This window comes from Adiantum capillus-veneris, chromosome 18 (assembly GCF_014529385.1).
Source record: "Adiantum capillus-veneris isolate H3 chromosome 18, ASM1452938v2, whole genome shotgun sequence".
Taxonomy (NCBI): Eukaryota; Viridiplantae; Streptophyta; class Polypodiopsida; order Polypodiales; family Pteridaceae; genus Adiantum; species Adiantum capillus-veneris.
In genome coordinates, this window is record NC_140948.1 from 61,236,919 (window position 1) to 61,381,097 (window position 144,179).

Below are 144,179 nucleotides of genomic sequence, written 5' to 3' on the forward strand. Positions count from 1 at the left end.
GTAAGGGGGAAGGGGAAACAAGAGCAAGGGAGGAAACAACGACTCGATTGCACTTACCAAAGCACCTGTACAAACTCACACTACCATCACCATGTCCATTTACACAAGAAAAATGCAAAGGGCTTGACAGGTACACTCCTCTGTCCAAAAGATCCCCTTTGCAGGCTTCTAACGGGCTCCACAAGCCAAGAAAAAAGCCCCTAATTTGATCAATTTTTGACTTTTATAGGTGGGGGGTTTAATTTGGGAAATTGTACTTTGAATGGTCCATATGGCACCCATTTTTGGCATCTCTTGGGAAGGGGGGCACCGCCTTTCTCCATCTGCTCTCTTTCTCTCTCTCTCTTGCACTTGGGGGGGGCATTAGTGACCTTGCTATTGCCCCCTAGCATTTTTTTAATTTTTATCCTTGAATTTTTTACCCTCTTTCGGCTTAGCGTGATTTTTTGACTTTTTCTTTCCTCTTTCTGTCCGAATCCTCCCACCACCTCTCTCCATTTGGTCCCCTCTTTGGTCCATGCCTTTGTCCACTTGGCAGCCTCCACCTCTGTTGACCCTTGCTCGGACACCCGGCTCTTCCTATATTTAGCCTCCGCGGGATGCTTCTCTTACCTGAGGGGGGGGGGAGGCAATAGCGATATCGCTATTGCCCCCTCTCTCTCCTTATAAAATTTCGGGGCCCATTGGGCCGTGGGAATTGTCCCTGCCACGTCATCTGCCGACATCACACCCACGTGGGTGCGCGCCTTCTGGGCTGCCTCGCCTCGCTTCCAAAACCACCAGGATCGCCGCCTGCGCAGCACCCGTCAGTGAGTGCCATGGCTACGAGATCCCAAGGAGCCTCTCTTCTCCTCTTGTATGCTTCCAATGAGGGCCACGCCCCTACCTATATAAAGCGCCAGAGTGGCTCCTACCTGTGCATGTGGGTTTACTATTGTGCCACATGGAACCTACGGGTTCAAGGCACCCTCAACCCCTTCAAAAAATATATAAAAGACCCCTTTTTTTCTTTTTTTGGCCCTCTTTCCCAAGCTCCCTTTCATTGCTCCAACTTCCTCATGGCAAGCCGCAGATCCCGGATGAAGGCTTGCATCACCGGCTCGCTTCAACATAATCCGCGTCGCTTCACGACTTTCCCAGGCCCGCGATCCGAGGCAACCAAAAATGGAAAAAATCATCTGTGGCCTTTCGCTGCCCACGGCTCCCAACTTCACCTTTCTTTATCTGGCCAACCAAGCCTCCGATTGAAGTGCAATCGATTCGTGCTGACTCCACATAATGCACAGTTCCACCAAGAACCTTGGCGAGGCCAAGAAACTGCCAACTGACACATCCTCTAATGCGGTCAAGTGAGCACGGACCTGGCCCCCGGAAAATCTTCAACTGACCATATCTTGCCATCCAGAGCTCTGATTCGCAATCCGAGAAGACAGGCATGCTCCATAACTCGAGCACTACACAGGTATACATTGACATCAACCCGGGCCACATGTCCCCAGTTGCCCTGTCCGTCGGGGATCTGCTACACACTTGAACTTTAAACCGCAATATCTTGAGCATCGGTGCTCTGTTTGACGAGCCGTCTGGACCGGCTTCTAGAGCACACTGATCACTACATTCTTGCACATAAAACCTGCATCTCGGGTACAGTAGGCCACCAACTTGCTTGGCTCTTTTCTGCACATCTTTGGTCTAAAAAACCACTTCGAGCATACACCTCCGCTATCCTTGGGCTGCCTAGGGCCTTGGCACCTGCCCTAGCCTTCTGCACTACACTCACATGTTGCCTCTGCCTGGCATTGACCATCTCCTAGCTCGGACCAACTTTAGGTGCACCAACGTGCTTGTGACGGATGCTCACGACAAAACGCGTCATTCAAAGAGACCAAGGCACGAGGACGAGGGTCCTTCAGATAAGAGCAAGTGGCCAGAATATTTTGTATCATTTCTAGATGACTAGAAATAAATAGAATGTTTTATGCATCTAAGATAGATTGATTATGTAACAGTGTCTTGCAATGTACTTTTTTTGTTGAAACCATCGTTCACATTATGAAAAGTTGAAATGATAAGAGTATCAATGTCTTGCCGCATTTTTAATTTTGTTGCAACCATCATTCACAATATGAAAAACTCAAATTACATCAATTTTTCTAGATACATTAAGTTTGGTGTTTGGATCTTGCTATGGCCGAGAGTTATGACATAACTTGGAATGATGTTGTCCAAACCCTTCCCACACGCTTGTTTTGTAGCCGCCAATCGGCATGTTGTCTAGCCGCAGTTGATAACTCTCATATCTTCTTTCTTCACCATTCTTTGGCTAATCTCACCGCATGGCTAGTCTGATTTTGTTTGACGGGTTCCTTGTGATGTGACAAGTGCATTATTTTCTGATACGTCCATTGGTGTAGCTCCTCTAAACTATTTTCTTTGTCTGCACCACCTTCATGTCGAGTGTGACTAAAATAACTAGTACGAGCTTAGTAGTGGGTTTTTCCCATGCCGTGTGTAGACCAAACACCCAATCTACCATATTGCCTTGCAAACCAAGGCATGTGATTACAGATAATGTGCTGAACAAAAGCATGCAGACATTACAAAGATGATTATTTGCAATTCAAAAGATTATCATGTTATCAAACCAATTACAGTACTAGGTAGTCAGTAATATGTTGATTTTTCAATGCACTTATGAATGTCTTGTGGAAGGTCTCCATAGCTTCTTGGAATTTTGTATAGTTGCCATCAATCCATGAGTTCCATTTGCAGAACTTGAATATTGCATCCACGGTTTTCCATACCTTCTCTTTGTGAGTCCTTCCTGCACCATTGTCTGCATGGTCAACTATAGCATTGTGCAGGTTTTTCCACCTGTTGTATCGTAATGCTTGTCTTTCTTGTGCACTTTGGCTTTTGCGTTGTCCTCCAGGTGTGGGCAGTGAAAGGACGAGCCGGGCTTTCACACCACCAATGGACAGCTTCTTTGGAACATCCCGGTCATTTTTTCATCTCTTCTCATCTTGACCTATCTTGACATGTGCTCCGTGCAAACCCATTTTTGAGAAGTCCGTCTTTAATACTGAAATTGCCCTTTGCTTCGTAGAGAGATGTCAAGTGGTCGAGACAAAAACACATGTAGAAAAACATTAGTTTCTCTATTATTCTGCAAAGTGCATGCATTGTGCGTATATGTACTCTAGATAGTGGGATATCCAAAATGGGTCGAAAGTTAGGGTCGCGTAGATGCCTATCTAGAGCTCTTCTTCAAAATGTTTTGTCAAGGATGTGAACCCCTCCCATGCAATACAAGCAAGGGATTCTGCTTGTTGCTCCTTTGGAAACATTGTACATGCATTTAAAAGTTTTTAGGTCTCCAGCCATATGCAACTCTACATTGTAGGATCCCATGCCGTCCACATCCAATTTCTCTCCATTTCTTTGTTCGTTTATTGTTTCTGGTATGTTTTCTTGATGAAAAACCCAATTCAATAAATTGAAGTTCTCAGCGGGCACCTCAAAATATAATTTTGAACTTATTATAATGCATATTAGCAGTAAGAGATGTGACAGTTTATGAATATAAACCTAAGACAGAGGTGTACTCACTTGATGGCTTGCACTCTTTTCTTGATTCCTCCCGAGCCAACTTTCAAGTGCTCGATGTCTCTTAGTTTTCTTTCTCTTTGGCAAAGACGGAGCACTATTTTTTGTTCTCTGAGTTGTTGTGTAAGCTCCTTGATGGTCTCCTTACTGCCTTCAACCTGTTTAGCACACGGCTTTCTGGTGTAAGCGGGCATTCTCGCTATATACAGTATATCTCTCTTGTAGCAACACATCATTTCTTGCAGTCAATTGGTTAGTGTAGCCATACAAGCCATGGTGGCCATCTCAGACATAGTTCACTAAGGATGTAATATCCTTGAAAGGTGGAGTGGAGTTTGTGACGAGATGTTTTGAATACATTCTGCCATCGAGCCAAAGGTCCACATTTTTCATATGCTGTGATCTTAAGTTCTCCTTCGAAGCTTCAGAAAGCGTCTGCTGTTTGTTTTTCTTGCTGAGGGGTTCATACTCTCATGAGAGCTCTATGTGCATGTGATACACATCTCTCCTCTTCTTTGTAGAAGTTTTTTGTGGAGAAGCTACAAGTGTCGACTGAGACATGACTGATCGAAATTGTGTGCAGAAGCAAGTGGGGGAGATAGAAGAATGGCAATTTGAATATCGCGCGTGCATGAGAGAACGCTGGAGGGAATGAGGGGGAAGAAGGAGGTGAGGAAACTGAGCTTAGTTTTCAAAAACGTAGAAGATTGAGATATTCGAAATTAAATTCTATAGCTGTCTCACATAGTGAAGTGTTATCATGACTGAATACTTCTTGGTAAAGATGGACAATGGCACTCTATCAAAACCTTTTCCCTCAAAGGCTGTGTGACACACAACATCGTTTTCCTTATCAAATAAGCGTCTCGTATGGAATAGCTTGCAACTGTCTCCCCACTATGAATACGATGAAAGATGTTTGCAAAATTAGGATATGTGACGTACTAATCTACCATATCCTCAAAGCTTTGATGATGTATTACAGAAATAGCCAAAACCAAGGGCTTTGGAGATAACACATTTTCCACGTTCTTTTGTCCCTGAACATGGACTATCTAAAAATGGAATTGTGCCAAAATGTTAGCCCATCTCATTTGATTTTTTCTCCATTGTGTAAGAGCATGGATAATTGCCAATAGCTCTTTCTCATAAATCTGTGCCACCAACTTAGGACATGAAAACATCCTGCTCTCATAAGAAATAACATATCCTTCTTGCATCAAAATTGCTCGTAGACTACGACCACAAGCATCACAATAAACTTCAAATGGCTTTTGCAAGTGTGGCAAGGCCAACACTGGTCCAATGGTCAATTTTTCTTTGAGAGTTTGAAAAGCGGTAATTTCTGTCAGTCCCCAAGTGAAAGGGATTACTTTTTGAGTGAGTAAATGCAAAGGAGAAGCTATCTCTTCAAATTTTTGAATGAATTGCCAATAACAAGAGCACAAGCCTAGAAGCTTCGAACTTCATGAACATTCCTTAAGTCAGGCCAATCATGCATAGTCTCATTTTTGACCGGGTCCATATTTACTCCTTCTATTGAGACGATGTGCCCCAAGAAATTTATCGTAGGCAAGAAAAATTCTCTCTTATTTGTGTTGATAGCCAATTTATGTTTCCGTAAGGCCTGAAAGACATGTAGCAGATGCTGTTTGTGTTTTGCTCCATTCTCGGAGAAAACAATGATGTCGTCAAAGAAAGTGCCTACACATGATTGATACTCTCTGAAAATCCCCCTGCTCTTTGCTTTGAAAAATCTTGAGAAATGGGCATGATGACAAATGATTGTAACCCAAGCTGGGGATTACAGACATTTTGCTATGGATCTACTACATAGTAGATTCTATCAATGGTTAAATATGCCTTTGCAATGTTGGTTGCAACCATCCTTTCCTTGTTCCTAGTTATGCCTTGTCAAGAATTCTAGTCTGCATTTCACACTAATTTCATTAGGAAGGGCATTTCTATAGACCGGGAGTAATCAGTTCTGGAACATTCAGACGCAACTCTTCATGCTCTCATACAAGATTTGGTTGAATGTCACTGGAGCATTCGTAAATCCAAAAGGCATAAAAATATTCATACAAACCAAAAGTTGTCCGGAAAGCTGTCTTGTAGACGTCTCTTGGAGCAATGTGGATCTGATGATATTCACTCTTCATATCAATTCTGCAAAAACAAGAGGATCCTTGGAGTCTGTCGAGTATATCACCGATCCTTCGAATAGGAAATCTATTCTTGATGGTGATTTTATTGAGAGCTCTATAGTCAATGCACATCCTCCAAGATCCATCTTTCTTTAATACTAGCAACACCGGAGAACAAAAATTTGAAATGCTAGGACGGATGAGACCCTTCTCAAGAAGTTCCTTTACTCGGCTCATTATTTCTTCATTTTGGGCTCGGCTAACTTGATAAGGTGGCCGATTTGGTGTACTATCGGGAATCAAATCAATCGTGTGATCCTCAGGACGAGAAGGAGGTAACTTGCTTGGTAGGCCTTCAGAGAAATAGTCAGCCTATGCGTGTATAAATTCTTGTCATTCCTTTTCCAATTCATACATATTTGATCACTGTTCATCATTCATTTATTTCAAGAAGATCTAGTAAACAAAAAGACTGGATTTCATTCAATTGGAAATGGCCGAAGCCGATACAAGTGGGATAGGCTCGCCCTTCAATTTTCCCAAATGACCCTGAAGTGAAAGGGAGTGATGAGATACTCATTTCAGAATAGATATTGGCTTTCTACGATAGAAGAGAGAAAGGTAAAGTGAACGATGGCTCTTAGTTAAGAACCATCAGGCACTGAATGAGAAATGAATGGAGGAGGAGGACCTAGCAGATACTCCTCAGACTTGGAACTTTGCCTCGACGCTTTTGGTCTAGCAGTGTATATTCCAAGAGTGCCCACGGATCAACGGGTTGAATCTGGTGCAGGCAAGACTCCACAAGACGGGAGTTACTCCACTCCTTTGTCACAGATTACCTAGATGGAATAAAGTCATTGGTTTCCCTTTGGGTTTCATGGATACTAATGGGCTGATAGTATTCTGTTGAATGACTTTATGAGAGAAGTACTCCGAAATGGGATCCCCGAAAAAGATTTCTTGCACACGATATTGCTTGAGGCAAATGATTACTCGCACACGATAGTGCTTAAGTTGAATATCTCTATACACATGATCGCAATATGGGATTAGTTAATCCGACATCAGTGAGTGGATCTAGATGCGATTACTAAATACGTGCTAGCCTTCATGGTCTAAGATTTGGAATGAATTTCTATTTGATGTGATTTGAATGTGATCTAACTATGATCTGAATGTGAGGTCATGTGATGTGATTGTCGTCTTTGTACAAGTGTTGGTTTTGTGTCGTCTAGTGCGTCAGTACTTAGAGTTAGTGTCTGCTGAAATGGTTTATGGTCTCTGTCTATTTTGCAAGTGTAATCAAGGGTGATTACGATTCTTTCAAGAGGGGGGTATGTCACAAAATGATAATGTGGCATGACGACCCGTGGATAGGACAACTGTACGAACAGATGATGACGTTGCATAGCTGTATGGACTTTCCACAAAATGTGCTAACAAGCCTATGACGCGGCATTTGGATGCAAAGGGGAGTAAAGGTCCCTCGAGAGTTGTATTTTACAATGATTAATGAAAAATAAATATCGAAGGGGCTTCAGACTTTGGGGCCAATACCTCTGGGCATGGAACTACGCCGGCCGTGTCGCCTCTCTCTCTCTCTCTTTATGTCTACAAAAGTTGAGTGATTATGAAGTTTCAGTTCGTGTGTTGCTATTGATTTCTCGCTTGGAGTGTCCAAGTAGCTACAGGATGCTCTGTGGATGACAAAATCAGAATTGAAAGATTACCCAGACATCCTGCATAAGTATCATGAACCCCAATAGTTGAGGACAACTTTTTAGAGGTTGGAGGGATGTAATATTTTTTGCTACAACTATAAAAGACTAAAATAATTTTTGTGCACATAGAAATAATTTATGAATTTATTGGTACCAATTAGTAATGTAACAGACAGGAAAATTTTCCGATGGAATGTGCTATCTAGATTTATCGGTGTGCGGATAGTATGATAAGTAGAAGAGTAGCTGCATGTAGTGCAGAACACGTTAGAACAAGCGCATGAGTAAGGTGGTGTCCCCGGTTTATTCAAAAAATTCATGATTCAACATTTTTACTATGGCCGCCCAAGAAAGTGACTGGTCAGGAACGTTGTAATTCGGTCCTCACATGAGCAGGCAGACTAAGTTGGGAGGAGCATGAAAACAACAGAGAAAAACTTGTTGCCAATAGGCGAGAACCCCTGTTTTGGCACTCATTTCTAAGCCTAAGGTTTAAAAACCTTTTAAAGTGAGTGGTCGGGCTACTTTAACAGGCCAAACATCATAACATAAAAGAATCAAGGGAGAATTATCTAAATACCCCCATAATTTATGAAAATGCCCAAAATACCCACCCCTCAAATTTCAAAAATTCCCCATATATCCCTCATATTTGATCAGAATTCCCAAAATGCCCTTCAATTTCTCAAAAATTCCCAAATTACCTCTCATTAGCCTCCCAAACATCGCTAATAACATTTTTTTGCAGCCTTTCATAGGAAGATTGGTTCTCCCTCAATAGAAGATGATAGGCCTAGGGTTTTAAATGGTATTGTGGGTACACAAGATGAAATTGTTTATCATTTTTTGACTCTAATGCCTCTATTTGTGAGCTTATTGGTGAATAATTTTGTCTAGAACACTTTAAGATAGAACTCCACTGCCATAAAGATTACGCTAAGCAATATTCAGGCAAATCCATCCCAAAATCATATCATACAAGGGAATTGGGAATATTTGAAACTTGAAGGGTCACATACGCTTTGAGCAAGGGAAAGAAACTAAAAAATCCACGGGAATTAAAAAAAAATCACTAAAGAGGTTGACTAGTAGTAACAAGAGGTCCGTTGGGAGGAATCCATCAGGGCGTATCATGGTTTTTTACTGGGGAGGTGGATTGTAGTGAAGAATCGATCTTTGGAAATTTTCACAAATTACAGGGGGTATTTTGGTAATTTTCCCAAAAATCAACATGTAGCTTGGGTTTTTAAGAAACAGTAGCGCTGGAAGTTGTACGAGCGTTATCTCTCCCTATCAAGTGCCATTTGGCATAGGAAAATCACATGCTAGGCTATAAGCAAGATATCGCTACCTATTTGTACCTCCTACTCAATAGTATACACACACTTAGAAAAAGCTCTCTCTCAGCTATGAAGCACGCTCAAAGGTGAAGGGCAGCCCATAGAAGCTTGTGTGCATCCCTTTGGGAATAGCCACGCTCAACCAAGTGCTATAGCGGCTATCTCCACAAATTTTTAGCACTCTGATCAGTTTTCAAACAAATATTTCAGCAAAGGTGTTAGAGGCTTGGACACTCAAAGCGAGAAATCAATAGCAACACATGATTAGAAACTGCAAAATCAATGAACTTTAAGAGAGAGAGAGAGAGAGAGAGAGAGAGAGAGAGAGAGAGAGAGAGAGAGAGAGAGAGAGAGAGAGAGAGAGAGAGAGAGAGAGAGAGAGAGAGAGAGAGAGAGAGAGAGAGAGAGAGAGAGTCAACACAGCACGGCGGAGTTCTGCGTCCAGAAGCACTGACCCCAAAGAGTGGTGCCCCTTTTGATATTTCTTTATTATAATGAGTCGCAAAGTACAGCTCTCGAGGGTTCTCCAGTCTCAGATTTTGCATCTAGATGCTCTGGAGAGTGAGGCCCCACGAGTCCTTTTAGACTTACAAGGGATGCCAAAAAGCAGAGCACCAAAACAATCAGTTTAAAAGCACTTCTTCCCAAAATCATCTGCTCTCAAAAGCTAGTGCTAGGATCTCCCAATAGCAGCTAGCCTAATTTGCAAAAATCCATACAGCCTGCCACGCGGAACCAACAACATAAAATGCAAAAAATCCATCTTGTCCTACCACATCATCATTTGTACAGACTTCCACATCAGCATGTCAACGCATTTTACAAAAATCCTCCTCAGAGTTCAAGCTTTAGGATTTTTAGGGTTAGGCCCCTCGGCCGGTGCTCTGAAGTTCTTCTAGGTTCAATTCTTGAGTTTCTATAACAAACTTGGACACCCCAAGTCAAGACATTGTCACGACACAACAGAGATTCACTTTAGATTAACTAACAGAACAAAAGAGAGACGACACCGCCTTTAGCCCGCGAGTGCTCACTCTTTGTCTCTGCGTCCAGATGCTCTGAGAAGTGAGCCCCTAAGGCCACTTATAAAGATTACATAGGGTTGCTAAAAGCAGAGCCCCCAAAAGCTTCTAAAAGTAAAAGCAAGAGTTCCCAAAAGCTGCCAATGCTAAAAATGGGATTTCGTATAGCTGTCCGTAAAAGGGTGTTCGGTACACTACTGCCACGTCATCAGTCAACGCATTTTGCGGGTGTCTCTTCCACATCAACAGATGTATGTTTGTGTCTGGGTGGCTCTGCCATGTCACCAGTTTGTGACATACCCCCCTCTTGAAAGGATTGTAATCACCCTTGATTACGCCTGCAAAAGAGACAGAGGCCATAGATTGTCTTAGTAGACACTAACTATTAGTACTGACATACTAGACACGACACATCTAGCACTTGTACAAAATGACAGTCACATCAACATGATATCACTTGACATCACATGACAAATCACAGACAAATTCATTCCAAATCTCATACCATGACCATCGGCAACATATTTAGTAATCGCATCTAGATCCATTGCGGACCTCACGGATGCCGGATTAACTAATCCTTATTGCAATCATGTCTATAGAGATTTATGAGACCGAAATGCTGCAATCATTTTGTCTTTCAGTTCTTGCACTCAAACAAGTCAAGTACAAATTAATCATATTCATTTTTGGGAATTCCTATTATAAAGTAAAACAGCAGAATACTACTCAGCCCATTAGTATCCCTCAAACCCACAGGGGATATCAATGACTCTATTCAAAATTGGGGTAATCCAATAACAAAGGATCGGAGTGACTCCCCTCTTGTGAAAACCTGCTGCACTAGATTCACCCTCCCTGAATTTGGGGTTCTATTGGAGTAGACTATGCTAAACCGAATGGTTCAAGGTAAAGTTCCAAAATCTGGGGAGTATCTGCTAGGTCCTCCTCCTCCATCCACTTCACATCCAATGCAGGATAGTTCTTGAATTTAAACAAGAACCACCTAATCGCTTTACCTTTTATCTTTTTGTCTTTGTGTGCCAAAATCTGTTCTAGAACGAGTATCTCCTTGCTTTCCTCCACTTTCGGTTTCTTATCAGGCTCCCCATCATCCAGACACATCACCTTTAAAAGGCTTCAATAGAGTCGCTTTCCTCCACTTCCAAGTATTGGGTAGCTTGAGTCTAAAGGAGACATCATTTATCTTTTCTTTTATCTGGAAAGGGCCATAATACCTCATGCTAAGCTTTGGTAAAAGGCGCTCCTTTCTCTTTTTCTTTCTTAGGCGTGCCTTCTCAAAACATAGGAGCACCCAATCATCTTCCTTTAATTTCAAATCTCGGAGATGTCCATTTGCTGCCTTTATATGTTGTTCTTGAGATTTTTCTAAAGCCTCGCGGACCTTGGAAAATGCAGTGTCCAAGTCCCTCGTGTACTGGTCGGCTTCAAAAATCTTATCTTCATTTCTAAGAAAGGTGGAACCTTCAGAGCACCTTCAATGATCTCAAATGGCACCTTCCCCGTCGAAGAGTGGATCATGTTATTGTAGGCAAATTCCACCAAGGGAAATTTTTTTTCCCATTGAGTCTTATGATCAGAAATGTAAGACCGCTTTAAATCCACTACAATTGAATTTGCAATCTCAGATTGCCCATCTGTCTGCGGGTGGAATGATGATGAGAACTGCAATCGTGTGCCAATCTTCTAAAAAATGAAATTTATTGCAATACCTTCCCAAGGGCGGCTGGGAATGGGGAAAGGCTGTAACAATCCCTGTGCCTTATTCCTATCAAACTTGACCTTATGGCATACTAAACAACTACGCAAAAAGTCTTCCACATCTTGCTTGAGTCTCAACCAAAAGAAGTAACACTCTACACCTTTCAAGGTGGTGTGGATGCCGTGGTGAGTAAAAGGTGGACAATGGCACTCAGTCAGAACCTTTTCCCTCAACGACTGTGTGACACACAACATCGTTTTCTTCATCAAGTAGCCATCCTGTATGGAATATCCCACTACTACCTCCCCATTCTGTATTCGTGTGTATACATCGAAAAAATTTGGATCTGTGAAATACTGATCAACCATGTCCTCAAAGCTTCTATGATGAATTGCACAAATAGCCAAGATACGGGGCTTTCGAGACAAAGCATCTGCCACCAAGTTTTTCTGTCCATGAGCATGGAAAATCTGTAAGTAAAGTTGTGACAAGATGTTAGCCCACCTCATCTGCTTTGCCAAAAGCTACTTCTATGACAAGAAGTAGCATAAACTGTGAGGATCAATGAAGAAGGTGAAATCGGCTCCGAGTAGGTAATGTCGCCACTGAGTAAGGGCATGCATCACTCTCAAAAGCTCTTTCTCATAAATCTGTGCTGTCAATTCTGGGCTTGAAAACAATCGGCTTTCATAGGCAATGATGGCCTTCTTGCATTAAGATCGATCCCAGACTACGACCAAAAGCATCACAATATACTTCAAATGACTTTTGCAAATCTGGCAAAGTCAATACTCGTCGAGTAGTCAATTTAAGTGTCTGAAAGGAAGTCACCTCTGTTGGTCCCCATGAGAAAGGGACCCCATTCTGTGTCAATATGTGCAAAGGAGAAGCTACCATTGCAAACTTTTTAATGAACCACCGGTAGTAAGAACACAAGCCCAAGAAGTTTCTAGCTTTATGAACATTCTTCAAATCTGGCCAATCATGTATAGTCTCAATCTTGGCCGGGTCCGTCTGTGCTCCTACTGCTGAGATGATGTGTCCCAAGAAGTGTATCTCTGGCAAAAAAAATTCACTCTTTTTGGCATTGATAACTAACTTGTGATCACACAATGCCTGAAAGACCTATAGCAGAGGGTGACGATGTTTTGCTTTATCGTTTGAGAAGACTATAATGTCATCAAAGAAAGTGCCAACAAAAGATTGATACTCTAAGAAAGTCCTATCCATCATTTAGTTGAAAGTCGCTCGAGCATTGGTAAGGCCAAAAGGCATCACCAAAAATTCATATAAACCAAAGGTTGTCCGAAAGGCTGTCTTGTAGACATCTCCCGGAGTGATTCTGATCTGATGATATCCGCTTTTCAAATCAATCTTGCTAAAACCAAAGGATCCCTGAAGTCAGTCAAGAATATCATCGATCCTTGGAAGCGAAAATTTGTTTTTGATAGTGATTTTATTGAGAGCTATGTAATCAATGCACATTCTCCAAGATCCATCTTTCTTTAATACCAACAACAACGAAGAGTAGTAGGGTGAGTTACTCAGCTAGGTAAGACCCTTTTCCAGAAGGTCTTTCACTTGGTTCATGATCTCTTCATTTTGGGCTCGGCAAACATAGTAAGGTAGCCGGTTCGATGGTGTGCTTCTAGGAATCAGATCAATAATGTGATTCTCAGAAAGAGATGGGGAAACTCGCCTGGCGAACCCTCATAGAAACAATCAGCATGTGTGGTGAAAATCTTGGCGTTCTTTGTCAAGCTCAGACATGTTCGTTGTGTGTCCATCATTTAACTCTTTCAAGTAGATTGAGTAAACAAAGAGATTGGATTTTGTTAATTTGGAAATGGCTGAATCCGATACAATAGGGACAGACTCGTCGTTCACTTTTACATCAAGTACAATTGTTCGGTCCTTTTCATTTGTCATGGTTGCTTTCTTTGCCCGGTAGTCGAAAACGGTATTGTTCTTATGGTACCAAGGGACCCCTAGGAGGACGTCACTGCCTTCCGAAGGCATGATGTAGAAGTCCTCGTGCCCTAAATACCCTTGACAATGCAACCAAAGTTTGCTAATGATAGGTGTAATGGCTATGTCCTGTCTGGGCGCTGCTAGAGGTCTCTGTTGGTGGTCCCATCCTATCGGGTGTAATCTCAAGCCGTGCCACCAATTCAGGTGAAATGAAGTTGGCCTTGGCTCCTCCATCAAATAAAATCAGGGCTTCTTGATATTTCACTTTGCCCCAAGCCCAGTAAAGTTCTGTACTTTGATCAATCAGGCTTGGGTCAGTACCCATGCAATCTGGTACCAGTCCTGCTTTCATCTTTCCTTTTCTGCCACGTTCCTCTGATGCTCTTGAACTCTATGGCCTATTTTCAGTCGGTCCTTGCGGTGCCTTTTTGGGGCACTTTGCAGACATGTGCCCTTGTTCCCCGCAACCAAAACACTTTCCCTCTCTGATACAATTAGCTCTTTCTCGAAGAGTCAGATGGGGTCGTGCATCCTTATCCTTGTTTCTTGGGAACTCTTTTTCTTTCTACTTTCATTGTTGGAGGTGTGTCATTCTCTGAGTCAGAATCTCATCAATGGGGTAAGTCAAATTTCTCGAATGTATCGAACCCCGTTTTGCATGACCTATTAATTCTTGGATAAAATTTGACATTTGTTCTAGGTAGTAGTCTCGGATCTCTATAGGGAGCCCGCAACAAAACCGCTCAATGTGTTCCTTAAAGGTGACCTTCTTAAATAAAGAGGTTGGTAGAAAAGAGTCCCAATTGCAATAAGCGTCTAGAGAATCTCCCTTGGTCATCCGAAGATGGTTCCAACCGGTTCGTATATCCTGTTCGTACTCCCGGGTCACCCAAGAAGAAATAAAGAGCCTTTTGAATTTCAACCACTTGGCTGGAGCTTCTTTCCTCAGAAAAGAGTGGACCACCATGTTTGAGAATTTCCTTTGAGAAAAGATGCAGCCCTCCTAATCTTGGAGTGCTCTGAGTAGTGCCCTCCAGAGAAGGCTATGTCAAACTACTGGATGACGACCAAAGCCCTTGGAGCATCTCAGAATCCAGAAAAGGATTCAAATTTTATCGATTGTCCACCTTTTTAATTTATTTTTTCTTTATTTCTCTTGTCTTTGAGGAAGTCATATTGGTTGGATCTGTAAAAGTGCTTCTTCTTTGCATAAAACATATGATCATCGGAGTGCGAACTGTCAGAGGATGACTCCTCTATAGAGCTGTCAGAAAATGGGTAGAATCTGGGTTTCTTTGCCTTTTTCTTACCCTTTCCAAAGCTTTTATTTTTGCCCTTTCTATCCTCCTCACTTGAGTCCAAAGAGCTAGAAGAATTGTCAGAGGAAGAGGAAGAAGAAGAACTGGGTAGTCCTTCAAATTTTACACGCTTCTTCTGCTTTCTTGCAGATGCAAAAGAAGATTTACGGCCCAAATAACCAGGGTAGTTAGCTCCCTTCTTGCACTTTTTTTTCTTGCTTTTTGAATTGATTTTTCTCTTCCAAAAGCTGACTGATCTGAGTTTGAACCACCTCTTGAAGTTCTTGTTCTGTAAACATCCTCGGAGAAGGAGATTTCTTGATTGCCGGTTTGATTGGTGGTTTAGTAGCTTTCTGCCACTGAATGTGCACTTCAGTAGTGAATTGCTGAGACAAAAATTTTGTGAACTGAGGGTCTTTTGAAAATTTAATCATCTACTTTGTGCACTCATCAACCTGTTGTCGACATTCCATCTCTTCAAGTTCGTACTGAGTAGGCCGAGGTGGCCCGTACTCTTCCTTTGTTAAGTCGTTTAAATCTTTTGCGTGATCTCCTCTCGCGTCAGAAAATGCAAAAGAAGTCGATTGATTCTTTTTGGAATCCATAAGTGTCACAAACTAAGGTATCGGATTTCTCGGTAGAAGAGAAATCGGCCGTGGTCTCTAACACCATCGTAACAAACTTGGACACCCCAAGTCAAGATTCTACCGTGATAGAGCAGACATTCACTTCAAATTAACAAACAAAACAAAAGAGACGACACGGCCTGGTGTAGTTCCGTGCCAAGAAGTATTGGCCCCAAAGACTGGCGCCCCTTTCGGTATATATTTTTACATTAATCTGTGTGCAAAGTACAGTTGAGCCCACGGGTGCTCACTCTCAATCTTTGTGTCCAGATGCTCTCAGAAGTGAGCCCCTAAGGCCACTTATAAAGATTACATAGGGTTGCTAAAAGAAAATCCCCCAAAGCTTCTAAAATTAAAAGCAAGAGTTCCCAAAAGCTGTCAACGCTAAAAGTGGGATTCCTTATAACTGTCCGTAAAAAGTGAAATTCCGTACAATATGCAACAATGGCAGAATTCCATACATTGCTGCCACATTAGCCTGTTGATGGGTTTTGTGTTCCGTACGCTGCTGCCATGTCAAGAGTTGGTGCATTTTGCAGGTGGCTGTCAGCAGGTGTATGTGTGTGTGCGGGTGGCTCTACCACGTCACCAGTTTGTGATAGGTTCTCTTGTCCACTCGGCCATTTCTCTGCCGGTTGGGCATGCCATGTGGAATTGGAGCTGATCTCTTCAGATAGATGATTCCAGTGTTAGAATTTACAACTACTTGGTAAGTCGTCAGTTCAGTCGAAAAACTAGGATAGAAGGTGAAAACTGGATTGAAATAGTATACTCGAATGAGAAATAGACTGGATGACTGGAAAAGTGTTTACACTTTCAGATTCAGACTCATAGTTTATGAATAACCAATACAAGGTATAACAGACTGAAGCTCAATTGACTAAGTAGTTATGATTACAAAGTGGAGTTACAGGCAAAGAGATTGTAGCTCAGGAACTGCTTAGGAGGCTAAAACCAAGAGAACTAAGAAGTAAGAAACCAAAAGACAATTAGCCCGATTACAATGTAATGGGTCCTATTTATAGCCTTTAGAAGTTACTGTAGTCATTGCCGTGGTAATTATTACAGTGTGACCAATCCACTGGCCGTCTTCCAGGAGAGAGTTTCCGTTTGTTGGAGCCATCTTCTCCTTCTACATCCTTGCCTCCTTTCTTGAATTTTGGTATAACTCCAAATTTTTTGAAAAATCCACCGTCTGATTGTGAAATGGTGTTGAGGAGCCCATCTGTGTTTCTGGTTGAGTGCCAAACCCTAAACCCTAAACCCATTTGTTTGTTTGGTGAGTTGGCCAATGTTTCTCTTGAGTCGGCCGATGTTCCTCCTTAGTTGGCCGATGTTTCTCATGATAGTACCACTCTGAAGCTACTAGCTCTACTTGTATTGCTAGCTTTATGCCATAGTTCATGCTTGTTGAGTGCTTCCCTATAATTGTAATTCCAAGGGTGTCCAGCCAAAGAAATTCCAGCACCTCACTGGGAAAATCCACCGTCTGATTCTGAGATGGAACTACCCAATATCCTTCCACTAAACCCACTTCCTCTTGCCCTTCTTTTATGTTGGTGCTTCCGAAGTTCCAGTGCCAGCATTGTCCTTCTGGATAAGTTGATGAATGGAATCCTGCTCAAGTTGATCCCATTGTGAGCAGGTTGGAAACACACACAACGCCTCTATAATGACTAGACACACACACACACACACACACACACACACACACACACACACACACACACACACACACACACACACACACACACACACACACACACTATGGGGAACCACTCGGCTTACACAACCCACTTGGCCGAGACAGGGAATACACCGATGGAGTGAGACTATCCATTTGCCCACTCCACACAGACACACACACACACACACACACACACACACACACACACACACACACACACAAAAACTTAGCTCAAAAGAGGAGAATTTCTGATGTTTAGATACAATTGATCTTGGGCCAACAGCAATGGGGCAAATAGCTCACACAATACGGGTAAAATATGCCAGATACAATCACAAATTCGAGGAGAAGCTTTGCTCATAGGAGAAACTTACACAGCCAAAAAAACAGAAACATAGTGAGTAATTTGGCAAAATGGATAGCGCCATTGCGTTCGAAACGGCCCCAAACCCCAGTCTACAATGTCAAAGTGCTCAAAACCCGACCTCGAATGAGCAGTTTATGGCCAAAACAGGCTCCAAAAACAACAAAAACTCACTTGCAGCTGTTCCTCCTCCTCTCTCCATGTTTTGTCTGGTCTTCTCTCAAGTTTTTCAGTTCCCACATATAGATTTATTAATTAGGCACCTTTGGCCTTTTAGTTTACCTCAAACGGACCCCGAACATGCCAAAAACTGGCCACGTAGTGCATAGTTGTCACCCTGCTGCATCCATCCACACACCTGGCACTCAACTTTTTCCAATAATGCATCCCGAAACCACGTGAAGTGGCCCCCAGATAGAGTTCTCATGATGACCTTTATGCATAATTATCACAAGAAAACACCCACGTTGTGTCCGTACTTATCCACGTGCAAGTCTTGACCCTATTTGACCTCCTGACGCCACTAGATGCCATTTGACTCACTTGCTTACCTCATGTCATCGGCCCGTGGATAGCTTCCTCGATAAGTTTTACACGCTACCAACTCCTCATTATTATAGAAAAAACACAATGGTACTGGTGATAGTGAAAATCGATGCAGTATGTAGATGTTGTCCTACGAGACACTCATGCATTGTAGCAAACCGGTCAGTTAGTCCGTGAATGGCCCGGCCCTTACGAAGCATTGCGTGCAGCCATGGCTCGTACAACTGTTGCATGCAACCTTGGGTGGCCCGGCTTCTCCGGGACCCCTTGGGTACCCCATGTGTGGGACAAGGCCCTAGGAGTGCCCCATGGGCACCCTAGGCGCCCACACTATGTCCAACCCCTAAACGAAGTAAAAAATAAACAACCTTCAGCGATGGCGGCAGAATAAACTGCTCAGGGAAAAACTCCAACATGCCGATCCATGCGCTGCTCCAGCCACCTCCATCATGTGACGAAAAACCCCCCTCAGGACAGGGCGAAGCTACAGAAAGCACGCAGGTCCAATTTCGTGCATGTCGAACATCGCGACTTTGTGCATAGAAGCGGTCTGTCCCACGTGGAGTTTGGCCCCGAGCTCTGTGTAGATCTCCGATCACAAGAATGAGAGAGAGAGAGAGAGAGAGAGAGAGAGAGAGAGAGAGAGAGAGAGAGAGAGAGAGAGAGAGAGAGAGAGAGAGAGAGAGAGAGAGAGAGAGAGCCATGCTTCTAGAGAGAACGCCATGCATAGTTGAACGCAATGCTTCCCTCCTCCATACCTCCCTGCTGCCCCCTCCTCTCCACCTTGCTCTGATACCAATGTAAGACCAGCGGGTAGACATACATGCGAATAACCTCCCAACCATCCTATATATAGGCCCCTGGCCCTCTTCCATATATAGACCCCTTTACTGCATGTGTGTCCGGCACATTGCCCGGGCGGTGCCCGTCTAGTCCTACCCTTGGCATGACATTCTTCATCATGTCATGTGGGGGTACTTGTGGTGCTAAGGCCTTGCACATTCGCTCCCATGCCAATGAAAACTTACGTATGTAAGCATCTACTGGCTCACCTTCCTTTTTCACCAAACCTTGTACTTCTTGCCACACTTTGTCAGGATGTCTTGTCTTCACAAACTCCACCTCCAATCCATGCCTTAGATTGTCCCAACTCAATCTTACAGGTGGATCAGCCACACGCAACTCCTCTTCAAATGCTTTGGACCAAACTCGTGCATCACTCTTCAAACAAATCTGGAGAATACGTAACATCTGCACCAGGTCATGAATTAGGTTGCTAATGCAGGTAACCTCCATCTTTTTCAAAAAGTCTTCCACATCTTCATCACTTCTTCCATGAAACTCCGGATAAGAGAAAGCCATGGCTACCCAAGTTCAATGCTTTGAGAACCCCTTCGAACACACGTACAAGAACTCAAAACTTTTGATTGACTCAATCCCTAGAAACTTCAATGGATCTTGTCTTTAGACAAGGATAAACACATGCACATCAAATGAGTTTTCATAGTTAATCATTGAAATTACAATAGGCAAAGGGCATTCCAGTATCTCTCTTAATCTTCTTGGTCCAAACATAAAGACTATGCGCTGCTGGAAAAATCCTTCCTAGACACATGAATATTTATCTAGATTCTTTGTGTTAAATGAAAAGGACTGAATTGAGGTCTGTTCTGATCATCCATTAAAGCCAATCATGCAACTCCTAAGAAGGCACATCTGACTTATCCTCTGATTTTGCCAAAATTTCAGTAGCATAACAACATAAATAGCTCAAAAGACCAAAAAAATAGCCATCACAACTTGGAAAAATTTTGGCAGAGTTTCCCCAGAAGTAGAGCAGTAAGAGCCCAAAATATAGACTATATATATATGCATAACCTGCCAACAATAGAGCTCAAGCATCAAGTAGGAATCACTAGTACATAGCCTATGGCAAGGTCACAAAAAGGGTGCTCCAACCACCTATATCACCGAAAGGATCTCACATTTGAGAATCCCCCAGCTCAATAAAACCTCACGCTATCGACCCTCTCACGAAAGCTTATGCAAATCTCGTATAGTCAAGTCTCACAAATGACTATCTTCCAGGCCAAGTCTCAGAAATGGTTGGGACTGCTAAATAAAACCAAGTATGGCTCCACAAAGGCGTACAATAGCAGTACACAAGTAACGTATAATACGAGACAATGTGCTCAAACATGCGCCAATTGATGCATACCCAGGACCACTGACGTCCACTGTCAGTGTATCACTCTACTCCAGCTACCTGTACCTATGTGAAACACCTGTACCTGTAACTTGTAACCTGTAACCTGTAATTTGTAATCTGTAATCTGCAACCTGTAATCCCGAAGCTGAAGGTACTCAAAGAAGATCCTCTGTAGGGGCACCAAAAGAATGTGAGCGGGTTGGAAACACACACAACGCCTCTATAATGACCCTACATTCACTCTTGGGATGATACACACACATACACAACCCACCTGGCCAAGATAGAGAACACACCGATGGAGTGAGAGGAGAGAGACTATCCATTTGCCCACTCCAGACAGAGGGACACACACACACACCCAAAAAACTCAGGTCAAAAGAGAAATTTTTTTTATGTTAGATACAATTGAGCTTGACCCAACACCAATGGGGAAAATAGCTCACACAATATGGGTAAAATATGCCAGATACAATCACAAATTGGAGCAAAAGCTTCACTCTCATAGGAGAAACATACACAGCCAGAACAGAAAAAAAACAGTGAAGAATTTGGAAAAATGCATAGTGCCATCATGTCCAGAACAGCCCAAAACCCCAGTCTACAATGTCAAAGTGCTCAAATCCTACCTCCGATGAGCAGTTTATGGCCAAAACAGGCTCCAAAAACATCAAAAACTCACTTGCGGCTGTTCCTCCTTCTCTCTCCACGTTTTTTCTGGTCTTCTCTTAGGTTTTTCAGTTCCCACACTTAGCTTTATTACTTGCAAACCTTTGGCCTTTTAGTTGACCTCAAACGGATCCCGAACATGCCAAAAACTGGCCACACAGTGCATAGTTGTCACCCTGCTGCATCCATCCGCACACCTGGCACTCAACTTTTTCCAATAATGCATCCCGCAACCACGTGAAGTGGACCCCAGATACAGTTCTCATGATGACATTTTTGCATAATTATCACAAGAAAACACCCACATTGTGTCCGTACTTATCCACGTGCAAGTCTTGACCCTATTCGACCTCTTGACGCCACTAGATGCCATCTGACGCACCTTCTTACCTCATGTCATCGGCCTGCGGATAGATTCCTCGAGAATTTTTACGCGCTGCTAACTCCTCGTTATTATAGAGAAAACACATTGGTACTGGTGATAGTGAAAATCGATGCACTATATACATGATGTCCTACCTGTACACATGTGGGCCCCACGTAACCACCTGGCTCTGAAGAAATGGCAATTCTTTATTTGATGCACCATGCATGTGTATCTACATATTCATAATCACTTCTTTCAAAAAACTCCTAACACCGCCTTGTTGTGGACATTTCCAATTCATAAGGTGTGAGAGAATTATATGTTTTGGTGTCGGGATCATACATCATACATCTACCCTTTGTAAGACGGCATCGGGCCGATTGATCACAATGTGAATCTGTGTGGAACCATCCTTCTAGGAGAGATTGATTTTTTTAAATCCTAGCTTCAAAGAGTATCTCAGCCATTTCTCTATACTGTGGCCCCCAAACCTGGTTTAGCCATAATATCCTTTTCAAGAATTTTAGAGGACTCCCCAGTGAGTTGAAGTAGATGATTTGTGACCTTGGTAAGACCCTTGAGATGAATTTTCCATTGTCCCATACATAGCTTGATCCTTTGCATTTCTTCTTGCAGCTCTAAGACTATCATTTAATTGGAGACCATCATTGATCAGCGTTTGCCAGGTTTTCCATTCTACAGTGGCCCTCTCATACCAATCTTGAAGATCACTAGTGATGTTATAGTATGTGAGTCGATCCACTGGTTCCAGATGTTGAGGATAGAAGGCTGGGAAAAACTAGGGCAACTCAGTCTCTTGAGCAGGCAAGTCATACAGGAGAACTGGGGAATCAAGTACAAATTCTAAAAAAAATAGAACAGTCTGGTTCTCCTGCTGTATCATCTTTTTGGTGACTCTAACCACCTGGAACAATCTTCGGAGAGCTGTTGCATGTGCCCCTACTGTCATTTGAGTTTGTGGTCCCTTACTGCTAGAAGCTTGATCTTCAATAATAGCTTGTACCCTCTGGTCTAGAACTCCTCTCAAAATTTTCATTTGAAGTAGGACTTCTTTCAGTTGATTTTTGACCTCTTTCATACATTTATATGTGGGCCTATTCCCAAGTAGAAGCTCTAATTCAATGGATAAGGAATGACAGTCTGTAGTATGTTGCCGTTGACAGTGTGCATTGACCAGCTTATCATCAGAGGTTAGTGCCCATTCAGGTACTCTCTCTAGAAACGGAATTCTGCTAGGATGCTCAGGCAGTTGGCACACCTTTGATCATGGAAAGCGGCTGATTTTCAATGCTGGACCATTTCTCTGACGTCGACATATAGCCTCTGAAAACATTCCAAATCACAAAGAAGAACATCATCCTCCAAATACATCCTAGTTATAGGAGCTTGCTAATGTCTTAGCCTTTTGTTCAGTGTGATGAGCTGTAATGAATGTTGCTCATCACCTTTCAGAGTTTCAGTCATAACTTTAGATTTCCCTTAGACATTTGCACAATGATGTGACTGGTGTACTGGGGAGTCTTCAGTGTTGCCTGTTTGCTGATTTTCAGCCCCTTGATCTCCTGACTGTGCTGATCCTTATACTGGTATGGCTGGTCCGTGTTGGTCTGACTGTCCCCTGTGGAAGCTGATCCACCATCACCAGATCCTGGAGGTGGAGATGGAGAAGAGTCATTATTATCATTATGCCTATAGACCGGTTCATGCTCCTCCTCTTCATTCTTCCCTCATTGAGGTCATTCTGCTTCTCAATATAGTCCAAAATGGCTTGATTTGCCAAAGCACTGTTATACTCAGAAATTTTGTCCTGCAAATCGCTTTGCATGGTTTCCATGAGCGCCCTCAGATTATCCATATTGAAGACGGTGTTCCTTCTTGATTCAGAGTCTTACCAAGCATCGAGAAAAATTTACTGAGCGAACACAAAAACCGAGCAAAATTGAGTGTGTATATATATATATATATATATATAGATAGATAGAGAGAGAGAGAGAGAGAGCATGCTCTTTACAAAAACTACAATGAGATTAGTAAACCTTCGTGAGCATAGTCAACCATATTTTTTTTTTACACATGTGTCATGTCAGGCTCCTTGTCAATCTTGTGGTCCTTCCCTTTATATTTGTCTAGGGAACATATCAGGAAATGTTCCCAACCATATGGATAAGTAAGGCATAGAATATATAACAACAACGACAAGCAAATAAAAAATTAGAATAGAAACATAAACCCATAATTTATCCTCAACTTTCAGCATAGCAATGTCAATGTCTTCTTGAGGTCCAATAATGCCAACCTTATGGCTTAACCATGCTACCCACCTAGAAATCACCCTTATTTGTCCTTCACCGGATGTGGGTAGGATAGTGTCCAGGAAGACATTGCAAGAGGATAATGATAAGAAGGATAGGCCTTTGATGATGATACAATCAATTAAGGTATAGCAAAAAGAGGATGATCACATTAATTAAATCTTAGAGAGCACATAATTTGTATATTCTAAGGTAAAATCAAAGATTGTAATGCCATTAGAGTCTACACCTAGACATCACCCTTAAGCATCCTGCGTAGACGCGGAAGCATTTAGGAAGATGTTTTGATCATTAAGTGTTTTATATCTTGGCATAGCCCTTAAATCGACCACAAACGAAGCGCACTCCGAGTAGCTCAAGAGCATAGCAACAGAGTCGGGCAATGCACTATCCTATCCTACGAAGACGTGCTACTCATTTTGACCATGCCCAAAAAATTGAAATGGAAATCTTTATTTTTTCTTTTCAAGCTTTGCAAAAAACCTGTTTTGTTCTATTTGCTCTCCCACATCGGCACACGATACCTAATGGGTTCATGTCCCATGTGAGGATGGTTTGCTTTGCAAGCTCTGACATCAGGGTGTTTTTGCTCCTTAAACCTCCCACTCCAAGGGAGTAATGACTAGGGCAATGCCCAATTTGAGGAATAGTTTGCTTCATAAGATACATAGAAGGGATGTTTTTTGTATACAAGTCACATATATTTCGTAAACATAAGCGAGAACTTCGTAGTTTAGGATCCCTGTTTTCTGCCCTTAATACTCTCGCACCGATGATGTACTACCTTGGCCAATGTCCCATTTAAACGGCAAGGTAGCTTCAACATCTACACACATTGGGCGTTGGCTGCAGGTTCTGCTTCTACGCTGATGTGGTAACACCTATGGGAATGTCCCATGAAGATATGGTTACCATAAAGAAGCTAGGGCTTGTAGGATTATAAGAAAATTACCACCTATGGCAATGTCCCATGAAGGTATGGTTGCCATAAAGAAGCTAGGGCCTGTAGGATTATAAGAAAACAAAGAATTTCTAGTCGAAATGGAAACCTTAGGCAAGGTTAAGGACAAGAAGTTGGTTCCACTTCTGCGTTATTGCTAAGTTGGTGATGAGAATCTTCTTGCGTTTGACTACATGGCTCGTGGAAGCTTAGATGTATCGCTGAGGAATAGGGTAGATGTCGTAGAGGTCTTGGATTGGGGCAACACGTTTGAAATTGCAGTCGGTACAGCTCCGAGTCTTCCCCACGGGTTTATACCACACACATCATCCACAGAGACATGAGGGCAAGCAACATTCTCATGGACATTGACTTTGAACCAAAGGTAAAGATCGAGATTATTGCACGTTATGTTGCGAAGGCTTGACTTGGGAGCAGGCGAGTTGGGACGCGGAAGCTGAAGCTTGCCCCACATGATGCAGTACAAGCCACGAGTGACGAGAGAGATCCTCTATTCAGTTTCAGCGACAGAAATTTCAAATTAATGTTCACTGGAGTAACTCCTTCCGCGCCGACGTGGTACCACCTGGGGCAATGTCCCATCTGTAAATTATTTTGCTTTCTCTTCAAAAAACCTTGCTCGTTTTCTGCTCATACTCCTTCCACGCCGACGCGGGGTTGGTTAGAGCCACGACCCAGTGCTATACCCCAGCTGCTTCGAGGGGTCTCGACCCTTGCTTGAAACTCTCCCGCGCCGACGCGGGATGCTTTCAGGTAGTGGCCGAGGGGGTAATGCTCACAAGCGTGGCCAGACTGGCGAGCCCTTGAGGCGGGTACACCGTGCGATGTACAGCGGCTAAGCTACAGCGCTTGGGCTCCTATCCTGATCGTTGTGTCATGAAAATCTGCGACTCTCACAGCCACATGGTAGTCCTCATGTCTGTACATACATAAGCCGAGTCGTTGGAACTTGACCTTTGCCTGTGTTCGGGAAAAATGTGACTCAACTTAATATCGTGCCGTTTTCAATTTCAAAAATGCCAGTGTGACAGCAAGCGAAAAGGAGAAATTTCGTCCCCAAAAAGAGAAAAATAGTGTAAAAATCTTGAAAATAAATCTGATTTTCTAAAATTTCTCTCAACAAATTCAATAAAAAGAATTTTATATGTCTTAAAAATGATTTTTTCCTAGCAGTGGCCTCAAGCCTTTGGCGAGCCTCGTCGTCTTGCCAAAAGGTGTTGCATCTGAATTCGCTACCAGTCTTTACATTATTGAAGATGTTAGTTAAAGAGAAAATTACCAAAATACTTATGAAATTTGAGGAAATTCTCAAAATATCCATCTTATTTCAAAAATTTCAAAAATACCCTCGTATGGTAGCGAAACCTTAATATTTTTCAAAATTGTCAGAATCTCCCTTAGTATTATCTCAAACATCTCCACCTCATGATAGGAATGTTAGTTCTCCAAGCAACCTATGATGTTAGTATTATCTACTAAGTTTCATCCTTTGCATTGTAGTACAAAGGACACACACTCCAAGCCAGGCTTCCTAAAAACATTTTCCCTAATAGAAGAAACAAAGAAACAATAATGCCTTGTGGAAAACTTTAACTTGAGTACGACCAATTTGTGAGCTTGTGACGCTATTGGTAATAATAACGGGCTCCGATTTGCAAGCTCGATACTTAACACTAGAATGGTAACCTAACAGGACATAAAAGTGTCCTTTCAGGGTTTTGGGAAAAAATTCCAAAACCATGGTAGATCCACTCATTTTGAAAAATCCTTTCATGAGCTTATAGTTCAATAACTACTACATATGGAAAAAATGAGAAACTTGTAATTTTTCTCATCACTTGGTCACTACAAGCCTCCAAAGTTGATGGACCATTGCATTTTGCCCAAAACAGCAATTTCTTACGATTGATTGCATATAAATAAGAGTGGGGATTTTGTAGGACATGAGATAAAATGCCCCGTTAACTTCAATGGGTTGGTGACCAAAACATATGGTTGTACCTATTTTTTTGGGCAAAAAAATAGGTACAAAAAATTTGCATTTTTGCCATTCTGCGGACCTATCATCAATGTTTATATAGTCACGCTCAATATAGATACTATATACATGTTTTCTTGGTTCCCTTCGGGCCTCTGGATTCAAAAGGAGCCATGGAGCGTGTCAAAATGATAACGGATCTCTTAGAATTGGAACGTTGGGGGCAATGATAAAGTGCTAAATACAGCAAACATGAAAAAACTGGGTTTAGCATTATGACCTCTAGAAACCCATAGAAACTACTCAATATCTAGCCAAGTTTGTAGTCTATGATTAGATATGGTTACTACCTACAAAATACACACAATTGGCCTAAGAAACTAGAAATATTGAGAAAGTTATACTTGCTACTCTAAAATGTATCGTATTCTTCAGCAATCAAAAAACTCAACCATCATCATATACTATGCTATATAGCATATTAGGTCCCCCAAAACTCAAGGAAGATTAGCTTTATGTTATGCATTACACTTACACAATCAAAATTGAATTTGGATATCAAGAAAGCCACCAAAAAAAATAATAAAAGTGCTAATTTTGGCCAAAAAAAGGATTATGCAATTCTTGTAAATTGGTCATAACTTTCCATTTTAACACTTAGCTCTCCCTACAAGCATCAAAACATGTTAAGAACTATGAAGGCCTAACCTCTAGCCATCTAAGCCTCACAAAAATGAAGTTAAGAGTGGTATAGTTGTCAAAAATTGAAAAAAAGCCAAAAACAGGACCCGTTTTTTCACACAGTTTAGGTTCAAAAATGTTGTGCAAGAGTAAGGTTAATGGTGAGATCGATACTCCAAAAAAAATGGTAAGTTTTTTTCAGCTCATAAGGCAACTTTGTGGATATATAGCACCTAGAAATTCATTTTCATACTCTTCAAATAATTCAAGCAAAATGGTCACTTAACAGGACACAAAAGTGTCCAAGGACATAAAAGTGTCCTGTTACCATTCTAGTGTTAAGGGTGTTTTTACAAGCTGGATTTTAGTGTAAATATAGACAAATATTTGAAGCAACTAAATTTTATGAAGCCAGTGATTTAGTGTAAATACTCGCAAATGCTTCAAATAATTTTTTATGTAATCGCCATTTTGTGGGAACCTACTCTCCTAGAGCTCTAGCCTTTGCTTTATTTCATGCAAGGACTTCCATTTCCATCATCGAGGAGTGAACCTGGTTGATAAAAGGGGCAAATATGCAAATCTTTTGGGCTAGTAGGTGTGGAGTTGTAGCTTTGGTCAGCACGTGTGGACCAACATCACAATAACAACACTCATTCTTGAAAATATTGATGAGATGATTATTGGACTTCTTGGGCCTGCCCGAGGATGTGGGTTGTGGAAGAGGGAACTTGTCTACTATCATGGGAGGTTGAATGGATTCATGTTGCAAGGTAAGAATGCGTACGTAACTTAATCTTGTCAGCTTATGTAATTTAATCAAGTAAGAATTTTGTGTTACGCTTCTCATAATTTTCACTCGAAAAAATGTCATGCTCGGTTTTTTTTGCTCTGCATACCGATTTCCTCCTTGATTCAAAATATCAGCCAAGTTATTATATATATAATTTTTTTGTTAAAGAGGCTTTCAATGCAGTGTGGCTGGTCAGTAACGAGTTGAATTCAACTCTCTTCATCCTTAGTATAGTTTCAAATTTGTCAGCAACTCTCTCAACCTCTACCTTTTCTTCTCTCAACTACCTCATCTCAAACTCAATCTTTGTCAGCTTACCTTCCAGCACCTGAATTGTCCTGACTGAATGGTTTTTAGGAACACTATGCCTCAAGGACTGTGCCTCTATATTCTGTTGTAACTTTTCAACATGCTGCTCACTCTTCCTCAATTCAAGTTGTAACTTGGTCACTTCAGCAGTGGACGTTGAGGCATCCATCATTTGTCCCAAGGCATGGACAGTCGTATTCCAGAATGACTAGATTAGCATTGAGCAACCATCATTGACCGTTGTTGGGTCAGAGACAACTGGCTCATAAACTATAACAGGAGCCATATATGGTAGTGTGGTATAATCAGGTTTGTGCAGGATTTATCTTCCTTTGAGAGGATGAGTTTGCAGTTGTTGTAATTTATCCTTTTTGGCTAAGGCCAAAGGCATTTCACTGAAAGGGATAGTAGAATGACCGAGTGGACTAGCAAGCATCAGACCTTTTCCCTTATCAGTGTGGGCTACAAACTTCTGAGCACTCGTCTTGTCAAGCTGGTCTTTTTCAGCACTAGTGGGTGCTAAACTCTGCTCATTTTGTTGGCTAATCCCAACAGTAGTCTTCGCTGGAGGAAGGTCTGTCTCGCCGGCTGAAGTCTGGTCTCGTGGAGATTTTTCAGTAAACACAATTTTGACCTGACTTTCTAGTTGCTTTAAGAGAGCACTTCTCTTAGCCAATGTAGTTTTTGGTCTCTTAGAGCTGCCAGCTTCCTCGTGCGTGACCTTTCTCTTTTGACCAGGAAGAGCGAATTGAGTGCTTGGGGTTTCTTCATCAAATGATAAGTCAACATTGTTAGTCATTGGGATGGGTTTCTGACTCCACGCCATCCGTACTTGATGATGAGCATCTGGGAAGTTGCCCAGTAGAGAAATTGCCAGACATACCATGCTTTAAAAACTGTCTGAGACTTTAGCTAGTCGGTCTGTTGAAGCACATTATGAGTCACAATCTGGCATAGGTTGATTGAAGACTTGACATCCTATCTTTTTGCCAGTAACATAGCAAACAATTTTTTTGAAACATATGTGGGGTTATTCTTCACACTCACAGCTTCAGCCACAAACCGATAAGCAGTGAGAATGTCGAGACCTCCTACTGGAACCCCTTGCGCACTGGCCTTACATCTTTTCTTGACTGCATCATCTTCCTTCATAGCTGCACTTATCTACTTTGCAATTGCCACCGCCGGCTTCGGCTCATTTGGCATCTTCAAAGCATAAGAAAATTATATGGAGTTGCTGAAACTTTCATTCCATACACCATAGCACTGCCGTCATCAGCATTGAAGAAATCAAGAACCTGCCTAATGATAGTTGTGTTGAACTCTATTCTTATGGCTTGCACTACCACATGAAAATCGCACACTCGTAACAACGCTTCTGCTTGATCAGTAATCACATACCGTTGTATCTTGCTGTGAGGAATGAGTGGCAAGGAGGCTTTGATAGAGGTGATAAGTGCTTGAGTCTCTTCTATAGTGTCCTGCATCATCTCCGACATTTTTCTTCAACCCAAACAAGGCGAAGACGATGCCTCTGTGGAAGAAGAAGAAGACTTACCCGAATATTCAGATCTGTATCAAGGTGTGTCGGGTAGAGACAAACAACAATCAACTGTTACTTTTGATGAAGAAGTCTGTGGTTGTAGGGACGAGGCTTCAGAGCTTGGCGATGGAGAATGTGTGACAGCAGGCAAACGTCGCGGAGGAGATTTATGAGGAAAATTCTTACTCGCCCTACTTTTATATGCGTTCGTGCCATAAAAGCTCCACTACTTACCATTCCTAGAGTCTTGTGCACCACAAATGACATGGCATAAATGCATTGGCTAATACTCTCCATGTTCCATAATGATTACTATTGATGGTCCAACTGGCCCTTTTTCCCATAAAAACTAATACTGGCTCTGACATTTTACAAATTCTGTTACTGACATAGTTTTGTCATACTAGGACCTTTCTGATCCTTGAGCTACCTCTTTGACTAGCTCTAGTACTGGCTGCATGAAACAGGCTTAAAATAACTGATTCTAAATTTTCCTGGTCTTCAGCTCCGAGGATACCATTTTCACTATTCTTAGAAGTCTCTTTGTCATCTAAATAATAAAGCTTGATTTTGACCCCATTATACACTCCTGGCAGCAGTAACCCAGATAAATCTTTCAGCCTTACTATGCCATTGGAAAACACCTAATCGGCTTTATATGGACCAACCCAATTTATCTTTAAGTTTGGTTTCTTAGGACCCAGTTTAGATTGATAGAGCAGAACCAAATCTCCTTTCTGAAATTCCCTAACTTTAATTCTTCGATCATGTCAGTATTTCCTTCTTTACTGAACAATTTCCTGTTCCAGCATAACGCATTGTCTCAACTCATCCAGCTGTGTTAACTCCTCCAGTCTCTATTTCAGATTGTAATTAAAATCCAATCCATACTCCACTGGCATCCTGAGAATGGGAATTACAAACTCGATAGGCACAACAACTTAAGTGCCATATACCATTCTAAATGGTGTTAGTCCAGTGGTGGTGACCTTATAGGCTATTCTATATGCCCAGAGAGGAGTCCGGAGTTTCAGATCCCATTAGTGTGGCTCCTTCTGCACAATCTTAATGAGAATCATGTTGACAGTTTTGTTACTGCTCACTGCTTGCACATTGCATCGAGGATAATATGGTGTTGATTTTCGATGCTTTATTGAGAGCATTTCCATTAAAATGTTATAGTATCATTTATAAAGTGTGTTTCTTGATCAGATACAATCTCTACAAGGCATCCATAACAACATATGATATTTTCAAATAAGAACACAATAGTGGACTTCGCAGTGTTGTCAAGAAGAGCTTTAGCTTCCACCCATTTGGTGACATAGCAAGTAGCCATCAATATATACCTATTCTTCCTTGGAGTAATTTTCTTGAATGGACCCATAAAATCCAGACCCCATTTCATAAACACTCCTAGTGGTTAAATTGGAGCTAGAGGAGTCATGTCTATTGTTGTGGGCCTGCCCATCCTGTGACATATATCACATGTTTTACAAAAACTTCTAACATTAGCTACTAAAGTTTGCCACCACAAACCAGCCTACAAAATTTTCTTATATCAGTAGAGAAATGTCCTCCAGAATCCCCATTATGCACCTCTAAAATTACTTGCATTCTGCCTTCCATAGGTACACATCTTCGAAGAACTCCATCTACTCACAGTCTGTAAATTAATCCACCAATGATGGTGAACCTTAAACTTTGAATAATCAGCACCTTCTTCTGATTCTGCGTCTAGTTGTCTAGAAATCCTCCCTTAGAAAGATAGTGATATACATCATACAACTCTGGATTAGTTGTTTCCTCAACTGTTATCTGAATTAGTTCTGCATCCACTAGCTCATCTCTTAAAGATGCTTTTTAGAGTAGCCATCCGTACTTCTGGACAGGAAATCAACACCACAATGGGTTTTACCAGGCTTATGAAACATGCAAAACTCAAATTCTATCAGGAACATCATCCATCTTATCAATCTGCTTTGAATAATGCCTTTGTTGATTTAAAAAAAATAATGCGTGATGATCCCCATAAAAATGAAATAGGTTGCCCATCAAATAGTGTCTAAATTTGGTAGCATTGAAAACCATTCCTAAGGCTTCTCTTTCAGTAGTGGTATACCCTTGTTCAGACTGACTGAATCTTTGACTGGCAAAATATACTGGATAATAAGTTCTTCCTTCTCGGTGAGCCAATATTGCTCCCATCGCCAATCCTGAAGCATCAACACGTACATAAAAAATGACATCCCAATTTAGTTGTCGAAGTACTGGCTTACTGATAATAGCATTCTTTAAACTCTAAAACTTTCCTCACATTCAGCAATCCAACTGAACTTGCTGGTCTTCTTTGTGAGTTCATACAAAGGTAATGCCAAGGAAGCAAACTTGTGCACAAATCTTCTATAAAAAATGATATATCCCAGGAAAGAACTTAAATCTGATGCATTGCAAGGCGCCTTGGCATGTTGGACACACTGAATCTTATCATTGGACATTTCTATACCATTCCTGGACACTACATGTCCCAATAGCTATCCTTTCTAGACTAAGAAAACAAATTTGAATGGGTTCAAACAGATTTGATTTTCCTGACAATGCTGGAAAACCATTTCCAAAAAAAGTAAATGCTTCTTCTTTGTTGAATATACAGTGAAGTCATCCATGAAGATAGCAAGGAATCGGTGGAGAAATTCACTGAATATTTCCATCATACATCGTTGAAAAGTTGTTCGATCATTGCAAAGACCAAATGGAATCACCAGATACATGAATGCTCCCCAATCAGTAATGAAGGTCGTTTTACTTCAGTCCCTAGGAGAAATCTGTAACTTGTTATAACCATTATAACCATCCATGAAGCTATACATCTCATAACCTGCAATTTTGTCAAGCAACATGTCCGTAAAGGGTAAGGGAAATGGATCCTTGATGGTCTGAGCATTTAGCTTCCGATAATCCAAACAGACTCGAAGATTTCCATTCTTCTTAGGTACCACCACAATGGGAAATATCCAATCACTATTGTCTACTTCAGTAATGAATCCAACCTTCAGAAGGTTATCAATCTCTTCCTTGACCTTCTTAGCATAATTGGGACTCATTATGTACCTTTGCAACCGTACTGGTCTGGCATTTGGTTTCAATGGTATTCGATGTTGACATACCTCTGGATCTACTCCCTTGAGATCAGTATGTTCCCATGCAAACACATCTTTGTAGTGCTGAAACATGTGTCGAGCCTTTTCTTTCATTACTGTATTCAAATGCTTGTTGAATTTGATCATTTTAGGATTTTACTCTGAACCCACATTCCATTCCTCTATTTCCTGATCATCTGGAAGCAACCAGTTAGGCCCACCACCTTTTTGTTTGGTTGAATCCTCAGCATAATTCCAACACGGTCCTCTGAGCTCTGAATCACTATTCTGAATTTCAGTGACGTCTACATAATATTCTTGTTCAGAAGCCGTTGGTATACTGGGAAGTCTGGGTCTTCTCGTCTTCTAGTTAGCTGAATTGTTCGTTCCCAAGAATTCAGTTAACTGATTTGGAAATTGCCTCTTTTGCTTTTCAGCATGATCTTTGTCCAGTAAAACTGCATTGAGGTCTATTTTATCTATTGGAAAAATGTTCCTTTCCACTAGCATCCTCTCAATTTTACTCACCTTATACTTTTGGCAAAGCTCTTCTGGTCTCAGTTCCTTTCTCCAACTCCTAGTGTTGTTTGTCTAGATCTGAATTCTGCTACTCGCACCTTGTATTGTTAGAGTCTGATTGGCATAGTCGTGAACAGCTTGTGCTGCTCGCAACAACTACGGGTGTCCCAATAATGTTCCATATGCACCTTGCACGTCCAGCACTAGGAAGCTGATTTTAAACTTTTCATTTTACCTACTCTTATCTGCAGACTCTCTATCAATCCTGTTGCCTGCACCACTCGATGATCCGCCATGTGAACGTTGAAAGGTGCTTGTTTTAGGTTTGTGATACCCATTCTTTGTTGAAGGTGTACCCCCGAGGATATTTACTCGTGCTGCTCCATGCTATATGACACCAGATAGTGGCTCCCACTTTTTTCTAACCTTGGAATCTACCTTCATCACCGACACTTCATCATCTCTGATAGCGGCCAAGTCAACTTCTCTGGCTTTCGCCTCATCCTTCCTTCGCTGTCTGATGAATTTTGCTGCTTCAGGCAAAGTTTTTCTAATTTCATCTAGATCAACTGTGAGTTTTTGAATTCTATCACAAATCTTGACATGAATTTCGTTCCTCTCATGATTAGAGTTGTTAGCATAACTTAAAGAATCGGACATTTTTGCACAGTACCATTCCTTTGTTCCGATTTCTTCAGCTCCTCTATCAGACCCTAATTCTTCCATCAGTGCCTGAACTACAGCCAACATGGTCTCAGGATTCCCAGATCCTCAATGATTTGTTGGAATTAGGGTTGCAGAGAAACACACACAGCTTGGAGAAGACGAAGGAAGCTCAAGGCACACAATAGAGAGTGTATTACTTAGTGTGCAATGGAAAGATAGTTAGCCCTAGAGTGATGGGCGTATATACAATGCACGGGGGAAAAAACCTCCTAAAGAGGGAAAAAATGCCCCGGAGGTCCTAGTGTGTTCACACACATCACTACCACATGTATATGGTAACAAATCCCCCCTGGAGTGATGCGGTGAACAAGAGCTGGCACATGAGTAAAGGGAAGTGCCATGCCCTGAGGACAGGATCAGTCCACAAAGGGGAGTAAGCCCAAAGATTTGTGGAAAGCTTCAAGATTCTCACGAGACAATGCCTTTGTGAAAATATTTGCAAGGTTGTCCTGTGTTGGCACATAAGCCAAGCTGATCTCTCCTGCTGAGAGCCTCTCCCTGACATAGTGGTAATGCACCTCAATGTGCTTTGTGCGAGCATGAAAAACTGGGTTCCTCGCAACTGCTAATGCGCTCTGACTGTCAGTGTAGATAGTGTTGGCAATGTCCTGTCCAACACCCAAATCAGCCATAAGGCGTCTGAGCCATACACACTCAACCGTAGCTATGAAGACTGCCCTATACTCAGCCTCACAACTCGAAGTGGCCACAGTAGGTTGCTTCTTGCTCAACCATGATATACATGAATTGCCAAGCATGAAACAAAAACCACTTGTGGACACTCGCGTGTCAAAACAACCAGCCCAATTTGAGTCCGAAAAAGCATGTAAGTCTGGCGGCAATGATCCCCCCTTGGGATAAAACAAGCCAAGATGTAAAGTGCCACTAAGGTAGCGGAAAATCCTCTTGACAGCCTGCCAATGCTTAGACCCTGGGCTATGCATAAATCTGCTGAGAGACTGCAAACTGAATATCTGGCCTCGTGTTGCATACATAAATGAGGCAACCAACCATAGTTTGGTAAAGAGTGACATCAGCAAGATCTCCAGCATCATGTTGACTCAACTTCAAACCTGTTTCCATGGGAGTGGCAATAGGTTTGCAATCCTCAAGTCCAAACTTACATAGCAATGTCTCTATGTAACTTTTTTGACACAAGAAAATACCACCATCACACTGCTTAAACTGTATACCCAAGTAATGATGCAACAACCCCAAATCTTTCATCTTAAAAGTAGCATTCAAATCAGCCTTAAATTCAGAAATATGTCTCTCATTTGGTCCAGTGATTAGCAAATCATCGACATAAAGAACCACAATGAGAAGTACATCACCCTCACGCTTTACATACAATGTGCTTTCTGTTGGACTGTTACGAAAGCCTTGTTTGACCAAATGAGTGTCAGCTTTCTCATACCAAGCACGAGGAGATTGCTTCAACCCATACAAAGCCTTGTTACATTTGCACACTTTGTTCTCTTGTCCTTTTATGACAAAACCGCGAGGCTGCGTTACATAAACTTCCTCAAATATGTCACCATTGAAGAAAGTAGTAACAATGTCTGATTGATGTACATCCCAACCAAAATGAGCTGCCAATGCACATAGAAACCGCACAGTAGTCATACGACAAGTGGGAGCAAAAGTCTCTTCATAATCTATGCCTTTTTGCTGTGCATAACCCTTTGCAACCAGTCGAGCCTTATGGCGATCGATCTCACGATCTGGCTTGCGTTTCAACTTGTAAACCCACTTCGTACCAATGGCCTTTTTTCTAGGAGGCAAATCACATAAAGTCCATGTGTCATTTTCTATAAGTGCATCATATTCTGATTGCATGGCAACCATCCAATTTTTTGAATTCTGTGCTTCATCAAAATACAGAGGCTCCTCAACATCATGTAAACTAGACACAACCAAAGCATAACAATCTGATGCATAAGAATCATGGCAAGAGCCTGAACGAGTACGACTAGACAAAGGTGCATCCAATTTACTGTCATGCAAAGTGTGCACCAGCCATTTTGGCATACCTCTAGCCTGCTCATTTTCATCCCTTTCCTCATCAAGTACATCATGTACATCTGCATCAGTAATAGGCTGATCTAAAAAATTTTCAGAAACCCCCATAGGCTGTACATTTGCCTCATTGGAGCCTACATTTTCCACCACTGAAAAGAGGCAACAAAGTGTCATAAATGTCCTGTGAGCTTACATTACTGTCTCTAGTACCAGACAACAAGGGCTGAACAGAATCTTCCACAAACACTACATCTCGAGAAACCAGAATACGTTTTGTTTGCGGATGATACAACCTGTAACCTTTTCTTTCAGCACTATAACCAACAAAAATACATTTGACAACCTTATCATCCAATTTTCTGCGCTGCACTTGTGGCACCAAAGCATATGCCAAACAACCAAAAACACGCATGTGCTCAATAGAAGGTTTTCTATCATGCCATGCTTCATATGGAGTAATATAATGCAAAGCTTTCGTAGGACACCTGTTAAGTACATAAGTGGCACACATGATGGCCTCAAGCCAAAAAGAATGCGGTAAAGCTTGACTTTTGACCATACATCGTGCCATTTCCGTTAGTGACCTGTTTTTCCTCTCAGCAACACCATTTTGCTGAGGCGTATAAGGCACTGTACATTGGTGTTTTATCCCACGACCAGCCAGAAATGCATTAAATTCATGAGACATATACTCCCCCCCTCGATCGGAACGGAGGGTGCCCATAGTACATTTCGAGACATTTTCAGCCATAGCCAGAAATTGTTTGAAGCACATAAAAACTTCGGACTTCGCTTTAAGAGGAAATATCCATGCATGCGTGGAGTAATCATCAATGAAAGTCACAAAGTACAGGTAATTTCCCAAGGACGGAGTTTGCATGGACCCACAAACTTCACTATGCACAAGCTGCAACCTGCATGTGGCCCGAAATGAACCATCCTTTGGAAATTTAGAACGCTGCATCTTACCCAAAATATAGCCTTCACAAACATGTTTGACAGATGATTCAAGAGGCGGCAAAGAAGCAACCATATCAGATTTCTGCAAACGCAGCAAACTGGCAAAATTCAGATGACCAAAACGTGCATGCCAAAGTTTTGCATCTGAAATAGCCCTTCAATCTGCAACAGCATTTGCAAAATTTTGTCCACACTTGTCATACAAAGTGAGCTTATACAGCCCACGGCAAAAAAGCCCAGATGCAACAATTTCATCACCAAAACTGAGATCATGAACTGTACATCTGTCATCCACAAATTTGACTACAAGTCCAAGTCTAGCAAGTGCGAATACAGACAAGAGATTCTTCTTGATCCCAGGTACATAAAGTGCATCAACAAGTGTGAAGGAACTGCCATTAGCAGCAGTGAGCACAATCTTTCCAACTCCCTGAACTGGATAAGAGGAGTTGTTGGCACAAGTGACTGAATTCTCATGAGGGACAGACTCGAGAGAGGTAAACAATTCACGATGTGAGGTAATGTGCTTTGTAGCACCACTGTCGAAATACCACACATGTGAATCTGCAGCAACTGACAAGCATGCATCATGGACAACAGGATTGTAAGTGCACTCTGCGCTAAAAGCCCATTATGCATCAACATAAGCAACACAGTCTCCTTTCACAGAAGACTCAACAATGGCTGCATTTGTAGTGGAACCAGCATTTACAGTGGAACCACCCTCTTTCTTCTTAGCCTCTTTGGCCTTCAACTTAGGACACGACTTGATCAAGTGATCATTGGCTTTACAATAATGGCAACGCATCTTCTTTTTGCCCTTATCACCAGAATTTCTAGATGAATTGCTGCCAGCAGAAGCATTAGGAACATAATTTTTGCCACTCGCAGCAGAACCATAAGAAGTGGCTGCATTGCTGTTACCACCCTTTCTTTGAGAAGCAATAAAAGCCTGTTCAATTGCACGCTGTCTAGTCCTGTTTTTTTTGGACAGTGACTCTTGCAACAGCAATGTGCATAATAGATCAAACTTGACAACTTCTGGATTTCCTTGGGTCATCAGTCTCAAAGTACTAGCAAAAGTCTGGTAGGAATCTAGTAAGGCATCAAGAACAGTCTTCACAAGGGAACTGTCTGAAATGACTTCACCTTCAGAAATAAGCTGCTCATTGATATCCTTGATACTAGCAAGGAAAGTGTCCATATCATCCTCCTCATGCATAATCTTTGATTCCAGCTCTTTACACAGCAAAGCAATTTTAGCCTCATTGCGGCTTGCATAAAGACCTGCTAGAATATCCCAAGCCTGTTTTGCAGATTTTGCTGAACGGATGTGAGGAACAGTGGTGCGCTTCACAGACAACGCAATCAATGCATGAGACTGCGCATCCTTAACATCCCAACGAGCTTGTTGTACCGTAGGAAAAACAACTCTAACAGCTGCAATCCTTGCAGCAAGACCTGCAACATCCTCAACATCGCCTACATCCTCAGAACCAGGACGTACATCAATGCCTTGCACAATGTTCCAGACACCTTTTGACACAAGAACATGTTGCATTGTGCGCTCCTTGCCGCACTGTCGAAGCAAGGGACTTGCCAATACACTGTGTGTGAGCCACAAACGGCTCCAAGCACACAACAAGCCTAAACTAGCAAGTTCAAGAAAGCAAAGGGTGTGTCACTCACCGCTCTACGCTCGCCTTCGTGGTGGATTCCTCGCCGCGATGAAGAAGAAGCTGCAGTCGTGCCGCGCTCAACCGCTTCGTCGCCGTCGTGCCTTCGTAATGCTCGATCGCACACACACTCTCCCTCTCTCTCTCTCTCTCACACACACACACAAGGAGGTGAAGAAGAAGAAGATGGAGATGGAGCAAGAGCACTCTTCTATTGCACAAATGAGAGAATGAGTAAAAATTAGGTTTAGTTGGCTTTTATAGGAGCTCACCCCATTCACACTTGGACGCCCATGCTTAGCCAACTAATCCCTTGAATGTCCCAGTTAGAGTGCGCCTCTCATCGGCGATCACTCTTACCCTTTTCCTATTGGTCCGACAAGCCAGGTACCTAACTCTAAATAATACAACGTTTATAGATTATAGGGTGTCCGTGTGCCGTGAGGGTTAACATGCCCCCCTTCCTGATGTAGATTCCGTCCTCGGAAGCTATTGAGTTGAAGCTGGTTCGTCGAGGTGGAAGAGCATTTGAGATGAATGTCCTTAGTCTTCTTCAGTCACTGCAAAATCAAACAACATTGGCACAATAATGGCATTCTCTTAAAAAGCATATGCAGTTTTAGGTAGACAAATTGATTGGTCAAAGAATTTCAAACAATTTGGTAGCAATGAACTTTAAATTGCAATGTAATCAAATGCATAAACAGATGTAAAGGTAAAAAATTAAACAAGTCTGGGGTCGCTAATTTGACGGTCGAAAGGCACTAGAGATCGAATATTAATACCATGGGTAAGCTTCTTAATTTTCAGTGGTCAATTAAGTTGTTTAATCGCGAGAGCCAAGTATTCATGTTCGAGGGCTGACTAGAGGCTATACCTAGAAGACTTTGTAGTTAAGCTACCATAAAAGGAATTTCTCATGAAATCATCGCCTGACTAATTACTTTTTCTTTGACCCCCCAAAGTCTTTTCACATTGATTCAATTATGATGTGTGTGCTTATTTTGTATGCCTTGGGTTTTTTGCTTCTCAAGGAAAAGCGCCCACACTGGGAACCTCTAGGGCTCTAGTACCATAGGCAATACATGTGAGTGAAGTACCAATTTAAGCAGGGATTTCTCTTCCAGCTTAAAATTTTACATTGTGGCACTTTGATTTTTTGCTTGTTCATTTTCAACATTTTAATTTTGTAACTTTGGGGGGTCATATAACACTGTTACCCTCCCCAAGCTCATCACATTAGTAAACTCTCTTTATAATACTTAAACTAAAGGTCACTAGGGTTAAGCCCACTAGAAAGCCCTAGTACATTTCATAAGAACCTAAGTAACCATTGCTTATTAGGAAGGCATTCCCCATGGTATTAAGAGAAGATTTCTAATACCTAGCTTGGTCAAACTAGCTTAGTCGGACTGCTTGATTTTTAAACCTAGACAAGTGATTATGACAAAACATTACATTGAATTAAATGTTTGATACTAAGACAATGCGCTGAATATTATGCTACCAATCACAATCAAAGCAGACAAACATGGATGCAAAAAGATAAGGGCAATGCTAATGGACAAGAAACACCTGTTTGTGTCGATGGTCGCGCTTGATTTGAAGTGTGAACGAGAGAAAGGTTCCATGAAGGTCCAAATCCTATCAATAGCAACACGCTCTTGTACACACTATGAAACAAAAGGAATACCTCCAGGAGGCACATTAGTGGGAAAAGAGAACTTCGCTAATCTCTCAACTCTAAAACAGAAACACTCCTATCGTACTAATCTTACCTACCCTCCATCACTCAAGTGATGAGGATCAAAGGTGTTTTATGACATAGGTTTCTATTTCATTGTACCGGATGTGAATGTGTAGGTCTGAGTCAATGTTTTGGCTTTTAATGTGCATACTCGTTTGCTAATTGCTCTTGCTCTTTATTTTTTTGTTTTTTGTGAGTATAAAGCTTTATATGTACATTCCCTAAGATTGGTGATTGAGAGGTCAGGGAAAAAGGTTGAGAGGGAAACAAATGAATGATGGATGTCCACAAACACTCCCCCCTTCCTTGGGTAGATCATACCGTTTGAAATGAGCTTGTCACCCTTTGAAACCAATTGTTCTAGTTGGTAATAGGTGAGGATTTTTGCCAGTAGTTTTCTATTACCCTAGGTGCCTCGTCAAGCTGCAACGGTGGTAAGGTACTCTCCCAGGATCGAACTTGAAGTGGTTCATCAGGTGATTCTTGAACACTGGGAGGTGTCGATTCTTTTGTAGCTTCATGGAGGTCCATTACTATAGATGGAGACTGTGTAGAAGCTTTTACCTCTATGGATGTATTACATGAGGAGCTAGAAGCTTCATGGGACTCCCCCCTTCCTGAGCTAGGTGGAACAAATCGTTCTTTCTTTGGTACCCAAACTAGCTCGGGAGTGGGTGTGTAGCATTTTGTGATTTTTTTCTTTTCACGATCATTGATTCTTTTTGGAGCTACGGGATTGGGCTCACTTGGGTCAGGTGATAGGTAAGAGCACAATCTACGTTTTGGCACCCAGATTTGATCATTTCCTTGATAGTAGCCTTGGGCTTCCAATAGTCGTTTAGGGATCCATCGCAACATTTTCTTACTTTTCTTGGAGAGAGTGGTACGTTTCTTACAAGGCTTCTGTTTTTTAGCACTAGCTATGGCCACTAAAGAATCTTTAGGGACCCACTTGTATGTTTTCTTCGTTACATTAGGATGAGTCTTGTCAGAAGCGATATGCATTGCTTGTAGCATATTTAAGGGTATAGGCATTTCATCCCCCTCAGGTGTTACCCAGGTCGTCCCCCTATTTCCCCAAGTGTCTATGGTTGATGCTAGGTGGACCCAATCCACATTGTCCGACTCAGTCATCCCAGGTAGGATATCCATATAAGGAGAATCTTGGCCAATGTCTGTATCCTTCTTACAAGTGTAACAATATTGTAGTGGGGCCGAGTGAACTGTGGTGTCAGAGCGATGATCAATAATGTTTTACTCTCTAAGGGGTGTACCTTACCAGTCACCAAATCCACTCTAAGGACAGAGTCTTGGAATTGCAAATAGACATGAGTTTTTGACCAATCATGAACCATTTGTGCTTCTCTCATGAATGGTCGTCCTAAAATCATTTCATATGACATAAGGTGTTTAGAGAAATCCATTACAATGAACGTATGTCGTACCTTGTGTCCTAGAACTTTGATCTTAAGATCCTTGAGCATCCCCATAGGTTTGGCTATGGTACCATTTGCCATCTTTACCACAATGTTAGTAACACTGAGGCGGGGTTTTCCCATGGATTCCCAACAATCTTTTGTAACGATGCTAACTCCCGCACCACCATCAAGAATTCCCTTTATAGTTAATCCCTTGGTAGTGATGGGTAGGGTCGCATTAGACTCGTCGCCTTCAAAATACTGCCCTAATTCGTTAATGGGTACCTCGATCACAGACTCGTGTCCATCTAAGTCAAGTGATTGCACATGATTTTCCTCATCAATCATAATCGAGTCAGGCCTATTTGGTTGCGCAAACTGCGGTAATCCCGTTCGTAGCTCTCCGTTAAGGAATGCTCGAAGTGCAAGGAATAACTCAGGATCTCCATACAGCTTTGCTATGATCGTGGTTCGGACCTCAGAAGACATGAAGTCCACTAGTTTGGCAACATTCATTGGCGTTTTGCAGGGTGTAGGTCCTTGACTAGGAACTGGTGAGGATGGAATCTCATATTCCTCAATGGGATCAGGTATTCCTTCGTTAAACACTTTCCAACAAGAAGGGTGTATGCTCACTTTCTGATGTCCCGTCCTCACTCCCTTCTTGGATGATACTAGATATGGCTAACGGTCTATGGTTCATGTGGGGTGGATGAACTTGCATGGAAAACACTGTGTCATGAATTTTGATCTGCATGGGTTCTGGTTCTAGTTTCCTTTGAGTCTCCTCCACTAAACCTCTTAGATGTTTCACCTGCTCAATCTCGTCTACTGGGTTTGGGTACGTCTCAATCTTCTTTTTACGATTCTTCCCTTTTTGCCCCTGCGGTTTATCTTGGGGGTCTTGGATTGGATTTGGAAACACTTGTGGTGTTTTTAGAGGCTCTTTATGATTTTCTCTTATTCGGTTTTCATTTGGTTCCATGTTACGGTTTTCTTTGTCGGTCTTTCTCTTTGTGGTATTGGTTCTAGTCTTCATTGTCTCGACTGAATCTGAATCATCCTCGAGGTCATTCATATACACGGAGTCATCTCCTGTTCCTATGTTTGTTTTGGAACTTGGCTTTGAATTTTCCGTATTCTGCGACTTCTTCCTTCGTGTCTTCTTTTTCTTTGCTTGGATAACTGACGCGGTATCTCTCTCTTCGAGGATATGGCCTGGCCCTTGAAGCATGGACCGTGTAATCGCATAAGCGGGTGCGACGGGTGGTATTGGCGATGTCACACTAGCAATTTCGACCAAATTCAGGGGTGTGATTTTAGGCGCATTTGGGTTATAGGGGCATTGGGCAATTAAGTGATCTATGCCACAACGATTACATGTGAGTATTGGCATTGCAGACGTGCTCCCTTGATTCATTTGCATCTGTGCAGCATTCTTTTGCAGCCTAATAGGGCACTCCGCTGCCCGATGTGGTCCACCACACTCGTAGCATTGAAGAGGTGGCCTCCTAGCCTGGGTGTTGATATTTTGACCTCTGGATGCGAGAGCAGCAGCTTGATAAACCGGCTTGACTTGCCTCCAACAATCTTCCATGTAGTATATAGGACACTCTTCCAATGTATCAAGTCCGTAGGCAATACTAGTGTCTATTTCCTCCTCACAGCCATCTGGATAAGCATTTGATGGCTCGCAACCCACTTGGTTCATAGGGGCGACTCTTGGATGGGGGGGTTGCGGTCCTAGCACAGGAGGTGGTAGCGGTGTAGCTTGTACAACATTTTGAGATCTAGGGACCATGTGTTGCGGTAGTTGCTCAACAGGTGGAGTAGGCATCAATACAGGAGCTCGAGGCGCATCCGTCCACGCTAAAGGTGGTCTATTTGCCATCATACGTTTGATCATTAAACAATCCTTAGCTTGGTGACCATACCTACCACATGCGTTTCAAGTTCCATTAAATTTTACTCTAAACGTAGGGCACTCACTAGTGCTATGTGGACCTAAGCAAATGGAACACCATTGTTGCTCCCTTCTTGGATACATGTGACTATTTTGAGGGGGTCGATTATCCTTAAGAGACTCTTGGATTGCTTTGGTGAGGTCTGTCAAGAATGTCTCAAATACCTTTGGCTCATTGGCAATGGGCTTTGCAGTCATGGGTTCATACTCAATGGCTTGTGAGCTAGTGGATCTCGTGTCAGTAGACACCCTCATGCCTGCTATCATCAAGTTGTCCTCTAATTGGATTGCATTGGCAGTGACATCTTCCCAGGTTGTGATACCTCTAATCACTACTCCATTATAGATTCCTTCATTCCTCAACCCTCGAATGAATCGATCAAGCAGTTGGTTATTGTTGAAGCGCTCATTTATAGGGCAGCGAGAGTTTAAGTGCTTTAGACGACTAATGAAGTCCCTTACTAACTCTCCTTCCTTACGTTCGGCCTTCTGTAGCTGAGATGCTACACCCCAAAGCACACCTTCTCGTATGTACTCCTTTAGAAACAACCTTCGAAGGGTAGGGTAGATTGTTTTCTCGTCCACCCTTAGGGTCCTATACCAATCTCGAGCCTTCCCACTTAATGTCAAGCTTAAGGCATTGCACTTATGTAGTTCGTTGCGTTCCCCTAAGGAATCACATACTTGTTCAAACACTTCAATGTGTTTCCTAGCATCTTCGTCCCCATTGAATTTTTGCGTGAGTTTAGCAATTTGTACTGCCTTACTTCTAGGCTCTCTATCAGATGCGTGACACATATTTTCCGCGATAGATCGACCTATGGTTTGAGCAAACACTGCCAAGTCACCTATGTGAGGAGGCAGGGCCGGTGGAGGTACTCTTGGAATCATATGTGGGAGAGGGACGGGTACCGGTCTTGGCATATGTGTGGATGATGCAGGATATGGAACATAACCGAGCATAGGTCCACTCGGATAAGGGCTAGGGAGCGGCACTCGAGGAGCATGAACAAGTGGTACAATTGGAGGTGTGGGGGCCATGTGTGCATAAGGGGCTAGAGGCACATATGGTCGAGGCCCCATATTAGGTACTACGACACTAGGTAGTGGCACTGCGCTAACCGTAGATGTCATAGGTACATTCTCTGTCAGGCTTATCCCTGGAGTGAGCACTGTGTTTTCCTTGATAGAGGGTTGAGCCAAGTTAGGGAAGCTAAAGTTTTCGCTCGGAGGCTCAGATTGCATAGAGACCCCAGGTGAAATGACGTAAGATGGGTCCATGGGGCTCATTAGAGGAGTCTCCATTTGTGATAGAGTAGGCTGTTGAGCCTTGCCCGTATCCAAAAATCTCATGGGGCCAGTTGAGAGTATATTTACCCCTCGGTTTTGCCTTTCTGATTGAATAATGCCATGGATAACATTACAGATCATTTTCTGTTGATCTTCGATGCTCGTGGCACTAGAGGTGGATTGTACAATCTCTATCCATCCTACATGGTAGGCGTGGCCAGAGTGTAGATCCGTCAACACCTCAGTGTGGAGGTCGTATGTCCAATGATCATTAATGAACAATCCTTCTAGAGTCGACGTGTTAACGGTTTCTTGTGAGGTAGAAGCAATGTTGCTCCCCGTGGTTTTACTTGTCACCAACGGTACTCTAGAGGGAACTTCTGAAGGAGGCAGCTCAACAGGGCCTTCTTGGTAAGAAGTTGGTAGGATATCCACATGGACACTCTTTGGGGGTGTGGGGTCCACGTGCGATGTGAAAGGAGAGTCCACTTCCCCACCCCCTTCGTGTGCTTCATTTGCATCAGGTTCCGAGCGAGTAGCTCTACCTAATGTTTCCATGAAACGGCTAAACATACTAGTACTAGGCTGTGGAGTTTCGGGAGGTGCATGGCCTTCTCTCTCAGTGTTTTGGGTAGGGTATGCTTCCATGATTTCTGAGTCGGAGGAGGAATCACTAGCGGCTATTTTAGGGTCTTGGGTGGTGCTACCTTGTGTCCCCGCTGAGGGTCTAGAGCTTATCGTGGATGGGTAATGGGTGTCCGTATGAACAGAGGCACCCTCAATATGCTCGTGTTCTAGCACCCGTCCAGAGCGTAAGTGCATGTGCTTTTGATACCCTAAGGTGTCAAAAAGCTGCTCTAGGAGGCCTTGTGACTAGTTTTTAGCGTGTTTTTTGTTTGTTTTTTTTGCTAGATTTTTTAGAGCGTGTCGTGGAATGGCCGTGTGATAGCTCGAAATGAGCGTATCGGTCAGAGGGTCGTGCCGTGCTTTACAGCCCTCCGTTTGGTCACTCTATGCCCTCGGAATCCCTAAAACTGTCAATTTCCAGTAGGGAACTAGGCCCAAACTAGAAAGTCTAAGGGTGCAAGTGGGAAGAGAAAGGAGGAGAGTGGAGGACTTGTCCCACATGCTCTCATTCTCTCTTGAGGGAGTAGAGTATATATATAAGAGTGAGTCTAGTATACATCATAAGACTGAGGACTGAGGCCTGGGCCTGGGCCTGGGCCTGGGGAACCGATCCCGATCTATCTTTTATATAAACCAACCCGTCCGTTTTAAGAGTCACGTTTTTTATTTTCGAAAAATTTCACTATTTATTTTTATTTTTTTTATTTTTTTATTTTTTTTGAAAACGCACAAAAATTGCAGAAATTGAAATGCAGAAATTGCAAAAATTGCAGAAATTGAAATGCAAGAAATGTAGAAAATTGAAAACGCATAGAAAATGCAGAAATTGCAGAAAATTGGCACTTGACAGAAAATTTAACACAGAAAACGCAGAAAATTGCAGAAATTGAAACTTGACAGAAAATGCAAAAAACGCAAGAAATGCTAACTGTGCAGTGCAATCCAGAAAACGTAGAAAACGCAAAAAACAGAAATCTTCACATAACTACACACCCTCATTCCTTGCCTTTCCTATGATAGAAATTGCACCACAAAAAAGCGTAAAGTGCTAACCAAGCTTAGTGTAGGGCATATCCCCGGCAGCGGCTCCAAGCACACAACAAGCCTAAACTAGCAAGCTCAAGAAAGCAAAGGGTGTGTCACTCACCGCTCTACGCTCGCCTTCGTGGTGGATTCCTCGCCGTGATGAAGAAGAAGCTGCAGTCGTGCCGCGCTCAACCGCTTCATCGCCGTCGTGCCTTCGTAATGCTCGATCGCACACACACTCTCCCTCTCTCTCTCTCTCTCACACACACACACACAAGGAGGTGAAGAAGAAGAAGATGGAGATGGAGCAAGAGCACTCTTCTATTGCACAAATGAGAGAATGAGTAAAAATTAGGTTTAGTTGGCTTTTATAGGAGCTCACCCCATTCACACTTGGACGCCCATGCTTAGCCAACTAATCCCTTGAATGTCCCAATTAGTGTGCGCCTCTCATCGGCGATCACTCTTACCCTTTTCCTATTGGTCCGACAAGCCCGGTACCTAACTCTAAATAATACAACGTTTATAGATTATAGGGTGTCCGTGTGCCGTGAGGGTTAACATGCATCATATAAGCCCACATAGGGTAGTTGTCCCCATCGAACCTGTCCTCAGTACCAAACATCTTGAACACATCTGTGTTGTTGTTGTCAGCCATGGTAAATGCTACACCTGATGTGAAAACTGCCCGCAAATAGGAGAAATGGAGCGGGAACAACCTGTGCTATATAGCACAAACCGTAGAAGACTATAAGGCACCTGTTATGCAAAAAACGGCACTGATAGAAATTCTACACAAAATGACGAAATAGCCTTTGCAGTACTGCCTGTAGTGGAAACGGAGGCCGAAATGAGCCCAAATCAAAATTCTGAGCAGACCAAGCTACTTGAGCTTTCCCAAAATATTTGTCGACTTGCGAACGCTCGCCAAAGCTCACTGAAATCGGAGAAAGTGAGCAGGCGTGTGCTGGAGCAGCTGGCGACTAACCCCGGGAGGATGTGACCTGCTCTGATACCAATTGTTGGAATTAGGGTTGCAGAGAAACACACACAACTTGGAGAAGACGAAGGAAGCTCAAGGCACACAATAGAGAGTGTATTACTTAGTGTCAATGGAAAGATAGATAGCCCTAGAGTGATGGGCGTATATACACTGCACGGGGGAAAAAACCTCCTAAAGAGGGAAAAAATGCCCCGGCGGTCCTAGTGTGTTCACACACATCACTACCACATGTATATGGTAACATGATCTGGTTGTGATTTTTCAGAAGACTAGGCTGGTATCTTCTCAATGACCCGAGCATCAGAACTCTCTAGCTTCTCTGGCAGCTTCTTGGCTAAATCCTCACTGATTTTCGTAGCCAATTCTCTCTGCTCCTCCTATTCATCAACAAACTTTTCTTTACCCTTTGCCTTCCACCCCTCTCATTGATGAGCCCATTTGCTACCTTCAAGACTAACTGGTTTTACCAGCTTCTTTGGAATTTTCTCAATGACAACCTCTTTACTGCGTGTAATTGTCCGTATAGGAACTGGCTATGGGGTCTTCACCTCAGTAGCTGTAGTAGTAGGTGTTTCTGGACACTGAGTTGCAAAATGCTCATACTTGCCACAAGTATAATAGTTCAGACTTCTATTCTCAAAAGTACCACCACCCCGGCCTTGGCCAGTACCTGCTTGGTATCTGTCGTGCCAAGCAGTAGTGCCACTGGTACTCGATTTCTCTTCTTGGGGTACACTGGTAGTCTCCGCTCTGACTAGTTCAGCTTCGGTAAATGGGACTACCAACATATATTTTACCTTCTTGAAATGATGAATCTCAATGCCACAATTGTTCCATAAATTGCCATAGGCTTTACAGTTAGTACACTGTGGACATTCATTAGAAACATGATCTTTGGATTTACACTTTGAACACCAAGTTTCCATTCTTCTTACTGGTTGTCTAGCCTGGCTAATTTCAGCAATCTGCCAGGCCATCTCGTCAATTTTTCTAGAACAAGACCCTTTCTTGGCCTTGTCTTTGCTCTTTTCATCTGAGCTACGTTTAGAGCTACTGGGGGTTTACTGGAACCAGAATTCTCAGTGGAAGAGCTACTACCACTAGACCTCCTCTTCTTGTGATTCTTCTCCTTCTTTGCCTGCTATTTGAGCTTCACGGCGCGTTGCACCAAATCCTTACACTTCTTTGTTAGTGCAGGTACCTTCTGTTCCCTAAGCTTTTTACCGTAGAACCCATTTAAAAACCATGCTCGCAACCTCTTTTTTGATGGTGGTTCCTATAGCTGCCTGGTCAGCTCCTTGATTTTCTCAACATAACTTCTGCCTGATAATTTTCCTTGCTTTATCTTATCCAGTTTATAGAGGATATCCTCACCTCCTCTGTTGTCTAAATATTCTAGTCGGAAAGCTTTGAGAATTTTGTTGTGTGATCTGAGTTGGCCAGGTGGGTAATACCATTTCCTTATTGCATCCTTCAATGTCTGAGGAAAGTATTCTCCAAGTCATCTTCATCAATATTCTTCAACTCAGCATACTACTCAAAGGCTTGAACATACGGATCATCTTTCTTCCCATCTTTGAATGTCGGAAAAGAAATTTTTAATGAAGAGGTATAATCATGTCGATCAGCATCGTTTCTACCTCTTCTGACCTTAGGAACCTGACTCTTTCTTGAAGATTTCTTGTAATGGTCTGTGTCGGCATCCCAATCAATTTCTTCATCAGTCTCAATTTTTTTCTCCTCTCTGGATTTTCTACTGGAGCTGTGGCAACTACCTTTACTGCCTTTGGCTCCTTCATCCCTTTGTGTGGTCCAAGAACTCCTGGCCTTGCGTTCTTTCCTCCCAACCGTTCTTCTTCTGAAGTGACTGGAGTGCTGAGAATCCTTGGCCTCATCAGCATGACAATGCTCCTCCTAAGCGTCAGTATCATTCACCGGTTCATTCGTGGGATCAAAATATCTTTTTGATTCCTTAGGGATAGGGTCAACGCGGTAGGATGCTTTACAACCACGACTAGTTTTGGGTGCCATCACTTCAGTTAAAATTATAACTGGGAGAAGATTTTTTTGGTCAACCAATAAAAAACTCTCAGAACCACTGTGATTGCCAAAACGGAATTGGAGCTGATCTCTTCAGATAGCTGATTCCAATGTTAGAATTTACAGCTACTTGGCAAGTCATCAGTTCAATCGGAGAACTGGGATAGAAGGTGAAAACTGGACTGAAATAGTTAACTGAACTAAAATAGTATACTGGAATGAGAAATAGACTGGATGATTGGAAAAGTGTTTATAGTTCCAGATTTAGACTCATAGTTTATGAATAACCAGTACAAGGTAAAACACATTGAAGCTAACAATGATAAAGAGCAAATGAAGAGAAAGAGAGACAGTGAGAGAGAGAGACAAGGTATGGATTGTAAAGCTAAACTCTACATAAATTTTGCATTGCAAAATTAATTGAGGAAACAGTACAAAATTTACAGCTCATCCGTCCCCTCAATCACAGGCACCATGTCATCAATTTCTTTGACATCTGAACATTCCGATCAATATCTTCCAGGTTCCATTCCATTTCATCATCAGAGTTGAGATCATCCGCAATTGCTTCGTGTGTTTGGAAGCGCCTGAAGCTTTCTTGTGTGGCACTTGTGGCTAACTTCACTGGCTTATGTATAAGTCGCATGTTACAAAAGACATACACCAACTCCGAAGCTCATTTAGGACTTAATCAAAATTTTTTTTTTAGTATGCACGAAAGCAAATGAAGACCAATTTATTTCACAGCTACCACTTGAGGCGGCAACAAACAATACTCTCACAACCACATGTTGAAGTTCCAATTTTTCTCCACCATACTCTTTCCACCAAACTGGTGCGCTCATCGTCTTGATAGCATCTATATGCCAAGGATCCCCAAACGTTCCTTATCTACTAGTATATGCCATCTTCTGTGTGTATGCCACCTGTCCATCCACATTGCCTAATAGTTGAGCACACACTTTCTTGAAATCACTCATTGTTTGAAGATTGCTCGTGCATTTGGAACTTGGGATCCAAGACAAAATCTGCTCCATGTAAAGGAGTATGCAACTACTCCCATTGTCTTTTGACAAATGTCATCATCATGGCTTTCTCTTTTCCTGCATAAGATGTATTGTCTTTGAACTTGCGAGTGGCTTCATGCATGTACCAGTAAACCCGTCCAAAGAAAGAGGCTTCTTTGTCCACTAATCGTGTCAAATGAGTGAAGGGTTCTGTGACAGTAACAATTTTGCCTACATTTCTCCAAAAAACAGGAGAGTTTAGAAGCTGATAGCATTTGGAAGGAGCAGGTTCATACTTGTGATATTTATCAAGCCAAATGTCCCATCTTCTATTTGCCACTATTTCAACAAGGGCTCCTTTTATCTACTGCAGTGTAGAGATAAAGTAATATGCTGTTGCAAAACGGGTCACACACAAAATCTATAAATTTTTGGTTGGGACTTTGTTCTAAACAAAGCGTAAGAAAGTAAATATTCTCTTATAAACTTCACCATGTGGTTTGCATCTAGAAGAGTTTGCTTAATAGAAGGAACTTTTCCAAAGTCCTTTAAGAGAAAATTCAAAGTGTGAGTAGCACATGGAACCCATGTAATCTCAGGATACTTTTCTTCAATTGATTTTCCAACTGCTTTGTAGTTAGATGCATTATCTATGACAATGGCAGTCACATATTTAGGTCCCACTGCTCTTCTCATTGAACGCTCATATACACCAGCAAGATATCCACTAATTTTTTCTTTCAGGGATGTAGGGATTGCTTCAAGAAAGATGGAACCTCTTGGACAATTCAACATCACAATAATCAATGGTTTCTTCTAAAAATTTGTCCAACCATCTAAAGAAATTGTGCATCCATACGCCGGCACATAATCAGGAGCTATGCGCTGTAAAATATTCTCTGATGTAGTGTTTACTTTATCTAGATAATTTGTATGCATCTTTTTATAATTAGGAGCCACAAGACCCTTCTTCGCTGTGCTCATTAAAGCATCTTTGAAGATAGGATTCTGAATCACATTAAAAGGAATTCCACATGCAACAAATGCTTGAGTCCACTTAAGACAGAGTTCAAGTAGCCATTGTTTCCAAAATGCCTGTTGCAAAGTAGGATCACTTGGTGCAAATTCTCCTCCAGTCCATGCTTCACTTCGGCTTATGTTAGTAGAGCTTTAGGTAGGATTAGAGCTACAGTTTCCAGCAAAGGATGAATGACACCCTCCTTGATCGGAAGTAGGGTTCGAGTGAGGGTTTTCATCATTCTCGACTGTCATCTTGATGTCACTAGCCATAGATGGAGCCATCGTTTTGGGACCTCCCTTTTTCCTACCCTCAAGATGTACTCTCTTGGCCTTGAGCACCCACTCGGGAAATTTTTCTTCAATAGGGGGGTCTTAGCAAGCTGCCACATTTCCAGGAATTTTGAACACACATTCTTTTATCCTATGAGCATTTCACTAAAATTATGTCCGCAGGTCTTACATCTCAACTTTGATGTAGTCTTCCCACTGACCAATTCATCACGTAGTTCCACTCATATCCTTTCACCATCTTCTTCAGATCTGCAAACTTAAACTAAACTAATTACTAAATACACATCTAAAATCAAACTCTAATACCATTTACATTACTTTATTCGTCAATGTTTTCAACTTGTTTAAATTATAAATACCAAAAATAATTTTTTCTCAAGTGTGAGCTTTCACTTTACACCTGAATCATGCTAAATAAATTGCTTAATCTATCTCAATAACTTCCAAGTGTGAGTAAACTCTACACAAAGCAAGATATCTTTAAAAAACTATCTAAATTAACAGGTGAGTCACTTGACAAGGAAATAGAAACACTCAGTGACATAGGGTGGTGATGGAGTGAAAGTAATCACGTAGTAGCTGTGCAGCAGGGCAAATCCAGGGGTATAGTGAGAGCAGTATCTAAGAGAGAAAATGCAATCGTGCAGTAGCTATCCATCAAGGCAAATGAAGGGACACAGCAGGAAGTGAGCTTGTGAGTAGCAAGACAGCATTGGGTATCGTAGCAGTCGACCACACACACACTCCCTGTAGCTCATCAAGCTCACCAATTTCTCTTCACACTCGTCACAGTCAAGTTTTCGCCATACCTTAGGTTTTTGCCATACCTTAGGTTTCCTTCAGCTGTGGACATTCCTATGATTATTTTCTCCTAGTCAATAATCGCTCTCATTAACTTATGCCTACATTTTTGTGTCCTTTCTTCTTTGGTGATGTAAAGTAATGATTATCATGTTGCTTCCAAAAATTTGAGCAATATCCAGCCTTAAGTCTTTATCAAACAAACAATTATCAACTTTTTCTCATTTTGGTTTAAAAAGGGAGGAGATCATTAGTTATGATAGAGCCTATGGGCCTTGAAGGTCTTGAGCTTAATCAAGTGATGTAAGTCTGCGACACTCAATAATGGAACTCGATGATCTGGCCGCAAGTGAGGATATTGTTAAATTTTCACAGATGCTAGCGGCGGGGAAAATATCCAAAATGGAGCTAGCCATGCCGATGGAGGTAGGCGGTGGCTTAGTCTTGAGACCGATGCATGATACAAAAGTGACATGGCCCAGCTCGCCAAAGGTTTCAACCATGAAAGAGGAAAAAACTGTCCCGACTAAAAAAGTTCCCTCTGAGGAAACAAGAGGGAAAATGGGCTCAGCGCAAGGGTTCAAATTCGAGGTAAAAACCCTCAAAGACGGGGTTCCTCAAGGTCCCATCTGTGCAAACGTAAATAAAATGTCAACTACATCTCCTATTTGCAGGCCAGGTATTTTGTTTGCTAGCATACTCAAGGGGCATAACTCTAAGGATTATGGAAAAGGCTCAGCAAAAGGGATGCCACGTGAAAGAGATATCAAAAACCTGTAGAATGCAAAAGCTAGACTTAAACAAGAGCTCATGGAAGTCAATAAAATGATTGAGTCTGACCCTTACAAAAATAGCTCATGCAGTGGGCTGGTAGAAGACGGGTTGGCAGATCGAGCCTTCTCTACTTTAAAAAAATCTTTGCCACAGCAGGTGGAGGTTGCGGAGGCTATTACTATAGCGATTCCACCAGCACTTATCAAAAAATAGCTAGCAAGGCAAGCTAAGGTAACGCTTGTATTTGGGTTCAGTGGAAGAATCCCCAACAGGTTTGAGATGATTCAATGGCTTCAGGGCCCTCAAATTCTTGGTCATGGAGGAGCAGTTGAAAGTACTTTTTACCTAGCTAAAGGTTTTTGTTCAGTGAGATTCAAAGAGGCCTCTACTATGGAAAAGATCCTTGACAAAGGGCCCCTAGTATCTAATAGGACTACGGTTTGTGTGGTGCCTTGGGAGTCAGTGTTTGACTCAGCTGAATCTCTACAAGAGTTTCATCCGGTCTGGGTTGAGTTTGTGGGCACTACCTAGCTAGCTGTGGGAAAATCTCAGGATTCTTGCTAGCCAACTAGGCACTCCCTTATTTATACCTAGCAAGAGAGGGTTTGGCAGAACCTCAATCAGGGTTTGTATAGGATGGGATGAGTCTAAAACGCCACCTTCGAGCATGGTTATCAATGTCGGAGCTGGGCTTGTTACTATTCCGCTAAACTCTGGTAAATACTTTGGGGCATGTTTTAAATGCAACAACTTTGGACACTTCGCCAAGGATTTCCCCTTGAAGTCTAATGAACTGCAACTTCGGCAGCACATGCCCCCAATAAAATGGAATCCCCAATGGAAGGGCTGGAGAAGCAAAGAGACAGTAACGAAGGGATAAGTGTAGGGAAGGATAAAGGAGATATGGTATATGAGAAAATGGATATTAAGATGCAGGAAAAGATTGTGGAGGAATCGATTCCCATACAACGAGCTTCCGAAGGTTTAGAAAATAATAATAGGATCATTACTCCCGCTACTATCCCCAAATTTATGACAGTGACAACGGCGACGAGTGCACAAATCCTTGGTCTGAAAAGATCCAAAAGAGTGAAGGCAGTGGCAAGAGACTCCAAAGTGCTTCAAGTCGTGAGAACACTTGAGGTGGAAGGATCTCATTCATCCTCCACACCTTTGAAAGGAGGGGGGTTCATTGTCCCTCTGCACAATCCATTTGTAGCACTGCAAGAAAAGAAATCCCCTGACTTGGAACCCGCGGATTCTCTCGAGAACAAGGAGAAGGGGGGGGGGGGGGGGGGGGGATGATGATTCGGATGCTGAAGAATTCGTTCCTCTATCCCAATGAGCCCCTCGTTAATGATGGAGTCTCTCACTATCCAATCTTGGAACGTAAAGGGGTTGAAAACCCGTAAGAAGAGTACCCTATTCTCGGAGGAAATAAAAAAGGAGAAGACAGTAAATTGCTGGGCCATCCAGAACACCACCTAGATGCCCATAGCAAGAGAAAGCAGGTGCTAGGAAATAAACTTGTATTCTATGGAGAAGGAAGTAACGACTTCAATGGCGTCCTCAGCATTGCGGATAGAGAATTGGAGCCGAAGTTGGTTCTTAACCACCCATCCGACAGAATCCTAGGGATTAGAATCAGATGGGAAGGGAATCCCTTCACCATTGTGAATGTGTACGGCCCTTGCAATGCAAAGGAAAGAGCTAAACTATGAATGCATCTTGGAGATACTCCTATTGAAGGGGAGTGGTTGTTGGTTGGTGACTTTAATATGGTAGAAAAGAGCAGGGATAGAACCGGCATTGATGGAGATGAAGGTAGTCCCAACAAAAAGCCTTTTGGATCACATTCCTCTGCATAAACATTTTAAGAAGAATAAAGAGGAGGAGAAGACCCCAAGAGGTGAGAAAAACTGTTAGTAACAGGGGCACACCCATTCAAAGACCCTCTTTTCAGGAATCTAACCAAGAAAGCACTGGGTAAGTTCAAAAAAGATGTCACCCTCAACAAACATAATGCGTGGGACCTCTTTTACCCACCGGCTTGAAGGGACTTCCAACGAAACATCATTCAAGGAAAGAGGCCAAGGATCCCAAGGATCATTTAGAATGAATGTACCAAGAGGCAGAGGCCTCGAAGCTGAAAGAGGCGAAAGAAACGGCCAAGAAAGCTAAGGAAGCAACAACTCAAGAGCAACACCAGGCATCTCCCCTACCCACCTCACTACCGCTGGAACAACAGAACCAGCCCATGCCCACTCCACCATCATCACTGCAAGGCCAAGAGACCACTGAAGAGGCCGATACTAACAAGGAAAACGAGTCTGATTTCACCCACCAAATGGAAGATACACAACAAACTCACCACGTCTAGCAACATGAAGAAAAGGAAGTTGAAGCAGCACCAGAGCAGACAACCGAGGATACTCACAAGGAGGCGGTTGAAATTGATAAAGAGCAAGATACTCAAAAAGAGCAGACCACTACACATGAGGAAGAAACCAGGACTGAGAAGGCAGAAAGGCCTGCAACCAAAGAAATTGTAAGGGTTGAGACTACATAGGTTGTTTCCACTCAACCAAAAACTACCGAGGTTTCAAAACCTCAGGATGGCAAAGGAAAAAAAACCATCTCTATAGAAACACTAGCAATAACAACACAGCAAGACGGGACACAAGAGGCTGTCGGTACATATCAACTTGCAAGACAGTAGGAGTGGCAGTCCAATGATGAAGTCATTCTAGAAGTGAACGAGTATGCAAGGCATATGCAAATCATGACGGAGAAACTCCGCTCAGTAGCCTTTAACCGTAGTACTAAATCCAAAGAATTAGAAATGGTCATTGATGCTCTTCAAGGCGAGCTTGACAACCGAATGGCTACTATCACTGATCTCCAAAGGCAACTACAAGAGCTAAATACTGAAGTCGAACGATATCAGAATTCCAGGGATAGACAACAGAAGGAAATGGAAGATTTGGGTGACCTCCTGACAAAGTTATCTGATGCCTGTAAAGTGAAAGATGGGCAGTTGACAATGGTGACAAATGAACTTCTTACCACCTCTCTATCCGCTCAAAAGATTCAAGTACAATTAGATGTAGCAAACGCATCTTTGCAGTATTCGAAACAAAGAATTAATGATCATGCCACTTTCTTGCGGCAATTAAGAGAGAATCCAGCCATGGCCTCGATCAAGGGAATAGATGAGGTGTATAAAGCACTTGAAAAGAAAAACAAAGAATTAGAACTGGAGTTGAAGCTAGAGAAGTCACAACACAGAGACCTAGTGCTCATGCGGGTCCAAAGAGAGGAGGAATTCCTTAACACTAGGTTGGTAATGGGACACTTTTATGTCTTGGGACACTTTTATGTCCTGTTAAGTGACCATTCTCCTTGAATTATGTCAAGAGTTTCAAAATGGATTTTGAGGTGCTATCTATCTAGAAAGTTGTCTCATGAGCTGAAAAAAACTCGACATTTTTTTGGAATATCAATTCCATCTTTAACCTTGTCCTTGCACAACATTTCACAAACTAAACTGTGTGAAAAAACGGGTCCTGTTTTTGGCTTTTTTCAACTTTTTGCAACTATACCACTCTAGAATTCATGTTTGTGAGGTCTATAATGCTAGAGAACTATCTTTAGTAGTCCTCAACATGTCCTGATGCTTCTAGGGAGAAATAAATGTTAAAGTTGTAAGTTATGACCAAATTACAAAAATTGTCAAATCTTGTTTGTTAGCCAATTTTAGCTCTTCTATGATTTTTTTGGTGGCTTTCATGATATCCAAATGCAGTTTTGATTTTCTATGTCACACATTGTAACATAAAGCTAATATTCCTTGAGTTTTGGGGCACCTAATACCCTATTTTGCATAGTAGACAACGATGGTTGATTTTTTCAATTATAGAAGAAAATGAAACATTCTAGTATATCAAGTATATCTTTTTCAATATTGTTAGTTTCTTGTGACAAATACATGCATTTTGTAGGTAGTAACCATATCTAGTCATAAGGATCAAATTTGGCTAGATATTGAATAGTTTCTATGGGATTCTACAACTCATAATGTGGAACCCAGATTTTTCATGTTTGCTGTATTTAGAACTTCATCTTTGTCCCCAAGATTCCCCTTGGTAAGAGATGTAATATTCTTTTGACACGCTCCATGGCTCCTTATGAACCTAAATAAAAATAGGAAACTAAGAAAACATGCATATATTATTTGTATTGAGCGTGGATATAGAAACTTTGATGATAGGTTTGCACAATGGTAAAAATTCAACTTTTTTGTACCTATTTCTTTTGGAAAAACAAAAAATAGTGAGTGAGAAGCAATCATATGTTCTAGTCACCAACCCATTGAAGTTAACTAGGGAATTTATCTCAAGTCCTACAAAAATCCCTAATCTTATTTTTATGCAACAAAACGTAAGAAATGACTGTTTTGATGAAAATGTACTGGTCCATCAACTTTGGAGGCTTGGTGTGACCAAAAGATGAGAAATTTTACAAGTTTCTTATTTTTTACATGTGTAGTAGGCCTTGAACTATAACCTCATGAAAGGATTTTACAAAATGAGTGGATCTACTATGGTTTTGGAGGTTTTTTTCAAAACCCTGAAAGGACACTTTTATGTCCTGTTAGGTTACCAACCTAGTGTTAAAGAGATTACAAAATTGAAAAGAGTGAACCAACTCCTCAGAGATGGAAGGCCGGATATGCAGGAAGAGGCAGGCACTTCAGAGCCACCCCAAGTGGAAATTCCCTCGGTCTCATTTGCTGACTGGAGACACAGTCCACAGCAGAGCCGAGTGAAAGAGAAGATTTTCAAGTCCAAATCACAGAGGAAGACACAGTGCCGATGGTCCACCTGTCAAAGGCTGAAGAAGATGCACTGAAGGAGAAGATCGCCTTGGAGGTAGATGAGCAGTGGAAGGCAGCTATGGATTAGGAGTTGAGAGTTTTACACTCTATCAACGTCACACAGCTCACTACCAATCAAATCAATGCTCAATGGAACCAACAACTCACTCTCATCAAGGTTAATGAACTCTTACAGGTAAAGGAAAGATTATACAAGGATATGCAAGAAGATGGCATAGATCACGGCCACCCGAAGTGGAGGCTAAGCTGCCTGAACAAGAATCCAAGATATTTGATTCTGTTCACAAGAGCACCTGCGGCCATACAGAAAGATCCCACATTTTGTCCTGTACCGCGAGTAAGGACGTGGCAAGCACACGAAGCACTGCAGAAGAAGAGGCCAACATGGTTAAATTTTCCCAAGCTACTAGCTCTAGAGAGAGGCCAAGCAACAGAAGAATACATGGTGAAAACCCTAATGGGCGCCATGACATACTTCAAAAGTCTGCCAGATCTCTCCTGCTCAATGCTATACAAAATCTTCAGGATGCTACTTACTTGCATACAGGTCTTCAATGATCCTGAGTAGACAGGAGCCCCCTGGCTCTCATTTTTGGAAGGGAACAAAGGTCTTTGCTATGATTTAAGTGGGCAGCCCTCAGAGGAAGTTCTTTATGGATTTTATGTCCGATGCATGTTTCTGCCCTCGCACAATATGCTAGCTTTTGAGGAGGCATTTTACACTGGCTTCTTCACCTGGCAAACAAAGATATTTGCGCCGGTGATAAGGAACATCACGACAAGATTTGTAGGCTACTCGATAGTGGAACTCAAAAGCAAAGTCACCATGCAGTTTTTGCAAGTGCCAGACAAAGAACGCAAAATCAGATATGAAAAAGCACTGGAAGCACCGAAGGACCGCCTTACCCGCCCTCAACCCAAAGATTACTTTAGCCGATAAAGTTGTGTCAACAGATGACACAAGCAAGGAGGGGGGGAATGTTAGCAGCAAGCTAACACGGACACCATTTTTCGGAGTTCTCCTTGTAAAACAATTATTATTTTGATAAATCGAGAATATTGTAACTCCTGTTTTCTTGATAAACCTTGTAATTAATGAGCCGAGGCTACAAGCTTCCAGATTGTATCAGCCATTCAATTCCCAGCTTTGGTAGAACTCTAGATTATTACTTTTGACCAGCCAAAAACCTTGGCTAAGGTATAAAAACCAATTTTTGTAAGTTTTTTAGAAGTTTTTGGATAAGAAATACACAGCGTGAGCTAACAGCGCTCACTCCTCTTCTTCTCGCGCTTCCTACTCCCTCCCCGGTTGTCACATTGCGATTGCGTTCGTTGCATTGCAACCGTTGGTAAGAGCTCTACGCATTGACGTAAGCCATTCACAGTATTTCATAGCTTTTGGCATCGCTGATTCACGGCCTAATTTCATTATAATTATGAATTTACACTTTTAAATTAAAAACTAAGCATAGACGGGGTATTGGGGCATCATTGCTAAGCATTTAGATGCATTCTGGGTCGAAAACGACAAGGTCAAAAATCCACTGATGTTAATAATCGCGATTTTGAAACTTGACCTAAAGTGGGGTTTGAGACCATAGGCATGTGTGCTTAGGTCTTATAAACTTGTCCTAGAAGTTTCGTTACGTTTGGATGTCATTTGATGCTGTAATGTGTCACAGGAATGGAATAATAGAGATCGACAACAAAAGATAGAGAAAGAGATCTTTGTATTGATGAATTTTTGTAGAGTTTTGATACAACAGAGGAGTAGTTGAATATGGGCGCACTCCGTTGTACGGAGCTCGAATCTCCCGACCACCCCCGAGCTTCAGTCCGCTTGCATGCAGCGTCTCACTCGCACTCGCAATCTCACTCGCACTCGCACTCGCACTCACACTCGCACTCGCACTCGCAAAAGAGGAGATCTGAGAATGATCCCCAAACGTACCACCCATCATGCTTTTATCTTTCTTTTCCTCGAAAAGCATGCGACTTCTCAAAATAGCCGCTTTTTAAGTGTTCGATCGACTCGATTTTCGCACCAAGTATACCTGCAAGAGTAAGATAAGAACGTGATCGCTAAGCGATCCGTAAAGGTTAGATTTTTATCATGACACTTTACACAGATCCTGTTTCACACACTGATTTGTGCATCGCCTACAAAATAGTCAAAAGAACATACTCGTGCACCCAGTTCAACATGATAATAAAAGTAAAAAAACATAATTATATACCTTCATAATCTCAATTGCAATACTCTACCATGAAGAAACAATCCACTTCTTGGTTGATAGCAGGGAGAACTGTATGATGTTGTATGGCTGTCTGTCCCCGTGTATACTATACTGCTGCTGCCTTCTGTTTGTTTTCATAATAACTTTTACAAACAAACTCAGAACAAAGCAATCCACGTACTCAAAACGACGGGAATAGGTCTGGTCTACAAGGATACGTGGGCAGAATTGCAAAAACCGTCTTTATTTGGCTGAAAATGCAACTTTTAGGCCGTGACTCATAAAACCTGTATTTTTGGGTCTCCACTACTTTTTCAACTTATTTTAAGACTACCCATACATTTTAAGCTAAAACACATAAATATAAAACATTGATATTAATAAAAATCTCAATTTTACTATTCATAAACAGACTATCTGTTATTCATTAATCTTTATCAAATACCTCTTTAGTGTATTATTTAGAAAAAGAATATATTTTCTCTCTCAATATCTCAAACTCATTCATATAAGCTCTATTGAATAGACTATTTAGCAATCTTTCAAATCGTGCTAACAAAAGATATGTTCTACTACATTCTTTTTGACTTTAAAAACTTCAAAAATTAGTCCTATTACATAACGGATGTGATTTGCTTGCCAATGAGCGATTGGCTTTTGGTGATTTCAGTCACTTGAGTGTAGCTTGAGTTAGATGCGAGTTGTTAGTTGTTTTTTGAGAGATTGACAATCTCTTGTAGCCTCTATGCACTAGTCGAGTCAGCTTCGTCCCATGGTTTGACAAATTAATCGTGGTTCTCGCTAATACTGTAATAAGATAGGATGGTGAGGTTAGACATGCGTCCCAGAGAGAGAGAGAGAGAGAGAGAGAGAGAGAGAGAGAGAAGAGAGAGAGAGAGAGAGAGAGAGAGAGAGAGAGGGAGAGCATTTAAGGTGGCACCTTTATACATATAGCTAAGAAATTTCTTCCATATAGCCACCGTTGAAGGCGGCGCCGTTGTACTAGTTTGAATAAATTGTAGAAGTTGTTAGTAGGTATCACCATTTGAAAACAATAAAATGAAAAGGAAGTCAAGAGCCTCTTAAATGAACTGATCCAATAATAAATTTCAATGCTTCACGAAGTTCAAATGCCATCCAAAAAGTAACAAATATATATATATATATATATGTCTAGCTCTCGACTTCGTTAAGGCTTGTTTTAGAAAGTCAAAAAATAGCATTTGCATAATTTTGTGAATGTGTTAGGAGACTAGCTAGTGTATTATTTGTAAATTCTTTGCAATGTCGAATTCAACCAGCTTTGTTACATATAATATTATTGATTGATTGGTTGGTGGGTTGAGAGAGAGAGAGAGAGAGAGAGAGAGAGAGAGAAAGAGATATTCTAATTGGGTATCTACTATGAATGTCAAGACCATATTTATCAAGCGAGGAGTGACTTAACCTATTGACTAGTATGATGGGTTAAGGCCTCAAGAAAGTGGCTAAGATTAGCCTGTGAGATGAACCCTCATCATAGAGTACTCCCTCCCTCAGAATACTTTGAAGCTGGAGAGACTTCTCCTTCAAAGCCTCACCATCAATACCCAACAACTTCACAATCACTCTCTCTACCTCCTCTCTCTTTACAAGGAGGGTGCCCTTCTTTATGATCTCCCTCTTGAAGCTGAGCGCCACTTGGCAAACATCCAATATGTATTTCGCATTCATCTGTTGTTTTGAGAACCCGCTAGGCCAAGCAAGCATCGGAACACCGCCACTTGTCCCTTCGAGGATGGAGTTCCATCCGCAGTGCGTGAGCAATGTGGTGACACTCCAATGCGATAGCACTAGTACTTGAAGAGCTCATGACACAACCAATCGTCTATGCCTAGTTCTCTCTTTGAATCCTTCTAGATTTGCAAGGGTTGCTCCATCCACATCCACTCAAAAACCCCATAAGAATGGATGTCCACTCGCCTCCACTTCGGCGGCCACTTCTTCCACCTACAACAAAGTCATGGTAGACAGCATCATCATCATCTTTATGAGGCTAAGAGACATCATCATTACCATCATCAACTTCTTTGTAGAATACAACATCATCATCAATGCCAGCATGCAAATTTACATGTTCTCCTGCCAAGTGAACTATGTTGCCGACTGATATGTACGACACAGATGATCCTCCTGCTTGTCTAACCACTCTTTGCAACCCATACCCTTGGTCCAGAGGCTCATCCCCATCATCGGTGCTATATGCATCTGCCCAAAGAAGAATGCTAGTGGAAGCAACGATCCCACTGGCTAGAACTTTGCACCCATGCACTCTTGAAATGCATGCACGGCCTCTGTGTCGAGCTCATATGTAGTGTTCCCAAGGTGCCATTTTGCACGTTGTCACACGGCCGAGCTGAATCTCCGAAGAGACCATTGGAAAAAGAATTTGGTCGGTGATCCGATGGCAGAGTGGAAGAAAGGCAGCAGCTCACACGCTTTCAATGGCACAAGAACTTCATTACACGTTCCCAAATGAAAAAAATGTTTTTTTTTCCATATAAATTACCACGTTTAAGAGGGAAAAAACATCCAAATTTTCTTTTCCATTTAGGAAAGCTACTAGTAAAATACACCCATGTTAGAAAATGTTATGGATTTTTTCCCCATGTAATTAATTAGGAAAAAAAAAAGAATGAAAAAAGAATGGTTTTCTACTTGAAAATTATGTTGCCATGTGGTGAAATATTTTCTCAAGCTAGAAAAATATATTTCCTAACTTGGATTTTTTCTTATCATATGGTAAGACGTTTTTCCTTGTTGGAACCTTTTGAGCCACGACATGGAAAAAACATTTGATATTGAAAACACATTGTTTCTTTTTGAAAAACCCTTTTCTTATGTAGGAAAGTTTTAACACATCAACGGACAAATCATTCCTTAAACAACAACCTAAATCTCACATTGGCATTCTAAAACAAAATGAGAACAAATTACATCACCGCTTCTACTTTTACTATTAATTAGTATCCCCCGCCCTCCCCCGCCCTCCCTCCCTCTCTCTCTCTCTCTCTCTCTCTTTGCATCATTGTGTAGTCGGAGCCAAGGGGAACACTACCAATTGAATCAACTTCCGCCATGTTTTGGAGGGGGGAGGGATCTCTCCCCCTTTTATAATAGTATAGATGAGTCAATTCTTGAATAGTTACCTTTGACATCTTATTCTATTCTCTCTCTCTCTATATATATATTCACACACACACACAGAGACATAGATATATATATATATATTGAAAAGAAAGCCTTTGATCCATGTTACGGAATCTAAAACCTTCCTTCATCCGCCTCCCCTTCCTTGGATTTCCAACATCCACACCGGATCACTTACAATGAGCTTGCCAATGCCACTAATCAGTAGACAACATCCCCTCCTTGAGATACGGGTGCTTGCTGTGGCAAGCTGCATCTTGAACTTTTCTAGAAGTTGTCTTGGATTGTGGGGATACCCTTGAACTACGAGAGCGGTGCACTAACTCTACCCTAAAGCTCTTGGAGCCATCATGGAGCTATGGGTTACGGGCACAATAGGATTCATGCACACATTTCCACCTCATGAGCCATGGCTTGCTGCACTTTGAAAGTGCGGAATTAAGGGGGTACTTAAACCCCACCCCACTTCCTTCCATGTAATTTTTCCCATGGTCGCTACTTTTCTCTCACTGACTCATTGACCTCAAAACTTAACATCATCGGTTGTGCACCATCACTACCCCATCTACTGTGCTTCCTTAGCAAGCATATCTTATTTTCGTCTTACTCCCATCCATGCTCCCCTTTTATCTCATGCCATCTCTCTCTCTCTCTCTCTCTCTCTCTCTCTCTCTCTCTCTCTCTCTCTCTCTCACCACTTGCAGCATCTCGAGAAAGAGGGTTCAAATCCCCTCACCTGCAGTAGCAGCGAATGATCATGCATGGCGCATTAGTATAATGCAGAGTAGCTAGTATGGACATGCTCTTGGCGGCCTACTATGATGGTCTCTTGAGGAGAGCACTAGGCGGGATGAGTGGGGAAGCTATTGCACAAAGCATGGACGTAGTGGTGTAGCTGGTGGCTTTCCTCAGGGATCATGACTCTTTTGCAGCATTCTACAAAAGAACATTGGCTTGCAGGCTTCTGTTTGACACGTGTACGATCGGTCATGAGAACGCTTTCCTCACATGTATAGAGATCACCAAGCTAACAATAAATGGATGAGATGAAGAAGCAATGGTGCAGAAGTCTAAGGCATGAGCAATAAAATTGACCAACCAAATGGAGAAGCAAAATCTAAGAAAAAAGTCGGATGTATGCACAATTGCAGAGAAGGTGATCATGATGGTCATGGTGATAGGATCATGGTCGAAGAGAGGATGAGGCCAGGAAGAGGAGAAAGACCCTAAGAAAGAAATGGGGATGAAGAGATCAGGGATATTGAGAGTCTTGTCATTGTCTTTGACTCTATGGATTGTTGCTTCATGTTGAGTCGGATGGGACGGGCACATAGCCTTGCAGTTTCATTGCTCCAAATAAACTTTTTATTACACACGAAAGAATTTTGATGCATGTTATCTATTTTTGAAGGTTTTCACACTAAAATTCTATATTTATTGTAGGTTTTTAAAGCTTGAAAGTTCAACATTTGAAGATAAATTTAAAATTTTGTATGTGAGTTGCACTAAATCAAGTCTTTTTTGAGCACTGAACTAGATGACCACATGACAATGACCACTAGGTTTGCTCATGCACTTAACAAAGGAAAATCGTGAAAAAGGCATGTTGTTGCTAACACTAGCTTGAGCTAGGGAGAGGCTTGTGAGTAGCAAGGAGGGGTAGACAATGCTCCCTACAAATTGGACCCATGTGTTGGAGCTTAAGTTATTAGTGTTTGAACTTGTGGGTCGGAGTTCAATGTACATGCATCTGCCAAGGAACCAATGCGACATATCTAAAACACCATGGATGGAGGCACCAATCTATTGTGTTGGTTGTATTATGCATAGGATGTGTTTCAAACTTCATTGTCTAAGAAAGTTTGGCCGTGATCGATTTTGTATGAGGCAGTGGTGTTGAAGATGGCATTCTTCTAAGGTAAAAGGTTGGGGGTAGCATAACCGAGGTGTATCTAGTAATCCAAGGACTTCTGATGGGGTGTTCATGGTAGCTTCTTCATCAACTTATTCTCAAAATTTATGCCCACTATGAGCTACAAAGAGGGTGGTAAAGTTTATAGCATCAACTCAATACTTAAAATGGTTTTAGGTATTTATTTTACCTATTTGTCAAATCTTGGATAGGGCAATTTGCTAAGTTGAGAATATAAGCACACCTGGGAAGACATATCAATTTCCTTGCCAAGGTTGGTTGGTTCAGAAAAGTATGTGTGTGTGGTGCTTCTCTCCATGGTTCATTGTTTTCTCATTATCACCTTTAGTAATTCCACCTACACATTTTAAAAGCTACCTTTCAAATTGAGATTAGAAAGCAAGAAAGCCTTAAGAATGTGGAGGAATTTCGTATAAAAGCCTTTAAACATAGTTGATTTACCTCTGTATATTTACAATCGATCAGTAGGTTTTTCAATTATTTAGACAAAAGTTCTTTCAAGCAATGTTTTGCTCCATTTCTCTTTAAAACTCATCTCCATTCTACTCCTTTACTGTGGCCACACGAGTGGAATGTCCTCCATGTGTGTGAGGCCTTTGAGGATGCGTAGAGCTTCTTGCATTAGTCATGTTGGGAAAATCCTGCAATCTAGGTGCTTCGAGAGTCGACACTGCAAATAGAAAGCTCATGAGTGACTTTCTATGCTTTTGTAAGGGCACCACATTTGGATTACATATCGACCAAATAATTTCCAATCAGTGTTAGAAAAAAACACGGGTAAAGTGTATTTAAACAAGCTAAATCAAAACATCCCGCTTTTATTTTGAGCTTGCCTTGAAGAAACTGGAGAATTTACACAAGTTTGAGTGTAAATACCGATAAAAGCTTCAAATTTTGACCTAAAAATCGGCAGGACTCAGATGATTGGCTTAGGGTGACCTTCGCCATCCGGTTGAGCCTTGCCGAGTAAAGGATTCGCCTTTTCGTAATAGTGCACTTTGAGGTATCTGATGTAACCTTCTGTCCTTCAAGACTGATTTGTATATTTCTTGGTGATATTATAATACAACCACTCACAATTGTGAGTTTTGCAAAAAAGAGGGCCACGAGCCGTCAAGGTCCAAGCATAAGTGTGATAGCATTTGTAGAAGGGGCTTTTCTTTCCATTTGGTTAATATAACCTAGAGCTTCCTTGCTACAACCATGCTGGGCATACCCAACAATTAAATCACCCTTGAATTGCAATCTCATCATAAATTCTCTCACCCATGTGAAGGTCTCTCTTCTTGTGCCATAGCCGTTGTTGAGCAAAAGAAAAAGTGGGACACCTGTATAGCTATATAGACCAAGAGCGTTAAAACATCAATCTCAGAGACACAAAAAGTATACCAAAACCACTCTTAGCAAATCCCAACCAAAAGGCCTATGCGCCCTTTGGAATTTACCAACACACGCCCACCCAAAGGACCGTAGCACATAGGAGAAAAAACATGTCAAAGCATGGATTTTTGACCAATGCATATGAATACAAGGGCCTTGTCTTTCACAATTGAACACCAAAAACCCAAAACTTCAACATCAATTCCACAATTCATAGATATAGGCCCTCCCAATTTGTCTGCACACAATTTGCCACTAGGCTGCCATAGCCATAACCCTGCAGAGAACTAGTTGTAAGTTGAAGAGCACAACTCCAATTGGGGCACTTTAAATCTTGAAAAAAATCTTGAAAAATTAATGGCGAGAAAGTTTAATATGACCAAAATTGAATCTACATGTCGCTACATGCAAAATTGATGCGAACAAAGAGTTGTCCTGACACGACTACACATAGAGAAGGCAAGGCGAGGCAAAAAAATTGCATCAAAAACCATCAAGGATGCAGTTTTGTTGAACTTTTTTTTTTTGGTACATGAGTTTTAGTTATATACAAGTCTCCCTTCAAAAAACTCACTCACGGACACTTACAATAGCCCACAGCTGGTGCTATGCTTGCCCTGCATGTATATGTGCTTGCTAAAGCAAGATAAAAAACCAAAAAAAAGATATCCACATGCCATTTTAACATCGGGTGTCATGTCCATATGTATAAATTTACAAAAAATAGGGTGTCAAAAATGCGTCCAACATAGTTTGCCACACCCTAACCTGCTAGATCATTCATGATCAGCAACACAAAAGAGATCGTGTAAACCGCAGGAGGGAGTCTTATTTTCATCTTCATACTTAGCCTCATGATAAAAAAGTTCCTCAAAATAAGGCTCATCCTCAATTACAGTCATCAACCTTGCAATATACTTCTTCAACCTGTAGCCATTCACACATGCTTTATGTGAGGTACTATCCAAGTCAGCAAGCTGATATGTGCCATTTGGAAACCTGTTTAAGACCAAGAAGGACCTTGCTACTTGATTTGAAACTTCTATTGAAAAGTTCTATCAAGCTTACTATTGTAATGAAGCACCATGTCACCCTTCTTGATGTCTTTGCCCTTCACCTTCTCATTTGCCTTTTCTTGATTGTTCTTCAAGACCTACTCATAATGCTCAAAAGCCAGCAACCTATCCATAACTATACACATTGCAAATATAGAAGACTCTCCTTGAATGCATCATTCGGCTGTTCTTCAAGCTTTAGCATCAACTGCAAAGCTGGTATCTCCACCTCATAAGAAGTAAAGCCTCTTTGCCAAAAACTAGATGGAAGGGAGAGAAACTAGTACCTCATTTCGGTAAGCCCATAGCTAAATCCCAAGTCCACATTGTTTCTTTTGATTTTTGTAAGCATCCTTATGAGTTGTGCATGAAACCTTTCATTCATTCCATTGCATTGGAGATAATATGGAGTAGTAAACCTGCGATGCACATGAAGCTTCTTACATAAATAATCCACCAGCTCTCCCCTGAAACCTGGGCCCTTGTCAAAAAGTAACTCCAATGGCATGCCAAATTTGCAAAAAATATCTTCATATATAAATTCGGAAACATCTTTGCTTATGATTTGCTTAACAACTTTGGATTTGGGCAACCTGGATAGATAGTCAACAACAGTAAATATGTAACATTTTCCTCTAGTTGTCATAGGTAGAGGACCTATTGCATCAATACCCCACTTGTCAAACACAACATAAGACACAATGGTGTCTCTCATCTCTAATTTGAGAACCCTATTTTCCATGGTTTGACACTGTTTACAAGACTTGCACCATGATGAACATCACGTTGAATGCTTGGCCACACATACCCTTCCTGCAAGACTTTATGCAAAGTTATCTTTGAAGAAAAGTGACCACCACAAGAATCCTCCTGATTTTCCTCCAAATTTTTGTAAATTTTCTCTTTTCAAGGCACCTTTCTCATCACAAGATCATCCCCCTTCATATATAAGGCATCACCAAGTAGCACATACCTTTTGGCATGACGAAGGAAGGCATACTTTTTTGACTTCTCCAACTCTGATGGAAGCATACCTGTTTGTAGAAAATCTTACTTCCTCTCCAAAGCTTCCCTTCCCAAATAAAGAGGAGAATCGGACCTTATTACTTACAATTGTCCAATTGAAGCTTATGTTGCACCACGTGCCTCTTCATTTTGAGACCTGTCCACATACCTTAAACTCCAAGCTTCAAAACGCTTAAGCAAATTTTTCACTTGAGACATATATTTTTCAGCCTTAGATTCTTACTTTGCCACACCCCAAGTACTTGATTAACCACTGAAAGAGCATCACCTCTTACCCTCACACAATGGATGCCAAGCTCAAGGCAAAGGTTGAGCCCTTTCTCCAAAGTAACATACCCGGCTTCATTGTTGCTTTGCATCGTAAGCTTCAAACTCCTTTTAGTTACCAAATCACCTTAAGGATCATAGATTACAACACCTCTTCAAGGTTCACCATGCGTTCCTGTAAGAGCCATCAAAAAACTGTAGATAGGCATTGTCTATGTCACGAGCTCCCATGTGTTGCTTATTCACCGTGTCCTCCTTAAGAAGAAGAGGGATTTCCTTGTAAGTAATCAAATCAGCCAATGTAGCCCTTGTAATATCCTCAAGAAGAAAAGAGAATTGGAATTCCTGTAGCTCCACAATCCACTTCATGAACCTCTTTTACAAAGTAGGGCTATTCACCAATTGAGGTAGAAGAGTGTAGCTAGTGAGAAATGTGAATGGTTTGGGGATAAGGTAGTGCTTAAACCTTCTACATGCATAAATCACACTCACCATGATTAGCTCCACCTGATTATAGCCTCTTTCCACCTCTAGCTTCACCATGCTAGCACAATAGATAGGCTTCATGTAGTGGGAGTTGTTACCTCATTGAAGAAGAATAGCTCCAATAGCATCCTCACCTACTGATGGATTCACATAAAACTCCTTATCCCAATTAGGAGCTTGCATAGTAGGAAGAGAACCAAGAACCTCTTTGATACCTTGAAAAACTTCTTCACATTAATTTGTCCATTGTAGAGGGATCCAACCTTGTTACTTGTTGTAGAGGACAAAGACAAGGGAATGAACCTTGACATATAATTCACCTTTTGAATGAAAGTAGCAAGTTGCTTTGTATCCTTAGGTGATGGGAGGAGGAGAAAATCCTTCACTTTCTCAGGATCCGATTCAATCCCATTCTCTGAGATTGTAGGTCCCAAAAACTTCACTCTTGGTTGAGCAAGATGACACTTCTTTGGATTGAGTTGACCTCCACTTTCATCATATTGCTTCAACGACATCCGAAGCTTTGCACAATGATCATTTCTAGAGCTGTAAACACAAAATTCATCAATAAGATCCTACACAAACTTGCCAAAAAAGGGAAAGAACACTTTATTGATGTGCTTTTGGTACCACGCACAGCCATTCATAAGACCAAAAGGAAGCACACAATAACAAAAGAATCCCCATGGTGTGATGAACGTGGTCTTATTTTGATCTTCTAAAGCCACGGTGAGCTGAAAATATCCAAAGAATCCATCACATACACTATACCTCTTATGCCATGCAATAGAATCAAGTATGTCATCTATGAAAGGAAGAGGGTATGGATCCCTCTTCATAGCTGCATTTAGAGGCTTAAAATCAACACATATCCTCCACTTTCCATTCTTCTTGAGTGTGACAACAATAGGACTCACCCATTCCGCAGTACTCATAGGTGTAAGGACATGGGTCCTACGGGCAAGTACACCGGCACAGCCGGACAATGTGTACGCTCGGGGGAGGCTATAAGATAGCACAGATTGGTGGATACTAGCACACGCATCACCACCACCATTTCACTGGTATCCGAGCTATTTTTGGGGAAGGGAAAAAGAGGTTTGCATGTGCATGTGATGCGCTGCTTCTCTCCATGTTTCGCAGACAGCTGTGCAGCAAAAAGAAGATAGCACGCCTCGAAGATAGATAATGACAACCAACCATGGCCACCCCATCTGCACGCTCCACAGTGCACGACCAAGGTAAACTCAGGAGGAAACTCTACAGTACCGAGTCTTTGAAGGCTTCCACTGGCGCCGTTGGTTGTACGCGTAGGAAGGCCCGGTTAACCCTTGTATGCAGGAGGGTTGAACCCATCTCATGAGGGTAAGAGGCCAACACTTTATCATCAAGCTATTGACCCTTGTTGTGTATAACAAGGAAATGTGGCATACTTGTGTTGAAAGGAAAGCTAGAAGGAAAGGAAAAGCTTCAAACTTCAAGGAAGTAGTTTCACATTTCCTTTTCACTTCTTGGAGGAAGGCAAGTTTTCCTCCAAAAATTCCATTTCCTCAAGGATATAGCTTCAAAGTGAAAAAAAACCTTCACAAAAATGACGAGTTTTTGTGAAGAATCAACAAAGGTGTTCTTACGACGAACGACACGTGAAGCGCTACAATTTTTGCAAGGCGAGGTTCGCATGCAACACAAATCATGGAGCATACAAAACACAAAGACTTCAATTTCACAAGGTACAAGTTGAAGTTTTTTTTCTCTCTTTATATTCGTTTGTGTTTACCATGGCCAGTGAGGATATCCCACCTACACACACTTTTGATTTTGAGCACGTAGATCAAAATCAGGGCACCACGGGTGCTAGTGATACTATATTCATGACAATGATGATCTAGAAGATCATGGCCTTGTAGATATGACTGATTGCAAGACTTTGGAACATTGCCAAAGCGTACTTGAACGCAACCTCTCTGCACTTAATGCAAATGTTACTAATCTTACGGAGTTATTTGTGAAATTTATGAATTCACAAACGGCTCAAGGAGCCACAAGTGGCACAGTACAAGGGAACCAAGCTCACATGACTCAAGGAGTCCAAGAGACAAGTGCTTCAGAAGATGTAGAAGGTAGCAATGCATTACTTAAGAATATCACCATTCTTGAGTTTCACGGGGAAGAGCATGATCGCAATGGTCAATACGTTCTTACACAAATGGAGTGATATTCATAGATTGAGACACACCCTAGATATAAAGACGGCTATGGAAACAAGTCTATCTTTTAAAGGCAAGGTCTATAAGTGGTGGATGACATTTCCAATAGATTCTCGTCCTCCATCTCGGGATGTGTTTCAAGCTTCTTTCTCTAAAGAGTTTTTGGACTCCAATGAAGAAGATAAGAATTGGTTAGCATGGGATGCATGCCACATGTGTGGCCTCTCTCACACACAATACCTTTCGAAGTATCGGGAAATCATATTAAAACTAGAAGGTCTAGATGAATTCCAAAAGATACAGGGTTTTAATAGGGGTCTTGACAAAGACTATCGTCAAAGACTATCGTCTTCATGTCAAGACCCAACATCCAAAAACTTTGGAAGAAGCCATCAGTCATGCCCAAAGATATGATGCTGACCAAGAGAGGAAACGAAATGTTCCCTACTCTAAGAATAATTTTTCTAAGAGCAATGTGGCTAAGAGCCAATGGAAAGGTAGATCTCCCACATGTTCCAATAGGAATAAGAGATAATATACCTCTTCACACCCACAAGAGGCTAAGAAGCCTAAGCAATCAGGAGATACTCCACGTGGTTCTCTCAGCAATGCTGATTTTGAGCGTGCAAAGAAACACAATTTGTGTTTTAAACATCTTTTGGATCAACATAACAAGAAATATTGTCCTCTTTTGCAAGGCAAAGAAAACGCCATGCACACGATGCAACCCCTCACATTAGATTCATCTCTTAAATATTGTGATGTAGAGGTTCTTCATATGGAAGAAAATCACAAGTGTTGTGTGCCTGCTTTCAATGTGGCAGCCCACCTTTGGCCCCCATGATTTGATTCGCATGAATGGCACTATTAACGGACAACATGTTCGTATTTTAGTGGATGATGGTGCAACTCTTAACTTCTTGAACTATAAGCTAGTCAAGAAATTGAAGCTTACACAGACTCCCTGCTCTCACAAGCATGTGGTGGAACAGATGTCTGGGAATGATAAAGACGTACGGGACACGGTAGTTCAAGGGGTTGAGCTTACTGCTCAAGATCATACGATGACCCTTGACTTCCAAGTTATGAACATTGACCGTGTTGATGTAGTTTTAGGACGGGAGTGGCTGCATGCTTTAGGAAACACATTTCACACTAGTTATGAACACAACTCCTTATCCTTTATGGCCAATGGTAAACATGTGATTTTTCTTGGTGATAAAAATATACCATCTTCACCTCTTATATGTACAACCGAGCTTTCTATTTTGCAGAAAGCAGATTTAATAGATGAAGTCTTTTTGTGTTACTGCTTGTCACCAAGTCTTGTGAATTCTCAAGAGCAAAGTGCGGTGAATTCTACAAAGTGCAATGAATTCTAATGATAAGAAAACTAACAAATTTAATGAGCAAAGTGCTCTCAATTTTAATTCTATAGAGAAACGTGCAACTATTGTAAAACAAACATTACAAGAAATACAAGATTCTCCATCCCAGTATAACTCTAGTTTACTTTCTCCTTTTGCATGGCAAAAGCTGACTCACTTACTCACAGAGTATAGTGATGTATTCTCAAATGATTTACCGTTGGGTTTACTCTCTACACATGATGTGCAGCATGGCATAGATGTCTTGCTAGGCACTAAACCGGTTAGTAAACCAGCTTATTGTATGAGTGCTAAAGAAGCCAAGGAGGTTGAGAGTCAGTTGATTGACTACCTCACCCGTGGTTTCATTAGACCTAGCACTTCGCCTTGGGAATCACCATATCTATTGGTAAAAAATAAAGGTGGTATTATGCGCATGTGTGTAGATTATTGCGCATTAGACGCCATAACCATCAAGTCTTTATAACATGATCCGAGCATTTTGAATTTTTGGTTATGCCTTTTGATTTAACCAATGCTCCAGCTACATTTATGACACTCATGGATAGTTTCTTATGTCCCTATCTTGGAAAACTTGTTGTGGTTTTACTTGATGACATTCTCATTTATAGTTAGACTAAAGATGAACACATAGAACACTTACGATTAGTGTTTGAACATCTATGAGCATATGCTAATCAAAGCAAGTGTGATTTCTTTAAAACAGAGATACATTACCTCGGTCATGTGATCTCTTATTCTAGCATCAAGATGGAAACTGACCCGGTCGTTGCCATTCTTTGATGGCCACATCCCAACACGGTTGAGGAGTTTCAAATATTTTTAGGCATGGCTGGATTTTATCGACAGTATATCTGTGATTATGCCAAAATCATTGTTCCTATGATGGATCAACTTAAAGCAAAAGGTAGGACCTTTTCTTGGGAAGAAGCCCAAAAACGTAGTTTTGAACAGCTCAAGGTAGCAATTGGTCTAGGAGGGAAGACCTATAGCCTTTGAAAGTAAAAAATTAGATAGAGCTCAACAAAATTATTTTATCTATGAGAGAGAGCTCTATGCCATAATTCACGCTTTATGAAAGTGTCTTTGCTTGCGCATATAAAAACTCCAACACACAAAGCTCCACCCTTACTCAGGAAGAGCTTAAGTGATGGAAGAATTTTTTTATTGATAATGGCTACTTACTCGACAAGGGTAGAGTATGTGTGCCAAAGGACTCAGACACTAGGCACCAAATCTTATTTTAAGTGTCACGATAGCAAGTGCTCGTCATCCAGGTATTCGTAAGACGTATGCCTTAGTTCGATGGTAATTTTATTGGTCGGGCTTACATCATGATGTTCAAGAGTATGTACTAAACTGCTAATAGTGCCAAGTTAATAAGGTAGAGCGCCTCAAGGTAGGTGTACTTTTACATCCTTTAGATATTCCACAAGGTAAGTGGGAGAGTATCTCTATGGATTTTGTAGTAGTACTACCTACTACAAATCGTGGCCATGATGCCATATGGGTAATTGTAGACCATCTCACAAAGATTGGTAATTTCATTCCCACTAAGACTACGGTTAAGACAATAGAATTAGCACGGCTATTTGTAGAGAATATATATAAACTCTATGGTCTTCCAACTAGTATCATTAGTGATAGAGATCAAAAGTTCGATAATCACTTTTGGAGAGTTGTGTTTCAAAAGTTGGAAAGTATAATTAATCTAAGTACAGCTGATCATCCAAAAATAGATGGTCAAACCGAAATAGTTAATCAAGTGCTAGAGGATATGCTACGAGCGTACGTTAGCAAGAAGCAAACCAATTGGTAAGACTACTTAACTATATTGGAATTTTCTTATAATAGTTCAAAGCATGTGACTACAAGGTTTAGTCCATTTATGCTTTTATATGGATTTCAACCTAGATCGCCCGTTTTGGTGGGGTTGGCTAAGGAGAAGATATAACAAGCGAAGGATTTTATCCAAGAACATTTTGACATGCTTCGAGTTGCTCGACAGAATGTTAAGCAAGCTCAAGATTGATATAATAAGTATGATGATGAGCATCCTTGTCTTGCTACTTTTGAAGAAGGAGACAAGGGTTTCCTCAAAGTTCTGGAGCATTCAAAAAGTCTGAAGACGGGAAAAGTTGCTAAACTTTCACCATGCTATTGTGGACCATTTACCATTCTCAAACGTATAGGTCAAGTGGCCTATAAGTTAGCTCTTCTAGAGCACTCACGAGTCATTAGAAAATTTTTGAACTCGTTTTTGGGCCTTTTAAGAGTGCCACATCATCAAACTTGTACAAAAGAAAGCAACCCGGTAGACCCCTCTAAATATTTCTCAGAACCCCATGATATGACCTATCATTGGAAAGCTTATAAAAAATGGATTCTAAAGAGATAAGGTCCGAAAAGTCTGGATGACTTCTATGAAAGTTATGCCATTTTTTTCAATCAACCAATTTTTGTTACCGTTATGGTAATCTAAAATCACCTTTTTCTAGATCTATATGAAGGCAATGTTCGATACATGCATGCTATATATCAATAGATAGCATTTGAAGAGTAGATTCTAAATATCCAACCTCCGACAAGTTTGGATCTTATTTACAAAAAATTTACCGATCCCCACTTTTTGAAAGCTATGCCACATCAACAATTCTTACAAGGCCCAATTTTTTTTTTCCCTAATGCCATCCTGTTTTTCATGCTAGTCGTTTATATTTTAAGGACATGGGACCTACGGGCAAGGCCTCAGACATGGAGGGATAGTGTATACGCTAGGGGGAGGCTATAAGATAGCACGTTTGGGTGGAGACTAGCCCACACATTACCACTGCCCCTTCAATAGGAAATATGAAACTTGCTTTGAGAAGCTTGTCTACCTCTTGCTTTAAAGCATTAAGTTGTAAAACTCCCATTCTACTTAGCTTTTGGCGTACGGTGGTGCAACCAAAGTTGGTCCAAGCTAGGAAATGGTCCATGGCAGGCAAACACGGTAGTCAAGTGTAGTGCAAAAGGCTAGGGCAGGTGCCAAGGACCTAGGCAGCCGGCGCAGGGTACAGGAAAAGTAAGTGGAAAACGGCTTTTTATGCCAAAAATGCTAGGGGATGGTAGATGAAGGTGTCTAAAGTGCTCTATCAATGTATTGAAATGTAGTGTTCAGTGTGCTCTAGAAGTCGGTCTAGACGGCTCGTAAAACGGAGCCCCGATGTGCAAGATACTGAAGTTTAAAGCTGGAGTGTGTAGTAGATCCCCGAATGACGGAGCTGGGGACAGGTGGCTTAGGTAGGTGTTAGTGGATGGATGTGTAGATCTCGAGTTGTGGAGCATGCTTGTATTCTTGGATTGCTAATAGGATCTCTAGATAGCAAGTTATGGCCATCAGAAGATTTTTCGGGGGCTGGGTCTGAGCCCATTTGACCGCATTGGAGAATGTGCCATATGGCATTTTTTAGACCTCAACGAGGTTCAAGCAGGTAGAGCATGCCAAGCGGAGTCAACGAGAAGTCACGGCACGTGATTCTGAGCCTCGAGCACCGAGTTATAGCTTAGCACAAAGTTTAATATGACTTGAAGCGTTGGGACTAGTGCTTTGCTCATTTTATGGCTCAACAGCCGACTCTGACTATGCCAAAGAGTTTTTTTTGCACTGTGGCTACTTGAGTTTTTACATTCTTTTGCTTACTACAAACATTTCTTCAGATAAAAGGATTAGTTACTCAAAAAGAGGATTAGTGAAGGACCGAGTTGGGATTGAAAGTTTCTTTTTCCATATGTGTTTTATAATCTTTGAATGTGCATTGACGTTGGTTGGGTTGTCCTTCTTGACTGTGAAGACTCCATTATCTGTTTGATTGTCCAATTGGGCCTGTTGTAGGAGTCTTTGATGTTGTTGTAGGGCTTTGTTGGCTATCGGCATCAGGCTTTTGACTAGTAGCATTGGAAGACTTAGGAATCCAAATCTCTTGATGACCTTTGTATCTCCTTTGTTTACTTTGCTTCGCTCTAGGTCTTGTTGAGTTCTTGAGATCTTCATGCAGGTTTGGTGTAGTTGCAATTGGCTTATGGTTGACTGGTAGCCAAATCTTGGTATAAGCTGTGTAAAATCCTTGTCCAAGAGGAAGATTCTTTGAGATCCATCCTTTTTTGTATCCTCTTGAAACATGTGATTGACTTTAGCATCTAATGTCATTTTATTGTAGACTTTCTTGTTAGGTACCCTGGAATATTGTCGAAGTTGATACCTTGTGGGACTTCTTTCTTGGGAGGGTCTTGAGGTCACTTCATATGCTCTAACCTGCGGTTTTGGAACCCATATCTGTCTGTTACTTCCATAGTAATGTTGTTCTTTTAAGCTCCATTGTGATGCTATCCATCCCATGTGTTTGTCTTTCTGTGTTGATTTCTTGTCTTTAATAAAAACCGGATCATTGAATTTGACTAAACTGCTCGAAACAAACACTTGCTCGACATTCCTTTGCTTTCTTGAGTACTTTGGCTGAAATATCTTTGCTTTTATGGGTGTCTCCTTAGAGGTTTCATTTGGGTCAACTTGAAGATTTTTCTTTGATTCTTGTGACTTCTGCAACAACTGACTTGAAGATTTGAAAGTCTGACTTGCTTGAAGAAGCTAATCCATGAGGGTTCTTTGATGTAGAGGCATATGATGTCACGTTCTCTTTGCTAATCGGTGGAAGTTCCACTTTAGCTTTACCTTTGTCTGCAAGATTTGTCTTTGATTCTTGTGACTTCTGCAACTTTGAATCTAGCATTAAGGTACCTGTAATTGTTGATGGCTACCTCTTGGAAAAGAGAGTATTAGCACTTTATCTTCTTTGTAGTCCTTCTTTTTGTCTAACCACTGATGTCCAAGGATGACATCTGAAAGCATTTTCTTTGAAGGCTTCACCTGAAACTTTACTTGCTCTTCATGATTTTGGATACCAAGGGTAGCAACCATTTCTTTTTGACTTGTAGCCTTACCCACGATTTCTCTATTATCTGGCTTGCCTTGAGTAATCTCTAGAATATTCTGGTTGTTATCTGCAACCATATTGCAATTTTCTTCTTTATCCAGCAGAGTATTGCATCTTACACTTTCTCCTTTTGTACTGTTGAGAACTAAAGCTATTCTCATTGTTGCTGATTCTATTGAAGATCTCCATCCTGCATTTGCCATGGTCTCATCTTGATCTAACTTTGTCTCTATGGAGGGTGACTTGAGACTATGTTTTCCAATCTGACTTTCATCAACTGATTTAGATGGCAATGTCTAGATCTTTGGACTTCCTGTTTCTTCCTGGTTTTCTGTAAACTTGTTCTTCTTTACTTCTGGCTTTAACAACATTCTCTGCTCAATAGCTTCCGTGGTTGCTCTTTGCTTTGTTTGATCTTCACTTGATATTTCCTTATTTGCTTTAAGCTCTTTTGAAGTTCTGATTGATGGAGATGAATCATCTTCAATAAGATTTGCTTTGATACACGTCTCCATTTTAACTGTGCTTGAGGACTTTGTGCTCTTGTCTGTGGGTGACAAATCTTGGTCTTCTTTCTTTGTTGTATGTGATGACTGCATTATGTTTACATTTTGTATCTCTAACATCTTCTAGGCCATTGGCATTCCCATTATGATGTCATCTGACAGATCTTTTGCTATGATCACGTGGAATTGGGCTGTAATGTTCTGTATACTTACTTCAATGGTGGTGGAGACGATACCCTAACATTCTGCTCGTTTGTCTCCAGATATACTCACAAATTCAGGAGCATCTTCTAGCTGTGGTTGGCCACATCTTTTCCAAGTGCGAAAAGACATGAGATTCTTGCCTAACTGAAAATCCAACTTTACTTCTCTTGATAATTTTTATTCGTTTTCACCAATTATGTTGCACTTGATTGTCTCAGGATTTGTTTTTGTATTGGCTGCTTTTGTTGTGGCAGTGTCCTTTGGTTTAGCTTTATCTGCAATTTCTTCTCTATGACCACCTGCTTCACTTGACATCGACTCCATTGACTGTGATACTGCACTTTTTGTCTGCAACAACCGATGAGCATTGTCCTCCCGCATCTGAGTAACCTTTAACCTTAAAAGATCCATTGTACTGTCTGGCAGAATTTGTCTCTTCGAAGGAGATTTCAGTGGTGACCTTTGTGTAGATTTCTGGACTTTAGCTCCCATTGACTTTGACTTTTTTGTCACCTGTTCTGGTAGCTTGAGGCTTTGCATCATCTTTAGATAGTCTTTGACTTCAATCGTACCATCCATAGGGGTTGTACCAGGTCATGATGTTGCTGATATACATTACCATGTGCATCTTGATATGCATAAGTGAGCTTGATCACATGTAACTATTTGAAAACTATTGGATTTGTCCGCTTTTCACTCTCACTTGTGGAGATCAGCTGAAACTTTTGTCCCTGATGATCTTCATAGAAGCATTTGTCTAGAGATTCTGAGGGAACCATGGTCAATTGGAAACTTCGAGCAACCATATGATCTTTCAATGGTTTTTGATTTGAAGAGGTCTGCTGGCTAGAAGCTCTAGGGCTTCTAATTGGTGTAGCATTTCCTGATACATAAGCTGAGCTTGACGGATTTACAGCTCCCCCTTCCTAGGGTGATCACTATAGCCTGCTTTATTGAAAGAGTTCAAAATTGTTTGGCTCCGATTAAGTCTCACCTTTTGGGACTGTGAAGGTACACTTTGGGTAGCAATGTTAATGTTTGGCATCTATAAGCCTTCTGCATAGTTTCCTATGTATCTCCGTGAAACATGAAAAATTATTCCCCAAGTCAAGCTATAAATAGTATTATCTTTGCCCTGATATTGTCTATCCCATGGGTCTCCTATGATATGAGCTTCTATGGTTTCAGGACCCGAGGCATCATAGATGCTAGACTCTAGTCTATATCTACGACTGTTTTGGTCAAAGTATATGTTTGTTTGGTCACAATGTCAAGGCTTGATTTTCGATGGAGGACAGTTTGGTTCTGAACAGATTTATGGATTCACTATGGTAATATCCTTCAACTCTAGAGAAGATGGGCTATAAAATATTCTTTCCTCTGAAATGAACCATCCTTTTTTATCTATCATTGGAAGCACTTCTATGAGCTGGTATGTGGGTCGTTCAAACACTGGTTGATCCTTTTTGTACAATTTTCCTTTTTGGCCTACATAGTGTGCATATGAATTATTTGTACCATACAAAGCTAATATCAATCTGTTTGATGTGTCCCTAAGACTCGTGAATGATTGCGCACTTGTGGAGTTGGATGCAGAATCATTTGTAAATTTAAAAGTCTTTTCAACCTTTGGTGATATCTCGACACCTTTACTAAATTCATGCAAGAATTTGTTGTTCAAAGCATCAATGTTAAGCTTTTCAGGTGCCTGTGCATCCTTATGCTAATTTTGAATTTGTAGTGTTTTTACTGGTACTTCTAATGGTAATGCAAAATCATTTGATTGCATTGAAAGCAACGAGTTAGATGCACTTACATCAAGATTCACATTTCCAAATTTCTATGTACCTTGCTTGGCAGTTGATATGTCGCTGTTGTCTGGATTTCTTGGACAATCTTCAAAAAAATTTCCACCTTTTCCTCCACAACATGAGAAATACCATGACTGGTGGCATTTCATCTGGTTCTATCATGTCGAGCTCTTGCTAAGGAGCTTCTATTTTTGTGCTTGCCAAATTGTCGGCATCTTCTTTCAAAACACTGAGCATCAAGTTTTAGACTACCCCATCTTGACATTTGTACCCTCTTTGGCTTGGTTCTCCAATTAAATTGGGTTCAATTGGTTGATCTGTTGAATCTTGCAATTCTGGTTCTCGACTATAGATCTTACCACTGTAATCCATGTACAATGACCCTAATTGCATCTGCACTAACTGCATGTTTTGCTGGCTTGTGCATATTTCTAGATAAACACTTTGTCAAATTTTTGCACTTCTATCTGCACTTCATCTTTGAGCTTGCAATACCTGGCTCCACTGAAGTTTGTGAAGATCTGGGAGTTCTCTAAATCTGGCTTTACCCTGATCAATAGAATCTTGGCTCCTGTGTTGCTTTTACTAGTCACCAAGTATCTTTGGCCTTCTAAATCCGTGTACAAGACTTTGTCTCCATTGTAGCCATATAGTTGTAAAATCTGCTCGGTTGCAGTTGCACTTGTGTTGCCCCTGCTATTGGCTTGTCCTACTGTACTTGATGTTAGGAAATAAGACGTAGCTAAATAGATAATTGAGTAGATTACTTAATGGAGAGAGAGACAGATTTATATACACGAGATTATAGAGTAGAGAGAGAGAGAGAGAGAGTACACACGATATACGTGGTTCACCCAATGTGGGCTACGTCCACGGGAAAGCAGCCACTCAATGGATTTAGTACTTCAAAACAAGAAGTAGTTTACAAAGGGATTATACCCTTAATGGAGCTTCCGCCTTGCTTCACTCTCACCACCTCACACTCACCTTGTTGCATCAACTTCACACTATGAAATGTGTGTAGAAATGGCCTCCTTTTATAGGCCAAAAGGGCTGCCCTCTCTTATGAGAGACAGCCATGTGTAGCCGACCTTGTGCGAATAAGTCCAAATCGGACCCTCCAATCCGCCCATGTGTGGCCGCCCTTGAGAAGACAAGTCCGCTTTTGAATTCGGCCACCGGCCACCGGCCATTGACTTCCGACCACCGGCCATCGGCCATTGACTACCAGCCACCGGCCAACCAACCGATTGTTTTCCGACCACTTTCCGGCCGCCGTCCAGCCATAATATTCCAGCGAAAAAAAAAGTTTCCCCTGATTCTTGTCCGTGAAGATTTTGGTTTCCGGTGAGTGATTTTCCTTCACGCACGATGGCTTCTCCTCATAATGGGGGCCTTACAAATGTGCGCTTTTACCACAGAAAATTACAAGGGTAAATCAGGCTCCATACTTAACAATCTCCCACTTGGAGACTCATCTCCAAACCAAACTTGTGACTGCTTTCCATTCTGGCTTCTTATCCTTGAATGCCGATTGAAGATGAGCAAAAGCTCAACTTCTCCTTGTTGACCACCTTTGTAAACATGTCTACAGGATTTTCACTTGTATGCACCTTTCCTAGCTTTAGTTGTCCCTCTTCCAAAAGAGTGCGTATGAAGTGATATCTCACCTCAATGTGCTTTGTCCTTGAATGAAAGGTTGAGTTCTTCGCAAGATGGATAGCGCTTTGGCTATCACTGTACAAGACACAATTGTCTTGTTTGAATCCAAGCTCTTCTAAGAATCTGTGAAGCCACAGAATTTCTTTGCTTGCCTCCGTCATTGCTACATACTCTGCTTCTGTGGTAGAAAGTGAAACCACTTACTGCAACTTACAAGCCCAGCTTACTGCTGTGCCTCCAACCGTGAACACATAGCCAGTAGTGCTCCTTTGAGTATCTTTGTCACTTGCCATATCTACATCAGCATACCCTTCTAGAAAAATATCAGTTCCTCCAAAATACAAAGCATTTGTTGTTGTCCCTTTTAGATACCTAAGTATCCACTTCACAGCTTGCCAATGCTCTTTACCTGGGTTGTCCATGAACCTACTCACAACTCCCACTGCATGTGCAATGTCTGGCCTTGTCCAGACCATAGCATACATTAGAGAACCTACCGCTGCAGCATATGGAACTTTAGACATATAGGCTGTCTCCTCTTGTGTCTTTGGACACATATCCTTCGTTAGTTTAAAATGACTAGCCAAAGGTGTAGAAACTGGTTTTGCATTTTGCATTGCAAACCTTTCTAGTACCTTCTTGATGTAATCTTCTTGAGATAGCTTTATTGTCTTCTTCGTCCTGTCCCTTGATATTTTCATACCAAGTATCCTCTTTGCAGCGCCTAAATCTTTCATTGAAAAAGATTTGGACAACTCCTCTTTTAGGTCTTTGATGTCCTACATGTTAGCACTTGCAATCAACATGTCATCAACATACAACATTAGGATGATGAATTTCCCATCTCCCAAATTCTCCGTGTAGACGCAGTGATCCGAGTTGCATCTTGTGAATCCATGATCCAACATCCATCGATCAAAATTCAAGTACCATTGTCTTGATGCTTTCTTTAAACCATACAAGCTCTTCTTTAATCTGCAAACCATTTTCTCCTTACCTTTTACTTCATACCCCTTTGGTTGAAGCATGTAGATGTCCTCCTCTAAGTCACCGTGAGGCAATGCCGTATTTACATCCATTTGCTCGAGATTTAGATCATGAGCAGCCATAAGGCTTAAGACAAGCCTAATTGAGTTCATTTTTACAACAGGAGAAAATATTTCATTGAAGTCAATACCTTTCTTTTGAGAAAAACCTTTTACCACAAGCCTAGACTTGTACCTTTTCTTCCCACCTTCTTCTTCCTTTAGCTTGTACACCCATTTGTTTTGAAGTGCCCGCTTACCTTTAGGCAACTCAACCAACTCCCATGTTTGGTTGCGATGTAGTGAGTCCATCTCCACTTGCATGCTCTTCATCCATTCTTCTTTGTATTCATGTTGCATAGCTTCTTCATATGATTCCGGCTCTCCAGAATCTGAGATCAAGAGATGGTTGAAGGAAGGAACAAAACTTTCTGGGGGTCTACTTGCTCTTGTAGATCTTCGGGGAATAGGTTGAGGCTCCTCATTTGGTTGACGTTGTTGCACATTGTCACCATTTGCAGTCCTTGAGTCTTCACCGTCCTCAAGCTCCATGTACTCATCACCTGTTTCTTTTGTTTGTTTTCTTTCCAAGTAATCTTTGTACATATTTTGTTCGTTAAAAATTACATCCCTACTCCTTAAGTTTTTATCATCTTCAGGATTCCATAGGCGATACCCAAAGTCTCCTTCTCCATAGCCAATGAAGAAACACTTTTTGGACTTTGCATCGAGCTTTGATCTTAGGCTTCTACCTATGTGCATGAAAGCCTCACACCCAAACACTTTGAGAAATGCATAATTCACCGGTTTACCTGTCCATGCCTCTTCTAGAACTCCCCCATCCAATGCCGTTAAGGGTGACCGATTGATTAAGTACACAGAAGTACTTACAGCTTCCGCCCAAAGCTCAAGCAGTAGGCCTGCATGTAGCCGCATGCTTCGTGCTCGTTCCATGATTGTCCTGTTCATCCTTTCCGAAATCCCATTTTGTTGAGGTGTCCTTGGGGTTGTCCTTTGCCTCTGAATGCCATTGCTAGCACAAAAGCTTTCAAAAGCTTGGCTGCAATATTCGCCTCCATTGTCGGATCTGAGACATTTAACCTTGGTACCTGTTTCATTCTCCACAAAGGCTTTCCACCTTTGAAATATGGAAAATACATCGGATTTATTCTTCATGACATAAACCCATGTTTTTCTAGTCGCATCGTCTATGAATGTTACATAGTACAATGAGCCACCAAGTGATGGTGTACTTGTAGGACCCCAAACATTAGAATGAACCAGCTCAAGTTTTTTATTTTTTCTTTCATTTCCTGATTTTTGAAATTTTACCCTCTTTTGTTTACCATAAACACAATCTTCACAGAACTCTAAGTCCACTTCTTTCAAACCTGGTAGAAGCTTCTTTGTTTGAAGGATTTGCATTCCTTTGGCACTCATATGCCCAAGTCGGTAGTGCCACACCGCACTGTCAACTTCTGTAGTTGCTGCACAAGCTGAAGGTTGCGTGCTAACAGTACACACGTAAAGTGTACCGACTTTTCACCCTTGGCAACCACCAAAGATCCCTTTGAGATCTTCCACCGTTTGTTTCCGAATGCAATGTTGTGACCTTCATCGTCCAATTGTCCTGTAGAGATCAAATTTTTGCAAAGAGAAGGAACATGCATAACATCTTTAAGCTTCCATTCATTTCCGTTAGCAGTTTTGACAGAAACTGTACCTTTGCTGACAATCTCACAAGCTTCATCATCTCCCAAGTATACATACCCAAAATTACCTTTGGTGTAGTCTTGGAAATGTTGCTTGTGTGGTGTCGCATGGAATGAAGCCCCAGAATCTACTATCCAGGAATTAGACACATTGTCTAATGAGAGAATTAGAGCATCTTGCTCTACTTTACCTGCCACATTGGCCTCCGATGTTGGCTTGTTGTCTTGAGACTCTGTCTCCTTCTCTTCTTGGACCAACAATCCTTCTTGACGTGGCCCTTCTTGCCGCAGTTCCAACATTCAAGAACTGACTTTGTGCGTAACTTGCTCCGCCTTGAGCGATCACGACCCTTTTGGTTTTTGAACCTATCCTTAAGCCTTCCTCTTGTTTCCACTGATAGTGCAGCACTTGATGATTCTCCTGTGCTTTTCCTTCGCATTTCCTCGCTTAGGAGAATACCCACAATATCATCAAACTTAAGAGTATTTGTGCCAGAGATAGAATTACTTACAGCCATCACAAGGCTGTCCCAACTATCCGGTAGAGATGATAGTATAAGGAGAGCTCGCACTTCGTCATCGAAATTGATTTTCATTGATCGAAGTTGACTTATGTTTGTGTTAAAGTCATTTAGGTGTTCTGCAACTGAACCATTCTCTGCCATCTTTAGATTGAACAAGCGCTTCGCAAGAAATACCTTATTGGATGCCGATGGTTTCTCGTAGAAGTAGCCAAGTGACTTTGTCGACATTGCTAATTTTTTTAATGTTGTTTTTTGCTTTTCAGCTTCGTTCTAGCTTTTTCTTGCACTTTCTTTTTATTTTTTCTATTTATTTGTATTTGTATTTTATTTTAGTTTTTTAATAATGATATTTTGAAATATTTTATTTTTTATAAATTTTTTGATAATTATTTAATTTTTATGAAATATTTATGAATTGTTTATGATTTATAGAAATTTTATCAATCAATTTTGGACTTTTCAAGGTTTTTCGGTAGATTTTTGAGTTTTTTACTATTTCTATAAATTTTTTAAGGAAATTTTAAAATTTTTGTGATTTTATATGTGTTTTTTATTTTTTTGTGAGATTTCTATTTTTTTTCTATTTTTTTATAGTTTTCTATTTTTAATAATTTTCTAACTGTTTTTTGATTTTTTATTGGGGTTTTGAAAAATTTTATTGTTTTTATATTTTCTAATGTTTTTTTTTGTGATTTCTTTTTTACTAATATGCAAATAAATGAAATGAAAGAGAGAAAAAAAGGAAATGAAATTGAAATGAAATGTAAAGGGGAACAATGAAATTGAACTGAAATTGAAACAAAATGAAATGAACAAAGACCTAAGTCAATGACAAAAAAAAAAAAGCAAAAAGACAAAAGACAAAAGGCTCCACATGCAGGTTGAGAAGAGCTCCCCTTTTTTTTGTTTTGTCTTCTTGTGTTATGTGTGTAAGGGTGGGTTCACACGCCACGAAGCGCGAGAATGGCGACAGAAGTGGAAGAATAAAGAAGAAGAAGATTATTTTAGCATCGTAAGAAACTAAGTCAAGAGACCGTAAAGATCTACCTGATGAGGAAAGGCCATGCGCTGAATGGCACGCTCGAAAAAAAAAAGAGGCAAATTTAGGCCAAAACTCAGCCGAAACGCTAAAAATCACCCGAAAATCCAAAAATTCGCCAAAAAATTTTAAAACATTCTCGAAAAATTATAGAAACTTTAGAAAATCATTGTCATTTACACCTGAACACTTTCGACACGCAAAAGCATACCAAAAATGTCAGATTTTACCAAAAACGCAATTTACGATAAAATTGTCCACTTGACCCCAAAATTAGCAAAACGCTCAAAAATTGACGACGGAGGGCACAAATGCGAACAAAATGATGCCATAAATACGCACACAAAATAGCTCATAAAGATCACAAAAATCAAAATTTTAATGGAATTATCCAAAAAATAATGTAAAAATTACTAAAAATTATCAGAAAAATACCCAAAAAAATTCTACAAATTCTTGGGGAATAGTGCAGCCAAAACAAATTACACAAATCACATCAATTCAATTGTCAAATAATTTTATCAATAAAATCAAAACTTGGCAATTAAACCGGCAAAATTATCGACAAATTTAGGCCAAAATTTGATGCAATTGAAATGTGTAAATCCCTGTTTTGAGCATTAAAACTCAGAAATTAATCATTGCACAGATCAATTATGCAATCAAAATATGAATCAGTCATGCAAATTTAACACTTTTTAGGTACACATTAAAAAATTGGCAGTTTTTATCAATCTTTAGGTGCGCACACAAAAGGGTTCAACTTGTCGGATTTACAATGTGACTTCACAAATCATTAGTTGGGCATGAGTACAACACAAATCAATCATGACAATTCAAAAATCATAACGCACACATTGATTTTTTGGTACACAAACATGGGAATAATAGTGCACACACACTCAATTAGAATGCACACACACTTGATTTTAGTGCACACACACTTGAAATTGACCATCCAAGCATGCAATGAACTCAATTAGGCACCCAATTAGCAACCCACATTCACCAATTTGCAATTGAAACTTGTCAAATCATACGCCACCAAATCTTCAAAATTTTGGTATTACGACCGCATGAAAACGAAAAGGCGTAAAATTTTCAATCCACATTGTATCAACATAACATTGCATCAACATAGCATTGCATTACATTCAATTATCATGGTGGGATCTCTACACAATTCTACACATCTCTAGATTCTAGGGAGGTTGAGAATACCACCTTAATTACCTTTCCATTGACTATCAATTGAATGGTCAAATGCTCCAATCCTTCATAACAAATTAGTAAGTTCAAAAATTTAGTGAAATTAGGAAGGGGTTAGTGAAAAATTAGAGTGTGTAGACACACAATTGGTAAGATATGGTTACACACTAGGGGATTATGAACACATTGCTTCATGCACACACATCCAAAATCTAGAAAAACACAAACACACAAGTGAAATTAGTGAGGAAATGCATTCGATTATGCCATAATTACACTAGCATAAGCCATCGTCCCTGGCAACGGTGCCAAATGTTGGGGTCCCCATCTTTGCAATAGCTCCAATGACCAACAAAATTGTCAATACGGAGGGATGAGCTACGCGGCAAGGGCATGGAAACACTCACACGGTTAGTGAGCTAATCGTGGCAACACAATGATGGGGGCTTTTCACAAGCCAAGCTCCCATACCCCTCTTCTCTCGTCCCCACCCCATGAAAACCCCCTCTTAGGGAGGGAGTGATAAAAGGCATTGGAAAAAGTAAGAAAAAAAAAAAGTATGATTATGTAAATATATAAGAAAGGTAAAATAGGCCACCTCATGCGTGTGGGGTAACCCATCCCCACCTTGCCTCCTTTTTCTTCACTGTTGTCCCGCCGGGTGTCTCTTTTCCTCTCCTCCACTCAGAAGGTCAACCCCCTCTCTCTTCCCCTTGTCCTTTCTCCTTTCTCACTCCCCTCAAGCTACCCCACCTCTCACCAATAATGCATTATAACTGACCAATAATGAACCCTAACTCACATGCAACTTACCCTATCTTCCAAAATAGTATACCCCACCCCCTCTTTCTCTCTCCTATCATATCCCATGATGCAAATATCCCCCTCTCTCTCTAAAGGGCGCCATGTCTCTTGTCTTGTAGCTAAATAACCTCCCCCACACTCACACACACTCAGTTTCACTGAAAAAGGTGCCCACAGACCCATCCCCACCCGGTGGTTACCTGATTTTTCTTGTGTTCACACACATCTGCACACAGATTCACCTCTAAACACACTCCCCTCTCTCCCCTCTTGTAATTACTTTATTCTCCATGTCACCTCTCACTTTTTTTCATCAACCCATCTCTCTCTCTTAGTCTCTCTCTCATGAGACTGCTGTTCTGGCACATATACACACAGCCAGACAAGTGGGACCCACAGTCACATGGCCTATGTAGATAATGATTTCTTCATTTCTAAATTCTAGAATTTCTCCCCCCTCCTCCCCTATATAAAGAGGGGTCACCATCACACTAAGGACACACACCATCACCAAAGAGTACACTATGCACTGTGTGTGCCTAGTGCACACACACACACCCACACCATCACCAGCACCGCAATCACCATGATCGTCTTAAGCATGACCTCTATACACTTGGGCTATTGAAGATGAAGGGAAACTAAATGAAGGATGATGGCCGTAACCCTCGTGCGAGTCTTCGCCATCAACTCCCACCTATCCGCCATGTGCTCTACCACGCTCTCCCTTCTCATTCCCCTACCCTATGCTCCCAATTTCATCGCCTTATTCTCTAAATAAAGCTTGAGGTTTTGTGAGTATGTTTTCTTGCAATGTTTTGCCCATGTGAGGTGTACGGAATCGCCACATAGTCTTGTGTTTGGAGTGATCTTGTGTATGTGTGAAGGGTGTGCGGATTCGCCATCCTTTTGTGGTGCCTAAGTACTAAGCTGCTATACCCCCTCCCTCACTCTCTCTCTGTCTCTCTCTCTCGCTCTCACTTGATCTCATTTCCTTTCCTCTTCATCATTGCTCCCAAGCATCCATCTCTCTTGGATGAAAACTTTGTTATGGTGGTGTGTTGTTTGCGTCCTAGCTGCTGAAGCTAGCTGGTGCCCCCTGTTTGCTTTACCATGACAGGCTCGAGGCGTGCCATTCAGTCCCCGGTGTTTTAGAGGCTGTCGGGGTTCAGTTTTCGCTTTGCTCCCGTCATTTGGTGCCCCCACTGAGGATCTTTTCATGAAACCCTTTAGTTTACAAGACTGAAACCCCTAAACTATTGTGAATGGATGAATGGCTAGCAGGATTTGCGAATTGGACGACAGAAGAAGAAGAGCTCCAAGCACAACTAGACGAACTCCGCATCTCCATCGAAGCTCGAGTGCCAGGCGTAACAGTAATCTTTTTGCAGTGGGAGAGTCAACTAACACGCCAAACCCAGTGGATATACATAGGCCAAGTGCCAAGAAGGAGAAGGAGAAGGTCCAAACCATGTCCGCAACTTACAACCAACCCACAACAACAAAATGGAAGGAGCTCTATACAATAGAGAATCAACACTATTCTACTTTGAGAATCGGGTAACTCAAGTCACCGAGGTAATTATCACAGTCAGGTTTCAAGTCGCACCTGATGCTGTAGCACAGTTAACGGAATCATTGGTTCACTATCTCACTAGAGAAACTAGGGATTTACTGAGTTTGTTTCAGGAAAGAACACCACCCTCTCCCACAAGCTTGGACAGTGACTAAGCACCTCTAAGCTTCACATGAATCAGTACAACCTATCTCAAGACAGATCACACATACCAACACGTGTACGCTCAATCAAGGTAATACTGGATTTGAAGGCTCACTACCAGCAAGTCATTGACACCATGCTGGGTGGGGAGCGATTTTTTGAGGTTCTGGCATTAGGTCAACCATTTGTCCTACCTTTGGTACAAGGCAATGTACCGTTTGATGTTTTAATCTATGTCCTAGTATAAGAGGGTATACACGCCTCCTTGTAAAGAAGAAAAAAACTTTTGCAAGTTAAGCAGTGTGTCTTTCTAGCTCTCTCTCAGTAATCATGGCAAGTGTAGCATTTCCAACATTTAAAGGAAAGAAGGGGGAGGATTTGGTAACAGACTTCCTAGATGACTTTGAATTAGCATGTGTAGTGAGCAACAAAGATACGGATGAATCCCGGGTTAGAATCTTTAAGCATCTCATGAAGCTAGAAGCTAGATCATGGTACAATGCACTTCCACAAGCAACCAAGGATGACTAGGAATCCTTAAAAACCGCTTTTAAGGGGCGCTTTGGGGGAGGTACCACTTCAGAAAAGTTGTGGGACAAGTTGAGAGACTTGAAGCATGAGGGTCTTTTAGAATATGCCACCTATGAGTCCAAATTTGTGGATTTGTGGGAACGGTGGGTTGATTCACTGGCAAGGGGGGAAGCCGCACCCGATTTCCTAAAAAAAGATTGGTTCACGCATGGCTTATGGCCGCTTCTCAAGGTGAAGGTGAAAGGTAGATTTCCGGCTACGTACGAGTTAGCCATTGAGATTGCTCGCCTTAAGGATAAGAAGCTGTGAATGAAAGCCAAAGAAACCGAGTCAACAGAAGTAGAAACATCGCGTCAACCAGCAACTACGACAACCACCATACCACCACCATCGGCTCTTGGGGTAAGAGATGACCAACAAGATATGTTGGCCCATATTATTGACCAACTGCAGAATTTGTCTGTCCACTTAATACAGCAAGGGAGGAGTCGAGAAAGAGATCAAGACCCTGGAAGATCACGACGACAAAACAGGGAGTATCATTGCTACAACTACGGAGAAGACGGTCACGATATGTACTACTGTCCCAAACCACGACAAAACTATAATAGAGGAGGTAGGAGGAACCAATTGTCACCCCCTAGAGAAAGAACACCCCCACCCCGAGCACCACCCCCACCAACACAAATTCTACGTCCACCCCAGACACCACTACAAGCATCCATCCCACCTCTTCCACCAGCCCCGCCACCTGATCTCCCTGTAAACATCATAAGGCTAGAAGAGAAAGGAAAAGCCATAGTAGTGGATCCACCCAGAGCAAAGGAGAGGGACAAGGGTAAGGAGAAGGTAAACTTTTTAGAACCACTTGAAGCCATGACTGTGAAAAGAGCTAGGAGGGAGAAAGCTACACAATCAGATGATGAGAGAAGCATGAGAGGAGAAATTAGCAAGAGGCCATCTAGGCCACGACGGAAATTGGGCATGATCGACTTCCAGCTAGGGGAAAGTTTTAAGCCCTATGATCTAACATTGGATGTGGCAGAGCAAGGACCGAAGATTACATGGCCACAACTGCTACATCTTGCACCAAAAGTAGGGCGACAATGGTCTAAAATGGTAAGTACAAGACGCTCCAAAACAAAGGTAGCCGGAGCAATTTCGGGATGCAACATGGATGACATCCTTCCAATTGTCGACGTAAACATAAAAGGAAAGAGGGTTGGAAACACCTACATTGATGGAGGTGCACAAATCTGCGTAATGAGCGAAGCTATGATGCTTCGATTAGGGCTCGAGGTTGACAGGCCTTCTCCATGCAAGGCAAAGATGGAAAACAACGCAAAAGTAAAGTATGTGGGTGTGGTAAGTGCCGTGAAAATCAAAGCTTTCAACACGGAGGTAGAGGTAGATGTTTTTGTAATGCCTACTAAGGGGGAGGGCTATCCACTAATTTTGGGAAGGCCATGGTTGATGGCCATGAAGGCAAAATAGGACTGGGGTACTGGCCTTCTACGCATGACCGGTAAGAAAGGGGAGACAATCTACTACGACATGAGGATTGGCAAGCAGAAGCAAATGAATCTGGAAACATCGGCAGATGAAACCACTAGCAAATCTTCCAGTTCTGAGGAGGAGACCACATCCACCGATGAAAGTGACAGTTCCATTGATGTGATGGGTATCATTATGAAGGATCCACAAAGGGTAAGCACAACTGGTGATCCATCACCAAAAGGGAAACCCAATGAAGAGGAGAGAAAATCACCTAGCCTAGGAGGAAGTAGGTTGAAGGGTATGTTGTCTACGGAATTAACACTTGGGGAGAAAGATAGTTTTTTGCAAATGTTGATGGGATTTCCTAACCTGTTCATTGACAGCTATGAAAGAATCACAGGCATTACAGTGGTGGAACATCATATTAAGCTGAAGGAAGGGGTAAAACCAGTTGTGCAAAAGCTATGACGACTGGGGGTCATACAAGAAAAGGCACTCTTGGCCGAGGTAAGGAAACTGCTGGAGGCGGGATTCAGCTATCCTGTAGAAAACTCAGAATGGGTGTCACCCGTAGTGGTGACGCCTAAAAAGAATGGTAAGTGGAGGGTCTGTGTTGACTACAAACCACTAAATGCAGCTACAAAGAGAGACCACTTTCCTCTCCCTTTCTTGGATGGAATTCTGAATGAAGTAGCGGGTTTTGAATGCTATACCGTCTGTGATGGTTATTCTGGATACTTTCAAATACGCATAGCCTTGGAAGATCAGCTAAAAACCACTTTTATCACGCCATGGGGTTGTTTTGCATACAGGGTTATGCCATTTGGTCTCACAAATGCACCTGCCACATTCCAAAGATATGTCACATATGTTTTTCAACCGTTCTTTGGAACATCCATAAGAGTGTTCATTGATGATTTTTGTATATATAGCTCTCGTATTTCACATTTAGAAAAGGTAACTGAAGGTTTGGCCAGGTTGCAGAGCCTAGGTGGGCAATTAAATGTGGATAAATGCCACATTGGGGAGAGTAAAGTCATTCTACTAGGCCATGAAATTTCAGCAAAAGGTATCAACGCCGACCCAAGTAAGGTGTCCACACTCATAGCCCTACCTTCACCAACGACCACACGTCAACTGGTCTCTTTTCTACAGAAGGTGAGGTACTTAAGTAGATTCATACATCTACTATCACAACTTGTTCTACCACTGCAACAACTCACTCAAAGATCAACTTTCACTTGGGACAAGGAAAGCGAACATCACTACAACAAGGTAAAGGAGGTCTTAGCCACTTTGCCAACTATCTCACCACCTAAGTGGGATGAAAAATTCTATGTCACCTCAAGTGTTGGTGATGACTCATTGGGGGTTGTGATACTCCAAAAGGATACGAAGACATCTTTCATGAGGCCAATCTACTTCTCTAGTCGAATGATGACAGCAGGAGAGAAAGGTTTCACCCATGTGGAACACTTAGTCCTAGCTCTTAGATTTGCAACTACAAAGTTTAGGTCATATGTGCTGCCTAAGCAATTTGTGATTCTAACCATGGATGAAATATTTCCCTATGTTGTACAACACATGGATGTGTCTTCTAGAATTACTAAATGGCTAGTTTGTCTGCAAGAGTTTGACTACACGGTACATGTAGAAAGCACGACAAGGGCAAGTTTGGGGGGACTCATGACCTACCAAGTCTTTGAAAGGAAGGAGAAGCAATCTATGGAAGGAGAAGTCCGATTACCTCCAGTACCACCGATGGTAGAAGGAGCATACTCTCTCTACTTTGATGGAGCCTACAAGCGAGCCTCCTACAAAGCAGCTGCAGGCATAGTGGTCTTTGATGACAAAGGGACAAAGGTATTTTCGTTGGGCCAATTGTTAGATTCACATTCTAACAATGAAGCTGAGTATGTAGCACTAACCAAGGGTCTACAATGGTGCATCTCGCAAGGTGTACAACGCCTTAATGTATTTGGGGATGCTCTACTTCTGGTAAGGCAAGTAAATGGAGCATGGACATGCAAGAATCTTAGTTTAAGGACTCACTTAAGTGGTGTAAAAACCTTGTTGGGTAAGTTTGAAGAAGTTCAAATACACCATATCCCAAGGGCTCAGAACCAAGAAGCAGATGCCCTAGCAAGTGAAATACTACAGGAAGTGGTGGTTGGAGCAATAAAACTAAAGCTCCCTCTATTTCAAGGCAGTGATGCCTTGCCTGACATCATGCATTTTTTGGAAACAGAGGAATGCCCATCAGATTTAACAAAGGGACAAAAGAAATGGCTGACGCGGAAGGCCACAAGGTATCGACTCATCAATGACGGTTTGTACTGTAAGGGTAAGGACCAAATACTCAGGAAGGTCCCTCTCTCTCAAGAAATCATGGGAGTAATTGCTAGTTGTCACGATGGGTTTTGTGGTGGTCACTTTGCCCTAGACATAACAAGTAGTAAAATCTTGCAGGCAGGCTTCATATGGCCTAGTCTCAACCGTGATGTACACCATTGGTGCAAAACGTGTAAGTTGTGTCAAAAGGCCGGCACTAGGTCACTTATGCTTGAACCACAGACACCTATTCTCTCATATGGCCCATTTGAAAAATGGGGTATCGATGCCATTGGGCCATTACCTAGGGCCAACTCAGGAAAATTCTACATTATCATGGGGGTCGACTACATGACTAGATTGGCAGAGGCTACAACCACCACTAGAATCACAGCGGTAGAGGTAGCTAAATTTATCTACGAGCACATATGATGTAGGTTTGGCACACCTTTAGAGATCATCTGTGGTAGAGGGCCAGGTTTCAGAGCAGACTGGGTAGGAGAATTAATGCAGAAACTGGGCATTACAAGGAGGCACTCTTCACCATATTACCCTCAATGTAATGGCCTAGTTGAAAAGGTAAATGGAATGTTTTCTAAAATTATTACCAAGCAGGTAAACAATCATCCCGGAGACTGGGATAAGTATCTACTACCAGCTTTATGGGCCTACAAAACTTCATTTCGTACATCCTTGGGATTCACACTTTATCATCTAGTATTTGGTAAGGAAGCAATCTTGCCCATTGAAGTGCAACTACAAAGTCTCAGAGTAATGGCAAGCCAACTTCAACAACCCAACATGCATTTGAGAGATCACATCATCAACTTGGAAATACTGCAGCTGGACAGAGAAGAAGCAATAAATTATTATGCAGCACAAGCAGAGCATAGACGGCTTAGTTTTAACGAGCATCTCCGGAAAAAAGAATTGAAGAAAGGAATGTTGGTGCTCCGCTACGACAATCGCTTCGACACGCGCAAGGATAAGAAACTCCTGCTCCGATGGGAAGGCCCTTTCATCATCACGAAAAAGTATGCCAATGGAAGCTACCGGCTTATGGAGGCTGATGGGAAACTTCATAAAACCACGGTAAATGGTTGGAGACTTAAACCTTATTTTCTTCGATTTGACCAGGCTCCACCAATTGACATTCCAGATGAGGACACACCACCAGCCGCCACCTCCGACGATAATGATCAAACAGATGAGCTAGAGACACGAATGCCTCTAGCCAAAAGGGCAGGGCTAATGATGGGGGCTTTTCACAAGCCAAGCTCCCATACCCCTCTTCTCTCGTCCCCACCCCATGAAAACCCCCTCTTAGGGAGGGAGTGATAAAAGGCATTGAAAAAAAGTAAGAAAAAAAATAAAGTATGATTATGTAAATATATAAGAAAGGTAAAATAGGCTAGCTCATGCCTGCGGGGTAGCCCATCCCCACCTTGCCTCCTTTTCCTTCACTGTTGCCCCGCCGGGTGTCCCTTTTCCTCTCCTCCACTCAAAAGGTCCACCCCCTCTCTCTTCCTCTTGTCCTTTCTCCTTTCTCTCTCCCCTCAAGCTACCCCACCTCTCACCAATAATGCATTATAACTGACCAATAATGCACCCTAACTCACATGCAACTTACCCTATCTTCCAAAATAGTATACCCCACCCCCTCTTTCTCTCTCCTATCATATCCCATGACCCAAATACCCCCCTCTCTCTGTAAAGGGCGCCATGCCTCTTGTCTTGTAGCTAAATAACCTCCCCCACACTCACACACACTCAGTTTCACTGAAAAAGGTGCCCACAGACCCATCCCCACCCGGTGGTTACCTGATTTTTCTTGTGTTCACACACATCTGCACACAGATTCACCTCTAAACACACTCCCCTCTCTCCCCTCTTGTAATTACTTTATTCTCCATGTCACCTCTCACTTTTTTTCATCAACCCATCTCTCTCTCTTAGTCTCTCTCTCATGAGACTGCTGTTCTGGCACATATACACACAGCCAGACAAGTGGGGCCCACAGTCACATGGCCTATGTAGATAATGATTTCTTCATTTCTAAATTCTAGAATTTCTCCCCCCTCCTCCCCTATATAAAGAGGGGTCACCATCACACTAAGGACACACACCATCACCAAAGAGTACACTATGCACTGTGTGTGCCTAGTGCACACACACACACACCCACACCATCACCATCACCGCAATCACCATGCTCGTCTTAAGCATGACCTCTACACACTTGGGCTATTGAAGATGAAGGGAAACTAAATGAAGGATGATGGCCGTAACCCTCGTGCGAGTCTTCGCCATCAACTCCCACCTATCCGCCATGTGTTCTACCACGCTCTCCCTTCTCATTCCCCTACCCTATGCTCCCCATTTCATCGCCTTATTCTCTAAATAAAGCTTGAGGTTTTGTGAGTATGTTTTCTTGCAATGTTTTGCCCATGTGAGGTGTGCGGAATCGCCACCTAGTCTTGTGTTTGGAGTGAGCTTGTGTATGTGTGAAGGGTGTGCGGATTCGCCATCCTTTTGTGGTGCCTAAGTACTAAGCCGCTATACCCCCTCCCTCACTCTCTCCCTCTCTCTCTCTCTCTCTCACTTGGTCTCATTCCCTTTCCTCTTCATCATTGATCCCAAGCATCCATCTCTCTTGGATGAAAACTTTGTTATGGTGGTGTGTTGTTTGCATCCTAGCCGCTGAAGCTAGGTGGTGCCCCCTGTTTGCTTTACCATGACAGGCTCGAGGCGCGCCATTCGGTCCCCGGTGTTTTAGAGGCCGTCGGGGTTCGGGGTTCGCTTTGCTCCCGTCAACAAATGGTTAACTCTACGAGGTGAGCTTCTCAGCCTATGGAGGAGCTAAGACACAATGAAGGGCAATCTCCATATCCACTTCTCTTCACCTCTAATCAACCCAATCACACACACTACGATTGCAAGACGCACACAACACTAATCCTATCATGCAACATACTAATCGCAAGCATACACACATAGATCTATCAAGCACCACACTCCAATCAAACCTACATGTACACACAGGAAAAAGAGGGCAATCACACAAGATTAGAGAGGGATTAACCACTAATTAGTTACGATCTAGTTAATCTAAGCGTCATAGTCAATCATAAGAAGCATGAGATAGGAATAGTGAAAGAGAATGAATCATTGATTAGTGTTAATCAAGTCTCATGAGCAAGGAGAAGCTCAAGGACTCTATAGCCACACACCTCAAGAGATCTCACCAAAGAGTGCTCTCAAAAAATGAGCTTGAGAACCCTAATTTAGTTTACACACTACCTTATGTACTTCGGGTAAATATGTGCAATGTCCGGGCGCCCAAGGCCTTCAGGGCTCACCACTTACTGAATCTGCTACCTAGGCACAGTAACTGTCATATTCTTTACATCTTGGAACTCCCATGGAGCCCGTAACACATTAGAAATATTACAATGGCTTGAAATAAATCGAGAATTTACAATACATGAACATTGTGAGAAAACGTGCAAAATGTGTAACTCCAAACTTTATTGTTTTTTCTTGTTGATCTTCGATGTGCATCCGTATGTCTTTGGCAGTTAGCAGCTTCTGTAAACTGACGTTGACTCAGTTAACAAAGGGCCAATTTACAAGAAAAGAGGTCATGCTTCTTTGTCGTAGCAACGCGTGGGTCATATACTAGTTGTCCTTAATGTGGGGTGTATTGGGGGTTTTACTCTAGAACTACTCTTCTTCTTCTTCTTCTCTCTCTCTCTCTCTCTCTCTCTCTCTCTCTCACACACACACACACACACACACACACACACACACACACACACACACACACACACACACACACACACACACACACACACGAACGATCTCAAAACTAGAGAACCCATGAGAGATGAGGCGGGTGTAAGAACTCACTCAAGCCTTGGCCATTCGAGTTTGATATAGGTGATGCGATGCCGCCATTGGTAGACCAGGATTTTACACCATTATATTTGCAGAGGTGCTATGTAGTCTTTATCCATGATTCTTGAAGATTTGGATTGTGAAGGTGATTCACAACTTCCTTAAGACCACAATATTAGAGTCAAAACTTAAAAGTATCTCACCTACACATGGAAAGCCTCAGTTTGGTGTGGAAGGCAAAGCCTATCAGAGGGCTTGCCTTCTCGCGTGCGGTTGCCCGTCAAATATGTGGTTCACAAATGCCAAGCTCATCCCAGATGGCTTTGCAAGCTTTTTCCTCTTCCATCTGATTTGTTGGTTTGTGCTCGCTCCATCTTAAGTGCTCCGACATTTGTGAAAATCTTTAATAGCAAATAGAATCTGTCTAATAAAGGGGAAGAGCTTGCGACGATGAATCTGATCTCCAAACCTCTCTAGTGCAATTGCACGAATTGGGGAGAGAGCTAGTGAGAATGCTGCGCCCTCCACATTCGGATATAAAGACGTGAAAGAGTTAAGTGGTAAGAGGATACCAGATATTAGTTGAAATTCTATACCAGGGCATAACTGCTTCTTCTGAATTCTGAGATGATGGACTTGGATTTCTTGACATGAGTGCTACCCTATCACGCCTGAGGAGGCAGCAGGGGTGCCAAGGTAGATGGGATGTTGGGGTACTGAACATGTATAAACTTATGGGAAATTCAATGCACACAAGTCACCCTTACCTTTCATAAAGGACCAATAAATAGTTTAATTTCACCGATATACTTCAGGACCCTTTTGGTAGCATGGCACATTTTCCAAAACACTGGCCATCTATACACTAACATCTAGACACACACTACCAACAGTCCCAATGTTCGGGAAAAACCATTTTTCCAAACATACAAAATTCAATTTGCCAAGAGGAAATTTCACAAGACTAGGCTATTTTTCGGGTTTTTACACTATTTTTCTCTATTTTGGGGCATAATTTCTCCCTTTTCCCTTGCCCTCAACCAGTATTTTTGACATTGAAAATGGCACAATACTAAGCTGAGACATATTTTTCCTCAACACTGATTGAGACCTCCAAAGTAAAGAAGATTGCATGCAAGAAATCTGATGAGACCATTTGGAGAAAGTTTGGCTTTTTGACACATTTATGTAGGCTAGGAATGACAGACATGGCCTCCTACCTAACAATCACAATGCCAAGCAAAGTAAAGCCTTAAATTCAAGTAGAATTTTCCTCCACTCGCACCTCAAGTGTCAATTGCAGCCTTTATTTTTTGCCGAGGGTCAGGTGTCCTTATGATTGCGCCATTGAGCTACAAGAAGGCACTCAGTTACCCTTTGGTCCAACATATAAGCTATCCCAAGATGAGCTTGTAGAGCTTCGAAAGTACATTGATGAAACCTAGACAAGGGCTTTACAACATATCCCAAGTCACCAACAATGGAACCAATACTATTGTGAAGAAAAAGGATGGGTCTCTATGGATGTGTGTGGACTACAGAGACTCAAACAAGATTACAATCAAGAACCTCTATCCTTCACCATTCATTCCAAAAATCCCGGAGAGCCTTGGAAAAGACAAGATATTCACCAAGATTGATCTTCATGGTGCTTATAACCTTGTGAGAATAAGGGAAGAATACAAATGGAAGAAGACAAATGGAAGACATTGTTTTGGACTAGGTATAGCAATTTCAAGTATGTTGTCCCGCTATTTGGTCTTACAAATGCTCCAGCCATCTTCCAACACTTGATGAATGATATTTTTAATGATATCTGGATGACTTCATTATAATACATCTAAATAATTGTTACAATTGATAACATGTCTGGCCACTCAAGACTGAGAGGGTTAGGGCTTCCCGAGCCTAACTCTATCCAACCTACAAATCCTAGCCAAGGGGCCTAAACCCTAGAAAAATCAAAAGAAGAAGTTGTCACTAACATACAAATCCTCACCGAGTTGCCCAATTATTAAAGTCTTCCCAATTTATGGCACCCCATGGGACGAGGCCTAAAATAAAGCAGGACTCTACACTCACACAAGTCTTGCGTAAAATTGATGATGTGTTAGTTGTACAGATGACCCAGAGAACGCACTAACATGTTGACGTAGCAACTTGTACGGATGCTTGTGTTTTACATTGTTGGCATGGCAGTGGTACGGATTTTCCTATTTTGCATTGGCAACCTGGCAGCTTTTTAGCACCAGCTTTTGGGGGACCAGATGCTTTTAGACTCGTGGCTTTGCATGTAACTGCTTTTGAACCTTTAAATTAGACTGTGGTCCTCTTCTCTGGCATTCTAGAGGAAGCAGAAATAGAGCAAGAGTCACAACACTTGTACTGTGTTGAAGCCATATAAAGAAATATCGAAATGGACACCGTCTTTAGGGCCAATGCTCTCTTGGAGTGGAACTCTGCCACTTCGTGTCTTGTGGGCCGTGCATCTCTTTCAGTTGAGTTGTTTTGAAGCGTCTAAAGTATGTTCAGTCTACTCTTCTCCATGATACCGTCATGTGGCACAAGTGTTGAAGTTTCTGTTTTGTTTGTGCATGTTGCTGAGGATTCATCATCTTGTCAATGCCAAGCCGATCAGTGGTATCAAAGCTTGAGCCCATTCTTCTTCTCAAGAGGATCAAGTCAATTTTTTGCAACACACGCTACGGACTCTCAGTAGGAATAAGAGCAAATTCTTGAAACGTTTTGTAGGACAAAGATTCCAGTGGGAATAACAATTCCAACAACAATCGATGTGTTGAGGACGAGTCTGATGACTTACTTGATGATTCTCTTGAGGAGGACCATGACATTAGTCCTTCTCTTCATCTAAAGACATATGACTTACTTGAGGATTCTCTTGAGGAGGACCAATGACGAGAGTCAAGGAAGTAGAAATATAAAAATAACAAATCTAGAAAAGGCAAAAAGAGCTACCGACGCTCAGATCTTGACATTACCTTAGCATTCGGCAAACCATGCAAGGCATGTGGACACTCTAATGGCTCACTCAAGTTCTTGGTGGCCTAACGATATTCCTATTTCCACTGCTCTTGTCATTCCTACTAGAATGATGCACTAGGAATATTTGTACTCGGATGTCTCATCCGAGAGGTAAACTCCCCACCTTTGTCCGATTGAATTTTCTCCAACACTTTTCTGCTTTTGTTCTCCATGAGTGTACATCAGTTCTTGAAAAGATCAAATGCCTCTGACTTGTGATGTAGAAAATATACCCAAGTAAAGGGGCTGAATCCTCCATGAGCAACATGAAGTACACAACTCTGCCAAAAGACGGAGACTACATAGGTCCACAAAGGTCGGTGTGAACCATAATTAAAATTGTAGTAGCTCTACATCTAATGTTCTGAGTGTGTCTTGAGTAGGAGAAGGCGCTTGGTGTTTGATTGTGACACTTGATCATGATGTAAAACTTCATACTTGATTAAGAAAACTTGATATGAGGCTTGGTTTACAGGATGTTTGCAATGATAAGGCTTGAGTGCAACGATTGCAAGGATAAGGCTTGAGTGTAAGGTGAGAGCTAAAAGAACTCACAAGACTTCATTGCAAGGATAAGGCTTGAGTGCAAAATGAGAGCTAGAAGAGGACTCGTCTCACAAGAGCTTCACAATTGGTGCTGGCAAGATTGAGGGGCTTTGTAGCCCAATACCTCTTTTTATACTAAAACCCAAGGTGGTTAAAAACCTTCTAAAACCTTCTAGAATCTTCTAGAACCATCTAGATTCTTCCTTCTAAAAGCTTCCAAAATGAACTAGATGTTCGCATCGGTGACATTACCCTCTCCTCTAGTGAGCGGTTTTTCTTTCTTTGTATGGGAGTAAGTTCTTGATGGAGCTCACAAATTTGACAAGTGTTCACTGAAGGTTAGATGTAGGTTCCTATGTTTGATTACTTGCATCATAACCTTTCCAATATACAAGGTACTCAAGCCTACGAAATATTTTGGAATCAAGGATTTTCTCCACTTCATATTCTTCGTGACCATCAATTTCTATAGACAATGGTGGCTGGAAATATCTACCAAAAATCATGGACTAATGACAAGGCTCCAATACTAAAACATGGAAAACTAGACGGATCGCCATAGATTATGATTTTTGGTGGCTGGAAATATCTACCAAAAATCATGGACTAATGACAAGGCTCCAATACTAAAACATGGAAAACTAGATGGATCGCCATAGATTGTGGTAACCAGGGATGATATGTGACTGGATTCACTCGAACAATCATCTTGAATGGCCCAAGTCTTTGATAATCCAACTTTTGGTAGTGTGAGATGTCACAAAGACAAAAGTTTGCACTTACATACTTTTTGAGATTATTCAATTATATAACATAGGAATTCACACAGAATAATAATTTAGAAAATAATGCGGAGGGAAGACAACACTAGCGACCAGAAGATGGGCTAGTCTCTCCCCTTCATGAGATTTTCAATTAATTATCAACTTGACTCTTACAATCACATGAATTGGAACAAGTTGCACCGTTCTCTGTCCCAAAGACTATTTTGATCCATGAAATGCATGTAAATCATTAGCCTGATGGCTAAAATTTGATATACTTGCAGCCAAAAATGGCTATGTATATTTCATTCTGGATTCCTCCATGCAGGAACAATCCCTACTATTAACTCCTCGCTTATGGGGTGCTTAAGCGAGGTCACCTTTTGTCACAAAGTGATGACATGGTGTAGAAGGCGAAGACGGATTCAGCAGGAAAAAACTATCTCTTGGAAGCCGGCCAGTGGATTGATCACACAATAGTAATTACCACGACAATTACTACAATAACTTCTAGAGACTATAAATAGGACCCATTACATTGTAATTGCGTTGCTTGTCTTTTGGTTTCTGACTTCTTAGTTCTCTTGGTTTTAGCCTCCTAAGCAGTTCCTGAGCTACAATCTCTTTGCTTGTAACTCCACTTTGTAGAAGAGACAACATAACTTACACAATTGCAACAACATCTGTCACCTCCATTTGTTCCAACAAATAGAGATTTACATACCAAAAAGAGATTTTAATTACAAATATTCACATTTAAGATATAAAAAGAGCTTAGTATTGTTTGGGAGATTTAATTTAAATCATGGGCTTGTTCTCCAAAGAGATCAGACACACAAAATTTTGAATTGCCAACTAACTCACTTGGACCGGCATTGCCCATCTCTTCTTCGGCCCATACCTTGCCTCGTACCATGCCAACTTTCTTTCTAGCTCTACTATATGAGCGCGCAACATGGTTGGGGTCTCTCCTTGACTTGCCAAATCCACACCTTAGGTTGCAAGCTGCTCAATGACTGCGGTTTCTTCGGGCAAATATGTGTAACCTCTCTTGCAAGGAGGGTCTTCTTGATTAGCTTCCCGTGCATGAATCTTCTCGGTTGGGAGCCCTTTTCCAACACCTCTTGTAGTAGGATGATCGTTCCAATCAACCTTGAGCCGCAATACATAGTAGCAATAGCATTGTTGCACAAAGTAAATTGCCACTTGATTATTATATGGTGGTGATCTATACACTTGGATAAATCTTGCAAGGATATTTCTTGCGAGGACAATGTGTTGCAATTCTGAAACCTTCAAGGGAGCATAAGCCTTAGCATTTCCAATGAATCAAAATAATGTGTTGCGTATGAAGTGATTCGGGCATAGTTGTCTGCATTGCCTGTAATTCACTGGCTCCCCTTGGCGTTCTGATTTGTTTTTTTGGGTTGCAGCCAAAGTGCTGAGATCTCCTTGAGCCACCCAAATCTCTTCCTCTTTGTAAATTTGTTGAGCCAATGCATGATTAAGCAAAGGATCATTAGGCTGTTGTACATTTTGGTCGTGAGTAATATCTTCCATTATTGAAATGCAAAATAATAAACTTTAGTGGGACAGGTTTTAGCAAAGAGATGGTTTAGAGAATTGAGCGATCCAACTTGAAATACTTTAAAACCTCAACTTCTTGAACTTTAAAGACGTAACTACAAAAGATGATTAAAGATGTAGTTTGAAATATCACCACACATTGCACACCATTAATGCCAAAAAAGTTGATTATTGGTTTAATTGTCAATAGGCCTCAAGCCAGATTCAGTTACAATATGGTATCCAACATTATGGCCTCCATTGAAACAAATGCTTAAATCCCATATCTTAGGTCTATCTAAGGGTTTGGGAGATCTTCCGCTAGCAAGATATTTGTTTACATTTTGCAAAAATTCGTGCTTAAGAACCTCAATGGGTTATGGAATAAATGCAATCAAGCATCTAAGAATATATGAGACATTATATATATCAGATGCCTTGGTGAATGGAGGAGGATTGGTGCTGATATTTTTAAGGGCAGTCCATGGATAATAACGCTCGAATTGAGCTCTACATTGAGAGGTGAGATTTGGAAACTTGGAAAATGTTGCCAAAGTGCTTGATGGTGTACTTTGTCCCCAGTCCGCAATGCCAGCATACACTCCTCGCTCGCCCAAATAAAGTAGAATATTGCTAGTGTGTAGATCACTGTGAATAAATTCGTGACTGTGCACAAATTTAATCGTTTGCAGAAGAGCATTGCAGATTGGCAAAATGTTTTCTGTGAATTGCTGTATAGTTCCAGACATGTGTTGGAACTCTCTGATTGCAGGCTTGCTTCCATCATGTGATGACATGCCTGAATCCACTGCTCAAGATGGCCGCCATTCCAAAGCTTGAAGGTCAACATAGGTCTTTTGCTATACCAAACAAGAGCACGGGGCAATATCATGCCACAATGCTGAACAGTTGTAACAGTTTCCTCCTCTAGAATGATCTGTAATATCGGCTTGCTTACTATTTGGTCTTTGTATATCTTTGTCGCATAGATAGGATCTTTGAAGAGAGGATGAGCCACTCATACTCTTTCACATTTGCAAAACATCCCTCACCTAATACTCCCTAAGTAAGTGTCGGATAGGAGGACACATCATATTATCCATGTTTACAGCTAAGGACCGAGCAGCTGATGGAGGAGGTATATACTCTTCTATCCTAGGACGTTTTGAAGAGCCTCTGATCTGATCTTTGCTCTTCAATTATGAATGTAGCTATGGTACAAGCTGCATTCGCTCTTTGATTCTAGGTTTGGTTTTGATTTTTGGATCAACCATACTTTTAAAACTTCTAGGGACCTGGACTAATAATTGCTTTATTGTGTTATGCATCACTCCATTACTACACATTGCTAGGTCAAACAAAACTGGGAATGCACTGCACAGCTTTAGCCAGCACTGTTCCACAAGTTCAATCACAAAATCATTGAAATTTTCCTACAATGGATCCAATGCTCATTGCAAATGATCATCTGAAGCTCCATACAGAGACAAAATAAGACCATCACTAATAATTTTGCGATGCTGAGGCGTTAACTTTGTCTCTACCATGACTGAATCTTGAAATACATTAAGGAAATATAAGTAAGGTAAATCCAGAATAGACAAAAATTTGACATATATGATTGTAAATAAATCTAAAACAAAACATTTCATGGAAAATAATAACCTCCAATAATGAAAGATCTAAACATTTCATGGATCATAATAACAACAGTAATGAGAGATAGGATGGTCAAAGCATTCAAGATTGAAGGATGTAAAATATATATCTCCTTCCTGCAGTGCGACACGATGGTCAGCAATAACCAGAGACAAAGAATTCATTCCAATCTCCTTGTAGTGCAAGCGATGGTCAGCAACAACCAAGAACGATGGATTTAAAAACTTCAAACCCCTCCCTGCAATGCGACATGGTGGCCATCAACAACCAGAGACGAGGAAGCTATAAAATCCAATCTCCTTGTAGTGCAACGCGATGGTCAACAACAACCAAGAACAATGGATCTAAAAATCCTAAACCCCTCCCTGCAGTGCAACAAGATGGTCAGGAGCAACCAGACATGAGGAATCTATTGAATCCAATCTCCTTGCAGTGCGACATGATGGTCAGCAACAACCAAGGATGATGGATTTGACAACCCTAAACTCCTCCCTGTAGTGCGACACGATGGTCAGAAACAACCAAATATGAATCTATTAAATCCAATCTCCTTGCTGTGCGAAGCGATGGTCAGCAGCAACCAAGAACGATGGATTTAAAAATCCTAAACCCCTCCCTGTAGTGCGACACCATGGTCATAAACAACTAGAGACAAGGAATCTATTAAATGCAATTTCCTTGCAGTGCGACGTGATGGTCAGTAATAACCAAGGACGATGGATTTGACAACCCTAAATCCCTCCCTGCAGTGCGACACGATGGTCAACAACAACCAAAGACGAGGAATCTATTTTTTAAAATACAATCTTCCAATAGTGTGAGGCAATGGTCGGCAATAACTAGGAAGAAAAGATGCAAGATAGCTAATTCCTCCCTGTAGTGTGACTCCGTGGTCAACAACAACCAGGGATGGAAAGTCTAATTGTACAACCTAAGCTACTCCCTCCAGTGCGACACGGAGGTCAACAACAATCAAGGACGAAGCATCTAAAGTTTAACCCCCCTTGCAATGTGTCACGAGGATCAACACAGTCAAGGGCGGGTGTCTAAACTTGAAGACTAACAATGAGGTGTGAGCAAAGCTCCACAACAACAGTGCTAGTAAAAAACAAAATACAAACTAACACTAAGGTGCGAGCAAAGGTCCACAATAACAGCGTTAGCAAATAAATTGCAAGAAAAAAAACATAGAAAAAGTACAAGAAATATCACCTACTCTATCCGTCTCAATGCAGGTGTGCTCTTCTCACTCTCTACTGCTCTCTCTCTAAAGCTCCAACAAATCTGTCTCTATCTCTCTCTAGCAATCGCAATCGCAACAATTTGAACAAACTGCCGCGGTGCCTTTTTAATAAGTATAACTATATTTTGATCGAAATATAGTTCGATCGAAATATTCTTTATTTGGATATGCGCATATAATACGGATATACAACGTATAACTCCGTAATATACGTACAATTTATAACATACGGAACTCGAATGGACAAGGCTTGAGTGAGTTCTTACACCCGTCTCATTTCTCATGGGCTCCCTAGTTTTGAGATCATGTGTGTGTGTGTGTGTGTGTGAGAGAGAGAGAGAGAGAGAGAGAGAGAGAGAGAGAGAGAGAGAGAGAGAGAAGAAGAAGAAGAAGAAGAAGAAGAAGAAGAGTAGTTCTAGAGTAAAACCCCCAATACACCCCACATTAAGGACAACTAGTATGTGACCCACACATTTCTATGGCAAAGAAGCATGACCTCTATTCTTGTAAAATGCTCTTCCCCTCTAAACTCGAAAGATTTAATTCCTTTTTTTGTAGGTTCAACTATGTGATACCAATTCTACGAGCAATGCCCCATTATTGAGTCAATATGGTAGGGTAGGGGGTATGATAATGCATTGAGATTTATTGAGTGGAATCTTGGTAGATCTTTTGGCTCAAGAAAAAAGGGAAAAGTTGAAGGGGAGGTGGTTGGGCATGGCTAGTGGGTTGGTGCATCTAATGCATAACGGGAAGGTGGAAGCAGATACAGGTGGGGGCACTCTCGTGCTGGTGGCAGGTGGCAAGAGTACAGGAAGCGTAGGAAGGGGTGCCACTAGTGGCCAATGAGGGAGAGCAAGAGGCTAGCGAGAGGGGAGGAAACAACAAAGAGTTTATTTTTAATGGAATGGCCTACACCCTTGATGACAACCCGAACATGAAAAATTTTTTGCCTAATTATCACAGGAAAATACCCACGTTGTGTCCGTACTTCTCCACGTGCAAATATTGACCTTATTCGACCTCCTAATGCCACTATATGCCATCTGACGCACTCGCTTACCTCATGTCGTCGGCCTGTGGATAGATTTCTCGAGAAGTTTTACGCGCTACCAACTCCTCCTTATTGTAGAAAAAACACACTGGTACTGGTAATAGTGAAAATCGCTACACTATGTACACCATCTCCTATCTGTACACATGTGGGCCCCACGCAACCACCTGGCTCTGGAAAATGGGCAATCCTTTATTTGATGCACCATGCATGTGTATGTACATATGTGCAATCACTTGCTCCAAAAAACTCCTAACATAATTTACCCATCCCTTAGCCTGCTAGAGCATTCATGCTCAACACCAACAACACTAGTAGATGCTCATTCCACCTGGATCCCACACAAAAACACTTGGCATTCCTTGCATCAAAAGCTTAATCAAGGTTCCACCTGGTTCCCAAGGAAAACCTATAGAGATACCATATATCAACTTTGCATCAAGAAAACCTACTTTGGCATAGACCGCATGTGCAAATATATCTTCTCTTCCATAGCTGAGAGGTCTCCACTGATCATTTGTGTCATCAATTCTTGCTTCTTTGAAGATTCACCCTTGTTTTGCATCAGCCCTTCAATCACTTCATAAGGCCCTTCACTTTCATCTTCAAACTCATTCTCAAATGCGACTAAACCAGACTCCTGGGTTTCTTTGTCCATCAAAAGAAATGCAACATCAGCATCCTCATCACTACTGGTAGTACTATCACTATCCTCGTCAGACACTGTGGAATAGTCTTCATCACTAGACTCATCCTCAATCACTTCATAAGGCCCTTCACTTTCATCTTCAAACTCATTCTCAAATGCGACTAAACTAGACTCCTGGGTTTCTTTGTCCATCAAAAGAAATGCAACATCAGCATCCTCATCACTACTGGTAGTACTATCACTATCCTCGTCAGACACTGTGGAATAGTCTTCATCACTAGACTCATCCTCATCTCCATAAAGTTCCTCCAATCGTTTCCTTGTGTCCATATTATAAAGCTTCTTGGCACCTGTCTTTCCGTAGAGACTAATCGTACCATGTCTCCAATCTTGAACAGCTCCCACTGCATGTAACCATGGGCTACCTAGTATAATAGAATATGCTCCCAACCCCGCTGGCATCCAATGAAAATCAACCACCGCCTTTGCATCATATGCCTCCACTTCTAAGCTCTTTACAACACTCAAACATTTTACTTTTTGATGGTTTGCCAATCTGATCCGGAAGCCTGACACCCCAGTCCCTATAAGACCCATCTTCTCAATGCATGAGTGTGTTATGACACATATTTGGGCTCCACCATCCACATAACCTTGTCCCATATTTTTTCTTTTGTGACACACATCTACTACTGGGAAAATGTCCGGTAGCTCATCCATCGCCAACACCTTCACTGAACCTCTCTCTGGCTCTTTCTCCATTGGGTTAACCATCCGCTTCCACTGTCGCTTTAGCTTAGGCACCATCTCTATAAGCTGCATAAAAGTAACATTTCCCTTCCTGCTTGTCGGATCCTCCTTCAAGTCATAGCTTAATTGCCCATCCCCTAGTGGAAAATCTGAAGCATGAAACTTATGACGAGCCCTCATTTTCCTCTTAGCCTTGACATCCTCGCCTTCATGACTCTTTCCCTTCTTCTTACTAGGACCTGGGGCACTTCTTCCTTCCTTTTCCTCTGTGGTCCTCTTCTCAATATGCATCACTAATGTATCCTCTAGCTTTGATGCCTTCTCCAAGGTGACTACACTCATCACTTTTGTCTTTCCTTTTTCCTCTTGGGTTAATCCACTCGTTCCTTCCTCTCCTTTAATTTCAATGCCATGATCATTTGATCTAGTTAGCACCTGTCTTGGAAATGGATACATGTCTCCTCCCATCCTTGGTGTCTTATCACATTGCGGCCTGATGTGGCCCAACCCTCCGCAATTATAACATGTGGGTGTCTGCCTCCATAACCTACCATTTCTTTGTCCAACACCATTCCTAGGCCTTTCTTCACCTCCTAGCTGATTTGCATATGTCCCTCGACCTCAATTATTTCCCAGTTGACCTAGCATGTTCAGGCTGAGATTCTTCATTAAATGTACCACTTGTCTCATGTCTTACCTTAGCCCATCATCTTGCACTACTGTAGTGACCCACTGCTGGCATAACCTGAGGAGTAACAGGAACCACTGGTTCATGATGAAACCCTGGCATGCGACCTGGCAAAGAAACCATAGGCTGAAATTTAGACCTCATGGGCAAAGACTCCACCCCTAACTGGCTCATTTTCTCAGCTTCCACTCTTTGTTACTTGCCACCTCTAGTGCATCTTCATATGTCCTAGGTTTCTTTAGCTCCACTCTCCAACGTATATTCTCCCAAAGACCAGCCAAGAACCTGTCCTTCTTCATCATGTCAGGGGGGGGCACCTGTGGTGCTAAGGCCTTGCACATCCGCTCCCATGACAATGAGAACTTGCGTATGTACGCATCTACCGGCTCACCTTCCTTCTACACCAAACCTTGTACTTCTTGCCACACTTTGTCAGGATCTTCTATCTTCACAAACTCCACTTCCAATCCATGCCTTAGATTGTCCCAACTCAATCCTACAGGTGGATCAGCCACACGCAAATCCTCTTCAAATGCTTTGGCAATGGATACATGTCTCCCCCCATCCTTGGCAATGGATACATGTCTCCCCCCATCCTTGGTGTCTTATCACATTGCGGGCTGATGTGGCCCAACTCTCCACAATTATAACATGTCGGCGTCTGCCTCCAGAACCTACCATTACTTTGTCCCCAACACCATTCTTAGGTCTTTCTTCACCTCCTAGATGATTTCCAAACCTCCCTCGACCTCGATTATTTCCCACCTGACCTAGCATGTTTAGGCTGAGATTCTTCATTAAATCTACGACTTGCCTCATGTCTTGCCTTAGCCCATCATCTTGCACTGGTGTAGTGACTACTGCAGGCATAACCTGAGGAGTAACAGAAACCACTGGTTCATGATGAACCCCTGGCATGCGACCTTGTAAAGAGTCCATAGGCTGAAATTCAGACCTCATGGCAAAGACTCTACTCCTAGCTGGCTCATTTTCCTCAGCTTCCACTCTTTGTTCCTTGCCACCTCCAAAGCATCTTTATATGTCTTAGGCTTCTTTAGCTCCACTCTCCAACGTATATTGTCCCAAAGACCAGCCAAGAACCTGTACTTCTTCATCATGTCAGGCCTTGCACATCCGTTCCCATGCCAATGAAAACTTTCGTATGTATGCATCTACTAGCTCACCTTCCTTTTGCACCAAACCTTGTACTTCTTGCCACACTTTGTCAGGATCTTCTATCTTCACAAACTCCCCTTCTAATCCATGCCTTAGATTGTCCCAACTCAATCTTACAGGTGGATAAGCCATACGCAACTCCTCTTCAAATGATTTGGACCACACTCGTGCATCACTCTTCAAAAAAATTTGGAGAATACGTAACATCTGCGCAGGGTCATGAATCTGGTTGCTAATGCAGGCAGCCTCCATCTTTTCCAAAAAGTCTTCCACGTCTTTATCACTTCTTCCATGAAATTCCGGATAAGAGAAAGCCATGGCTACCCAAGCTACGATGCTTTGAGAACCCCTTTGAACACATGTGCAAGAACCCAAACTTTTTACTGACTCAATCCCCAGAAACTTCAATGTAGCTCAACTTTAGATAAGGACAAACACATCCACATCAAATGAGTTTGCATAGTTAATCATTGGAATTACAACAGGCAAATGGCATTCTAGTATCTCTCTTAATCTTCTTGGCCCAAACATAAAGACTATGCACTGCTGGAAAAAAATCTTCCTGGACACATGAACATTTATCTGGATTCTTTGAGTTAAATGAAAAAGAGTGAATTGAGGGCCATTTTGATCATCCATTAAAGCCAACCATGTAGCTCCCAAGAAGGCACACCTGAATTATCCTCTGATTTTGCCAGAATTTTAGTAGCATAACAGTATAAACAGCTTGAAAGACCAAAAGACCAGCCATTATAACTTGGAAAATTTTTGACAGAGTTTCCCCAGAAGTAGAGCAATGAGAACCCAAAATATAGACTGTATATGTATGCATAAACTGCCAACAATAGAATCCGAGAATCAATTAGAAATCACTAGTACATAGCCTATGGCAAGGTCACGAAAAGGGTGCTCCAGCTCCCTGTATCACCGAAAGGATCTCCACATTTGAGAATACTCCAGCTGAATAAAACCTCACGCTATCGACCCTCACACGAAGGCTAATGCAAATCACGTATAGTCAAGTCTCAGAAATGACTATCTTCCAGACCAAGTGTCAGAAATGGTTGGGACTACCAAATAAAACCAAATATGGCTCCACAAAGGCGTACAATGGCAGTTTCCACAAGTAACATACAATACCAATAGACAATGCGCTCAAACAGGCACCAAGTGATGCATACCCACAACAACTGCAAGTGACACCACTGCTAGTATATCACTGTACTCCAGCTACCTGCACCTGTGTGAATCACCTGTACCTGTACCTGTCCCTATAACCTATAACCTGTAAACCTATAATCTGCAACCTACAACCTGTAACCTGTAATCCCGAATCTTGAAGCCTGAAGCTCGAAGCACAAGGTACTCGTGGGGGCACCAAAAGAATGTGAGCGGGATGGAAACACACACAACGCCTCTATAATGACCCAACACACACTCTTGGAAGTATACACACACACACACACACTATGGGGCACCACTTGGCTTACACAATCCATTTGGCCGAGACAGGCAACACACCGATGGAGTGAGAGGAGAGAGACTATCCACTTGCCCACTCCACACAGAGACACACACACACACACACACACACACACACACACACACACACACACACACCCAAAAAACTCATCTCAAAAGAGGATAATTTTTTATGTTTAGATATAACTGAGCTTGGGCCAACACCAATGGGGCAAATAGCTCACACAAGATGGGTAAAGTATGCCAAATACAATTTCAAACTAGAGCAGAAGCTTTGCTCATAGGAGAAACTTACACAGTCAAAACAGCAAAAAAGAAGTGAGAAATTTGGCAAAATAGACATCACCATCGCGTCTCGAATGGCCCAAAACCCCAATCTACAATGTCAAAGTGCTCAAATCCTACCTCAGATGAGCAGTTTACGGCCAAAACAGGCTCCAAAATGAGGAAAAACACAGTTGCGGTTGTTCCTCCTCTTCTCTCCAAGTTTTTTTTGGTCTTCTCTCTGTTTTTTCAGTTCCCACACTTAGCTTTATTACTTGGGCACCCTTGGCCCTTTAGATGACCTCAAACGGACCCGGAACAGGCCAAAAACTGACCTCGCAGTGCATAGTTGTCACCTTTTTGCATCATCCGCACACTTGGCACTCAGCTTTTTCCAATAATGCATCCCGCAACCACGTAAAGTGGCCCCAACATATGGTCCTCATGGTGAAATGTCTGCATAATTATCACAAGAAAAAACCCACATTGTGTCCGTACTTGTCCATGTGTAAATATTGACCCCATTCGACCTCCTGACGCCACTATATGCCATCTGACGCACTTGCTTAACTCATGTCGTCGGCCCGCAGATAGCTTCCTCGAGAATTTTTACGCGCTACCAACTCCTCCTTATTGTAGAAAAAACACACTAGTACTGGTAATAGTGAAAATCGTTGCACTATGTACACCCTGTCCCCACGTAACCACCTGGCTCTGGAAAATGGGCAATCCTTTATTTGATGCACCATGCATGTGTATGTACATATGCGCAATCACTTGCTCCAAAAAACTCCTGACAGGAAATCAAAAAACTGTTTTCGTTTCTGCTTTTGTGCATAGATGTGAGCTATAACTCCTAGCCTTTGCTCGTCAATCTTTTCTAAATCTTCAAGCCTCTCTAACAATTCATTTCTAGTCCACTCAAGATCCTTATCTACCCTGGATGTTGGCAATAGAAATTCTATCAGCAGTATGGCATCAAGACCATAACAAGGTTAAAGGGTGTAGCATTTAAAGCTGTTTTGAACAAAACTCTATAAGCCCATAGAGCGGCATGGAGATTTATTTCCAATTAGTCCATCCTGAACTAACCACTTTAGTTAATAGTGAGTCAAGAATTTTATTCGTGTGCTCAGCTTGTCCATTTGCTTGTAGGTGATAGGGAGCCGATTTGTTATGGACGACCATAAATTCATTAAGAAGATACTCAATTACCTCATTGAGGAAATGAATTCCCCTATCACTGAAAATTCCTATTGGCAATCCATATCTTGTGAACACATTCTCATACAAGAATGCAGTTGTGGTTCTTGCATCATTATTTTGTGTTGCCTTAGCCTCTGCCCATTTGGTCAAATAGTCCGTAGCTACAATGATATATTGAGCTTGGGTTTTATAAGCAGGTGGTTGTATTGGCCCAACAAAGTCTACACCCCATTTTGCAAAAGCTGTAGCCCCCATCATTGGTCTCAAGGTCATGCTATCTACACGGGTTGGCATTTTTGCTCGTTGACATGCATCACACCCTCAAACATATTCCTTGGCATCTGCAAACAGTGTTGGCCACCATATGCCTGCCATCAAAATTGCTCTTGTGGTGGTTTCACTAGAAAAGTTACCTCCAGCTAATCCAGCATGTGCTTGTTCTATAATGGGAATATATTCATCTTCATTTGTACAAAGACGTAGATGTTGATCCTTTCCTTTTTGACACAATTGTTTTTAAATAAGAGCATAGTCTCTTGCTTCAATTTCAATTTCTCTTTTTCACATCCTCAGGGAATGTTCGTCTTGATAAGTAAGAAACTATATAGTTACTCCACTTAGGAATGAGTGATATTTGGACCAATGTCACATGAGGTATGTGTGCTTGTTTTTTGTCCATCTTCAAAACCGTGGCTGCAAGAACCAACCCCACTTGGTGGGGGGAGCCTAATATTTATAAACAAAAGAAAAAAAACATTTTTTAAGCATGCCACCCCGCCACCCTTTTCCCTCCCATGCATACGCCCACAGTGGACCACCCCTCCCTTGGCACCACTATGCCCCCTCTCTTGTATTATTTCCCCTCTCCCTCCTTCATTAACACATGCAGTTGGAATCCCTCTCTCTCCCTCTCGTTCATGAACCCATAGGACCTACCATGCATGGGACAAGAGTCTCTCTCTCTCTCTCTCTTTCATTACATACACACACACACACACACACACACACACACACACTCTCTCTCTCTCACACCTTCCTCCCTCATCTCTCCCCTCTCGTCCATACTCTCTCTCTCTCCCTCCTTCAGTCGGCCCCCACTTTCTCCCTCTCTCGTCCTCATCATAAAATATATATATCTCTCTCTCTCCCTCTTGTTTGTCAACCATGGCGGGCCTCCATGCATGCTCACTCTCTTCCTCACCCACTCCCCCTCTCTCCCCATCCGCACTCTCCCTGGCCCGCTACAACCCCTATCTCCCCCTCTTGTGGACTCTCTCTCCCCCCCTCATCTCCCACTCTAGGACTTTCTCTCTCTCTCCAGCTATTGTCGGCAACCCACATGGTGCATCACAAAGTTTTTATCTCTCTCTTAACACCCACCACACACACACACCCTCACAGTCTCCCTCCCTCTCTCACCCTCTCCCCTCTCTCTCTCTCTCACTCTCATTGTCTCGATCTCGTTTACCTGTGCAGGCCGTTATGCAGGGCAAAAGCCTCCCTCTTAGTACATGTTGCCAACACACACACACACACACACACACACCTATACACACACAAACACACACACACACACCAACCCGCTCTCTCTCCTCACTCACGTCCTCTTTCTCTTGTTCTTTGTAGTCGGCTAGCCAGATATAAAAATAAATTTATTTCTCTCTCCCTCGTTCACACAACACAACACACACTCTCATCACTCACACACTCTCATCACTCACACACATCCACACACCACCCCATATACATACGCACACACACTCACAAGCACCTACACCCTCACACAATTACATACAGATACGCACTTACAAGCACATACATACACGTACACTATACGCATGAGCGGACGCACCCATTCACACAAGGACACGCATGCCATACGCACACACAAGAAGTAAAAGAAAAATAACTCGGCATCGATGCCTAAAACAACAGAAGAAGACGACAAAAATCATGCAAAGGCAACCATCAATCAAGAAATGACGCCAAAGGCATGCCCCAGACGACCCCGAAGCTGGCGAACACACTACATCGACGCACCAACAACGCCCTCCATTCACCGGCATCTCGCCCACAATGCATCTTCACAGTAAATATCCATAGGGTAATTTATTTTCCCATTTTCAAGCCAAAATCTTGTATAAAAAACCAATTGTATATTGCCACCTCTCTCTAGCTGATCGTCACAAAGGCCCACCTAAGAGATATCATTTTAGAGTTCTCCTAAGACAAATTAAGGGTCAACCATTTGGGACCCACTCCTTGCTTTGTATCACCTGATTAGGGCTGTAACCTAATCAAATTATCCTAAACTAATGGAGCCTGCACCTATAAAAGGGCACAGAGAGATCAAGGGGGGCACTTGGGAGTCAGCACTTGAGAAGGAAGCCACGCACACACTCTGACTCCAAGGGCCACCACACACAAGAGTAGAATGTCCGTGATTTGGAATTTTCTCTAGAGAATGCACTATAGGCCCTCTATCTCTCACTATCTCTTTCTATCACCAGAGTCGCCATCTTGCCGAAACTAAGGTTCTATAAATATCACTTTGAATCAAGTTTCCCTCACATCCCGAGGGGTTTTCATCACCTACATCTCTCTCTCTCTCTCTCTCTCTTTCTCTCTTTCTTTCTCTCTCTCTCTCTCTCTCTCTCTCTCTCTCTCTCTCTCTCTCTCTCTCTCTCTCTCTCTCTCTCTCTCTCTCTCCCTCCGTTGTGCAGTATTTTGTGCTATTTTAAATCACCGTTGTCCGTGTCATAGCCGCTCAAAGCTAGGTGGTGCCCCCTGTTCATTTCTTGTGACGAGCTCTGCGTGCACAGTTTTGGCATAGAGGCCATCTGGGTGCGTTTTGCGCTTTGTGCCCGTCATTTGGTGCCCCCACTGAGCAGCGCTTCTTGAAAACCTTTAGTTTTCAAGACTAGAACAATGCGTATTGTCGACCATGGACAAATGGCTGCAAGATTCTCCAATTGGAGAATGGAGGAGGAGGAGATTCAAGGAGCACTGACCGCTTTTATCGAAGAGCTGCTGCCAGAATACACTGTCATAAACATCGAGGAGGTAAGTTCTCCATCTCCCATCTCTCACTCTGACCGCAAATCAAGAGCCACCGAAGGGGGGGTTGCAGGCTGATCTCATTGTCGTCGCCCCCCGCACGCTATCAATGACTGCCATCAATGGAGGTAAAGAATAAGCGGAAATTCTGTACATCAACATCCAGCGCAAAGAGGTCATCCATATCAAGGAAGGAAAAAGGTTGGTTAGGCCTCTCTTCCCAAGGAATCTGCAAACAAAGGTATAGCCTTTGCTCCTAAGTGTCCAAACGGGGTTTCTTGTGCCAAAGGAAAGGAAGGGCTAGGCTAGTCTTGAATCACATGACCCCAAAGGAAGAAACACCTGGCCACACGAGTACTTCAAATTCGGGAAGCAAAATTGTGCCTATTTTTCCAAAAAGAGGGTCTTCCTCCTCTCCCCGTACAACTCATCCTAAAAAAACTGTCCACCACGGATGAAACTCAGTGGGCCGATGATGAGTTACAACTAAATGGGGTGGAGTTCATGGAATGAGACAGCTATGGTAGTTACTTGCAGCTGCTGCTAGATAAAATGCTATGAGTAGTCAAACGCGTCGCCATCACACCAGACATGCTAAGAGATGAAGGGAAGGTGGAGCCTATGAAGGGCGATGACCTCCTGTGGATGTGACGACTTATCAACACCAGCATGGTAAGGATGTAACTAAGTGCTCTACACTCTGTGCATCATGGATAACTGTGCGCTCCTTGCCGCATTGTCGAAGCAAGGGACTTGCCAATACACCGTGTGCGAGCCACAAACGGCTCCAAGCACACAACAAGCCTAAACTAGCAAGCTCAAGAGAACAAAGGGTGTGTCACTCACCGCTCTACGCTCGCCTTCGTGGTGGATTCCTCGCCGCGATGAAGAAGAAGCTACAGTCGTGCCGCGCTCAACCGCTTCGCCGCCGTCGTGCCTTCGTAATGCTCGATCGCACACACACTCTCCCTCTCTCTCTCTCTCACACACACACACAAGGAGGTGAAGAAGAAGAAGATGGAGATGGAGCAAGAGCACTCTTCTATTGCACAAATGAGAGAATGAGTAAAAATTAGGTTTAGTTGGCTTTTATAGGAGCTCACCCCATTCACACTTGGGCGCCCATGCTTAGCCAACTAATCCCTTGAATGTCCAAGTTAAAGTACGCCTCTCATCGGCGATCACTCCTACCCTTTTCCTATTGGTCCGACAAGCCCGGTACCTGACTCTAAATAATACATAATACACGTCCATCGTAGGTGATGGGTGTCCGTGAGCCGTGAGGGTTAACATGCCCCCCTTCCTGATGTAGATTCCGTCCTCGGAAGCTATTGAGTTGAAGCTGGTTCGTCGAGGTGGAAGAGCATTTGAGATGAATGTCCTTAGCCTTCTTCAGTCACTGCAAAATCAAACAACATTGCCACAGTAATTGCATTCTCTTAAAAAGCATATGCAGTTTTAGGTAGAAAAATTGATTGGTCAAAGAATTTCAAACAATTTGTTAGCAATGAACATTAAATTGCAATGTAATCAAATGCATAAACAGATGTAAAGGTAAAAAATTAGACAAGTCTGGGGTCACTAATTTGACGGTCGAAAGGCACTAGAGATCGAATATTAATACCATGGGTAAGCTTCTTAATTATCTGTGGTCAATTAAGTTGTTTAATCGTGAGAGCCAAGTATTCATGTTCGAGGGCTGACTAGAGGCTATATCTAGAAAACCTTGTAGTTAAGCTACCATAAAAGGAATTTCTCATGAAATCATCGCCTGACTGATTACTTTTTCTTTGACTCCCCAAAGTCTTTTCACATTGATTCAATTATGATGTGTGTGCTTATTTTGTATGCCTTGGGTTTTTTGCTTTTCAAGGAAAAGCGCCCACACTGGGAACCTCTAGGGCTCTAGTACCATAGGCGATACATGTGAGTGAAGTACCAAATCAAGCTGAGATTTCTCTTCCAGCGTAAGATTTTACAGTGTGGCACTTTGATTTTTTGTTTGTTCATTTTCAGCATTTAAATTTTGTAACTTTGGGGGGTCATATAACATTGTTACCCTCCCCAGGCTCATCACATTAGTAAACTCCCTTTATAATACTTAAGCTAAAGGTCACTAGGGTTAAGCCCACTAGAAAGCCCTAGTACATTTCATACAATGCTGCCTAAATCGGATTAAGAACCTAAGTAACCATTGCTTATTAGGAAGGCATTCCCCATGGTATTAAGAGAAGATTTCTAATACCTAGCTTGGTCAAACTAGCTTAGTCGGACTGCTTGATTTTTAAACCTAAACAAGTGATTATGACAAAACATTACATTGAATTAAATGTTTGATACTAAGCCAATGCGCTGAATATTATGCTACCAATCACAATCAAAGCAGACAATCATAGATGCAAAAAGATAAGGGCAATGCTAATGGACAAGAAACACCTGTTTGTGTTGATAGTCGCGCTTGATCTGAAGGTTCCATGAAGATCCAAATCCTATCAATAGCAACACGCTCCTGTACACACTAGGAAACAAAAGGAATACCTCCAGGAGGCACATCAGTGGGAAAAATTAAAACTCCTAAAAAAAAAACTCAAAACACAATCTAGACCCCTAACCTACCTATCTGTCACCTCTTTTAGAATCAAGGAAAGAGGATATTATATAAACCGGGTGGCCACCCTAAGGCTAGGCCTCTATCCTCATCATCTAGATAAATAAAATCGTTGTCCGTGAGGCCATAGTCTTCCTCGGTCTCTATTAGTTCCTCTTCATCATCCTCTTGTGCAAGCATGCTAATCAAGAACCTCGTGATGCGTGGATACTCATCTTGTGCAAAAGAATAAGCATGTGCCATTGGAGACACATTCGCTACTGGGTAGGGATCACTAGTTAGCCATAGACGTATCAGCCATTCTAACTCCTCAAAATTTCTCTCACATGCAAGGCTCTCTATCAAATCCCATTTGCAAGAAAGTATAGGGTAGCATACGTAGAACACTTGTTGAAAAGACAAGGGGTACCTTTCATAAAAAATAGAAGTGCATGCCTTTGGTGAAGTAGCCATTTCTGACAAGACAGATAGATTTGGTTAGGCCTTTAAAATATAAGAGTTGTTTTTGTGTGTTGCTTGAATTGACACGGTGAATTTGGACTTATATGTAAGATCTGATAGGGTGCTCTCTCATTGCTAGGCGCTCTTGCTCTTTACTATTTTTGTTTTTCTGTGAGTATAAGGCTATATATATACATTCCCTAAGATCGGAGATTAAGAGGTCAGGGAAAAAGGTTGAGAGGGAAGCAAGTGAATGATGGATGTCCACAAACACTCCCCCCTTCCTTGGGTAGATCATATCGTTTGAAATGAGCTTGTCACCCTTTGAAACCAATTGTTCCAGTTGGTAATAGGTGAGGATTTTTGCCAATAGTTTTCTATTACCCTAGGTGCCTCGTCAAGTTGCAAGGGTGGTAAGGTACTCTCCCATGATTTTATTTGCAACGTTGTTGTAGGTGGTGAACTTACCCCGAAAGGTGCAAACTCTTTCGTGCTTGGATGGATATGTACAGTGGTAGGTGGAGGTTGTGTCGAAGCTTCTATTTGCGTATAGGAACTACATGAAGAGCAAGAAGCTTCATTTGATTTCCGTGTTCCTGAGCTAGGTGGAACAAATCGTTCTTTCTTTGGTACCCAAACTAGCTCTAGAACGGGTGTGTAACATTCCATGATTTTTTCCTTTCCGCGATTTTCAATTTGTTTTGGAGCCACAGGATTGGGTTTACATGGGCCAGGTGACAGGTAAGAGTACACTTTACGTTTGGGCACCCAGATTTGATCATTTCCTTCATAGTATCCTTGGGATTCCAATAGTCGTTTAGGGATCCATCGCAACATTTTCTTACTTTTCTTGGAGCAAGTGGTACGTTTCTTACAAGGCTTCTGTTTTTTAGCACTAGCTATGGTCACTAAAGAAGCTTTAGGGACCCACTTGTATGTTTTCTTTGTTACCTTAGGATGAGTCTTGTCGAAAGCAATATGCATTGCTTGTAGCATATTTAAGGGTACAGGAATTTCATCCCCCTCAGGTGTTACCCAGGTCGTCCCCCTATTTCCCCAAGTGTCTATGGTTGATGCTAGGTGGACCCAATCCACATTGTCCGACTCATTCATCCCAGGTAGGATATCCATATAAGGAGAATCTTGGCCAATGTCTGTATCCTTCTTACAAGTGTAACAATATTGTAGTGGGGCCGAGTGAACTGTGGTGTTAGAGCGATGATCAATAATGGTTTTACTCCCTAAGGGGTGTACCTTACCAGTCACCAAATCCACTCTAAGGACAAAGTCTTGGAATTGCAAATAGACATGATTTTTAGACCAATCATGAACCATTTGTGCTTCCCTCATGAATGGTCGTCCTAAAATAATGTCATATGACATAAGGTGTTTAGAGAAATCCATTACAATGAACGTATGTCGTACCTTGTGTCCTAGAACTTTGATCTTAAGATCCTTGAGCATCCCCATAGGTTTGGCTATGGTACCATTTGCCATCTTTACCACAATGTTAGTAACACTGAGGCGGGGTTTTCCCATGGATTCCCAACAATCTTTTGTAACGATGCTAACTCCCGCACCACCATCAAAAATTCCCTTTATAGTTAATCCCTTGGTAGTGATGGGTAGGGTTGCATTAGACTCGTCGCCTTCAAAATACTGCCCTAATTCGTTAATGGGTACCTCAATCACAGACTTGTGTCGATCTAAGTCAAGTGATTGCACATGATTTTCCTCATCAATCATAATCGAGTCAGGCCTATTTGGTTGCGCAAAATGCGGTAATCCCGTTCGTAGCTCTCCGTTAAGGAATGCTCGAAGTGCAAGGAATAACTCAGGATCTCCATACAGCTTTGCTATGATCGTGGTTCGAACCTCAGAAGACATGAAGTCCACTAGTTTGGCAACATTCATTGGCGTTTTGCAGGGTGTAGGTCCTTGACTAGGAACTGGTGAGGATGGAATCTCATATTCCTCAATGGGATCAGGTATTTCTTCGTTAAACATCCTTTCCAACAAGAAAGGTGTATGCTCACTTTCTGATGTCCCGTCCTCACTCCCTCTTGGATGATACTAGATATGGCTAACGTTCTATGGTTCATGTGGGGTGGATGAACTTGCGTGGGAAACACTGTGTCATGAATTTTGACATGCATGGGTTCTGGTTCTAGTTTCCTTTGAGTCTCCTCCACTAAACCTCTTAGATGTTTCACCTGCTTAATCTCGTCTATAGGGTTTGGGTACGTCCCAATCTTCTTTTTACGATTTTTCCCTTTTTGCCCCTGCGGTTTATCTTGGGGGTCTTGGATTGGATTTGGAAACACTTGTGGTGTTTTCAGAGGCTCTTTATGATTTTCTCTTATTCGGTTTTCATTTGGTTCCATGTTACGGTTTTCTTTGTCGGTCTTTCCCTTTGTGGTATTGGTTCTAGTCTCCATTGTCTCGATTGAATCTGAATCATCCTCGAGGTCATTCATATACACGGGGTCATCTCCTGTTCCTATGTTTGTTTTGGAACTTGGCTTTGAATTTTCCGTATTCTGCGACTTCTTCCTTCGTGTCTTCTTTTTCTTTGCTTGGATAACTGACACGGTATCTCTCTCTTCGAGGATATGGCATGGCCCTTGAAGCATGGACCGTGTAATCGCATAAGCGGGTGCGACGGGTGGCATTGGCGATGTCACACTAGCAATTTCGACCAAATTCAGGGGTGTGATTTTAGGCGCATTTGGGTTATAGGGGCATTGGGCAATCAAGTGATCTATGCCACAACGATTACATGTGAGTATTGGCATTGCAGACGTGCTCCCTTGATTCATTTGCATCTGTGCAGCATTCTTTTGCAGCCTAATAGGGCACTCCGCTGCTCGATGTGGTCCACCACACTCATAGCATTGAAGAGGTGGCCTCCTAGCCTGGGTGTTGATATTTTGACCTCTGGATGCGAAAGCAGCATCTTGATAAACCGGCTTGACTTGCCCCCAACAATCTTCCATGTAGTATATAGGACACTCTTCCAATGTATCAAGACCGTAGGCAATACTAGTGTCTATTTCCTCCTCACAGCCATCTACATAAGCATTTGATGGCTCGCAACCCACTTGGTTCATAGGGGCGACTCTTGGATGCGGGGGCTGTGGTCCTAGCACAGGAGGTGGTAGCGGTGTAGCTTATACAACATTTTGAGATCTAGGGACCATGTGTTGCGGTAGTTGCTAAACAGGTGGAGCAGGCATCAATACAGGAGCTCGAGGCGCATTCGTCCAGGCTACAGGTGGTCTATTTGCCATCATACATTTGATCATTAAACAATCCTTAGCTTGGTGACCATACCTACCACATGCGTTACAAGTTCCATTAAATTTTACTCTAAACGTAGGGCACTCACTAGTGCTATGTGGACCTAAGCAAATGGAACACCATTGTTGCTCCCTTCTTGGATACATGTGACTATTTTGAGGGGGTCGATTATCCTTAAGAGACTCTTGGATTGCCTTGGTGAGGTCTGTCAAGAATGTCTCAAATACCTTTGGCTCATTGGCAATGGGCTTTGCAGTCATGGGTTCATACTCAATGGCTTGTGAGCTAGTGGATCTCGTGTCGGTAGACACCCTCATGCCTGCTATCATCAAGTTGTCTTCCAATTGGATTGCATTGGCAGTGACATCTTCCCAGGTTGTGATACCTCTAATCACTAGTCCATTATAGATTCCTTCATTACTCAACCCTCGATGAATCGATCAAGCAGTTGGTTATTGTTGAAGCGCTCATTTACAGGGCAGTGAGAGTTTAAGTGCTTTAGACGACTAATGAAGTCCCTTACTGACTCTCCTTCCTTACGTTCGGCCTTCTGTAGCTGAGATGCTACACCCCAAAGCACACCTTCTCGTATGTACTCCTTTAGAAACAACCTTCGAAGGGTAGGGTAGATTGTTTTCTCGTCCACCCTTAGGGTCCTATACCAATCGCCAGCCTTCCCACTTAATGTCAAGCTTAAGGCATTGCACTTATGTAGTTCGTTGCGTTCCCGTAAGGAATCACATACTTGGTCAAACACTTCAATGTGTTTCCTAACATCTTCGTCCCCATTGAATTTTTGCATGAGTTTGGCAATTTGTACTGCCTTACTTCTAGGCTCTCTATCAGATGCGTGACGCATATTTTCCGCGATAGATCGACCTATGGTTTGAGCAAACGCTGCCAAGTCACCTATGTGAGGAGGCAGGGCCGGTGGAGGTACTCTTGGAATCATATGTGGGAGAGGGACGTGTACCGGTCTTGGCATATGTGTGGATGATGCAGGATATGGAACATAACCGGGCATAGGTCCACTCGGATAAGGGCTAGGGAGTGGCACTCGAGGAGCATAAGCAAGTGGTACTATTGGAGGTGTGGGGGCCATGTGTGCATAAGGGGCTAGAGGCACATATGGTCGAGGCCCCATATTAGGTACTACGACACTAGGTAGTGGCACTGCGCTAACCGTAGATGTCATCGGTACATTCTCTGTCAGGCTTATCCCTGGAGTGAGCACTGTGTTTTCCTTAATAGAGGGTTGAGCCAAGTTAGGGAAGCTAAAGTTTTCGCTCGGAGGCTCAAATTGCATAGAGACCCCAGGTGAAATGACGTAAGATGGGTCCATGGGGCTCATTAGAGGAGTCTCCATTTGTGATAGAGTAGGCTGTTGAGCCTTGCTCGTATCCAGAAATCTCATGGGGCCAGTTGAGAGTATATTTACCCCTCGGTTTTGCCTTTCTGATTGAATAATGCCATGGATAACATTACAGATCATTTTCTGTTGATCTTCGATGCTCGTGGCACTAGAGGTGGATTGTACAATCTCTATCCATCCTACATGGTAGGCGTGGCCAGAGTGTAGATCCGTCAACACCTCAGTGTGGAGGTCGTATGTCCAATGATCATTAATGAACAATCCTTGTAGAGTCGACGTGTTAACGGTTTCTTGTGAGGTAGAAGCAATGTTGCTCCCCGTGGTTTTACTTGTCACCAACGGTACTCTAGAGGGAACTTCTGAAGGAGGCAGCTCAACAGGGCCTTCTTGGTAAGAAGTTGGTAGGATATCCACATGGACACTCTTTGGGGGTGTGGGGTCCACGTGCGATGTGAATGGAGAGTCCACTTCCCCACCCCCTTCATGTGCTTCATTTGCATCAGGTTCCGAGCGAGTAGCTCTACCTAATGTTTCCATGAAACGGCTAAACATACTAGTACTAGGCTGTGGAGCTTCGAGAGGTGCATGGCCTTCTCTCTCAATGTTTTGGGTAGGGTATGCTTCCATGATTTCTGAGTCGGAGGAGGAATCAGTAGCGGCTATTTTAGGGTCTTGGGTGGTGCTACCTTGTGTCCCCGCTGAGGGTCTAGAGCTTATCGTGGATGGGTAATGGGTGTCCGTATGAACAGAGGCACCCTCAATATGCTCGTGTTCTAGCACCCGCCCAGAGCGTAAGTGCATGTGCTTTTGATACCCTAAGGTGTCAAAAAGCTGCTCTAGGAGGCTTTGTGACTAGTTTTTAGCGTGTTTTTTGTTTGTTTTTTTGCTAGATTTTTTAGAGCGTGTCGTGGAATGGGCCGTGTGATAGCTCGAAACGAGCGTATCAGTCAGAGGGTCGTGCCGTGCTTTACAGCCCTCCGTTTGGTCACTCTATGCCCTCGGAATCCCTAAAACTGTCAATTTTCAGTAGGGAACTAGGCCCAAACTAGAAAGTCTAAGGGTGCAAGTGGGAAGAGAAAGGAGGAGATTGGAGGACTTGTCCCACATGCTCTCATTCTCTCTTGAGGGAGTAGGGTATATATATAAGAGTGAGTCTAATATATATCATAAGACTGAGGGCTTGGGCTTGGGCTTGGGAAAATGATCCCGATCCCGATCTATCTTTTATACAAACCAACCCGTCCGTTTTAAGAGTCACGTTTTTTATTTTCAAAAAATTTCACCGCTCGCTCACTCGCGTTTTTATTTTCCGAATTTTTTAATTCTTTTTTTTAATAAATTCTTTTTTCCAGAAATTTAATTTTTTTTTAAAAAAAAACTTTTTTTTTTTTGATGCAGAAAATACAGAAATTGAAAACGCAGAAATTGAAAATGCAGAAATGCAGAAAATTGAAAAAACGCAGATATGCAAAATTTTGCAGAAATTGAAAATGCAGAAAACGCAGAAATTGAAAATGCAGAAATGCAGAAAATTGCAGAAATTGAAAACGCCGAACTTGAAAATGCAGAAATTGCAGAAAATTGAAAAAACGCAGAAATGCAGAAAATTGCAGAAATTGAAAACGCCGAACTTAAAAATGCAGAAATTGCAGAACTTGAAAATGCAGAAATTGCAGAAATTGAAAAAACGCAGATAATAGCAGAAATTGAAACTTGACAGCAAATGCAGAAAACGCAAAAAACAGAAATCTCCACACACTCCTTCCCTGCCTTTCCTATGATAGAAATTGCACCACAAGGAAGCGTAAAGTGCTAACCGAGCTTAGTGTAGGGCATATCCCCGGCAGCGGCGCCAAAAATGTGCGCTCCTTGCCGCACTGTCGAAGCAAGGGACTTGCCAATACACCGTGTGCGAGCCACAAACGGCTCCAAGAACACAACAAGCCTAAACTAGCAAGCTCAAGAGAACAAAGGGTGTGTCACTCACCGCTCTACGCTCGCCTTCGTGGTGGATTCCTCGTCGCGATGAAGAAGAAGCTGCAGTCGTGCCGCGCTCAACCGCTTCGCTGCCGTCGTGCCTTCGTAATGCTCGATCGCACACACACTCTCCCTCTCTCTCTCTCACACACACACACACACAAGGAGGTGAAGAAGAAGAAGATGGAGATGGAGCAAGAGCACTCTTCTATTGCACAAATGAGAGAATGAGTAAAAATTAGGTTTAGTTGGCTTTTATAGGAGCTCACCCCATTCACACTTGGGCGCCCATGCTTAGCCAACTAATCCCTTGAATGTCCAAGTTAAAGTGCGCCTCTCATCGGCGATCACTCCTACCCTTTTCCTATTGGTCCGACAAGCCCGGTACATGACTCTAAATAATACATAATACACGTCCATCGTAGGTGATGGGTGTCCGTGAGCCGTGAGGGTTAACAATAACGCACCAACCTCTTTTTCGTTAAAGTTTATACAACACATCCATGTAAATATATATATAGATAAAAAAATATTCTACCAACAGAAGATTGTATATGTGTTTGGTGATGTGGTGCTAAGAGAGCTCCGTAGCTCCCCAAACCCTATTATCCTCCCTATGTTGGATTACCACCACTCTTTCAATGTTTCTATTTTTATCCTATTTTAATCTATCCACCCAACCCTGTAAGAAAGCTGCTATAAGCCGTTGAGTCATTTGTGGTATATATATATATATATATATATATAAAGGTTTGAAATTTTCAGCTCATTGAGTTACTACCATGGAAAGAGAGAGAAGACATCAACGTGGACTTTTTGGATGACTTTGGCATCGCTTGTGTGGTTTCCAACAAGGATGATGATGCCTCAAAACTATGAATTTTTTCTCTATTGAATAAAGTAGAGGCCAAGGCTTGGTACAATGCTTTACCCCAAGCTACCAAGAATACATTGGGCATACTACGTGATAACTTTTTGAAGAGGTTTGGTGGAGGCACAGCCTCCAAAACCTTATGGCAACTGCTAACAAAGTTAAAGGAGTGAGGTCTACTAAAGTATGCCACTTACGAATCCAAGTTTGTGGATTTGTGGGAGCAATGGGCTGACTCACTGCAGGAAGATGAAGGAGCGTAGAATTTCTTGAAGAAGGACCGTACTTTCATTGATGGCGTGTGGTTGCCGCTTAAAGAGAAGGTGAAGGGAAGATTCCCTGCAGCGTATAAGTTTGCAGTGGAAGTAGCCTGCCTTAAAGACAAGAAGGTGCACATGAAAGCAAGAGTCAACGAGTCAGAGGAATTGATCTCAGTCTGACTAACCCCAGTGATGACTGCAACAACCACTCAGAGAACCCAACCACAAGAAGCATCATCAAAAGAGCAGCAAGATCTATTGAGTCGCATCACTACTCAGCTTGAAATTCTATCCGTGCATCTCATGCAGCAAGGGCATGCACCCATAAGAAATACAGAGCAAGGAAGAGGACAACGAAGGCAAAACCAGGAATACCACTACTACAATTGTGGGGAGGATGCCCATGGCATGTATTACTGCCCACATCCAAGAAGGTAGAGCTTCAATAGACGAGGAAGATAGAATCAGATCTCTCCAACAAGGACAAGACCACCACCATCGAGGCAACTAGGGCCGATTCCACTAGTCCAAATCCTTTGACCACCCGTACAACCACCACCACCACCACAACCTCTCATTCCACCACTACCTCCACCACTTGCTGGAAACCAAGCAATGAGTGTCATTAGCTTGAAAGTTAAAGGGAAGGCAAAGGTAGAAGAGCCGGTCAAAGAGAAGAACAAAGGAAAAGGAAAAGTAGAGGAGGTGGATTCCATGGGAGTGAAGCGTGCCTGGCATGGAAGCCTCTCAATGGTAGGAGAAGAAGAAAGGAAAAGGCGAGTCTAGCAAGCATGCATCTAAGCCTTGGCGGAAGATCGACACTGTGGATTTTTCACTAGAGATAATGATCCCCATCTTTGTAGGAAGATCTCCATCAAGCCTATCCCAAATTTATGGATTTGAACTTTAGGTTTATGAGGGCTTGTCTATTCTGACACTATTCAATGCAAAAAAGCATGATGAAATGGCTAGAGAAGAGATTTTCTCCTTCCACTTGGAGGATCAAGTGGTCAGGATCCAATGAAATTTTATTCTTTGATGTGAGAGAGTATGAAGGTTTAAAACTAAATATGAAGAGACTCAAATGGGCCGAAGATCTTCAAGTGATTGAAGTATACTTTTTCATTCGGACAGAGAATTTAGAGGAAACCCTTGTAATAGACGATGTCCAAGTATCAACAAAATAGTGGGTGTTTGATCAGGTGTCTAAAGTAATATACCCAGGTAGATTTAGGCCGATGGAATTTGTTCTTCTCAGTCTCAGATTAGCAATAGAGCATAATCATTAGATTATAACTCAACTCCGATAAAGAGATTAGATGAGCTACTAAAGCTAGATGAAATCAAATAGAAAGCAATGTTGGAGCAAGAGGGGGTCCATCAAAGAAGGTAATGATTGGCATGATTGCAAATTGAAGATGTGGAAGTTTCAAAAAGAAGATATGGATTTATTGTAACAAACAAATTTAGGACCTAAGAAACCTAATCTGAATTTAGCTTGGTCAGGAACTTATGAGGTCAATTGGTCTTTTCAAATGGGACATACAAATTTAAGGATCCATCTTGACTAATGTTATTTGATGTATAAAATGGAGCCAAGATATTCATCATCATCACCAAAAAAATCTCCACCACAACCAAGTGTGTTATCAGATACATCACTCAAAAGTTGAGCTGTGAACACTTTTTTAATAGGACCTGAGATGAGGAAAGAGAATACGCACCTAGAAATCATGAGACATGGAATTCAAAAAAATAATATGAAGAGATAGAAATGTCCAAAAGGACTAGAGCACCAAATTCTAAAAAGGATAATAGTAACTAGTAGCGCAATAGAAACAAAATATTTTTGAGAGGCCGGTAATGACTACAAGGACTAGTGAATTGATGTAGGACATGTCACTAATGGTTGTTCTATCCCCAAAGTAATGATTGCAAGTGAAGTGCACGTGCGAGTGTGTGTGTGTGTGTGTGTGTGTGTGTGTGTGTGTGTGTGTGTGTGTGAAGAAATGGAGAAGAGAGAAGAAGAGAGGAGACACAGATTTGGGTGGAATCCAAACAAAATAGTGTTAGGATTATGAGTCCTTATTGTTTTATGTAGAATGAGTGGTCAGCATTATTTTTCGGTTAGTCTTCGGTCGCCCAACACCTAGGTGCGGCACATTGGGATTTACCACTTAAAGGACAATGTGCCTTTAAGCTAGAGTAACAATGTATATACACATACAATACAGGCAGACAATGACCATGATCATCTACCCAATGCACATGAGTGCCCAACAATGAGTGCCCGATGCGCATGAGTGCCCGACAATGTGCAAACGGCTCTAAAGGTAAGCCCTTTGTTAGAAGATTAGCAGGATTCTCAGTAGTGTGAATCTTGGAAAGCTGCACTTGTGTGTCCTCAACCACCTCACAAATGAAGTGATACTTCACATGCACATGCTTTGTCTTTGCATGAAACGCTGGATTCTTTTCCAATTGTATAGCACTTTGGCTATCACAATGTAACACAGGAATATCAACATTGATTCCCAAGTCTCCCACTAGCCGATTAAGCCATATAGCTTCCTTGCATGCTTCTGAAGCTACAACGTATTCAACCATCTATAGATGCAATCATGTCAGCAAGATCGCCATGAAACTGCACCTCCATTGAATTCAAAAACATAGTGTAAAGTGGAACTTCTCTTGTCCAAGTCTCTTGCATAATCTGCATCTGTAAAACCCATTACATATGCTTCCTTTCTTCCAAAGAAAATTCACATGTCTTTTGTACCATTCAAATATTACATAACCCCTTTCACTGCCTCCCAATGTTTCTTGCATGGGTTTGACATGTATCTGCTAACAACTCCCACTGCAAAAGAAATATCATGATGTGTAGCACTCATAACATACATCAAAATCGCAACTACAGATGAATACGTCACTTGTGCCACTTCAGACTTTTCCTCTTCAAACTTAGAGCAATCATTTTTAGAAGTTTCACATATAGAGGTAATGGAGTGCTCAATGCCTCCCCTCTTTCCGCATTTGAAACGCTTGAGCACTTTAGCAATGTACTTAGATTGTGAAAGATAGACCAATTCTTGCATCTCTCGCCTAATGCACATGCCAAGCATATGGCTTTCGTCACCCATGTCTTTCATTTCAAAGTTTGCATGTAATTATGACTTCAAGGCTGAAATCTCATCCTTACATTTCTCGACAATTAATATATCGTCCACATAAAGAACCAAATCAGTAAATTACCATATTTAGCTCGCTTAGTGTAGAGGCAATGGTCCATATCGCTAAGCTTTTACCCTTGATAGAACATGAATGAGTAGAATTTATGATACTACTCCCTTATGATTGTTTAAGACAATATAGAGTCTTTTCTAACTAACACAACATGTCTTCATTGCCCTTCTCAGTAAAACCTTTTGGCTACTCCATATACACTTCTCTTGAAGATCACCATGCAAGAATGAGGTCTTGACATCCATCGGGTCAAGTTCCTTGTCTTTTATAGAAACTAGCAGAAGTATATATCATAGAGTAGTCATCTTGACAACTAGAGAAAATATCTCATCAAAGTCAATACCCTGTTGCTGCTTAAATCCTTTAGCAACAAGTTGTGTCATGTACTTGAGTTTATTATCATGAGGTGTAATTTTCTGCTTATAGACCCATTTTCATGGTAATGCCTTTTTACCTTTAGGCAACCGAACCAACTTCCAAGTTTGATTCTTATGAAACAAGTCCATTTTTGATTGCATAGATTTCAACCACTTTGCATTGTCAACATAATGTAGTCCAATGAGGGAGAAAATCTATCAAGAGGCCATGAAACTCTTGTATACGTTCTAATAATTGCTTGAGCCAATTGTCCCTCAACAACATCTTCTACTACAAGAGGATTCTTATCCTGTTGTCTGACATTAGGCACTTTAGGCCTATTATGGACAACTCCATTTTCTTGGAAGATAACTCTCTTGACCTCCATTGTATGCATAGTCTTCTTATGAATCTTTCTTCATTGAAGTATACGTCATTGATGCCCACTATCTTTTTAGCTTCAGGATCCCATAACGGAAATCCCATCTGGCCAGGATTTCCATAGCCAAGAAATATGCATCTTAGGAGACAACTTGCTTCGAAACTCCTTTGGAACATGGAAATATGCTTCACAGCCAAAGAATCTAAGATGATTGTAAGAAGGTGGCTTCTCATACCAAAAATCTTCAGATACCTTCTCATCTAAAGCCTTGCTATTAGAAGTTCTATTAATAAGATGGACAACAGTTTCTAATGCTTCCACCCAAAATCCATTAGGAAACTCTCCATTAGAAAACAGGCTATGTAACTTCTCTTGTGTAGTATCGTTCATCCTCTTAGCAACACCATTTTGTGGAGGGTTATATGGATAGCCAACTCTCTTTTGATGCCTTTGGAATCACAAAATTTTGAATGGCTTTAGTGACATACTCACCACCATTGTCTGACCTTAAGCACTTGACTTTCTTTCCAGATTGATTCTCCACTAATGCCACAAAATTCTAAAATTTTGAAATAATTTCATCCTTCTTCCCGAGAGGATATACCACACTTTCCATGAAAAGTCATCTATGAATGTAAAAAAGTATAATGAACCTCCTACGGATATGTTAGGCATAGGTCCACACACATCACTACGCACTAACTCTAACGGCTCACTTTTTTTAGTGCTTCCCCTTTTGTGTGGTGACTGTGTTTGTTTACCATAAATACAATGCTCACAAACTAAAAAATATGAGAAATTGAAGCCAGGAACATAACCAAAACGAGACAATATTTTCATTCCCTTTTGAGTTATATGTCCTAACCGGCAATGCCACAAAGAAACACTTGGCTGCTCGGCTACATAAACTACATGGTTTTTAGCATTGGATACATGTAGCATGTACGAAGTTCTAGACTTTGAGCCATGTGCTACCACTAAATAACCTTTGGTTAAATTCCATGAACTATCACCAAATGTGCAATAATATCCTATGTCATATAATTGTATAAGCTTTGGCACATGTTTCACATTCTTGAGCATGAATGAAGAACCATTCTAGAATTTCATATGCACATCGCGGACACCAACTATGTTGCAAGAAAAATCATTGCCAAGACGAACGTGGCCTTGATAGGATGCATCGTATGTACTGAACCACTCTCTATGAGGAGTCACATGAAACAATGCACCTGAGTCAAGAACCCAACCCTGTAAATCATAGTCATCAGTGGAAACCAACAAAGCTAAATCCATGGTAGATGCGAGATAAATGTCTCCATCACAATATTAAAAAAAAACATTGTTTTTCTCTTCAATTTTTTTCATTGCTTTCTTCCAGCTTCTTGACTTTACCTTTCCCTTCTTTCCACTTTTGCAGTCTTTCTTCATGGGATCTTTTTTGTGATAATGATAGACTAAATTTCTTTCCGGCCACATGATTTTCTGTGAGATTTTCCTCTCTAATTTGTCTTGCCCTTTTCCTGTGATCGACCACAAGCAACGAGAACATTGCTAGCACCACAAGAGGCATCAAAGCTCTTCCTACTAGCTCTTGAGTAAGCAAACTGCCCTCAACATTAGCACACGTTAAACCATCAGAAGGTGCTGAATTACTTATGTCCGTGTAAAAAGTATCCCAAATATTTGGAAACATAAAACATTGCTTTGACTAAATTGTCAAATTTGTCTCCTTGCGCAGAAAGCTGACTGAAAATGGTGTTGAAATCATTGAGATGGTTGCACATGGGTGTGCCCTCATCCATCTTCAAATCAAATAACTTTTTCAACCAATAAACCTATGATGATGCAATTTGTTTCTCATACAGGTCACATAACTTCTTCCACAATTCATAGCTAGTCTTTTCCATGCTCACATTGAAGTACACATTCTTTGACAAATTCGGCATGATGGTGGACCTAGAAAGCTGATCCAACTCCCACCAATCATACTCATCCATATCCTCAGGCTTTATCCCCTTCATCTTTATCGGCCAGATTTGCTTCTTATGTACTAAGACATTGTAAATTTTTTACTTCCAAAATTGGAAGTTAGTGCCATCTAACCTCTCAATGTTGAACAAAGAGTTCTCCGATGAGGAAGCCATCACTCAAGAAGAAAAAAACGTGGTAGATCCAATGCACTAAAAAGATGATAGAAAACCTTTTTTTTTTGGTAGAGCCTTCCTTGCAAATCCGACTTTGGAACCCCAAAAAACTGTGTACAATGGGTGAAACGCTGATCAAAGTGGCAAGATAGAATCTCAAAGAACTATCACTATCAGTGTTATCCAACTCTAAAAGAGTGTCTCTGACCAATTGAATATTGTTAAACGCATATGCATAAAGATGACAACAATGCCAACAATGGCGGGTCAATAGATGCACACCAATACTGCGCTAACCGCATATAGATACATTTTTTGTCGATGCCAAAACTATGGGGATTTTGGGGGTTCACTCCAAAATTGTGTCACTTAAAGGATCTTCACATATGAGAATCCTTCAGCTCAATAAAACCTTACCACAACCCTCAACAATAGGCATTCCATCACATTACTTAAACCGCATAAGATCTTACATCAACCACATACACTCTTTTCTGTAATCGGTGTGGCAGTTTGTCTGATTTAAGAGACCCTCAAGATCTTACATCAATGGCAAAAATTGTAAAAAGAGTTTGGAACAAAAACCTGTACAAAGAAGAATCGACGAAGGTAGGTCACCCTGCTGTCTGAACTAAATATCTCTGAAATCGTGTAAAACTTGTAGAAACTTCCTTTTGCAAAGTTGTAGACCATGCAAAAATGGTTGGGAGTGTGGGCAATGGACATCAAATGAGCTGTTTTTATGGGTCAAAATAGATCTATAAAAAACTGCAACTTGTACTTCATGATTTCCAGGCAACCTAAGTGACGTATCTCAATACTAGTGAATATTTTAAGACAAAATTACTCTACAAAGTTGAAGAGGACAAAAGACCGGTTAGAGTACTTGAGAACTGGCTTGAATAACGATGTTTTGATAGGCCAAAACAAATCTGCAAAAATATTTTTCAGCTTTTATTGCTTCTCCACCTACTTCCCCTTTAAACTCCAGTGGTTCTCCCAATCTTGGAGCTATGATATTAGTTGAAGTGTGCGTGCTAGAGAGCATGTTTGTGTGTGTGAAAAAATGGAGAAGAGAGAATAAGAGAGGAGACACAGGTTTGGGTTGACTACAAACACAATAGTGTTAGGGTTGTGGGTCCTTATTGGTTTTTGTACAATGAATGGTCAGTGTTAGTTTCGGGTTAGTCTTCGGTCTCCCAACACTTAGGTGCGACACATTGGGCTTTATCACCCCAAACAACAAGTACTAGTGAACTCATGTGGAACATGTCAATAAAAGTTGATCTTTCCCCAATATGTCATTGGAGTGGGGCATTCACAGTCCAAATTCGAGTAGCCATGTGATGAGTGTGCAACAAATAAACAATTTCTTCTCCTCTTGCACACAAAGAGCTATTTGCAAAAGAGCCTTCACCTACAATAGACATGTGCACAAGCATCCCTATCTATTCTATGTTTCCATCGCCAACAAGCTCTTTTAGTGAATTTTCCTTCTCCATGTAGGGGATTTTGTAAAGCTCAGAGAGGTGATGCATCTTCCAAAGTGATTCTATCTTAGAGGAATAGCAACAAGAGTTATAAGAAAGTACATAGACCATAGCAAAGGAAGGGCCACATGCAAAAATCTCATATCAAGAAATATAAATTGCACCTTCAAGGATATTGAGAAGAAACCACTCAAAAAATTGGGGTATGAAAATTTTGATAGATGGAGTAGGACTGCCAATTGTGGACATGGCTATATTTGAGAAAGTAGTAGAAACATTGAACACAGTCACTACTCAGCCATAATTAGCAAAACTAGTAACGACATTCAACATAGACACTGCTACAATCACAATTAATGAAAGATTTTTGGTTGATTGCTATAGCCATAGCTCACATGTTTAAAGTGCTAGACGACCTGAAGGCCAAAATCTACACAGTTGAAGAGACGAATAGTTTTTCTAATGAAACACCAGAATCTAGAAAGAAGAGTAAGAGATTCCAGTATAATGTTGGAGCAAAAATTGGTGTACAAATTTGTGGTTGAAACAATCATTCTAAAGAATAGACCTACCTATGTGTCTAAAAGGATTTTTAGTATTCTATTAGCCAAAGCATTGAGCAACCAATGCCCAATATATCTCAACTTCATTCTATATCACACTATAGTGACCTAATGAATCAAAATAAAGATCCAATATCTGGACAGCATGTAATATTTGGAAAAAAATTTACTAGATTAGTTGTGTGCCAGATCATCATGTGTGTGTAAAGACAATCAATCCTTGTAAAAGAACATACTTATAGGTGATCTAGTCATAGAAACTTCAAAAAAATGGAATATCATAAAACATTTTGGTGGTTAGGTCCAAAATTGAAAGTAATAAGCATGTAAAAATTTGTAAACAAGTCAACCCATTTCCCTTGACACAAATTCATCTCACTAGTTGAGTAAAAATACGTGTAACAGATTGAAAATCTTTTCAAACAATTGAGTCTTCTCAAAGGAGATAATGCTTATAAGTATGATAAGCTTAAACAAGAGCAAAAAACTCCTTGTTGAAATTTCATGATTGTCAAAAGAAATGACACGATAATTTTTCATATTAACTCACACCCGATGCGTGGTAGGAATTGTCCGTCATCACATCAAATGGGTAAGTTGAATCAGCTATAGCCAAGAATCATGTTGTTGAAACCATCACCATTTGCTGCATAGCCACAATTTAGATGGGCTGGAACACCATAGTCACTGTGGTCAAGAAGATTGTGGAGGTTCATGCCGACATCCAAAGCTCCAACGTGGCTCACATATAGCAATAGTAGAAGAGGATAAAATCACTATTAACTAGTATCAAATAAATGTTTTGAAGCACAAAAGAATTTGGATTGAGGAAGACACCATAGTGGGTGAACCAAGTTCAAAGAAAGACAATGATGATGACCGTGCAGATGCTCAAAACCAAACCCAGAGGGGCCAAGTTGAAAGACCCAATCCATCATAGTAGCCACCTAATAAAGCCCTAGACCACATAGGATCAGATACTTGGATGGTGGGAAAATTAACCCAACACCAAAAAATTAAATTCACTCAACAACAAATGGTCTTCACACAAAGAAATATGGGAGAATATATCTAGGAAGAGCGAGCCTTAGATCACACATCAAACTTTCATAATCAATGTTATAGTTTGATGAAGATCTTAAGGAAAGGAAAGTAGGTCCAGATCCAAACCTATCTTCAAGATGTAGATGTCTATATGGTATTCCAAAGGTATCAAATGATTTATGTGGGATCCAAAAGGATTATTAAGAAATTGAAGACCATTAATCACCATGAATATTAAACATGCAAATTAGTTTCTCATCCAATTGTCATCTAAGTAAATGATTGGATACCTGAGTATATCCTCACACAATATGACATTGTAATAAACCCTCAAACATGGAAGCTAAGAATGGTAGATGTATAGAATTTATGATTTCAAGTGGAAGTAAATTTGGGCAATAGGCCATTCTACAAATGCATGCAAGACATCAATAATGAGGTCAAAGGGGTCTTACTAAAGCTAAAAATTGCTAGAAGAGTCCTAGACCATAGAGCAGGTGCAATCTTATAGAAAAATCATAAGAAAGAGAATGGGGTCTATCAGAGACTCTTTATTTGTCAATTCAAGAGAATGAAACATACTGTACTAAGAAAGCAATCAAAGGATACCTTTTGAATTCAATAGGAAAAATTGATACTTTATTTGAATTCAAATTTTGCCCCAAAGTGGATTTTAAAGTCTAGCACAAGTAAAACCATATCATGCAACATATCTATGGAAAGAGCTTGGAAAATCTATAATCTCAGGGCAAATCAAAGTTTTCATTGTAGAGGAGTTGAGGATTGTCATAAATTATAATTTTTCTTGTGCACATGGCATACACCTATCTATCAAAATGTTAATTGTTGCCTCTATAATCTTATGGAGTATAAAGAGGCCCTCTTAGACCCCATTGTCTTTCTTAGGGTGTCTAACATCAAAGGATAGCTCAATAGAATGAAGTGTTGTCGTGTCAAAGTTTCCCATAACTCCACTATCGTGAGTGGTTCGACGCTCATCTATCTTGCGGGTTCGAAAATGATATCCTTCGGACCACATAGAGTTGAATGTGAAGGCATGCAAAAAACCAATCAAGATAGATGAGAGAGAGAGAGAGAGAGAGAGAGAGAGAGAGAGAGAGAGAGAGAGAGAGAGAGAGAGAGAGAGAGAGAGAGAGAGATGACACGCATACACACACACCCACACACCCACACACACACACTCGCACGCACACACTAAACACATTGAGTATATTACCCTTGGTAGACATCCTCGCGCGTACTCCCATTCTTTAGGGCTTATTTGTTCTCCTTATGCCTTGGCCTTGGTCATGGCATTGTGTATCCACCCAACTGGAATTAGATCAGGGTATTTGGCAAGCTCTTTAGGAAAGGGAGGTGCTCGCCTACCGCCATGTGAACTCTTCCATGCTTCCCTCTCCCATACATATCCACCCATTTGCCCATGATGGGAGCATTGAGTAGACAATGGTTGTTGACTATGGCTTGAAATTCCCTATCCAAAATCAAGAGAGAACCTTTCCCACTTGGAATGTTTGCGTGTTTTTTTGGATCCTCTTCCTCCATCTTTAAACGAGGCAATGATGGGTATATTGTGAAAGGATATTGAGAGACATACACAAAAGTCTCTTGTACAATCCAACCCTCTGCCATGCTTGACTGAACACATTTACATGAAACCATTAGTGATTAAAGTAACCAATAAAAAGCGTTGTGAATACAATCCAATCCTAATAAGGTTTAAGGCTTAAGATCGATGAATACCTCTGGTTGTGATCATAGCCTTACAAAGTCTTTCAAGGTCTTTAGGAACCTCTCAACAAAGAACATCCACCTAGAGTGAACCACACCACAAATGGCTATCTCCTCAACAAGATGGATCAATAGGTGAACTTGGCTAGCAAGGATAGAACGTGGGAATGCATCCTCAATAGCACAAGTTGCTTCAATCGCTAGAAGTCGAGCTGTTGGAATGGCTAAAACTTTGATTTCTTTGGAACTCACAAACCTATCACCAAAAAACCCTTCATAATCTTCATAGTAAAGTTAGTCTTCAAAGTAAAGTTTAGGAGGGAGGATCAAATGTTCTATACCTGACAACTTCTCCCACCTTGAATATTGCAGTCTTTACCTTCATGTCCGCAAATCCACTAATGGTAATTGGAAGCACAAACTATTGCACAAACAAAAAGACTTATTAGTATCCAGAACCCTAAACCACATACACACATACTCGCATATACACACACACACACATTACTTGAAGAATCTTGTGCCAATCATGGGATTTGAGCCCATACAGTCGTGTGGATCCTCCTTTCTTAGTTTTACAGATGGATGCAATGACTTGTTTCATCCGCTCTTGATCCACCCTTGATAGAATCTAAGGTGCCTTTGGAAGAACCATCTTCCCCCGAGGCCCCATGCGAGGTGTGGCCGAAGGAGGGAGCCTCCTTATGGCCCTCATGTCCTCTCTAGCCCCCAATGAATCTTTCTTGCCTACTACGTGATCCCATATAGCTTGCCCAACATTTTTGAACACATGCATTGGATCCAATAGGTGTTGGATTTTAATGAAGCCCAATAGGGTAGTGATAAGAAAATAGAGTACCTAGACATACCCCTAGGTGGATCATTGCGAGGAGGCAATGTGTTGTGATGATCGTTCCAGTGTCTTGCCCAATCGGCCATGGTCCAATGGAGTGGCTCCATCCCATTGCACGGTGGAGCATAAGATTGATGTGTGGGCGGCAAGAAGTGATGGTTATTGGGGTAGATCACCTTACCAAGTAGAGCGGGTATCTCTGTCACGAGTGAGGGTCCACAAGTTGGGCATGCCCTATGTCCAGATGTCGATGGTCCTACAAAAACAAAAGACATAACCGCATATAATTGACCAATGCAAAGACATTAAAGAGCATCACAAAGTATAAGCTTACCAAAAATCTCTCCAAGCCCGGGGTAATCATGCATGGTCCACATGAGAATGCACTTGATCATTGTGCGCCGATCACGAAGTGGTCTTGATACATCAAAAACATCTATGCCGTTCCATAGCTCTTGAAGCTCTTCAATCAAAGGTGCTATATATACATCCATGTTCTTCACCTTGTGTTTTCCTGGGACTAGAAGAGAGAGCAAAATGTTCCCCTTCTTGGTTGACTCCCATGGTGGAATGTTGTAGTTCACAACAACCACTGGCCAAGTACTCCATGAGGTATACTGATGCCCAAATGGGTTTACCCCATCACTAGCCAGACCAAGCCTCAAGTGACGAGGATCTTCTCTAAACTCTGGCCATGTCTGCTCAATGTGTTTCCATGCCGGCGAGTCAGCCGGCACTCTCATAACCCCATCGGTGGAGCGATTTGTCATATGCCATGTAAGAAGCTCTCTTGTTCCTTTGGTGCTAAACATGTGCTTGATGTGGGGAATGAGGGGGAAATGGTGAAGAACCTTGCGAGGTATTGTGGTTCCTTGCATTCCCTCTTTGTACCTTGATTCTCCACACTCGGGGCAAGCATCAAGCCCTGCATGTTCATTGCGGAATAGCACGCAATCATTGACACATGCATGTATGCGATCATAGTCCATCCCAAGCTCTGTCCACCACCTGTCGTGCCTTCCTTCGATTTTTTGGAAGATAATTGCCTTTAGGCATCATCTTGCCTAATAGCCTATGACATAATTAAAGAACACTCATTATTGCATATAACCATGAAAAAAAATCACAACTAACACTTATTACACTTGAACGTACCTCAATAGTGTATCGACCCCTGCATTGATCCATCCAAACATTGCTTGAATATTCAAGATCTCAAGAGACGCTCGTAATATGGAGTAGGAGCACCCCTCGTAAAGAGCGGTGTGTGCTGCCTCTAGCAATGAATCTTTGGTTTTTTGGGCGGCTTCTTCACATGCACACTCAAGCTTACACTCATTCGCCACATCACGTGCAAGAAGATCCTCAACCATATTGTGAAAATGATCTTCCTCAACCTCCATGTGGGGCAGGGTGGTAGGGAGATCCCCATATGTGGTGGATGTAGGATGCACATGCGCTCGTGTGGACCCACCCACATCGGACGGCGGGTGTTACCCCCCTCCCATGACTGCTTCCTCGCGCAATCGCTCTTCCGTCCTCCTCCCGCCTCTGCCCCCGATCACACTCCAATGGGGAGCGACATCAATGGATGCCAAAACCCTCGGATCGCTAGTTTCCATTCAAGCGCTTTTTCTCGGATCCTCCCATAGTCCATAATCATCCACGTGAGCCAAGCATATACACTGAAGCCGTGCAATCACACGCTTACATTGCGTACATGGACATGGTAATCGCTCGCTCAACCATCGAGTTCGTTCCGCGCCAACCGGCGGACCCACGTCATCCCAATCGTCCTGCACACACGACCACACACTAAATAAGAAAAAATTAAATAAGAAAAATAAGAATCAAGAATGTTGGTACTGACATGACTGACACTCATTAAACATAGAGGGGAGGTGGGTACAAGAGGTGTTAACCCTCGTGGCTCACGGGCACCCTATCGCCTACGACGGACACTGTAACCGTATTATTTATTTAAGTAGAGTCAGGCACCGGGCTTGTCGGTCCAATAGGGAAAGGTAGAGTGATCGCCGATGAGAGGCGCACTCTAACACGAACATGCTAGGGTTAGTTGGCTAAGCATGGGCGCCCAAGTGTGAATGGGGTGAGCTCACATAAAAGCCAATTAAACCTAAAATTGAGTCATTCTCTCATTGTGCAATAGAAGTTGCTCTTGCTCCATCTCCACCTTCTCCTTCACCATCTCCTCAGTGTGTGTGCGTGTGTGTGTGTGTGTGTGTGTGTGTGTGTGTGTGAGAGAGAGAGAGAGAGAGAGAGAGAGAGAGAGAGTGATAGTGTGTGTGCGATCGAGCGTTGCGGCGGCATGACGGCGGCGAGGCGGTTGAGCGCGGTGTAGCGGCGTCTCCCTCTTCTTCGCGGCGAGGAATCCTCTACGGTAGGAGCATAAGGCGGTGATTGACACACCATTGCCCTCTTTGAGCTTACTAGTTAAACTAGTTGTGTGCTTGGAGCCGTCTGCGGCTCATACACGGTGTATCGGCAAGTCCCTTGCTTCGACAGTGCGGCAAGGAGCGCACATTTTTGGCGCAACTGCCGGGGAATAGCCCTGCACTAAGCCCAAGAGGCACTTTGTGCTTCTTGTATGAGTGGTTTGCAGTAGGAAAGAAGAGGGAGAGGAAGGCGTATTTTTTCTGCAAGTTGTTAATTTTGTTTTTCTGTTGCGCACAGTTTGCATTTCTTGCGTTTTTTTGCATTTTCTGTGTTTTCACTGCACAGTTCTGTCAAGTTTCAATTTCTGCATTTTCTGTGTTTTCTGGTTTTTGCACATTTAGGCGCACAGTTAGTTAATTGAGTAGGTTAGTAATTAGGTGAACCACTGATTAGTAGGTCAGTAGGTAGGTGGGACAGTAAATAGTTAGGTGAGGTCAACGCGCACCAAAACGCGTA

General features: G+C 41.8%; 1 pseudogene; it reads right to left on the reverse strand.

The window, feature by feature from the left end:
* Positions 1 to 62,528: 62,528 nt before the first annotated feature.
* On the reverse strand, positions 62,529 to 64,200 carry LOC147435752 (UDP-glycosyltransferase 85A1-like; annotated as a pseudogene).
* Positions 64,201 to 144,179: the final 79,979 nt, after the last annotated feature.